Source organism: Vipera ursinii (assembly GCF_947247035.1).
Source record: "Vipera ursinii genome assembly, chromosome: 1".
Lineage (NCBI taxonomy): Eukaryota > Metazoa > Chordata > Lepidosauria > Squamata > Viperidae > Vipera > Vipera ursinii.
In genome coordinates this window covers 63,302,798-63,446,976 of record NC_139512.1, presented here as the reverse complement: position 1 = coordinate 63,446,976, position 144,179 = coordinate 63,302,798, and the positions used below count along the sequence as shown (strand labels likewise).

Sequence of the window (144,179 nt, the reverse complement as noted above, 5' to 3'; positions counted from 1 at the left end):
AGTTAGACAACTACTGTATGTGAAGGAACTTCACAGTACAATATAGAAATGTCTTTCTTTTGACTCATTCACTTAAAATCCTCATTTTGTTCTGTAGTGTATGCAGCTAAAGCATACACAGGATGTCAGCACAGCAGGAGGCGCAGGGCTGGAGATCGAACAGGACTCATAAGGCCCCAACCTACCTCTCCGACTATGTGCGGACTTAAAAGGGGGAGGAAGAGGGAATAATAAAAATAATATTGTAAATACTGTATATAGTTGCTAGGAATAGGAATGGTTAAGGGATAGCTCCTCACTATGGGGAAGGGGTGTAGTGTATGCAGCTAAAGCATACACAGGATGTCAGCACAGCAGGAGGCGCGGGGCTGGACAGCTCCAGGCTATAACCGCATTTGGCGGGAAAGCCTGGTTTGAACGAGTTTGACAGCCCCGGGCTATAGCCAGTCCTGGCGGGAAGCCAGGGTTTAAATCTATTGGTCACCTGCACTGGCAGGAAGCCCAGGTTTGAATCCATTAGCTGGTATTCACCTGGGCAGGTATAAAGGTACGCCAGGTAACCCCTTTTCCTCAGCTCCGTTCCTGAGGAAAAAGAATTCTACATACCCAAGCTGAGCATCTGTCATTGTGTGAGACCACACGACTTTACATGTTCTAATTCAGAATTGCCAATAATTCTTATTAAATTATTCTGCAGAAGTCTGAATGACATATATAGAAGGAAAGAAGTAGACTGGTGAGTTGTCCCGTTTTGATTCCCCGGAGTACAAGGGAGGGGCAACCAACAAAAGGATGCAGCCTTACAATTTACATTTAAGGGTCACATAGCAAGATGCAAATAAAAAAGATGTTGAGACTGTGGAAAGAGTACAGAGAAGAGCAACAAAGATGATTAGGGGACTGGAGGCTAAAACATATAAAGAACAATTGCTGGAATTGGGTATGTCTAGTTTAATGAAGAGAAGGACGAGGGGGGACATGATAGCAGTGTTCCAATATCGCAGAGGCTGCCACAAAGAAGAAGGGGTCAACCTATTTTCCAAAGCGTCTGAAGGCAGGACAAGAAGCAATAGATAGAAACTGATCAAGGAGAGAAGCAACCCAGAACTAAGGAGAAACTTCCTGACAGTTGGAACAATTAAGCAGTGGAACAACCTGCCTCTAGAAGCTGTGAATGCTCCAACACTGGAAGTTTTTAAGAAGAGACTGGACAGCCATTTGTCCAAAATGGTATAGGGTTTCCTGCCTGAGCAGGGGGTTGGACTTGATGACCTCCAAGGTCACTTTCAACTTTATTGTTGTTGTTGTTGTTATTGTTGTAAATTTTGCACTATGACATAGAAAATCATCACTACACATATTACACGTTATAATTTTGAGGTAGTTCTGGTTTGATAGAGAAACTCACAAGGATGCGCATGCATTCATGCATACATCCCAATGGGTGGAGAAATGTAGCTGCACTAACCCTTCTAGAAACCATAGTTTTCATACTATACTAAAATACTTTGTGATATGTCCATTTCAAATGCTTTGCACAGTCCTTTTGGTTGGAACTGAATCCAAGAACATTTGAGCCCTCACCACTTCTGAAAAAAGATCAATTACCAGGTGGAAAAATGAAGAAGAGCAGGTTTTCAGAACAAATAATTTCTCATTAGAGCAAATCTATTCTGAGCCAACAATTTTCTTAAAAGAGATAGATCTTACTAAAGGCAGAGAATTTTACACTTCATAAGTATGCTTGGGATTGCACTAATAATCACTGGCCCTTAAAGATCAATGATTTTCTAAATAATACCTTCAGAATAAATTACAATTAAGAAATTATATTTTAAAAGCCTTAAAACATACTAATTCATTTTCTTTCTCTTTTCTACTACAGTATATAACTTCCACTGACTTGTCATTACATTTCTTATGAAACTGATAAGAGAACTGTGTGGATTTTTTTTTATTTCCCTGGATACAGCATAAAGCTGATCATTATTGCCCAACTTAATATCATATGAAAGGAAGACCTATTTTTAGTAACTAGTATTATCTGAAACTTTTTCTGTTTTAAATTGCATGAGTGTTCTATTTACTACTCTTTGAAGCTAATTCACGTGATTGATCATTTCCAGTGGATGGCAATGATGGGAAAATCACAAGATTCAACTGCAGCATTGTGTCAAGATTCCAATAGAGGAGAATATTTCTAACAAATGAGGACTCTTTCGTCATCTCTGAGCTTGCTTGGTTGTTTGCAGACATTTCATTAACCAAACCAGGTAACGTCATCAGTGCACTGATGTTTGGATAATTTTTGGTTATTCCAAATATCTAGAATTCTCCTTGAACCAGTGAGACGCACCAATATAGGAGCTGGCAAGTTAATATAGATCATGCAACTAAGTATGTTGACATTTTACATGAAATATGGTTTCTTTTCACATAGTAAGCCCTTCCATTAAAATCTCAGTATTGCCGAGAACCTTGGACATAATTATATTAGTTGTTAGCATGTATTTATTTCCATGGTGACTGTTAGTTTTGGCAAAGAGGAAAATACACATATGTTCATTTTTTCTTATTGTTTTGATGTAAATCTTAATATTATTTGCACAATATTAATTAAAATTATTGACATTTTATTATTTAGATAACTTACAGAATTAGAAGGAAAGGAAACATAAATATTCTATCAGTATTCATTACAATTTAGGATATCGATACAGATAGTCCTCGAGTTACAAGTCTAATGGAAACTGTCATTAAATGAAGCATCCCACATGATTGCCTCACTTAATGACCCCTATTCTTGTTCTCAAGAATGTTCTTGCTTTGACAACAGATGGAAATGCAGCCATTTTCTCTATTGTTTTTAGAATTAGTTGCTGCTAGGAGGGGGAATAGGGATGAGAGTCCAGCTAATCATAACAACAATAACTTAATCATGGGAACCCAAGGACTTTGGGCCCAGAGCTGATAGTGTTTTGGCAGGCTGGAGAGCTGGGGAGAAAGCCCACGCTTCAAGCTACCGTAATTGGGGAATGTGATTTAACACTGTTTATTGGAGGAGGGAATTGCACTTTGTTACTTTGTATCCAGGGGAGGGGAATTTAGTTTCTGGTTTCAACTATGTAGTACTGATACTTTGTTTCTTGAATAAAAGATTCTTTAAGGTAAACAATGCCTCGAAGTTCTTTTTAAGAGTTTGATCTATCTGAACCATGACCATATGGTTGTTAAGTGACTGCACGGGTTGTTTAGCACAGTATGGGGTGCCTCAGGTGTGGGGGAGTCCCTGGAAAGCCAAGGCCTGCCTGGGCTCCAGGCCTTCTCCAGCTATTGGGATATCCCGTCCCTCAGGGCTCCTGAAGGTCTTGACCCTGCTTCCCATACCCAGATCACATCCCTTCTTCCCTATCCCTCCCCCTAATCACCAATTGTGCACTTATCTCTGGAAGATGTCTGGAGCTCACATTGGGGAAGACGGTAGGATGCTCCATTCTTTGGCATCCCTAGGCTGTGTTGCTCCATCCCAGATGCAAGTGCCATTTTTGGAAGATTGACCATTATCCTTTCCCACTGTACATTTCCACAACATAATAGAAAGAATAAGGATTTGTGAGGGAAAAAAGTAAATTGGACTGAAAGGCAAGAAGGTAATTGAAGACAGATCGCATACTGTAACTAAGGAGCAGTTATAAGACAATAAATGTAAGCCCACTGTGTTTTATCCCCTCTGAGGTTTATTGTACAAGATAATTATCAATAACTCCTATTATAATGCCTGCTGATAAATGCACACAGAAAATCTTCTTTAAATTATCAGCATTCAAATGCTGATAAAGTCTTGAATGTTTTTCTTCAATAATCATCAGAACTTTTTTCATTTCGCAAATATTTGGTGATGATCTGAAACTCTGGAAACTACAATTTTAATATATATGAAGGAAGTAGGATTAGTGACTGCTGACATAAACTAATAAGACTTAATTCAAGAAGACAGTGTTAAGAATTTTTCAGAAAAGGATTTTTTCTTTGAATGTGTAAACAGCTTTCTTCATGCTTTGTAAAGCAAGAAGGTAAATATCAAAGTTAAATTTCTTATTTAAGTCTATTGATTTTAAAGAGGATCTGCCTAGTCCTAGTAGTTTTTAGGCAATTCTCTGAATATTCAGAATGCAGAATCCTATACTTTGTGGTCTATCCATGATGATTAAACCTAAGCAGTAGTGGGATTCAAATATGTGAACAACTGGTTCTTTGTGTGGATGCTGCTTCCGTGTCAGGACCCACCCCAAACCACGTCTTAGGAAGACAAAAACTCTTGGAGTCAGTTCTAGTCCAAAAGGTATCTTTACTAGGACATGCTTGGTTATGGGAATACAAGACAGGACTTAGCATTGTTTTACAAATTGAAATTTTATAAAGGGTACCCGGTTCAACCCCCCTTCCCTCAACCCCATTTGGTCAGCCCCCATCCTTCTACTTCGTGTCATCCCTTTCGTGGGGAAAAAAAGGAACTTCGAATCTTTAGGGTTATTGCCTTCTTCCTCTCCAGAATTAAAAGAAAACACAAGCCAGATATCTTCTTTTCTAACCCTCCCTTTTGATCCCCCCCAGTTCAAAAGGTTTCCTTGGTCTTTGAAATAACCTAAGGCAGGCTGAATCCACATATGCTCCTCCTTCCTCGGGAGATGGCAGAATCCATAGGGGGGGGATAATGTTTTAAACATACATTTATGAATGTGATATAAATGGATTCTGACATCCCAGCAACAAAAAATTAGCTACCGGTTCTGCCAAACTGGTTGAATCCCACCACTGAACGTAAGTGCTATACATATGTAGGATCCATCTAGCATGTCAGTGCCATGAAATTGTTCTCCTCTATTTCTGAAGAATGGAACTGATAAGGCAGAGAAAGGGCTTCATTATTGTTTATAGCTTAGAACAAATGGAGTATCTCTTCCCAAAACGTGAGCTATTGCCCCAAAGTATAATACAACTAGTAGGAGGAGGAAGGAGTATTAGATATGTTTGCCATCTTGAATTATTTATAAAAATAAAGGTGGGATAAATAAACAAACAAACAAACAAACAAATAAATAAAAACTATTTTAGCAACACCAGTGTTCTCAGTTTTGGGACCATAGCCTCCAGAATCCCTAATTTGTGAGAATTTATAAAGAAAGAGGAAACTTGGATCAGAAATAGAATTTTACAATATTTTATTCTCTGTCCTTGTTCTTCTTCTATGCATCTCTGAAATTCTGCTATAAAAATAGTAACATATTACTACTATTATTCACTATTTTAATGTGAAACATAAAAAATGGCCTAAATCTTATTTAAGGAAATATGAACTTATGCTCTGAAACTTCTTTTAGAGCAAATATGTATTTCTGAAAGTAAATGCACTTGTTTAAATGATAAACTCACATAATGAATATAATCATAGTTGTATAGAGCCTACTAAAGTGAATCAATCTCATTCTGTATAGTGCAAACTACTTTCTAATTTATTCTGAAGGAATTGAGTCAAATGGACTTCATGAATACTATTACTGTCACTATGAAATACATACCATTTGTTGATCACCATTCCATTATCTTGTTTGAAGAACTTAAACAAAACTTAATCTCAGCTATAGTAATTTCCCATCTTTTAGAAGTCTTCATCAATTTCTTATTCCTAAAAAAATATACCTTACTGTTAGCAGCAGTGTTTCTTATATGTAAGTTATAAATAAAGGATTTAACTTTAGTTGTCTTATAATTTTATGAGCAAAGAAGTAGTACTATTAAAATTCTTATATAGCACTGTTAATTCATATTCTGTGGCTGTGTAATTCATATAAATCTATCTTAAACATAGGATAAGTGAAACAGAAGGCTGGAAAGCTGATTATGTTGCTGAGTGCTGATGAAGAGAAAAATCTCTTAGATTAGGATTTGCTTGCCACATGCCCTACATTGCTGATTCACATAACCATTTCACTAAGTTACTTTAAAAACTTTTTATTTCTTTTAAGCATCAAGTCCGTTTTTGACGCTTGATGACTGCCTGCAGTTTTCTTGGCAAGCTGTTTGTTGGTGATTTGCCATTGCCCCCTTCCTAGGGCTGAGACAGAGTGACTAGCCCTAGGTCACCCAGCTGGTTTTGTGTCTAGAATTCCCAGCTTCCAAACTGATGCCTTAACCATTACAATAAACTGGCTTTTTAAAAAAAATTAAAGCACATAATAATAGCCTTCCAGAAGGCTGTCTTGCTTGAGGATTTTTAAAATATCCAAACCACAATATTGTAATAAAGTGCTTTTAGGAATGTCAGGGTATTGTGCCATATCTGTATTAGAGAGGTGATGGCCACAATCAAAGAAGATCTTTATATACTTTACAAACATACATCCTGACTTTTCATATATAATTTGATACTTTGATACACATGTAAAAAAATTCCCTAATCCATGGGTGGTAGATTGTTTGTCAACAGAGACTGGGTAGCTATCTGTTGGGATGCTGCAATCATTATTTCCTATGCCCATGGTGGCGAACCTATGGAACGCGTGCCACAGATGGCATGCAGAGCCCTCTCTGTGGGCACGCACCGTCGCCCCAATCCTAAACCTTCAGCTAGGTTTTATAAAACCTTTTCGCTTTAGGCCTCCGCTGCCATGTGCAAAAAACAAAGGTTCAATCAGTCAATTTCAACTTCTCGTGGGAAAAAAAAGATCTCGCAAAGTTGGAATTGATTGATTTAACTTTTTAGTCCCACTCAGTCTGCTGTTACCACCACAGCCACACCTATCCAATGGGCCATGCCCACCCAATTGGCCACACCCACACAATTGGCCATGCCCACCTGGCACCTGACAATACATAAGTGGGTTTTGGGTTGCAGTTTGGGCACTCAGTCTCTAAAAGGTTCGCCATCACTGTCCTATGCTATGTGACTGTATGTATGTGTTTGAGCAGATGATTTCCAAAGTCCATTCCAACTCTAAATGTAAATTGCAAGATACTGCAGAATCATATATCTTTGTTAGTCCTCAGTTGCATTCCCCATCATCTTTCTTCTATCATATTAGGAGGGCTCGTCACCTACTTCTAGAAGAATTCAGGCACAAAGTGTTAAGTAAGTTGACTTTCTTTCCTTTCCCTAACATTATTTTTCTACCTACCTGACCAACAGCATCCTTGACTCTTAGCTTACTTTATATATACTCTTCCCCCTCTTATTATTAATCAATTTATTGAACTAAGAAGAGAATTTGGGGCTAACTACTCTATATCTTAAGGGTCTATTGTCAACAGGAAATAGCAGAGTGATATTTTAATATTTCAAGAATAAGATTATAAAACACTGAACATGTCAACATCATTGTACACATTTTTTTTAAAAAAATGCACCAATAGTTTGCTATTATAACTGCCAAAAGTAGTGTATATAAAATTTAAGAGTTTTGAGATTTGCTACAGTTGTTAAATATCGAGAGGTGCTCTGATCATCTTTGAAAGTGTTTATCGTCTAATGTTCCAATTACATTTACATGGGAAGAAATCCATTGAATTCCTAAATCCATTGAATGCATTTTACATGTGCTGTATTCTTTATTTTAGGAAATACTTTTCAGGTGCTTTATATACTATTGAAATGCTGTAATAAAATAAAAGACAAGATATACAATTTACAATAGCTGCTCTTTGAAAGGCGTCAGGCAACTCTTTTGATTGATCGTAACGCTAAAAAAGATCATTATTTTTTTTATATATATATATACCTCTTTGGTTTTGAATTTCAAAGCTTTGAACTTTACAGTACAAATGAAATGTATGAATTGCTTTGGCTTCAAGTGAAAATGAGATCTGTCCCGCCCAGAGCAAATGCCCTCTGGAGAGGAGCAATTACAGAAAGAAATAAACAAGCAGCCTTCCGCGCTCACCTAATGCGCCCTCGACCGAATGACCAGAAACAGATGCCCATCTCCCATTTGCGGTGTTAACCCGCCCTCCTCCATTGGTATAACCGGCATTTTGTGCTGTTGTTCTATTGGTTTCCGCACCAAGCCGGCAGATTATTGAGGCTTCCGATTGGCTAGGCGCCCTGCCAGTTTTCTATCTCTTGAAGCTGCCGCACAGCGCCCGGTGAATGAACCTACAAAACTAGGGGATCTGAGAGGTTTCCAGATGCGAGGAAGTGGCAGCAAGAGCGGCGGAGGGGGATATTCAATAGCAGAAGGTAGCTGCAAGAACAGCCCCTCTCTCGTTCTGCCCCTGGATCGCCGCCAAGAGGTGAGCTTAGGAGGACTGTCACTTCTTGTAAGGTAAATAGCTTGCGTTGATTTGCCTCTTGCCGGGTAAGTCGACTTGTCAAGTTCTTCTCTGCAGGATCAGCTCTTGCAAAAAAAAAAGACGACTGGTTGTTTTCGGACTGTCTCAAATACCCTACTTCAATAAGAATGTTCTTTAGAGAAAAATAAACTTCTGCCTTTCTCCCTGCACTTTTTGCATCATCAACCTTTTCTTTTTAGCCAGCACCTGCAGAAGACATTAACTCCATTTATTTATTTATCAAATGTATATGGCTGCCCATCTCACAAAAAGTGACGCTGGGCAGCATACAATTTTTACATCTGACAAGCATATTTTCTTCCCCTTTTCTCCCTCCGCAACTTTGCAGGTTTAGGCGCAGCTTTAACTAATACAAGGCTGAATTTAAGGTCTGGATTTCTAATTAAAGTTAAAATAGGGGACCATTCATGTTTGCATTCTGGTATAATGTGTGCCTCTACGTGCAATGGATATAAATTGCTCCAGATGATCCTCCAAAAAGCTTTGTAAAACTGCCCCATCTCTTCCTGATTTTGGTATGCTGTTGATTGAAAAGAGATGATCCTGTTTATAGCTGTCTTTAAAGTTGTTACCAGAGGAGTGGCTACAATGCAAAGGCAAGCTTTGCATGTCCCTGAAATTAATAGTGCAATCCAAATAAAAAATCATCTATATATTGTATCTTTTATATGTAAAAGAAATTTGTACCAATAAAAAGTATACAAATACTTTCAGTAAATACAAATCTGATACAGTATTTTTATGTGCATTCATGCAAAATAATAAGTTGAAGTTTAATTCTTTGAGATGGTTCTTGCTGCTGACTTAACCAGTGTCTGCAACACTGATAGTATAAGATTTTTTTAGATTTTAATTCATACAAACCCAAGTTAGTATGGCTACAGGCCACATAATTTGTTTGTCTGCTTCTGTTGTAAGCATGTAGAAAAGTTTAGTGCAATTTGGTATTCTCTGTGTACATTTGGGTACAATACTGATAATGTCCATACCCCATACAGGCTAGGTTTTAGTGGAAATTCTAGCTTAAACATTTGACCTTGGAAAGAACATCAATTTAAGAATCAGAAATGTTTGTATGATACTGATGGTGATGGTGATTATTTGAACAAATAGGTAACAACCAACCCTTTTTGCTACTATTTAGCAGTGGTATGGATTTTTTTTTGCAGTTCAAATATAGTAGGCTTAGATAGTATTAACATTAGAAACAAATACTTTATTGTTGTTGTTGAAAAAGCAGTTTTGAAATTGAGAATTAAAGGAAAGCAAGCTTAACTTTTTCTTAATCTGAAGCTTTTTTTTCTTTTTCCCAAATGACAAGCAAAGACATGCTGAATAAAAGCAGTAGGGGAGGTAATTAAGTGGAGAAACATTGTGGACAAAAGTTAAACAGTGATCTTATTCATGCTTCTCTGTCTAGGGTTGATTTTCTTAAAGTGTTTTTGAAAATGATTAAAATTCTGATTAGGCTCCATATCTGGGCTGCTAGAATCTAGACAAGCACAATTTTTTCTGATTGTCTTCATTGCCATCTTTCACTCCTTCAGTGTTTTTTTCTGCCCAGGCCTTATACTTCAATTTTATTTGTCACCATATTCTTATTGGAATGTTATGTTATTTGAACAACATTGTGCTTACTATTATGACATGATGCTTTCATTCCTGACATTTGCACATGCTGCCACCAACTTTATGGCAGACTTTCAATTTTAGTTTAACTCAGTTCCAGTGAAATCACTTTTTATTTGAATCCTTCACATCCTGTTCCTAACAAATAACTATTGACTTTATACAGAATGTTCTTGAATGAGTTCATAGTTCCATAAGGCTGCTTTGCTGTACTCAAATTATGAAAATGTATGACTTGGAACCAAATGTGCATGATTTATTTTTCATGTCAATAAAAAAGATTGCTTATCTTTTTTCCTTCTGGAAAATTCTTGATAATTTTATAGCCTTTGCTTTCTTAGGGCTAATGATGCATTTTTCAATAGTATTTATTTCTCGGAGAACATATAGAGATTTGCAATCATAGCTTTCAAATAATCTTATTTTATTACCACTCGTTAGATACAAAAAGAGTAGACATTCATTTCTAAAACTGGGGTTTTTTGCAGCTCATGGCTGCATGTTGTTCTTCAAGTCAGCATCTGCAATTGTATTTTGTACGTCTTGAGGATGTTGTCCAGGAAGGGAAGCTTACTGAACATCATGCACATGCCTGGGCTAGGATACAGAATACAGAATAACAGAGTTGGAAGGGACCATGGAGGTCTTCTAATCCAGGGATCTTCAAACTTAGTCCTTTTATGACTTGTGGACTTCAACTCCCAGAATTCCTCAGCCACCGTGCCAGCCTGAGGAATTCTGGAAGCTGAAGTCCACAAGTTATAAAAGAGCCAAGTTTGAAAAACCCTGTTCTAATCCAACCCCCTGGTCAAGCAGGAGACCCTAAACCATCCTGGACAAATGTCTGTCCAATCTCTTCTTAAAAACCTCCACTGATGGGGTTTTGGATTGCCAGACTGGGAATTATATTACCACGCCGCGGCCCTGAGCTGGATTAGAGAATGGGTAATCTTGAGAAATAGAAGACTATTAACTTTAGAGGGTCACGATTTGCAATATGGCTGGCATGCTTTCCTATGGACGGAGAAACAAGGTCTTTTCTCGCATTTTCAAAGACACCGGATCAGGCAAGCGCTACTCAATACTTGGGAAAAAATTAGATCTCACAATTACACCAAAATACCGGTCTGGCTATCCACCCTTGAAGCGATAGTTTACCCAAATCTGTTTGATTTGGGTAACATAATCTCATACAAGGATATTCTGAATGAGGAGGGGGAATTGAAACTTAGGAATGAACTAGAATTACAAGGTATAAAACTCGATTGGTGGGCCTACTTACAAATCCAATCGAGATTTAGGAAGGATAAAAATGAATGGGGGATATACACCTCTGAAACAGCATTGGACAAAATATTATTGGGACCGGACTCTAAACAAATAAGGAATTTTTATAAATTACTTTTGGGATATAAGCTGTTTGAAGAGCAAGTGAAAGACCCCATGTTGATCTGGGCTAACAATTTAGGACATAACATCGACCTAGATACTTGGCAAACAATTTGGGATAGGAATAAAAGGATAACACTGGCCTCATCGTATAAAGAAAATTTATTTAAAATGTTTTACCGATGGCATCTTCCCCCTGCCCGCTTAGCAAAAATGTACACAACAGTATCTCCCAAATGTTGGAAGTGTTCTGAAGAGATAGGCACATACTTCCACACGTGGTGGTCTTGCAGTAAAACACAAAAATTTTGGAGAATGATTTGGATTTGGCTGAAAGAAATATTGAAACAAGATCTGGAGTTTAGTCCAGAACTTTTCTTGTTGGGAATCACGAAAGAGAAATATCCTAAAGATGTGCTATACTTAACGATCCATATTATCACAGCAGCTAGAATATCATTTGCGCAAAAATGGAAAAAGAATGAGATCCCAGGACAAAAAGAGGTTATTAGGAAAATTTGGGATTGCGCTGAAATGGACAGATTAACTTTGGAATTAAAGAATAAAGATCAATCAGACTATTATAGAATTTGGAACAAATTGTATCTTTGGATGGATAAAAAGAAAGGTCTCTATTAGGTTTTACAGACTAGCTCACTGTTTTAAATATTGTGGTATTTCACCGATTTGTAATCTAAGTGTATTTAAGTGTATTTTTGATGTACATATATACATGTATATATATATATATTTAAACATTGTAGACAAAAAGGTTTGTCAGCTCGCTGGTACTGTGTCCAATGTTTTTAAATAATAAATTTAATAAAAAATAATTTAAAAAAAAAAAAAAAAAAACCTCCACTGATGGAGCATTCATAATTTCTGGAGGCAATCATTACATTGGTTAATTCTTCTCACCATCAAGACATTTTTTCTTGCTTCTAGGTTGGCTCTCTCCTTGATAAATTTCCATCTGTAACTTCTTGTCTATCCTTAGGTGCTTTGAAGAATAGACTCCCTCATCTTTGTGTCAGCCCCTAAAATATTGGAATAGTGCTATCATGTTGCAGTGGGTTTATGTTTGGGCATCCCTAAAGGAAGGGACTAGGGCTGTGCTTTAAATGGACTAGCCAGAATCTTCTGATGAGGATCGTTCAGTCTTTTTATGGGCAATTGTGTTGCATTGAGTGGCAAACTATCCTCCTAACTAATTATACTTAGAATATTTTGTGGGGAAATTTCTATATACAGTGGATTTAAGCAATTGCTGTATTGGCCAGGGAAGAACCTACTGGTTTTTGTCTCTAGTTGTCAGAGGACAGTAGACCTTAGATACTCAGAAGACTTAGCAGTATGGGAAATGAGCATTGCTGCTATTCCAGTTCAGCCACAATAATGCAAGAATGTAAATCCTTATCACATCAATCTATCCCAGCATGGTGCCTTTTGGACTTTCCCATTTTCATAACTTTTATGAGAAAGAAGATGTTGTCCTGTCTGGGCCATTAACTCAGTCCAACAAGATTCTGCTTGTGTTCTTTGACAATACCAAGCACTGAATAAGGGACCATTACTAAGCCATTAACTATGGCCTGCCATGTCTTCACTCAGCACAATGCATGTTTAGATTGTATCCCAAACTTTGTAATTGGAAGAAATGACAGTTATGAGTTGCTAAAAATTAAATAAGAGTTGTAGAAACATACCAGTTGTCATGGTTCCGACAGATGAAACTCTTCAAAGAACTTCGAGGCATTGTTTACCTTAAAGAATCTTTATTCAAGTAGCATGGCATCGGCACATATATGGTAGATGCCGAAATCTGGATTCCCTTCCCCTAAATACATAGTATCAAAGCAGAATTCCTTCCTCTAATTAACAGTCATAAAACACATTCTCCCATAGTTTGAAATGCAGACCTTCCCTCCAGTTCTCCAACCTGCCATTTCTCATCATCTCTTATTTCAAACCACCTTGAAAAACATTCTACTACAATGTCGTTATGTCTAATTAATTCCCATACACATTCTTCCTCCTCCTTCCCCCCAGTATCATCTAACTCTTAACTCTAAAAGTAACACACAAGTTAAGGGGAAATTAGCTGCATCTTCATATTTTGTCAAAGCAAGAACATCCGATGTTAGCAGCGTTGACACCAGTACTGCTATGTAAATTTTTTGAAGTGAGGTACTTCAAAACACACAGACATTTGCATAAAGTAGTGATTATGAATCACTAAGCAGCCATGTTATTTTTCAGGAATATATGGCTGCTTTTATAGCTGTTTCTAGATATCTCAGCATATGCATAGATAGTTGTGTCACACTATTTTTTCCTAGTAAGGCTAAGTGGTTATGTATGCATATATATTGATTCAAAGAGAAGTAATTCATATAGATTTTTTCATATTGTAAAAGTCTTCTTTGGTTGGGCAGCCCTAATATTTGAACATGGAAGATGTTCAGTAACTTTTTTTCTCTGCATTGTCCCTCCTTTATCATACCATGTTCCAATGATCACTTCTCATCCAAGCTACTGATCTGACCTAGAAGAGTTCAGGTGTCCAAATCATACAGTGACAAATATATCACCATGCCCAGAGTTATTGATATTGTTATCCACAGTTCCTATACCAATTCTAGGATAGATAATTTTTGTATCACATTACTGTTTAAAGACTATAGAACTAAATATACATCGAATTATAGTTTTGTTTCTGAATATACTTTCGAGTGTTCCTTCTACCCTTGTGAAGCTACTGAATATATGTATTCATTACAGACCTATTATTATTTATGTTGGTTACTATTGCATGTTTGAAGATTAAATTAAATTGAATTATAAGATAATCATACAGAGTAACAAAAACAATGCTATGCCATCAGCACAACAACTTACCTAAGAAATCAATACAGTATTAAATATTTTCAGGCTAGTAAAATTTCCAGCCTAGTTTTAATGTTCTACATTAAACTATTAAGTCCTTAAATAGTTTTACCCATAGCATTTTGATATGTTATTTATATAGTATATCTTCCATTGAGAGCAAATAAATTGCCAGGCACCCAGGGCATATGTTGAATGTGCATCTCTCTGGAATACATTCAGAGTATTTGTTGCATGCCCAGGGTATCTGTTGTTAGTGACTTGCTCCTAATTTTTTTAATGACACTTGAGATTTATACTAAGTAGAATATAACATGAAAATAAATGTATATGTTTTAGCTTTAAAAGGAATGCCTCCTTATCATATGTTATAGAATGTTCTGAATAATTTAAAAACATGCACCACGTCTTTGATTTCTGAAGTGGCTTATTAAGGTGTTTTTGTTATGATTTAATATTTTTGCTGTAAGGAGAATTGGGTTTTGTGTGACTTGAAGAATACCAAATAATTTAGTAATTGGTCATAGAATTCTGCTCTAAAGGGTATTTTATTCCATCTGAAATAGGAACTTCACATTCCAAAACAAGTGAGCAATATGATTTGTGATTGAAAAAGTATTAATAATCCACTAGTTATATATTGTGGTCCGTTTGTTGCTTCACAGACTCTCCTGTTTTTGCAATATAGGGTTCTTCTTTCATTTTATAATGGTACCTTGGTACTCAATTGCTTTGAAACTCATGGGATTTGATATTCAACACATTTTGATATGAAAATTTTGTCCCAATACTTATTGTTTGTTTGGTACTCAATGCACAAGCTAAAACTTGTCAGCGTCAGCTGCCTTGTGACTCCCTACATTATTCCTTATGGCATGAGTTTGGTATTCATCATTTTTGGTACTCATCATGCCTCCTGGAACCAATTAACGATGAGTACTGAGGTACTTGAATTCATGGTGGGATATGTTTAACTGGCTTAAAACTTGTACAGATCCTTTGAAATAAGACTGGTTTTATTAATTTATTCATTGGCTTTATATAACACTGAATCATATAATCTATCTTTTCTTCTGATGCTTGTTGAAAATGTGTGTATATAGAACAATTCTAGCATCTTAAATAGAGTAGTTGATTGTAAAAGAAAAAAAACCCTACATATCCAATAGATCTACTGATTTAAAACAGAATGATGCTATAGGCAATAGAAAACAGAGTGACTCAGGAACAGCCCATCAAAAGGCACACAACCAAAGCCCAGTTTAACATTTCACAAATTGTCACAGAGCCTTCCTCAACCTTTGGTGCCATTAAATGGCTGGAATTGCAATTCGTAAGCTTCCAACACTCTGGGGCTGCAAGGTGAACCAGTTGGCTGGATGATCATGGTAGAATATAGCTTGACATAAAATAGGCTTTATATGGCTAATTACTTGGCTGCAAATAAAATCACTAATGTGATTAAACTATGCTGAACCTCTAGATATTTTCTTTTGTCTGTAATTACTTTTTCTTTGGCTTTCAATCTGCATTTAATCCTTTTCTTGTTTCTAGGCCAGTACAATACTATGAAACAGGTAAATGTGAGCTTTTGGGTTGTTGGAAGCATTTTAAATATTCTGCTTAAGCAAAATAGATATGAAACAATGCATTAACAAAAGATGTATTTTGGAAGAGAAGGAGCTTTAGAGATTAAAAAGAGCTATTTTTTATTAATCCAATTTATATTGTGCATGTATCCAAAGAAAACTGATCTGAACTTCAATACCCACTGAAGTCAGAGTCAGTAGGAGCTAGAGCTATGAGTCCTGTTTCACATATACAGAATCATCATTGGTGGGAGGGGGATTGCTTTCACCTTAATAAGTTGCATGAATTTAACCACTGTGATTCATTCTTTAGCATGCAAACCCAGCCCATTGTGATTTACTCAACAAAATATGGTCAAAGAAAGAATGTTCTCATGTCTAAGTCATCTCCTGTTACTGTATCCCTACAAATTCTTATGGATCATTTTCTGTTTTGTTTTTTTAAAAAAATTCCCTATCCAGCCAAAAGCTCAAAATTTCAACAGGTCCCAAACCACAAACTAAGTACAGCCTGCTTAGCCTTCAAGATCAACCATGTTTAGCTAATGTTGGTGAGTCATAAATAAACTATATTTTAAATTTTAAAATATGTAACTATATTTCTTAGCTGTTCATTGTACAAAATAGATTACTCTACAATGTCAATTTTCTTGCATTAAACTGACTTTGGCATATATACCGTTGATCATTGAGAAGAAGCAATTTTATATTTTGAGTCAGTTTACGAATAGGATTTGCTCAACCTATGAATAAGCTGAGCAAATTCACTAAAAACTGGTTATATTAGGAGTTTTTGGTTTTTCATACATAGTATCCATTTTGCTCTATACTATACTAAGAGCCTTTTTCCCCTTTAAGCAGTCGTGAATTACTAATTAAAGTTATGATTTAGAATTAGGCAAGTTGTATCTAATAAAGAAAAGAGTAGAACCATAATCATTGTTTTGCTCAAACTTTTTTTAAAAAAAATCACCTTTAATCAATGAACAAAATGCAACCATTTCCACCAATAAAAAAAAATCCTGATTAAATTCTGTGTCACTATAAAATGAAGCATTTTCTCATATTAAGGAATAGGAGTACAGTAATTGGTGAGTTGTATTTTTTAAAAAAACAAAACAAAACAGCAACCTTTCCAACCTTTGCAGTTGTCTAGTAATCATCCAGATTTTTGTAGCACAGATCCAAACATCTGAATTCCCTAATCTAAGTTGAAGACATAAATAAATTGGAAGAACATTATGCTGCTCTAAAAATATTATTTAAAGAGATAGACATCAGGTCCCAAATGCCCTCTGGAAGAGTGTTATCTTCACATGCTTCTGGAAGGCAACTAAAGTCAGGGCTAGCCTACTTTCCAATGGAAGGCCAATGAGTTGGCACTGCTACAGAAAAGCACTTTGTGTCTTGGTTTCCCATATCTCCTGAAACTGGAAAACTACCAGCAGCCAACCTAGCTTGCTCCAAAGCCATAAAGTACTTTAGAAATAGCAATAGCACTTAGACTTATATACAGCTTCATGGTGCTTTACAGCCCACTCTAAGTGGTTTACAGAGCCAACATACTGGCCCCAACAGCCTGGGTCCTCATTTTTGCTGACCTTGGAAGGATGGAAGGCTGAGGCAATCTTGATCCGGTCAGGATCAAACTCCTGGCAGTCGGCAGACTTAGCCTGTAATACTGCATTCTAACCATTGTGCCACCATGGCTCTTTAACACCAACATTTTAAATTACACTGAAAAGCCTGTAGGAAGCTTGTAGCTTGTAGTAGTGTATAAGGTTTTTTAAAAATGCCTCTAGAAACCTCTTCTGAACTATTGTCAGAGAAATTGAATGGTTATGTCTATGTGGTCTCCAGAGGTCAAGCTTGATGGGATTTAACAAGACATCAAACACTGTCTGCTATTTTATCTAAGTAGTGATTAGGTTGTGGGGGAGCTTAGTACATTTTTTCCCATGGATCTTGCTTGCCCAGTTATAAATAGTTTTTTGGGGGGGAAAAGAGATCTATGTAGCTTCCACCCGGATGATATTCAGGAAGTCTTTAAAAACTTGGCAGTTCTCCCAGGTTTTGTGGTAGGTGGTTTGTGAAGCCCTATGTGTGGTAGAGTTGTTGTTATTGTTGTTTTGGTGTACAGGTATATGGGATACACCAAATCTGGACTCTTCAGGTTTTCAGATTTTCTCTTTATTGTTGTTCTGTTTTTTAAATCGTAAACTGCTCAGAGTTGTTCTGGAGTCAAGTGGGCTGTAAATCTAATAAGTGATGATAATTAAAATTATTCTTCAACCTAATGGATATTCATCACTTAGAGGAAGCTAAAGAGTAATGCATTCCCTTGAAAGCTAGTGGAAAATCTTACTTGACTAAATATGGATGTTGAAGAGTGGAGTGGGTCTTCCTTTGAAAAAAATAATTACAAAAATAATTGCCTGTCAATTTTTCTGTGATGGAAATAGTCTGAGGGGTTCATTAAGCAACATATACAATGTCCCTCAACATGAAGCAGAACTTTGAAAGATATAATACATATCTGTTGGAGAAATTAAATTAAAAGAAGGATAATACGATTACTCTCTCTATTGCTTCTGCCATGCTAATAGCACACACTCATATATCAATTTCTGTTATTTTAACTAGACAAGAAAAGAAGCAGAGAATAAAACTACCGTTGAACCACCATCAGAAACAAGATGCTTCTTTATTAAATTTAAGAAGCAAAACATTTTTACTCATGCCACTTCATATTTATTTTAAAACAAATATTTCATTTGTTGTGCTTAGTTTCTGTGTGATACAAGGACCAAGATCTTCCCAGTAGCAGTAAAAATATAGATAGTCCTGGAATTATGAGATTATAATCTCTGGGGATACTTATAACTCAGTTCTGAAATTCTGATGATCACATGACTGCATTTCAGGAACTTAGCAACTTGCCCCCATTTACAACCATTTGAGGCTTTTACTATTGTCACAATTTACAACCATAGTGGGCAGGCACCATTATGGCCATATGTCAAAAACTACCTGTAGTCAGCATAATTATTTTTTGAAAAGAACTTTATGGAGAAGGGTATACAAATTGCTGAACTGAGCTTAATTTAACTAAGAGAAAAGTAGCTTGCACTTCTGGAATTAAATTGCATGCCTGTATTAGGCATAATACTCACAGTGCTTAGGGTCTACAACACATTTTAAATAAAAAACCCCACAAAACTACAATAAACTCAACATTTGCATATCGTCTCCTAAAATAAATATATTTAAGATATTATTTCTATGTGTATATGTGTGTGTTTGTACATATGCAACATACAATGTGACTTATTTCCTGCAATGTATTAAAATAATGTTGTTCAGGGAAAACCTTATAACCCTTAGCATCCAGATGATCACTACACTGACAGACTTCTAAGTGCTTAGGACCTCAAAGAGTCTTCATGTGCTCCTGGTAGATTATTTATGGTAGTTTTGCATGTGATCAGATGAATCTAAATTGTTTACTGAAAAGTTAAATTTAGAATCCTTACAAATTATGTACAGCAAGCTGCCTAGCATGCTCATTAAGCCATAATAAGAAGAATTGTAATATTTTTACTGCAAGTTCTAAATGCAGTGTGGAAGGGGAAATCATGCTGCACTTATTACCCAGGGATATATCTGGGGGAAAAAAACCCTGATAAATGAAGGTCTGATCAACATTCAACTGTAATCCATGCTTAGGTAAAAGTAAAGGTTCCCCCGCACATGCGTGCTAGTCGTTTCCTACTCTAGGGGCCAGTGGTCATCTCCGTTTCAAAGCCGAAGAGCCAGCGCTTGTCCAAGGACATCTCCGTGGTCATGTGGCCGGCATGACTAGGCGCCAAAGGCGCACGGAACGCTGTTACCTTCCCACTGTAGTGGTCCCTATTTTTCTACTTGCATTTTTATGTGCTTTTGAACTGCTAGGTTGGCAGAAGCTGGGACAAGTAACAGGCGCTCACTCTGTTACATGGCACTCGGGATTTGACCCGCCAAACTGCCGACCTTCTTACATAAATGTATTTAAGTTTGTATAGCTAATTCATAATGGGAATGCAATCATTATTTACTTATTAAACAAATCTTTATGCTTACCCTTCTCACACACTGACTCCGGGAAGCTTACCGTTTGTTTTTTTTTTAAAAAACACACATTACAGAAGCTCACAAATCTCCATCCCTCCACTGGCAGCAACAAACACAATTAAACCAGCCACTTGATCACTTTTACATCAACCTGTGGTCCTTAGAATAAAATAGAGCTGGAACGGACCTTGGAGGTCTTCTAGTCCAAACCCCCACTCAAGCAGGAGAACCTATATCATCTCAGACAAGTGACTGTCCAGTCTCTTTTTAAAAATCTCCAGTGATGGAGCACCCACAATTACTGAAGGCAAGCTGTTCCACTGGTTAATTGTCCTCACTGTTAGGAACTTTCTCCTTGATTCCAGGTTGCTTCTCTCTTTGATCAGTTTCCAACCATTCCCCTGGACCACTGGCAAACCATATCTTCAGGACCTTTTGGAAAAGCATTAAGTGGGGCTAATCTTCTCTCCAAGAGAATGATATTCCATAGGGAAGGAGCCACCACTGACAAGGCCCTTTTTCTTGATTCTGCTAGATGTACTTCTCTAATAGATGGGACTCACAACATACCCTGCCTTCCTGCTGTAATAGGCTGGGTAGATGTAACTGGGGAGAGGTGGACCTTCAAATAATGAGGGCACAAATCACGTTGGGCTTTAAAGTAATAACAAGCACTTTGAACTGGACCCAGAAACAAATCTGTTGCCAATACAGCTCCAGCAGGTGAGACATGCACAAAATTATGTGGACCTCTGCATTTTGTACCAGCTGAAGTTTCTGGATACTCTTCAAGGCCAGCTTCATCTAGAACATGTAGTCCAAACAGGAGGTGTCTGGGCCACGGAGACTGTGACAAAGGCATGTTGAACCAGGAATGGGCCTAATTGGGGCACAAGTTGCAGTTGTACAAAGGCCCTCCTGGTCACAACTGCTTGAGCACTTCTGAGCCAGCACAATCCCATCTATGACCAAAGTTGATAATTCTTCAACAACCAAGGACCCTTGAACCAAAGCCACTCTTTCAGCCTATGGCTTCCCATCCAGCATCCAGGCACTAAGAAAAACCAATTGTGCTATCACTTAATTCGCACATCCTGCACCTGCCAGAGATCATTAAAAAGCATGATGAATGCAATTTCTGTCTCATGTCTAAGCCATGAAAGGGGTCAGATAATCTGCTTCATCCAGCATCCTCTGGAGCTGCAATGTGACCTCCTTCTCAACAACCTTCCCCAGCAAGGCAAAGTTGGAGACAGGATGAAAATTGTCCATTAGGATAAAACTAGCAGTGGCTTAAGAAGAGAGTGGGGCACCACTCCCTCATACAAAGATAAATTAATCATTGCCAGTACGCACTCACATGTCATTTTCCAGGACGCTGTTTCCATCCAGGGAAGACATAAATCTAAACCCAGGTGGCTCAGGTCACATTCACTAGGATCATGTTCACTTCCTCAGGAGCAACAAGATCAAACCATTCCCATATAACTGTGCAAGAATCTACCCCAGGAATCTCCTCTGGACCAGTATCCATACAAATGTCTAACTGGAAACAAATTCAAGTGACTTTATTTGCCACAAAGTTAGTTCCTCAGTGCATCCCTGCAGATACAGATCTCTGAGTCCTCCTTACCAGAAAGAACCAAATCACCTTAAAGAGGGCCACTAATTTGCAGATGTAATTAGTGCAATTTTTGCTTCAATGCCATGAGGTAGGCTTTAATATGTAAAAACATTTACCCATATTCAGTCAGGTTAGTATTTTTTCTTTTACCAGCAGCACTCTAGATGTCTCTTGTTCTATTTAATCCCTCTCAATTCTTCTTATGCCATGGAGCATGGAGATCTGTGGGTCAGGAAAGGTCATAGATGCAGTCCTATCTAAAGTCTCATTTGCCTCCTAAGTCTTGGCAGAACTGTGCAGCAGATCTGCAGCAGATCTTCAGGTATGGTCCCCATCTCCCTCTGAAACTCATCATAATCCATCAGTTGCCCGGGGTAGACGAGTCTAATAATGAAAATCAATTACAGATTTAAACATTGCCTTTGACTTAAATAATTAATAGATTAAAAATTACTTTACTTGATTTTGAAAGACGTTCATTGTAGTATCAAGTAATCAGAAGGACTTTCTGTAACCAAGTTATAATTGCTAAGGATATCATTTTCTCTGTTGCTGAATTATGGAGAAGGATCTTGGCAGAAGAACGTAAAGTACAAATTAATATGAAATGATTTTTTTCCTTCAAGTCTCTCACTTCCAAGATATTTAGAGGTGTAAAGATATAAGCATCTTGAATTTGATTCAGAAGTGAACTGACAGAAGTGAAGACTTTAATATTTAACATTTAATAATATATATTAAAGTGTTAAATATACCAAGTCAATCTTTTGATGGCTCTGCACCCTCTAAAAATTTTGAGCAATTTTTAATGGCAGTCCAATGTCTAAACTTGCCTGTAATTCAACTGGATTACTAATGTTGTTCCGTTTGGTTCTGATGTTGCTAACTGCTGTTAACCACTACAAACTGAATCAGCATACAAATGTCATAAATAAATTAGTGTGCTCTGTTATATGCATGCCCTGATACATTTTCGCCCGTTACAAAGATTTAAAAAATATAATAATGTAAAATTCTTAGTTCAAAACTATGAGCTCACTTTTACTTTTTTACAGTCTCCTTCTTTTTCTTTCCGCAGGAAACATCACCGTGGAAGATTAGTCAGATGCCTCCTTTCTTTCTTTGCATCACATGATGTGTCATGCAAAATTAGAAATGTTGACCTCATAACTTTAATGCATGATTAATTAGTTAAGCATAATGGAAGGCACTCACACGGTCATCCAATTGCATAGACCCATTATGGAACTTTGCTATGTCAGCTTCTACCTTCCAAAGGGCAAAATCACAGGATTCACATACAAAGGCTGTGTAACTCTTGACAAGTCCAGTAAACGTTTTCATAACTGCTATCAAGTGAAAGAAGACTCAGAAGTGATTGGATCACAAAGGCAGAGTTATGAAACTGTCGGCGAAATCTTCTTTAAACAAACGACTACTGAGAATATTCTCACGGAGTTGTACAAGCTACATGCTGAAAAAGATAGAATCTTGACAACTCTGCTTAGTTCAAGCCACATACTTGGAGTTAAAATGGGAAACCAGGATGGAAAACTACAAGAAGTTTCAGAAAATTTGAAATATAAAGAGGAGAAGCTAGATTTTAAGGATCAGCCGGACTCTTTTTCTGGATCCACAGAGAAGTCTAGTCTGAAAAACAAAAAAAGAAGAAAATCTAGCAAACGGAGGGAGAGCATTGAAGAATTCATAAACAGGAATATCAAAAGGAAGATATCTGCAACTTTGGAGCCTCCAGCATTCCACAACAAGGAAGCTTTATCGGGAAATGACAGATATCATTCTAATGATTCCTCCAGATTTCTGACATGTTCTGTTGAGAGGAAGGTGGAATACAAAAGTGAATTACCAGATGGGAATAAACCTCCGGAACTATCAAAGAGAAAGCAGTATTTACTTGAGGACTGTCAGGTACTGGAATCTGATTCAGATCTCTCTGTTTCTTTCTCTGAATATGACAATATTGTGTTTGGGCACTGTTTTGCACATTCCAGCCATAGTCTGTTAGATGATGTAGAGGATACCTTTAAACTGATTCAGCAGAGCAGCCCTTTGCTGCATACTTTCCAAGAAAACTTAGCATCTGAAGAGAGATGTGATTATAGCCATATTGCAGGGATCTGCAAAGGGGCATCTGAAATTGGAGGGCTGTCAAAAAGACAAGACCTGAAAGATTCTGCAGGATATGGCCAGGTGTCTTGTGCCACCAGTAAAGAAACCAAAGGTTCAAGTGGTTCAGGTGCTACCAGTGAGAAAGCCCATGAAGGAGTTACTCAACAATCTAAAGCAGAACGAGATCATTCCTTTGAGGAAACACGCAGTCCAGTGAAAGCAGTCAATAAAACCTTGCAGAAAGTTATACAGACTGACAGATTAGATGAATCGGCAGAATGGAAGAAGTTACCGTGCGCTGCAAGTCCATCCAGTTTCTTACATGAAAAAAGAGAAAAAAGAACTGCAGTGCCCCAGAAAAATAACAATCACTTGACCTTACACTTGCAGACACCACCTGACCTTTATCAGCAGAAAACCAACAATAAGCAGGAGGAGAAGAAACCACTCTCTCCATCTTTAGTAGCTATTAGCAGTGTTTTTAATCGGTCATATCCTCCATCCAATACACATGCACAAATGTCTCCCCTGCCTTCTCCTTTATCCTCAAGCCCGCCAAACCTGAAGCTACACCATCGAATTCTTCCACTGACTGCCCTCGATCTTGAAAATGAATCTGTTGGCCATTGTATTTCAAGACATTCTTCTTCAGATTTGCCGTTGTACTGTGACTTGGAAGCACAGAGGCAACTCAAAGTTTCTGAATGTGGAGAGCCCAGCCTTTGCACAAGACCACAAGGACTATGTCAAGATACCCATAAGGATAACTCTGAAAGAAGCAGCCCTCAGGAAAAAATCAGTGTTCAGTCTCAGCACCAACTGCTTTCAGGTTAGTCCAAGTTTACTATAGCTGTCATTACAAAATGATGCACATCTGCTCAGCATCTTTTCAGCATATTCCCTTAGATTAATTACTGGAGATGGGCAATTAAAAAACAAATGTGCTTCCTTGATGGTATAAGTGACATTCAGCTTATTTGAACTGTTGTAATTCTTGTTTTCCCATTTACTGTTTGAATTTTTCATTTGGGCTGCTATTTCATTTATGTATTTATTTATTTTGCATTCAAAACTTCTCTTCAGATGTTGCAATGATGTTGTTTGGGCATATATATTTTCCACTTTACAAAACACAGAAGAATGGAACTATGAAAATGTGTTTAAAAGAACTGAATTCCCAACTAATATTCAGCTCTCGTTAAAATCAGTGCTGCTGATCATATACTAGAGCAGGGGTGTCAAACCCGCAATGTCACGTGACGTGTGATGGCATAGCGTGACTTTTTTGACATTGCCGGCAATGGGGTCGGCGCAGTTTCACTATGATGCATCCGGCTCATAGGCCGGTAGTTTGACACCCCTGTACTAGAGTGCTTAGGCAGAAGTAGAGGATAGAAGTTGCACAAATAAAAGTTTTTTTATCCAGTAGTAGCACTTTGAATTGTTTGTACATCATCTTTTCTCAACCTAGCAGGCTCCAGATGTGTTGGTCAGCAGTTTTCAGACTTATTTCTTTAGCCATTCATTTGCTTACTTATTCATTCTATTTATATCCTGCCTTTCTGCTCTGGCATATATTCACTAATTGAAACAATGTTAAAGCACTAGAAATTGTAACTAATTAATTGAGTCTTCTGATTTAAAATGAGTTTCTGGATATGTGTGCATTTCAGGATAAGTTAGTGAAGCAGTGGCATTCAAAAGGGAAAGCTTTGATCTTGCGGACTTTGACATATGTATATACAAACACACCAGGTGGATGCCACTGAATGACAGAGTTGGCAGAAGTGTGATTGATATTGGGCTATGTAGGCCATTTCTAAAATCAGTCTCTTCATAACCTTCACAAATTGTTACCAGATCTCGGGCAGTGATGAGAGAGACGGTGGCTTCAGTTCAAACAGTTTATTTAGCTCAGCCCAAACAAACGCGAACAGTACAACGAGCCTTTATATAGGCAACGGCCAAACTTGTCAACAAATCAGGGACGGGTGTTTTCCCGCCGAGGGGTCATGTCCAATGATCAGCTGGCAGCTTTTGACATTCCCCTAGTGATAGCGCATGCGCCACTGAGCCGGGGAAACCCGTCAGCTGGCTGGCGCTTCAGCTGGGAACCCATGTAACCTTGCTGGCGTTCTGACAGCTAGCGGCTGTCAGTCGGCTGGTGGTTCTGCGCCTGCGTGGCTTTTGACAGCTCACGGCTGCTGCTACGCACGCGCAGCCTTTGACAGCTGTCAGTGTCAACGGCGGGGTGCGCGTGCGTGTTGGGATCGGCGGTCTTATGACAGCTGTCAGTGCGGCCACGTGGAGCGGCCTTTGACAGCTGTCATTTCTGCGAGGAATATAGTACAATTGTCCTGGGTGTTGTGATTCAGGGTCAGCCTGTGGGTTCGGCAGTTGGGTCGGATGACTCAGAGGAGGAGGAGGAGGGGGTGTTGAAGAGCTTGCTGATGATGGCTTTGAGGCTCTGCAAAGCCCTCAGCCAGGCCCCTCCCACCTGGTTATGACGGAGACCCAGCTGTGTGAGCCTGACAGCGTGGATGAAGATGACCCACAGCTGGCCCTGTTCAAGGACGCCCGATGCAGGAGGCAGTCAATCAGGAGTAAACAGAGGAAGGCAATGGGGCACCTCGGAAGGAGGCAGAGAGAGGCCACGCCCTGAACTGTATTTAAGGGGAATGTGTGGGAGGGCTGGTTTGCTGAAGGCAACCGCTTGATTAGTTCCTGTTTCATAGCTCCTGTTTCATGGTTGGTGTCTTGTCTTGCTCTGTTTTATGTTAATAAATTTGGCAGGCTTTATTCCAGCCTCTTGCCGTTTGTAAAGGGGTTGTCCCTGCTTTTGCTGCAGGGCCGGTAGCAGGCTGGTACAGAACACTGGGTCTTTTCCTGAGTGTGGTTAGTTTCCTAATTTTGCCCTTGAAGTATGCAGTTTTAAATTTGTTTAACTTGTTTTTTCTATAAATTGCAAACAACACATGCAGAGCCATAAAACAATGTGAACCACCACTGTAATAGTGAAGACTGCCAGGACGATCCTGCCTGTTACTCAGCTTCTTCCTCCTTTTGCTGTCCTGTCTGGCATCTTGTACAACTGCCTGCTTGCTTGTGTTCCCATTTAGCCATTGTTCCTTTTGGGATGAGCTTTATGGCTTTGCTTTGAGCCTCCTCTTCTTCTATCTCCTGCCTTGCTGTCATCTGAGTTTTCTTTAGGTATAATGCCTATACCTCAGTGCTGATCATTGTTACATGCAGCTTATAACCACTCATTCATGTACTCACAACCAGTCGAGGCATGTAGACCTTGCAAACCCTTTCTATCTGGAGTTTCCAGATAGGTGCAGCTAGAGCATACATGTTCCTAGTCAACAGCTGGGAAATAGTTAGGAACCCACACAAATCATTTTCCAACAACAAGGTTCTGATACAATACACAGGTAGCCAAGGAATTCCAAGTAGCAACAAAACTTTACTGATGACAATGTACAATGTACACATGCTCTTTCTCTCACATACACACACAAAGAACATCATCCCCACCTTTTTCTCAAATAGGCTACCAGACACTATAGGCTGGCAAGCCCAGATCTAGGACAACTGAAGAGAGGGCTGGCATCAAGAGCCTTGGTGGAGCTGTGGGCTAATGCCTCCTTAAGTAACACCAGCTGCCTGCAATTAGTGCAGGTTCGCGTCCCACCAGACTCAAGGTTGACTCAGCCTTCCATCCTTCCGAGGTAGGTAAAATGAGGACCCAGATTGTTGGGGGCAATAAACTGACTTTGTAATAATGCCGCTTGGGGTGTGTGTGAAAGCCCTAATAAGCAGGCATATACATAGAATGAAGGCTATTGCTAAGCACATTGATTTGTGCTTTAGATTGTAAGCCATCCTGAGTCTTCGGAGAAGGGCGGGATATAAATGGGATTAAATTTTTTAAAAAATAAAATTTTATCCCCCAAAGTCCTTGCTTTGTTGATTTACAAGACTCGTAGCCAACAGTGGGGATTGGGGTGGGGGTGGGGGGGTTCTGTGTTCTCAGACCTAACCTCCTTTGTCTGCTTCAAGTGACATTTCTCTTTTGATTCCTTAACATCTTGTTTTCTTCTTATCTCCCTCCTCAAAGGGATCTTTTCAACAAGAGTCCAGGTTTTTCTCCTCTCTACTTACATGTCCGCTTCATTTGAGATTTTGATAGCTTCATCCTAGTCTCATATAATCATGTATAAAAGTTCCATGTCTGGTCTCCAAAGCACTCACTACTTTTATAGTTTTATTAATTACATGAATGGTGTCTTACAAAGGAATCTTTCATAAAATAGTGGAAATTGGTTTGACAGGAAAACGGGGCTATTTGAATTAGTGTGGAAGAAATGCTGCTCTGCTACTGAATCTGTGCTGTGTTGCCTGCCACCCTTCCTTGGTCCAGCTAACATTTCTCTCCTTTTGTTGTGATTAACATGTGAAACTGAGTCTTTGATCTCAAAAGAAACAAGCTTAATTAAATGAAGTTAGTCAGATAGTCTTGTGATAAGTTCCTATGTGATATTCTTGGCATAATGAGTTTATGAAACAAAAAAGACCTTTTACTCGCTCCGTGGAAAGCAGACAGCTGATATGGTGTTGGTTGATGTGTTCTGAACAAATCTTGTGAGGCCACGTCTCCAGTTTTAGTTTTCCAACAAGATATCCTTATGCAACAGTTGGCATTTTTTCCCCTATATAAAAATGCCTTTCTGATTAAAGCCAATTATTGAAAGGAACAAAGGGAATGAAACTTGAGTGAAACCCAAACCAACAATTTTTCACATAATTACTAAAGACATTTGCAAATGTCCTTTTCCCGTTGTTTAAATGTATGAAATGTAGGATGAAGTATATGAATCTAAAAAGTATAAGAGAGCCAGTTTGCTCTAGTAGTTAAGGTACCAGGGCTAGAAAATGGGAGATCCTAAGTTCTAGTCCTGTCTTAGCCATGAGTGCCAGCTGGGTAATTTTGGGCCAGTCACTCTCTCTCAGTTCAACTCAACTCACAGGATTGTTGTGGGGAAAATAAGAGGAAAATGTTGGATATGTTCACCATCTTGAGTTATTTGTCAGAATAATGAAAGTGGGATACAAATAAATAAAATGTCATATAACTAATAAAATAGAGCCTACATTGACCTAAATTAATTCTAAATTAATGATCTTAACTATAGTAATAAAATACCAAACTAATAGATTAAATTTTTGATACATTCTAAAACCATGAGCTCATTCAAAAAGGCAATGAAAGGAGTATTTGCTTATTAAAAATAGTGATTTGTCCCCTTTCTAAAGTTTAAGGAAGCTGAAACATATAAAACACATGGAAACAAACTTTTAAAAAAAGATCCGTTTAACAAATGTTTTGTTGAACACTTGAAAAAGTAAAATAGGCTTTTGATAGGCAATGATGATCTGATACAGTAATTTAAAAATCAGCAACATTTATGCTGGGAGTCTTGATTGCTAGTCATCCTCAAGACCAGGGCTGTCAATCTGGCAGCCTGCGGGCCGGATGCGTCTCGTGCAGGCCACGTGCACCCCAGCTCTACAAAGGCAAAAAATGTCACGATACTCATGATACGTCACCTGACACAATCGAGTTTGTCACCCGTGCTCAAGACCGAAGACTATTTTCTCATATAAGAAAAGAAAGAATCCACGAAGCTTCAAATCTAGTGAAGAAAAACATCATATGAACTTGAATATTCTGCTTTTAGGCCAGTAGCCGTAGAGATTTTAAAGACAGAAGTAGACTCCAAGGTAATCCAAGATAAAACTCCTAGCATTGTCTGGATTTACAAGAATTCTTTTGAGTCCATGGTGGTGTTAGATAGCTAGGAGATTACCGTATGTTGCTTACTCTACAATTTGTGGTTGGGTGTGTCTTCCGTGACAACTATAATGTGAGTAGGCTATTGGGCTGCTTATCTAAAATTCATGCTATTTGTCTTTCCCTCTGTTTCATTTATTTTTTGCCCATCTTTTTTTTGCTTCTCAATACGTTTTGCTTTTTAGACAGGGTTCTAGCCTAGCAATCAATTGCTATTGGAATATTTTCAGTATAGATAGAGTGTTTATTCTAACAATTATTCTAATTCTGGTAATTGAAGTCCACACATCTTAAAGTTGCAGAGGTTAGAAACATTGTTCTAATTTGTGGGGTATTTATTATTATTATTATGTGTAGTCTTACATTCATATTACATTTGATTTAATATTCAGAATTTTAAAATAGCTGCTGATTGTTAGATCAGGTTCTTGGAGATGCTTGTGTGCTTTTTGTTTTTCATGGTGAATCAATTTTAAGCAGCGCTGATTATTTGTTTTGCTCAGGTGTCAGTCCTTTAAAGAAGGGAATCTCCACAATGACCATTGGAATTCTCATTTATTTTTAAAGGATATAACAAAATATTGAAAGCCTGACAGAGTTTCTGTTTCCTTACTCTTATAAAAAAAAGAATCAAGGTAGGTCAGTGTCCTTCTCACTCCTTCGTTTCATACAGTGATGCATATTAACCATCTTCTAGATAGAGACTTTACTTTTAAAAAATTTACAGTAATAATTGGTTCTTGGTTTCCAGTGACAATATGTTCACTTCCCTTTTAGAGTATATACACAGGAGCCATGACTTCTGCAGGAGGCAATCAAAACAGTCAAGATGGCAGACAAAGCATCACAATCCAATCCCCACCCCTTTTATATGTGCATTGACATTACAGGAAAATACAACAGTGACGGGGCTTAGATGGAGATGCTGCATCTTCCATCTTGCCAATTTTGACCCCTCACCCTACCACATCAAAGGAGCAAAATCAGAAACCACGTTCCATTGTCATTCATTAAAAAAAAGTTGCAAAAAAGGAAGCTTGTAAATTAAAATGTCACAACAAAATGCTGATTGCATGGAAGAAGAGAAACAGATGCCCAATGGTGCAGAACAAAGGGAATACGGTTTCATACATCTGCATTTATTTAAAATCATATCCAAACATTTGTTTAAATATGTTGATTAGGTTTAGGAAGTCTTTTGTGCAAAATTTCAGAGTGAAGTAGATACTGCTGTGCATACTTCTCTACTATTTATTAAAACACAGTCGTTTTTTCCATCTTCTTTATTAAAGTAAAGGTGACTCTTAAAGGATTTCTTTTTTTCAGGCCCAGGGGCACTCCTGAATTAGGAGACAAGTGCTAGGACAGCAGCCCTTCTTTTGAGCTCTAATGTGAACCAGCTTTACATTGTATGGTGTGCAGTGTACATTTTTTATTTTCAAAGCTTTTCACTCTAGGAAAAGGAACAAGGTTAGGCTTTTTGTACTAACTATGTAATCCTTGACTTACAACAGTTCATTTAGTGAACGCCTAAGGTTACAAAGGCAGTGGAAAAAAAGTGAGTTAATGACCATTTTTCACACAACCATTTCAGACACTTGGCAACTTACATATATTTATGGTGGCTGTAGTGTCCCAGGGTCATGTGACCTTCTGACAAGCAAAGTCAATGGGGAAGCAGGATTCATTTAACAACTGCATTGTTAATTTAATACCTGCAGTGATTCACTTAACAACTGTGGCAGGAAAGGTCGTAAAATGGGACTAAACTCACTTGAGAAATGTCTCGCTTAACAATAGAAATTTGGGGCTCAATTGTGGTTGTACGTCGAGAACTACTGGATTATCAGGCTCTTCTCCGATTCCTTAGTCTCCGTCTGTATTGAAGAACATGACATATGTAGGACTGCATGTGTCCAAAAACAGTTTCTGCCATCTAGGTTTCTTGAGTTCCACTAAAGGGAATTTTCTGATCATATCCATACCCTGAAATCAGTAGACTACCTCTACCTGTACTGTGTCTTACACACTTAGGACACACTCAGGACACACTCGGGAACAAAGTCTTAAAAAAAGAAAAGAAAATAGCTTCTAGTAGATGTGTATAATATTGCATTTTTCAGTGTTTAAATAGGTCTTTCTCCATCTCATACTAAAAGACCTGTCTAAATATATTGGAATTATAGATGCACAATTCTTAGTTAGCACAGATCTGTTCAGCACAGATTCAGATGATTTTCAAATTAAAATTTATCATCAAATTCCTTTTGAACTGTTTTTCTTTGATGTCACTTTGTATTACTAGTTTAGATTACTATACAGAATGCTTTATTGTAATATAGATACTCGTAAATACGCTATGGTTTTCTGCTGAGCTTCTGTGATTCTTAGACTTCCACGATTAGTATATTTACTATCCTGATGGATGAAACACTAGTACAAAAGATGAAATGGATTTACATTTTTGTATTATATCAGATTTACTGTGATGAATGTTTGGTATTATGATAGATTCTTAGTCCTTGAACTTCCAATGGCAATCACTGTGCTTCTGCTGAGTGTAATAATACAATTGATAGCACATTGGAAGCATGAACTAACTGACAAAACTATTTTAAGAGATCAGTACAGGCTGATATGGCAGAAGGTTAATTTAAAATGTAGAAGGTGATCTAGCTGTGTCATAATTTGCTAATTATTGTAATTGTGAATAAATGTGAAACATTGTTCTTCAGAGTTCTGGAAAAGTAAACCTTAACCTTGACCCTTTCCCCATTGGGATAATGACTAATGGCAGTTGCTCCAGAACAATGGAGATAATGAAGGAGGAGGCACAGACCTTCCTCTTTCCAATTTTTTTCTTTATTTCATCCCATCTGTTAGGCCATGTTGGAGTGCTGTAAACAATTGTGAAGCATTGTGATGCAAACTGTGCCTCTTTTATACATGGATGGTGATGTTGCCTGCACCCTGAAAAAGGGCAGAGTTTGGGCCTGATGCTTTCGTCACTTTCATTATTTTTGGGATACTGTTGAATAAAACTATTCTGTGATAACAATCCAGTGGATAATCTAATCCACCCCCAGCTCCTCCCCAGTATTTTGCCTCATTGTAGTTTCCTTTAATCTGTTAATATTATATAAATAATCATAACTTCAATTGTTTGGAAACAGTTGTGATGGATCAAATTACAAAATAGGGCATTTTGAAACATACAAAAGAATTTTCAATATTCAGGGCCTTCCCTCTATCTATATATAATTAAAACTCTCCAGTCTATTTGTCACTTTCAATTAGGCAAAACATAGGACAACAATTTTTGAATAAATATATCTCAAATGGGCTAATTTAAAGAAGGTGTCCAAAATCCAGGATGCATTATTCCCATTGAACTGAAATTTGGCAAAAATTTTCTTTGTCCCATTATACATATTCTTCAAGGCTTTAGCAAGTCTCTTTTGAAAATCAGTGTAAAAAAATATTCAAGTCCCTCTTTTGCTCTACCCTTTTATTTCCCTTTTGAATTTGAATTTTTAATTAAAATATCAGCCAATTTCTGTTCCAGATCAGTGAACAATCCTTTTCCAAGTCATTCTTTTGGCCTGTCAGTTGTAAATCCACTTTTGATACCATCTCTATCCTGTCTGATAAATGTTGTTCTACATCTGCTATTTCTTTAGTAACATATTTTGAACATAGTCTATCCATAGAAGCAGACATCTTTATTAACATTGTTGATATTATGGCTACTAATTTCCAAGCCCATTCTTTCTCCTTCAGTATTCTCATTATTGTAACTTTTGCATCATTTTGGAGGTTTGGATTTTTTACTCTCTGTCTAGACCCCTCTGGCGTCCAAGTTTTAAAATCATGAAGATAAATATCTATTATGTCCTACAAAATCAAAACCAGATGTATTTCCCTGAGAAGCTGTTTGTTCTTTATAATTAATCCCAAAATCTTGTTATAAAAGTTCCAATATTCCACATTCATCTGTCACCCTTGGTCTACTTATAACTTGCTAAAATCAAAACCTTATTTAGCTTTTTGTTATTTATTTCAGATTCTTTAAATTCATTGGGTTATAATTAATAATTTCTTTCATTCAGGATTAAAGGCAGTCTCAATGGGCTTTTTCAAACTTGTCACTTTAATAGCTTAGAAGTAGTTAATGAGCAATTTCCTAAAGTGATTAGCAAGTGAAGTTTAGCAAAGTTAGTGTCCTTTAAAAGGTGCCAAACATGGTTATGAGCAAAATGGCTATTCCCATTATCTCTAGCACTCAAATGCATGGGAAACAACTGTCCTGCAATCTCTTTGAGTGGAGTAGCCATCCAGAACACAGGAAGGCAATCAGCTAAACTCTCCTTATCTACAGATATTTCAAAAAACCAGTCTACTTACCAGCTCTTCATTCTTCACCACTGTTGTTGAGTCTGCTTTTGCAAAAATGTGTTCAGTCTGTCATCAAACTATACTAAGTTTAGCTAATTAGAAGGAATAGCTCATGATACTTTATTTTTATGCTGGCTATATCTTTAAATAGTTCATGGAGTTAATTTATTAATTTGTTAGTAATCACTGACTATATTTTTAGTAACAGCCATCTATAGGAATTCTATACTGCAGTCGGTACCAACAAAATACATTTTACACGTTTTCCTTTCAATTTCTGGAAAGATATTTAATAATATCTAGCTATTTTATTATATGCAGAATCATATGACCAACAGAATCATAGATATTTATCTCTCATCTTGAATATACAAGAAAACTTAAGTTTGCTTTCAGTAGCATAATGCATACTTTAAACTGCCAATCGTAGGTTGTCAGAAAGATGGGGGGAAAAAAACCAAAACAAAACAAAAAACCAATCCCTGCTCTTTTGGATTCAAGAGGGAGCAGAAACACGTTTAAGGGCAGCACTTATTTTCACCAGGACTTTATCTCACCCATTGTTTTTAATGCTTATGCATAACATTCAATAGTGTTAAGCTGTTGTGATCACAATAGCATACATCTGCAAGCATAAAACTTTCACAAAATGTAGTCTGCCTAATCTTCCTCCATTAGTCAAATTCACAGAATCTATACATCCCTTATGTTGACAGATATTGTCATTCTAAACCAGGGGTAGGCAACCTTGGCTCTTTTATTACTGGACTTCAACTCCCAGAATTCCTGAGCCAGCCATTTTCTAAACCAGACATGTCAAACACAAGGCCTGGGGGCCAGATCCGGCCCACGAAGTGGTTTCATGCGGCCCGCGAAGCCATCCTGGAAACAGTGAGGGAACGGCCCCCACTGCCTTGGCCCTGGCCCAGAGAACCTCCTCCTGCCAGAGACCCTCAGATCTGTCCCACTCCTGCCCAGGCCCCCATAGGCACCCTTGATGCGAACGATGTAGAGCTGGCCACGCCCACCCAGTAGGCCATATGCACTCTAGCCACGCCCACCCAGTAGGCCACGTCCACCCTGGCCATACCCACCCAGCCCCCTGAGGGCAACCATAATGCTGATGTGGCCCTCAATGAAATTGAGTTTGACACCCCTGTTCTAAACCATGACATTATGGTTTCAGTGTTGTTGCCTTTTATGCATGACATTGTTGCACCCTTCAAACTCTAGAGGGCACCAAATCTTAAAATTCTTAGGAGGACAACCAGCCTTGCCTTTTCTTTCTTTTTAATGACACTTTAATGACACAAGAGAAAAAAAATAAAAACTAGAAACCTTTAGACAAATTAATCAAGCAGGAGTGGAGCATATTTCTTTATCTGAAAATTGGTATATCTGGTCAAAGTTTAGGAAGGACTTTTGTTAGAAGATACTGGAATAGGAAATAGGAGCAGGTATGTCTGCCTTTTCTTAAAGTGCAGCAAAATAAAATTATTTTAAAACATGTAAAAAGTCCTGCCGGATCCGCTCAAAGGCTCGTCTAGTTTAGCATTCTGCTTCCCATAATGGACAACCACATGCCCATGGGAAACCCACAAGCAGGACACTGGGAACTTATTGCAGACAGGTGGTTCATGCATATGCTTAAGTCAGTGCATGCTGGCCTTAAGCCAAATGCCACAAATGATGCTATGTACTGACTGAGTTCAGTGCTGATTCAAGGAAAATGTTTCTTTTGCTCTTGGTAGCCACATCAGCTGCTTATCTGGGGCTGTATAATAAAGCGTCACAGCAGATGAACAATGATGGATTCCATAATCAAAAAACCTCAGTGAATGGGCTTTGGAAATAGCATCTAGAAATTGACCAGAGCTATGTTGTCATTAATGCTCAGTTGGGATTTTTACCCCTGGTTGCGGGATTGATATTATGCTACATCGAAAACCAGCCAAATGCTTTGTGGCATAACATTATGTACATGTTTATATTTGGAGTACTAAATTATATATTAAATATTCAAGAATAACTTGAATAACACTTGCAATAAACTGTAGACTTTTTGCATTTACAGTGATTGCTTTTGCTTAATTTTTGTCAAAAAGGCCTTCATTGCAGTCACTTTCTCACTACCATATTATTTAAAATCTACCACATGAAATATTGAACTAGGATAACATCCTGAGAAATAGCAATTGTAAAGCTGTTGAATTTGAAACATAACTAAATTATATAGTCAAGCAAGTAACTTTTCTGATTCTATTGAATTCAATTGTTTATGCTACATGTCAGTAACATATTATGGTAAGTTTCTGATTCTACGTCTACCAATATGTTTTGACATTCTGAAGAATTGTCCTACATGTATGTATGTTTTAAGATACTTGTGTCAGTTTTTAGGTATGGTATGCAAAATTCTTATGAGAAAGCAAATTTTAAACAAAATTCTGTATGTCTGTTCTGTGAAAATTATAGATAGCCAGTCTCCAAATTTGGGGCAGTTGTACAGCAAAGATGGTATACCAGAAATTAAATACTGTATTGTAGTTCTGTTGTCTAAATAAACACATACTTTATTTATGAAAGTAAGCCATACAGAGCAGCTTGGAAAGAAGGAGAATATCAGGTGTTTTGGATCTACCTTAACTTCATTGTATCATGAAAAATTCTTACAGGTAAGTTAAATTGTATACATAGATTCATTCAAAAGTCCTGTTGATTGTGAAGTAGCCAAAATGTTTTCTCATATTTGTCTATGATGCATGTACTATTTAGTTCAAACAAAATCAACCTTATATTCACCTGATGTTTCAGGTCACAGCTGTACAATCTCTTGCCAATCCCAAGATTAATCAGGGATGGTCTGAAATGTTTGGTATCAGATTGCTTACCTCATATTTAGATTATAATTTAACATATATACTTACATCAATCAACCAATCAATTTAATGTACATGCTGATTTTGTGAAATTTTAAAATAAGTTATCTTAATATGTAAACATATAAGTAAATATCAGTCAATTTATTTATAGTTTTGCCTGCTAATCATAACAAATAAAACCTGCACAAAAGTAGCCAAACATTACTATAAATAAATTGACTGATATTTACTTATATGTTTACATATTAAGATAACTTATTTTAAAATTTCACAAAATCAGCATGTTCTCTGAATAGAACAAATTTCCACCAAATACTTTTATCAAAATTCCGGTAAAGCATTTGTAAAAAAAAAAAATCTTCAGGAAGAAACTGAGTCAATATTGTTTCAGTACTACATATATCAAAATTTAAAGATCTTTCATTCCTTGCTAGATGACAGAATTTTTGATTTCTTAGAATCATTGAGCTGGAAGGGACCTTGGAAATCTTCTAGCCCAACCCCTGGTCAAGGCAGAAGACTTATACCATCCTAGACAAATGATTGTCCAATCTATTCTTGAAAATCTCCAGCAATGGCACCCCCCTTCCCTCGCTCCCCCCCTCCCTCCCTCGCTGTTTGTTTTTGCCTTTGACTCAATATTTCCTGGCAACTGCCAGAATTAATTCTTGCAGTTTTCTTGGTAAGATTTCGGAAGTGGTTTGCCACTGCCTGCTTCCCAGAATTGCCTGCTTCCGGCTAAGAAGGTATGACTACCCCAAGATCATACAACTGGTGTTATGCCTAAGGCAGAACTAGAACTCACAGTTTCCCAGTTTCTAGCCTAGTCCCTTAACCACTACATTATTCAGTGACAGACAAATGAAATGAATGAATGAAACACACATTTCAAAGCTTATGTGCATAATGATGAAAATACCTTTGAAATCAGAGGCCATGTTAAGGATATGATAAGAAACTTCTGGGTCAAAGTTGCAAATCTTTATCAAGCTAATATACCATTTCATTATTATTGCACCATTCTGTCATTAGGCTTTGACTTATCAGTCAAAATGTCAAATAGAAAAAGTGTTAATATTCAGTCTTACAATAAAGATGTAAAATTTAAAACTGTTTTTCTACTGAATTACATTAATAAGGAAGAGTGAAGACCTGAATTGAAAATTCAAATCTAATTTTTAAAGTGTGTGTTGTTTATCATACAATACGGAAATTAGGAATTGAAAGTTAGTCATATACACTTAAAGGAAGTGCAGTATACAAAGGGTGTCCATATGTCATAGTGCCTATGAGTAGTTAAGGAAAGTCTATTCCACAAAGTAGCAAGATTACTCAGTAAATATGAAAATACAGTTTCTGGTTTCTGTCTGCTTATCATGTTGCCCTTCTTCACAATAAACAAATGCAGGGCCAACATCAGTGAATTTTTAACATTCCAGTCCCTAGTTATCTAAGCATAAGAACTGTACGTAGGAATAAGCTGAATTACATCTCTCTAGTAAGCCACATGTATAAGTGTTCATTGCTCATAACATTAGTAGGAGGATCAGTGAACCCATGTGCCATTGTCTGGCAGCAGGGCTGGGATCGTTGTCATGAATGAAAAACTATCATATTCTCTCACTCAAGTGTGAGCAAAAAAGAAACTTGGAATGCAGATCCGTGCAGATCTGTTTATCAACAGCATACAAATAATCGTGTAGCCATGTATAAGATCACTATCCCAAAGTATGACAATTCTGTTCTGAGAAAGGTAGAAAATACTAGAAACAGGTCCATCCATATTTTGCATACTTGCCTTCACAACCCTCAATATTTATGAATAAAAACCCTCTTTCTGCATATGGAAAAAAATGCAGTATGGCAGATGTTGCACTTCCTGTCATGGCCTACTTGTCTGAAGAGACAAAGTGGGTGTTGAGGTATCCCCTCAGAGACATCTTTATGCTTGAAGTAGCTCATTGCTTCCTATCCATGCCTGTTTTTTTAATTCTTTACTCCATGTTCAGAGAATGAAATCAAGTTACGGCTCAGTCGTCACAGTGTGTTCAGGATGTGCTCATTTATAAATCGGGAAGAACTTTGCTTCTTAAATAAAATATAGCAGTGGTGCTTTTTAAGTCTTTCAAGTTGAGAAAAAGTAAATTTTATGTTGATGCAACAGCTAACCACCCTAATGACCTGCACTTTAATTTTTTTACAGTTGGAGATAATTCTCTTTCTTCTTCATGTTTGTTAAAACCATATAGGTTTTCCAGTAGAAACTTCTTGGAAGAAAAACTCAGAACAGGCAGTTAAGACACCTGTCACAAATAGAGATGTTGATGCCTGGGTTTTAGCTTGCAGGTTGAGGCAAACTGATCCTTCCGTCTATTTCACTGAACCAGAAAGAGTGGACAGAAGTCTATTACATCTTGAACTAAATGTGAGTATCTTTATGAAATACTTTATTGTTGTTGTTTACACTGTTATATGTCTGCTTACTGGATTGGTTCTCCATAATTAGGCAATGATTTCTTCATTTGTTAAGATAAAATATCATTTATTGCTTTTACATTCTTCCATCAGCAGTGTAACAGCCTCAGAAATTCCTGGGCCATTCATTCATTCATTTAAGGATGTAATACTCTAAAACTAAGAAATTATCTTCTTACAATCATACATCAGATTTTACAATTATTGATAACCGTTATAGAGATATAAGAAACTTAACATTGTATAACCTCATCATATAGCTCCCCATCTGTTGCAGACAATAATATTCAATGAAGTCTAAATGTCAGACCAGAGTTCCATAAATATCTGCTCCATGTAAAATAGCTTTTTAGAGTTCAAGAGAGGTACTGCATGGAGATGCTCCTTTTTCCCATTCCATACAGTGTGTAGAACATATACTCTATGTATTAGTTTTTCATATATATATATATATATATATATATATATATATATATATATATGTATATGTATATGTATATGTATATGTATATGTATATGTATATGTATATGTATATGTATATGTATATGTATATGTATATGTATATATGTATATGTATATATATATATATACACATACATATACATATACATATACATATATATATATTTGTGTGTGTGTGTGTGTGTGTAAATTTTAGATTGCTAACAAAGAATTAAAGGGAGACTGATATGCATTTCAAACTTATTTGTTTTCATCAGTCAGCCATACCTTTCTGAGATTCGAACCTGGGCTGATTGCACATTAGGCAGTTGTTTTAACCTCTAGGCCACAAGCTCTATCTCACTTTGTTAGCTGAGAAGCAAGGGAGATATGTGTTAAATGCTTGTTAACTATTTATATTACCTTGCTAGGCCCCAAACATGGGACAAATCTTTATTTCCTGTTTCGGCCTAACCGAAGGCCATCCACAGGCAGTAGTCACAACAGTGACAGCTCATATTTGTATAAATTTTAGATTGCTAACAAATAATTAAAGGGAGACTGATATGCATTTCAAACTTATTTGTTTTCATCAGTCAACCATACCCTTCTGAGATTCGAACCTGGGCTGATTGCACATTAGACAGTTGTTTTAACCTCTAGACCACAAGCTCTATCTCACTTTGTTAGCTGAGAAGCAAGGGAGATATGTTTTAAATGCTTGTGTATATACATACATACATACATGGTGGCTCAGTGGGTTAGGACGCTGAGCTTGTCGATCAGAAGGTCAGCAGTTTGGCGGGTAGAATCCTGAGTGCCACGTAACACAGTGAGCGCCTGTTACTCGTCCCAGCTTCTGGCAACCTAGCAGTTCAAAAGCACGTAAAAATGAAGTAGAAAAATAGGGACCACTACGGTGGAAAGGTAACAGCATTCCATGGGCCTTGGACATCTAGTCATGCCAGCGACATGACCACGGAGACGTCCTCGGACAAACGCTGGCTCTTCGGCTCTGAAACGGAGATGAACACCGGCACCTAGAGTTGGAAACGACTAGCACGCATGTGCAGGGGAACCTTTATGTTTACACACACACACACACACACAGAGACATATATATATATATATGTCGATCGGAAGGTCGGCAGTTTGGCGGGTCGAATCCCGAGTGCCGTGTAACAGAGTGAGCGCCTGTTACTCGTCCCAGCTTCTGCCAACCTAGCAGTTCGAAAGCATGTAAAAATGCAAGTAGAAAAATAGGGACCACTACGGTGGGAAGGTAACAGCGTTCCGTGCGCCTTTGGCGTCTAGTCATGCCGGCCACATGACCACGGAGACGTCCTCGGACAAGTGCTGGCTCTTCGGCTTTGAAACGGAGATGAGCACCGGCCCCTAGAGTCGGAAACGACTAGCACACATGTGCGGGGGAACCTTTACCTTTACCTTTTTATGTATGATTAATTGTGCTGAAAAATCATTAACTGTTGATTGAAAATAATATTTATTATTTAAACTAGCAGCTAAATCTATACCTCTAAATATATAAAATATGAACTTCCCAACAGCTGGATAATCATGGAGCCTTGGCAAGTTCTTATTAATGGTGGAGAAGAATTTGGCAAAGTTACTTTTAGGGAGAAGGTGGCACATTCTCTTCTTCAGAACTTCCTTCCTTCCAAATTAGGTGAAAGAAACCCTTAAAGGTAATATTATATAAAAGCATTGACTTGCCATTCTCCCTCAGAAATAACAACCATGTGAAGGAGACAAGAGATAATAGGGGGAAGATGGCAAGCGAAAGGGCATTCCCTTCTTTACCTATATAATATCAGGAGTTTCACATTGGATGGAACCTAAACATTGTGGGTTGTACTTCTAAGAAATAAAAACAAATATCTGGACAATATAACAAAGCAAAGTACTGTAGCAGGATACCTTAGAAATACTTCAAACAGTTTTCCCCCAAATAGTTGTTTTTATATTATTTCTATATTTACGTACATTTGAACAGGCTTTATTTTTTAAAACAAAAGACCACTTACATTTGCAAAACTTCAAAATGAGCAGGGGATGGGCATTTTCTCTGTCTTAATTATAGGGGAAGCTTAACCTTATAAGTACTTACAGGTATTCCTAAACTTACAGCCATTTATTTAGTGTCCATTTGAAGTTACAACAGCACAAGAAAAAAGTGATTTATGACCAGTTTTCACACTTAATAACTGCTACAGCATCTCCATGGTCACATGGTCAAAATTCAGGCTCTTGGCAACTGGCATTATTTATGACAGTTGCACAGTCTCTGGGCCATGTGATCACCATTTGTAATCTTCCCAGCTGACTTTCAACAAGCAAAGATAATGAGGGAAGCCAGATTCATTTAGCAACCTCATATTTCACTTAACCACCACAGTAATTTACTTAACTGTGGCAAAAGTATCATAAAATGAGATAAAACTCACTTAACAACTGCCTTGCTTAGCAAAAGAAATTTTGGGCTTCATTGTGGTTGTAAGCCGAGGACTACCTATATTTATTCACTCTGTAACTTGATATCCTGTTTTTTCTGTCAGTTGGTCTTCAAAGGGGGCTAATAATATACAATGTCATATATTAACCTGCAGCAAACACTGAACTATTATTAGTACCATTTCTTAAAAACCTTGCCTGAAGAAGACAGTTATTTCTTTTCCTAAGTGGAAAAAATGAAATACACTTCCTTAGCTTGGGCATGAGACATGGGTCATTGCATCATGAAATTTGGTAAGAGCACTTCTGCTGTCAGTCCTGAATAGGATTATACCAAGAAAGGAATGTTCTGAGAACTATATAAAAATTATGGATATTTCTCAACCTGATTCCTGCCTTGGGCAGGGGTTGGACTAGAAGACCTCCAAGGTTCCTTCTAGCCCTATGACTCTGTGATCCTCAGGATCTTTCATATGAGTGGACTTCAACTTCCAGAATTTCCCCACTGGCAGGCTGGCTGGGGCAATTCTGGGAGTTGACGTCCATGCATATGGAAGTTGTTGAAGTTGAAAAACATTGATTTAGCTATTTTTGAAAAACTAAACAAGGTGAAATCTTACTAATATTTCAATGGAAGGCTGCCAGGCTTGAAAGTTAGGTTGGAAATACAAAAACATCCTGGGGGAAAAACAGTGGCAAACTACTTTTGTACTGTTGCCAAGATAATGACATGTCCACATAGATGCCAGGAATTAAGGTTTAGTCAAGGAGATATTTTTTTACTCCTGGCTCATCAGTTTTCTTTCCAATTTATTGGGTAAGATGAATAAGTAAGCTTGAAAGAAAAGAATAAATGCTGAGATATAAAAAGAGATCATATTTTTTAAAGCTTACTTGGACAAAATAGGCTGCCAAGCCTGGAATGAGTTTTGAATGATAACTAAATTTGTGTCTATCCAATTATCAAAACCATATGCCACAGCAGATTTATTAATTATTATTTCATTTAAATATTATTTATTATTTAGATTTTTTTAATGAAAGGTGCTGCATAATTCATTTATTATTTTACATGGTTATGGTATTGCAAAGTTTGATAGTGACATAGAGAATGAGAGAGAGAGCAACTGTGAGGTCCCTCCACTCTATCCTGCAATATGCTTTTTATTAGCATAACTTAGATGTATTTTTTTTCAGAGAAAGTGTTTTTATTTTATTTTTTTATTTTTTTTATTCCATTTATATTCCGCCCTTCTCCAAAGACTCAGGGCGGCTTACAAGCTTAGCAGTAGCCTTCATTCTATGTATATGCCTGCTTATTAGGGCTTTCATACACCCCCCAAGCGGCATTATTACAAAGTCAGCTTAATTGCCACCAACAATCTGGGTCCTCATTTTACCTACCTTGGAAGGATGGAAGGCTGAGTCAACCTTGAGCCTGGTGGGATGCGAACCTGCACTAATTGCAGGCAGCTGGTGTTTTGAAGCAAACAACTGAATTCCCACAACTGTCTTTATTTTCTAAGAACATTATTAGCTCAGACATATCTGGTCAAATTGTAGGTTTGAATGAATCCATGAGTAAACAGAAGCTGAAACTGCCTCTACATGGCACAGAATTCAGTACAATCTCTTTTTCTTTGAATCCATGTTTGCTATTTTATAAGTAGTTTAATTCACAATTTGACTTAACTTTTGCATACAACTGTAAATAACCAAGAGCTCTAGGTTCTTCTTGTTCTTGTTTAGGGTCATCAATCTGTTTTTCTTCCAAACAAGCTCTCAATAGCATGAATTTGTTGTAAGAGGAAGGACGTCTTTTAATTGATTCTTAAGTTGTTTGAGTCCTTCTGAATACCGGAAGCATTTAATTATAACCTTTTTACCATAATATCCTAGGCTTTGATGTGTGTAGCATATTCAGAGATGATATCTGATAATGAGATTGTTCCATTAGAATCATAATTCCTTTCAACAATATAGTAATAACTACACTATACTTTTGTAATGTAATATTACATATGAAATAAATACGGTAATTTGCCATCAACACAATTCTTTTTTTAAATCTATGCCAATCTTCCTGCTGTTTTTCAATTTGTTAAAATTTATACTTTAGTTATATCATAGTGTGAGGAACATGGCTGTGGAAATTATATTTGAGGAAGACAAAACCTTAGAATATGTTTTCCAGTGCTATTATGTAATGAAGAATGATATATTTATTAATTTTACTCACCTTGATTTAGTTTAGCCTTGTGATGGAACTTTGGACAAAAAAAATATTTCAGATGGCACAGTCTGAATGTTTAAAGATTTTTATGACACTAATGATCATTTTTACTTTATCAATGTGAGCAGCAGATATTGCTTGCATTTATCAAGTAAACATATATGTGTAAAAGCTAAATAGATGGAAAGAACTGTGACCTATTTAGCCAAAGCAAATAAAATCTCATTATCCTGTCTACAAATATTCCACTTAAGATGTCACATCACTGGTTTTAATTTCCAAAGCATAATAATTAGACTATAATTATATATATTTTGAATAGTAGAATGTTCATCAAGGTGAGTAGGCTGTGACTGTGCTCAAAAAAGAGAATTTGGGAAGGTGTAAATGAATGGCCATGAAAGAAAGAGGTAGAGGCATCAGTTGAGCTAAGAAACTTGTTTGAGAAAATGTCTCAGACGTATCTTTTCTAGTTCACATAAAAATAAAGGGAAGAAAGGAAACACATTCAGGCTTCAGGTTTGCAGGATTCATTTATGGCTGTTATAATAAAAGTAATCCTCCTCTTTATGGCATTCATTTATTAGCCGAGTCTACCTTGACAAAAAGGCTTTCTTTCTTTCTACAGAGTTGGAGGTTACTCTCCTTGTGCAAGGAAACTGTGCCCCTCTCCATTCTCAAGGGTACACTAGGCCCCATGAACAGATATTGAAGAGGGAAGGAATGAAGGGATTTAATGTTATACCTAATGGAATAGACCGGACATGTCAAACACAAGGCCCGGGGGCCGGATCCGGCCCGCAAAGTGGTTTCATGTGGCCCACAAAGCCATCCTGGAAACAGTGAGGTAACGGCCCCCACTGTCTTGGCCCTGGCCCAGAGACCCTCCTTCTGCCAGAGACCCTCAGATCTGCCCCACTCCTGCCCAGGCCCCGATAGGGCCCCCTTGATGCAAACGATGTAGAGCTGGCCACGCCCACCCAGTAGGCCATATGCACTCTAGCCACACCCACCCAGTAGGCCATGCCCACCCTGGCCATATCCACCCAGCCCCTTGAGGGTAACTGCAATGCTGATGCGGCCCTCAATGAAATTTAGTTTGACACCCCTGGAATAGACAAAACATATGAAACTCTATTTTTAAAACTTGTTGAATTTCCAGGGTTTTTGCAGCCATCAAAAGCTGTGGGTGAAGTTCCTGAAGCCATTCCTCAAGCAGCCATATCATTAATTTCTAATGGGATCATATGTATGTATTATGATATTAAAGAATCATATTAGCTTCTATTAATTACTTTATTTCCATTTTAAACTAAATTAAACATTTGCTTTGACCCTGTCAGGTTTTTGAAAGGGTGCCCAGGGCATTCAATTCGAAAGCCAATCCACACCTCCAATAAATTTTATATTTTAGAAAAGAATTACTGATAAATGTTAAGCAAGTAAGCTGAAAACTAGCTGCTCCTTCACCTACTTTACACTGTTAAATTTTACACCAACAACTGTACCTATCTGGAATTGGTTTATGTTGCTTTCGTTCATAAAATGGGAAAATAAGATCAACCACAAGGCCTACACTGCAAAGGTATTCAGAAATTAATTAGTTGTGTTATACAGTATATGTGCAAACACCCATGTGTACATTTGTATAGTGAAAAGACAGCAGAAATACATATTTCTAAATGTCCTGTTCTCTCAGAGTTAATGAATATTCTCTCTGTTTACTTTGCCCTCCCATATAACTTCTAATCCGTGGGTGTGGTGAAACTGCCTGATTAGTACCTGTTTGTGGGCCACAGAAATGGTAATATGAAACCAATCTTCTTGATGTTCACTCGCTGCAAGCTACATTCCAGACCAAACCTGCACCAAAGCGGAAGAGTGTTTTCTTTTTTATTATTATTCAGTTTCAAGGGCAGTACAGTCAGTTAACTTCAACATTTGGAATTCTCCAGAAGGCAAAGAAAGAACTTCTTTAGGAAAGAACTTCAACTAAATTCCAATCCATCAAGACTTTCCACATTTCTAATACATAGCCGCTCTGAAGATTCTGCTAAAGCAGCTTTTGACCACAGTGGGGATCTTTCTGAAATTTTCTGCTGACATGAGCCGGCACGAGGAAATAACAAACAGCAAGTACCAGTTGTTCAGTACTAACCTTTAACTCTATTTTCTTGAAAATAAAAAGCTTTGGAACTCACAGAACTATAGGAATCAATGCAACTGTGCCTCGTGCTTTTCAGCTGATTAGTTTGCAGATTTGCCCTGACAAAAAAAGACACTTTTTGTAAAAAGTAAGCTGTGTTGCTAATGAGAAAACGTGGCATGCAAGATGAGTGAAATCTTCCTGTTTCTTCTGTACTAAAGTTATAAACGTTGGTAGGAATTTGCATTACATAATACTGTGTTGTAGGAAAAATAGTGTATGATTTGGAGAAACAGCTTCCCTCCATAATGATTCAATTTACTTACTGAATGAACAAAATATTTCTTGGAAGTAATTGTACAGAAATAAATAGTTCTTGTTCCAGGAATATATGTGTGTTTTGATTTGCCCAACATGGAAAAAGATTGTGATTGTGGTAAACTGTCTAATCCAGGGAAGGAGAAAGAGACTGAAGCAGGCCATACTTTATTTACTAAATTTTCTATGAAAGCACTGTTTGGATTTACAGATAAATTAGAACCAGGAGCTTCAAAACAGCAAGTAGTTTTAAAAGGGCTTCAAAATGTCAGTGAGGATATTGATAACCATGTGGACAATAAGGACGAGAAGAACAGAGTAAATGAAGAAGCTGATCCAAATACTGTTCATCTGCTTCCAGAAATGGTGCAGGAAGAAAGTAATGTTCAGGCTGTTCCAGAAGCTGACACAAGAGACATATTTATTTCGGAGGCAGTCTCAGGAATGGGTGACTTGGCTTCAAATGACCATGCAGAAACTATTACTGGTGCTTCAAGTGTGCACAGAATTTATGTTGGAAACTTTGTTGACTCTGAAAACAATGATAGCTTACATAATACCTCGATAGACTATGCTTTTGTTTCAGATGGTCATCAGGCTGATATTTATGGCACAAGTGACTTGGAAACACAGCAAAGGGAGCAGAAGGAGCCATCTCTCTATTCTAGCCACTCTCCTTTGTGTGAATTCAGCAAACAAGATTGTAAGGATTCCATTCTTGTTCAGGGTACTTTGGCTCATACAACAAATGACACAGAATTAGACAGTGGAAATGTAACAAACTACCCTGTGTTAAATTGTGCTGCATCATTGGAGGATAATGATCAAAATAAAGAAGACAAAGAACTAAATATAGAAATGGGTAGTGCTATAGCAGGGGATAACACAGAGCCAATTCTACCAAGTGGCAAATGGCCTTCAAAAGAAATGGGTGATGCAATACCAGAAATGTATTTAAATTCAAAGGTTAGAACACTAATTAAAGAAAATAATAGTTCAATTTCTACAGCAAAGGATATTCAGGAAGCTGAAGAAGAGCAGGGATCTCTTTCAAGTAACTGCAGCACTGATTCTCCTACAAAGCCAGCTTCAAGTGAAAAGTCCTTTCAGCTCCCAGCCTTCTTTAGTGGATTACGTGTCCGAAAGAAAGGGTTGTCTACAGATCCAGAAGAAACTGTCACCGAAATCAAACAGAAAGACAGTGATCTAGCTATGCTCAAACTAAGACAGCCTGTTAAGAAGTCGAATCTTGCACCTGACCCGATAAACAAGAAGAAAATATCAGAGCCGAAAGGTTCTCCTACCTTTCTAGAACAGCTTTCTCAGTTGTTAGGGCCTAAAGCTGAGGAGAAAGGTATTGATGAAGTAGTACTGGCATCTGAAGAGGTCGAAGAAAGGAAATCTTATGTGAGAACAGATCCATCTGAAGAAATGAAGCCAAGTCCTGCAGAATCTGCACTGGATGCATTTAAAGCTTTATTTACACGTCCTCCCAAAAAAGAGACAACTGCTGACACTTCAGAATTAGAAGCAATAAAACGTAAAATGAAACATGAAAAGGAAACTTTGATGGCAATATTTGAGAGGTCTAAATCAAAATCCAGTGATGGAGCCACAGAAACAAAACCAGTAGGTTGATTGATTCTCTTGTGTGCTATGTCTAGAATACAGTAGCAAAAACCTGGAGTTTTTGGTGTTTAGGTTTCTTGAGTGGGATGAATTAAAATAATGATAGTAAGTTCTGATGCAGAAAATATACCAAACTGAGGCTTCCCCCCAGCACAATACTAGATTATCTTGTTAAATTTGTGCATAAAGACAGTATTGTATAAAATAGCAATGTACATTATACAAATATAAATTATCATATGTTAGTAGGCAAAATCTTATATGCCTGAATTGTCAGATTATATTTCATTTAAAAAAGAGCAAGAGAAGTGGCAATTAAAAGCCTTATTTGCCTATAATTTATAGATTTGTGACTTACTCATTATTTCAATTTGTTTTTGAAAGCAAATCAATGATTAGTCAACATTTTGAGGAGCAAATTCTCATTTGTAAAAACATTTAAAAATAATTAACATTTTGCTTTTATCCAAGAGGTTTAAACCAGGATCATGATATATGTTTACTTTTATCTTTAAAATAAACCTGTAGGGTAGTGTAAATTGATTATTATTACGCTACTCAAATTCACATGATGAGTGTTAAGAACCTGTTACTGAACTTCCACCGTAGTTTGACACTGTCAATTTAATCTAGTGACATTGTGCATTGTCTATCATTTTCTATAGTTGGTAATCCCGTGCTTGAAGTGCATACAAGGATAACATGCTTACATGGAGCATTAAGTTAACTGTGATAGTTTGTACAAAAAGGGGAAAAATGCAAATCATAATGATCCACTAGTAAAAGAAAATAATGTGAACCAAATAAAAAGCCCCAATATGTGCAAGCTTTTATGTTCCTCTTCTTCAAGTCCAAAGTTCTGCAAAATGAAAATAGGGAAAGAAGAAAACAAAAGTGGATGTACAATAATTTATAATATTAAAGTTAAATATTGTAATACATTTTTTTTGTTTTGTTGTTTTGTTTTATCAGGCTGATGTAATTCTTTCAGAGCAGGATGACAAGACTCCAGGAAGACTCCAGACTGTCTGGCCACCACCCAAAGCAAAGGATGAAGAAGAGAAAATAGGCTTAAAATATACAGAAGCAGGTAATTGAAAGCAGTGATACATAGGATTGGTAATGATAGATTTCTTACACAAATGCTTACACAATATGCTTGAAAACAAAAGTTATTGTATCATTTCACAGCTTGACATAGGTATATATGTATATATGTTACTGATAATGTGTGATAAGCTGGCATTGTATAGAATGCCTAGACAATCTATAGAATGCATCAGGTTTTTAGGCAAAGTAAGACATGTTTGTGTTATTTTAATATGCTATATACTTTCCCTAGGCATTGTATATAATACCTAGGCATTCTGCAGAATGACAAGAATCATTTAGGCAAACTATGAGAAGAGAGTCATGAAAAGGGTTAGCGTTAGGTTAACCTACTTTTTTGAAAAGATGTACATGAAAATGAAAGAAGAAATACAAAATAAAGTGGAGAACTTTTACTGAAAAAAAAATCGAGAGAAAAAGACCAGCGTTGACCTACTTGTTGCAACAAGGAAGGCTAGAATGGCATTTTAGCAGGAGTATTTTATACTTTGCTGGTTTGCCTTTTGGTACTGCATAGAAAGCCTAGGAAATGAAATATTAAGCATTTCATACTTTGACATCCCATTGTTGATGTTCTATAGAATTCCTAGACATTCTATAAAATGCCTAATTTCACATTTTGATGATAACATATATAAAACGTTATCATGGTCAGCGAGAAGTGACATAATAAAAGACATAGGGATGTAACACAGAAAGCATAAAAATGTATAATTGCAAGGTTCTAAAATTAGGAGATAATAGCTTTATGATATGTTACAAATATATTAGTTTCTGAGCAATGCTTCTTAAGTGTGATATATATAAGGATAAGAAAATACTTTTTAAGCAAATCTTTTTCAAGCCATATACCAAATTTAAGAATCATGATGGTGCTACTGAGAATCTCAGAAGGAATCCATAGCATTCTGGGAAACAGCTTTGACTTCCCCCTCCCCCCATAACTGTTAGATTGAGCTAGGAAAAAGAAGCATTGTCATACTCACTTGGTGAAAAGTTTTGATTATATAGCATGTGCTCTAAATGGCATTCTCACTGTTTGTTGCACACTTAACAAAGAGAAGAGAGTTTAGAATGCATGGGGCTGCACACAAAGATTCTCACCTAATTTGAGAAATGCCAGAATTACTCACACTTAAGTAAGAAAGTTAAAAAAAATGTTCATGATGTCTTAATCCACTGATCTTCAGAGGAGGGCCAATACCTTGTAATGTGGGTTGCTCTGGGTGGAAGCATCCATCGTAGACTATTTAGATAAGTTCCAATGTCCCAAAGATTTGAAATATTACTTATCTAACACATGCATGTTCTCATTATGGCTATTCATTGTTTTGAGCCTAAAATGTTAGTAACTTATTTACAGTCACCCTGGAATCAGTCATTCCCCTCCTAATGAGGGGATTTAGGTTGGCTTCCAGGTGAACTTTTAATCCTAAATGACACAATCAAAATCATTAGCTGATTTTTGTGCTATAATAACTTCTAGAGAATTCTCCCAGGCTGTAGCTGTCACAGAACATTCTACTTACATAACAGCATAAGCACTGAGCTGAATCCAGCTCCTTTTCTGAAAATAGGATCATTTCCTTGGTTGACATCTGCTCAGGATATTTTCACCAGTAAAAAAGGAGTCATTCATTAATACCCTTTTTCAGCTTCTCCCACTATTGCACATAATCATGGATATCTTTAGGGTTGATTATGGAAGCATGGAGAGGTTTACAGAATCGAAAAAGAATAGCAGAGTTGGAAGGGAACTTGGAGGTCTTCTAGTCCAACCCCCTGCTCAAGCAGGAAACCCTGTACCATTTCACATAAATGATTATCCAATCTCTTCTTAAAGCCCTCTAGTGTTTGAGCACCCACAATTTCTGGAGGCAAGTTGTTCCACTGATTAATTGTTAGGAAATTTCTTCTTAACTATCAGGAAATTTCTCCTTAGTTTTAGGTTGCTTCTCTCCTTTAGTTTCCATCCATTACTTTGGAGAATAGGTTGACCTCTCTTATTTTTGGCAGCCACTTAGATATTGGAACACTGCTATCATGTCACCCATAGTCCTTCTTTTCATTGAACTAGACATAACCAATTCCTGCAGCTGTTCCTCGTATGTTTTAGCCTCCAGTCCCCTAATTATTTTGTTACTCTTCTCTGTACTCTTTCTAGAGTCTCAACACTTTTTGAATGTTGTGATGACCAAAACTGGATGCAGTATTCCAAGTGTGATTTTACCAAGGCAATATAAAGTGGGACTAACGTTTCATGTGATCTTGATTCTATCCCTCTGTTAAGCAGTTTAGTACTACACTGACTATCTTTGCAGCTGCAGCACAGTTAAATGATTGTCCACTAGGGAAAATTGTCCATTAAATTTACAGGGTAGAGGAATATCAACCAAATTGTGCTGTCCCATCCATTCTGCTAATGGACCTCGCCTTTGAATCCCACAGGTATCCACTCAGGCAGATTTTTAATCTAATCCAATATCTGATTTATGGTAACAAAATCCACAACTTATGTGCTTTGCTGTTTATACATTCATATATTTCAGAAAAATATATTGAATTATTGGAACTTTATAAAATTCTATTTTCAATATATTTTTCCATATTTTATTGTAAAAAAAGTGTCTCAATAGGTAGTAGCATTTGGGTCGCTTTCCGTATGTGACCCAGTTGGGTCTGATTAGTACCTCCTTAAATAAGAGAAACAATCAAAGAATGAGCTGTTAAGTATATAAACTATAAGGTAGAATAGTGTTTCTCGATCTTGGCAACATGATAGGGGTGACATGATAGCAGTGTTTCAATATCTCAGGGGCTGCCACAAAGAAGAGGGAGCCAAGCTATTCTCCCAAGCACCTGAAAGCAGGACAAGAAGCAACGGATGGAAACTAGTCAAGGAGAGAAGCAACCTAGAACTAAGGAGAAACTTCCTGACAGTTAGAACAACTAACCAGTGGAACAACCTGCCTCCAGAAGTGGTGAATGCTCCAACACTGGAAGTTTTTAAGAAGAGACTAGACAGCCATTTGTCTGAAATGGTATAGGGTTTCCTGCCTTAGCAGGGGGTTGGACTAGATGACCTCCAAGGTCCCTTCCAACATCATCATCATCATCATCATCATCATCATTATTATTATTATTATTATTATTATTATTATTATTATTATTATTATTATTATTATCTTTTAAGTTTTGTGGATTTCAACTCCCAGCATTCCCCAGCAGCTTGCTGGACTAGAGTTTTAAAAAAAATCAGAAAAGGACAGTGTCACACCTGACCTATCTGTTCTGCACCAAGATTTTTATTTTTATTTTTATTTTTATTCTATTTATATTTTTATTCTATTCTCTGAAGACTCAGGGCGGCTTACAAGCTTAGCAGTAGCCTTCATTCTATGTATATGCCTGCTTATTAGGGCTTTCACACACACCCCAAGCGGCATTATTACAAAATTATTATTTGCAGACATATCCATGTATTTTCCAAGAGTCCAGCCTGATTAAAGAGCAAGTTTCCCTTTTTATAGCAAAAAGCTATGTTAGAATTCAGTAGAAATTTAGAAAATTGGAATTTTATAAGACAGTAGGTACAATATTATTGGGTGTCATTACTTGCTGTTGTTGTGCAATAATTTATCTCAAATATATTTTGAACAGACTAAGCTTCAGCAATTGCATGCTTATTCACCATGTGATTGAATGAAAAGGAAATTTCACTAAACACAAGTAGAAAAATATTCAGTAGCAGTTGGTAAAATCACTGGCATCTGCACAGACTATAAATTTTATTTTAATACCATATATATATATGATATATACCATATATATGCCCTATATATCCTTTCCTATTTTTTCTATAATTGCCTTGAATTTTACATTTTTTTCTTTTATAAATATCATTAAAAATCTATTTAACCTAACCATTCAGGTTCTAACCACTAGTCCTATTGTTTTAGTTTAACTACATAACTTATCAATTTAGTTACAGATCACATCAAATCTTTATTACAGTCATGGTACTATGATCAGGAGGATAAGACAAAGTCATTAAATAGACCATTTAATGACAAAATAAAAATCTAAAAAAATATGAAAGGCTAAAATGTGAAAGATATATAAATTTAGATATAGATAATATAGATATAATAGATATAGATAATAGATGCAAATATAGATAAACAAGATTCTTTAAAAAATCTAAAAGAAGAGTTAGCACTAGATGTCGTAAGGGACTATAAAAGGTTAATATGTGGAAGACTATATCACACTACAGAGCACTCTAATATGGTGAATTAGGTGCTCATTAAATCTAGTTTAGAGCAAAAAACATCATTTTAAGGAAAAAACACACATTCTTATCAAACGTGTCTTTCCTTGCTGCCAAGTGAAAAAGGGCATAAGGATTGAGCATTTATCAGATTAACTGCCCTACCTCAGAACTGTCAGCTCATAAATTTGTCCTCTCTAGGTGGAAATATTTATGTACTATTTCAAATCATTTTTTTCTGCTTATGGAAAGAGAAAATTACATCCTCAAAATGTTTATATAAAAATAGTACAGAGGGAAAAATAAACTTATTTTTAAGATTCTTCATTATACTATTTGTCAATATGTAAGTATTATATTTCATATTACGACCACTGATTGTGACTCTGAAAATGTGCTGTGCTGAAAACAATATTGTGTATTTCAATTGTATTGAGGTACTGTTGTATCTATTTATTTACTAAAATGGCTTTCTTTCTTCCCACTCTGAGCAGTGGCAATAATTTGAATTTTTTTCTGATATAAGTAATATAAAAAGAGAACTTTGATTAGCTGACAGTGTTGGAAATAATCACAGTAAGACATAATTTATTTCATGTTTTAAATTTTTAAATAGCATTTTCTAATAAGTTTATATGTTTCATTTCCATTTCATCGCCTTTTACAGTTATTTAATCCTGCAGTCATGCTGTTTCTATGGCACCTCAATTTCCATGGCAACAGACTGTGAAGCTATAAATACTATTTTTAATTTAGTGTGAGAAAAAGAAGTAAGGTTGTGAATGAAAACAAAACCAAAGTACCTTAACTGAAAACTGAAAATAATACTCGTCATCAAAAAACAGATTTCAGTTGTAATATTAATTGTGTTACAGTATGTAACAACCCTGTTTTGGGTTCAAGTGATACATGATCTGGCATTTTGAATGATTTCAAGTGACAAAAATCACAATTTTAGTTTTCCTTTTTTTTGACAAATGAAAGATTTTGAAGACTTGCCCATTGCTTTGTTAATCTGCAGGTTTTTATACAGCCCTGAGTAAAATTGTACTCTTCTCATTCTTCTCTAATATTTGCAGAAATTATGTTTTGACTGTGCAAAATAAAACCCTTCTTAAAGAGAATTGAGTCAGATGGTGCTGTTAATTTAACCATTTTTTTCTCAATATGGAGATCCTAGGGATATTGGATACCCAATCCCAGTCAAGCTAGCCAATGGGTACATTGACTTGGGGATATGGAAGCTGAATTCCAGCATGTTGGTGAGGTCATTTTGGGAAACACTTAATTGCAAAATAGTACAAATAACTGTACTATTTGTGTTATAATGTCAATTAAAATTTACACTAAGCTACTTACTTTGGAGGAAGTAAGATTTCTGTCAAAAAGGTTCCATTAAATCTAATTTATTTATTTATATAACCTATACAATATAATTTGAATAGCCTTCATTGTAAATATGTAACAAATATACTACCTTTTACAATTAAATCCATGCTAAAAGGCCTTTTTTACTGAAAAGACCACTGAAATGATAAACAAAAAAGCCAATGAACCTTTTTGTGACATAGTTCTTCTAGACCAATTGTCCCCTTGTAAATAAGCTTTTCAGTTAATTATTTTACTATTATTATGAGTAATCTAAAAGAGGGAATAGAATTTCCCTAATGGCAACTTGTATGCATCTTGTTATAAACCTTTGTGAATACAGTATTCTATAAGAATATTCTGAATTAATTTACATAATGTCATGAACTGAAGTAGCAATAGCAATATATCTGAACTATATTCTACTGTTTGTACATATCCTCCATGCTGAATGGCAAACCACTGTTGTGTATTGCTTTGTAAATTGTATTTGTAGAAACCATATGGGCAATTATGTTCTAGTTGGATGCAGTGATCAATAATGGTTTGTACTAAATATAAAATAACCAAGTGAATCTAATTAAAAGAATGAAAGGGATGTGGATGGCTATCGCACAGCCTATTATCCAAATAATGTTTGTATCTGAAATGACTCATTTGCAGAGAACTATGTTGTATGACACAAAGTAAATATTCTATTATTATCATTCCTTTGTTTAAGATGGGCAAATGGGAGTGTGAAGCATACCAAAGGCACCTTTTTCAATATTTGCCAGTTGGGCGTAATTATTTGCTGGACTCTAATTTTGAATGTTTGGCCTTTAACAGAATAACTACTCAGTTTTATCAAGTGATAAAAATCAAGTGGTAGTGGATTAATTTTTGTCTAGGGCATGAGACAGCCAGATATTTACCAAAATAAAAAGAGGGATTATGTGGCCTAGTTAGTGTTGTCTACATGATATGATTTATCATTTACATGTGTTGTGTTTGGACAGGGGAGTAAATGCTTCATTGATATTAAGCGAATGTAGATGTGGTTGAGCATTTACAGATAAATGAGGTAGAAACTCAGGAAAATGTTTATTTTGACTGATTTGCATTTATGCACAATTATCTTCCTGTACTTTTTGATGAAAAGCTCAGTATCTATAGGAATAAAATGTTGTCTGAATCTTGCAAGTTTTTTCTTGACAGACCTTAAACTTGAATAGCTAAGTGCCAAACTTACCTAACCTTACCAAATCTCCAATACTAAAAATCGTTGAATTATGCACAGCTACCAGCAATTGCATCTTAGTTATTCTTCGTATTTGTTGTGAACCTTATTTTGCTCTTGTTATACTGGTTTATTGAGACACTAGTCTCCAGCAATTTTTAATTTTAAAAAGATTCCATCATCTGACTTTTTCTGTTCCTGACTGTTATTAATATTGTATACTAATAGTGTATGTAGAGCTGTCCATGAAGACAGATTAGAAACTTTAGAGCAATGTTTCTCATCCTCAGCAAGTTTAAGATGCATGGATTCAACTCACAGAATTCCCCAGCCAGCAATGAATTCCACTTGCTGAGGTTGAGAAATACTGCTTTAGATTGTTGGAAGTGCAGAGTTCCATTGCTATCTGCACATATGTGTAGCTGCTTGAAACTTTTTAATTTAATTGAACCCATGCCAATTCAGTGGCTGATGTTGATTTTTAGAATGCTTATATGGACTTAATATGGAATACCTAGGGTTGTTTGGACTTGGAAGGTAAATAAAGTCAGCTCTGATTAATGCTTGGATAAGAAACTATGAGAAAATACCAGAGTTACTGGGAAGTTGTAAACTCATCCTAGAGGGCAATGATGAACAATTTCTGTATCATTGCCAATAATGGATATGCTTGACTCAAAGGAGACCTTGTATTAAATAAAAAAGGCCAGCTAACTACCTCATGGAAGAGTAAATTACATGACCACCGTGCCTGGATAGGGAAATATATGTATCTGTTGCCAAATAAAAGCCTTCTCAATAGGTACTTTCAGAAACTCACTTATGTTCTTGGAAATATATTTCAGAACTAAAATATTGTGTTTCATTGGGGAATATATAAGAACACAGAATGTAATTAACATTTGATTGTGAAATACGTAAGAGACGTAGATCAATCTACCAGTGTAAACCAGGTAAATTAATATTTTCTAGGCTACAGAAGCTATAGCTTTCAAGAGTCAATCAGAATGGATTCCTCAGTCTTTCTACCTGAGAATCTCATACTGCAAATTAGAGGTATTAAACTGGGGACATTTTTGTAGGCAAAAATGACATATAATTGTGGAACAGAACTAGGATACAACTACGGTTTCAATATCATTAGTACAATACAAAATTGAAAATATAAGTTCTACTTAGCAAAAATCTGATTTAGTACAGTATAGATAGATGCATTTCCAAGGGGAAACCATTCAACTGCCACCAGAAAACCAAAAGATTTATTTTTTTCAATCTCCTTTTCCTTGTCTTGATTTCAAGAAGTCTAATGTGACAAAGTTTTTTATCACCTTTTATTGACCTGTTTGCTGCATTATAATTACTTGATACTAGGATGCATAGTTTGGGAGACTAAGGTGCAATCATTCCACCAACGTTTCTTAAAACGTTAAACTTGTGTAAAGAGTCTGCCTATTGTTGGTCTGTACAGTATTTATGTATATATTGAAGCCGCTGTTCTGGAAATGATACTGAATTTACCATGACATATTTTTTTTTGTTCATACTAGTTCTAAAGATAATCACAAATTTTAAACATCACAAATTAATCTTGAGTGCTAGGATTGCTAATTCCAGGACAGTTGGAAGCATTTTCAATTGTTGGATTAAATGACAAATCAATATATTCTACTTACAGTAACTATGTGTTGTGTTGTAGTCAGTTTTTCCATCTCTTTCAACATATCATTTGTATTATCTGTCAGTAATTACTACCTTGAGTTGTTTGTAACAGGATGCTTGTATCATCAGTGATAGTAGTTGACCACTTTCTCTTCTGTCAGCCTTTTTACTGCCTTCATACTTGCAAATGATTTATTCAAATATATTTAAAGTATTCCTAAATAGATGTTTTCTATGCCTATATTCTGACTTTCACGTAAGCCTTTTGAATTTGTTAGAAGAAGAAAAAATACTTGTTCCAAAATGTTGTCATTGTATCATGTGCAATTCACGTTTGTTGATGCACTTTTGTTAATTTGCAAACCAAAACTTTATCAAAGCTTTAATAGAAATAATTCACTTCAGTTTTTAAATCGTGCAACTAGAGTTCAACAAAGCATAAAGTACTGACATCTAGTGGCTGAATCAGAAACTTGCAGAATATTAAAAATGTGTCTAACACCTTCAAAATAAAGATGAATGTGAAAATTAAACTGAAATGGGAAGATACTTTTAAACTTTACCTTTGCCATCACTTTTTCTATTAAAAATTGTCTTTTCATTTGAATTTCTCCCTAAGAAGAAAGTGCATAGGTCTATAATTTTTTTAAGCTTCCACTTGTATTATTATAAATATTTGCTATAAATATTTTCCTCAAGGGCTACTTGCTAACTGCCATTTCTTTTGTATTACATTTTTTGTTTATTACTATTGTTGCGAATTTTACATTTTATTCACCACCTAGGATTACTTTGGTGAGAGGTGTGGCTATATAAATAGAAAATAAATAAGGAAGGCCTCTTCAGATGTTTTTGCCTCTCCAGATACAGTATTTTATTTAGAAGCAGTGGTAAGGCAGAGTAACTGTCGTAAGTGGAAACATTTTATAAAAGGATAGCACTGTACCTTCAAAACAAAGACATATTGAGAAATACTTTCAGTCCCTCTCTGTTCATCCCCTACTTCCAAGGGTTGCATTGGCTGCCCCTGCTGTCCATGTTTAAAAGGCTACTTATTTTTTTGAGGCCCAACAGTGCAGACTTCTTTCAGTGCCAAGCTCTGAGCATTGCATGCTGTAGTTATTTAATACCTTCCTACAAGACTTCATAATACTTGCTGCACTGATGACTTTATGGCTGCTAGGCTTTCTCCAAAATTAGCAGTTTTCAATGCTGGTAAGTGAGGAAGAAACAGACAAGCGGGTGGAAGAGCAAGTTTTACCTCTTCAGTCTAGGAGTCTCAGCTACATCGAGATCACGGGAGGGTGTGTGAGCTTTTGTGTTCACAAGTAAATATGGTGAAAATGCTTGTGTAGAGCCGCTGTTGCATCTTTCCGCTTTACTATGATGTGTGGGCTAAGGTGTTTGACTAGTACTAGAGACATCCAGTCTCAACTTCACCCAAAGCCATTCTCTCGTGGTTCAACCTCCTTCACAAGGTTGTTATGGTAGGAAAGAGCATTATTTGTTTTATTTATTAATCTGGCCACACACCTCATGGAAAGTGACTTTGTGTCCTGCCTTGAGATCCTGACAGAAATATGAGGAATATTTCTAAGAAGCAAGCAAATACTGGCAGCCAGTAGGTCCCAAAAGATTCCCCACCCTTGTTGTAAAGCGCTACTTCCTTTGTTTTAACAGCTGTGTGGCGTAGAGGGAGTTTCTTTTCTACCTGTGCCCTCTATCAGTAAAGCTCTTAGGTAGATGAAGAAGTCTGCTTTATCAGCTTCCCCCGAGGAGGAAATTTTAAAGAGTAAAGATGGTCAAGATGATAAAAGGATTAACAATCAAATCCCATTTCTGTCTTCATATAGCTATGGAACATGAAACACAATGGTAACCACATTGGCAAAATCCAAAATACAGACCATAAGTTCTTAATTAAGTCAGTCAAGATTTAATAATAACTATAAACTTTTGAACATCTGTAAGGTATATCTCACTATGAAATTGCAGTTCTCATTTCTAAAATTGCTGTAAAACAGATTTTTCAGTGAGGTTCTGTACTGTAACCGTCATGTTTATTTGCAGAAACCTGAAGCCATTCCTTGCCTATATATAGATTGGCTTATAATAATAATAATGTCCTGATCTGTCTTCTCTTCTGTTAATCTAATTCACAAGAAGGATTGAAGTATTTGTTCTGAAGGATTTCTCAAGAACTTCCAGCCTGCTTTAAATGTAATAATCCTGAATAATGTACTTATCAAAGGCAAATATATAAATCCGCACGGTTTCTTGTTTATCATCTGAGCTTAGCTGTTATTTAATGTGCAACAAATACTGAGCTTCTGCTGTCTTATCTAAAAACAAAAATGTACTCTTCATCTTAAATCAGATAAAAAAGTTATTTTTGTCCCAAAACACAGTTTGATTGATAAAAGTAATCCAGATTCTCTTGGATATTTGCATCTTAGAAAGATCAGCAGAATTACCAGTAATAACATCAGCTTAAATTTTAACTCAGCCAGTTAAACAAATGCATGAGCGTCTCTTTTGATTGGCATAATGGCATTTGGAGACCTGTCATCACAAGTAGTTTTAGCTCCTTAATCAATTCCCCATCCAAGTATCTTCTGGACCAACAACTTGAACAATGGTGTCTTCTCAACACGTTTCTTAACAGGCAGAAGCAATAGCAGAAACTGAATCTGTGCTTTGCTGTATTTTATTTTTATTTTTTTGCCCAAATTGCAATTAGTGCAGCATTCTTCTAGGACAGGGGTAGGCAACCTTGGCTCTTTTATGACTCATGGACTTCAACTCCCAGAATTCCTGAGCCAGCATGACTGGCTCAGAAATTCTGGGAGTTGAAGTCCACGAGTCATAAAAGAGCCAAGGTTGCCTACCCCTGTTCTAGGACATCTTCCCAGTTCAGTAACCTTACAAGAAATCTAGAACTAATATGGCCAGGAAGTTTTGTATGATCAGGTGTTCAATGTCCAAGTGTGTCAACGTGCTGATAGAGTGTTAAATCCAACACTTAGCAGTAGTTCAGTGTGTTCCTTGCTTTTATCTTATGTTTCAGTTTTCTGTGCTGAGCTTTTGGATTGATATAGAAGCCCTTTGTATAAGAGAATGACTAATTGTTTCAATTTAATTACTATAAAAATATACTAAGGATAATATTTTTTAATTGTACTCTTTAGCTCACTGGGTATCTCTTAAGGAGAACAAATGGGTTGATAGAAAATATAATCCATGTTGATGTTTCTGTGTTAAATAAAGGCAATGTCTATATGATGTGAGGGCCATGTATATGAATTGTATAAAAGCCATATTGATCTAGGATAATAATAGGCCTGCTTCATAAGAAAATTGTGTCCGCGTTATTGTTTTTAGGTAAAAAATAAACTAACAAAAGTGGGTGAAAGGGTGTATCTTTGATGACAATAAGATGTAATAGCTTGTTTAAGGTTTTTTCCTTGCCCTTTTGTGAAAAAGAAACACCTAATTGAAATAAGAAAGAGTAGATATCAGCAGTCCATTCTTGCAATAGGTATAGATTTATATTTTCACTTTGGATAGATTTAATTTGGCTACTCACCTAATATGTGTAGTTTAATATAAAAACTATACATAACTGAGAGAAGAAGAAAAAAAGAAATTTCAGGGTATTTGAAGTTACATTTAGCATATAATCAAATAGTGACCTTTGGTTTTCTTTTCTTTGGGGAGGGAATTGTTTGTTTGCATAGATCAGAATGCCTTGGTTTTATTTATTCCTTTACTGCATCTTTCTTCAATTTATGCTCAAACTCAGTACTATGGAAATACCACAAGAATCTTATTCCTTGTATAAGATGAGATGACAGGAGAAATGAAACATATTTTCCCTGTCTTTCTTTAGCATAGTATACATCATTTATCTTGTTATACTGTATGCATATATACCCATTTTAATATATACAATATTACTGTTTTTAGCATTTGCTTGCTTACTTGTTCATATTATCTATTTGTTCTCTCGCTTCTTCGTTGCCCATTGTCTTGTTTTGTCTCTTTAATAAGAATCAGTAAAATCAGGAGTTTTAGCTACCCTTAAAAGGCTAAGGGACGCGGTGGCTCAGTGGGTTAGGATGCTGAGCTTGTCGATCAGAAGATCGGCAGTTTGGCGGGTTGAATCCCAAGTGCCGCGTAGCAGAGTGAGCGCCTGTTACTCGTCCCAGCTTCTGCCAACCTAGCAGTTCGAAAGCACGTAAAAATGCAAGTAGAAAAATAGGGACCACTATGGTGGGAAGGTAACAGTGTTCCGTGCGCCTTTGGCGTCTAGTCATGCCGGCCACATGACCACGGAGACGTCCTCGGACAAGCACTGGCTCTTCGGCTTTCAAATGGAGATGAACACCGGCCCCTAGAGTTGGAAATGACTAGCACGCATGTGCGGGGGAACCTTTAGCTTTACCTAAAAGGCTATATTTCTCTTAATAGTGGCTGGTGTTCCTTACGGACCTGACCCTACAGTCTCATAATCCTCTGTTTCACAACAGTGTCACTTGCTTAGGGTTCAGAAACTGTGGACAAACCTGCAGAGTCAAAAAATGCTGCTTCAACCTACATTGCTTCAATGGAACTCTCAGTCAAAAGCTATCTTGGCTTTTCATTCCTTGACATCTTCTCTTCTTTTTCTTGAAGCAGAAGGAGGAAAAAGCAAAAGGAGATGAGGAACCCTTGGCAAACATGACAGAATCTGTATGATACTTCCACAGGTTACTTAAAGAGTTAGGTAGTCCATGGGTCTACTCTCCCATCCCTCTGATTCAAGAGCTAAACAAATTTGTAGCTGCCAATTATACTTTTTTCCAGCAAAAGCAGTGGTGGGATTCAAATATGTGAATAACAGGTTCTCTGTGTGGATGCCACTTCCAGAAGTCCATTCTGGGCCTGGGCAACAAAAAATTAGCTACCAGTTCTGCCAAAGTGGTACGAACTGGCTGAATCCCACCACTGAGCAAAAGCCTTAGGCAACTCTACAACAATGCCTAGTAAACTGACTTGACTTTCCCAGTAGTTCAACTTTAGGAGATGGTGGCAAGGGGAGGAGGAAGTCAGTAATAATCTATTATTTCTGCAATCATATCAACTGCTGGATCACAGTTCTATCTATAAACTTAAATAGCCCTCCATTCATGAAAAAAGCACCTCAAGATTCACCTCAGGATTACTATAGATTACTTCAAGAGATGGAAGATGTCTAATTTCACTTTTGTATAACTAGTTAATATTACTCTCATAGTAATATATTCTCATCTAGATGAAGGCCAGTTGTAGGAAAGAAAATGTCTTTAAGTCAACATGGATTTATGACAATATGTACAAACTTTGACTGAGAAGGAAGAATACACCTTTCTTAAATAAGACTGAGGAGGACATGGTAATATTTATTAGTACTTGGGATAACAAAATGTATATTGTTCTTCTTTAACAAAATAAACACACACAAACAAACACACACACACACGCTGTTGGTGTGAACTCCCAGCTTGGTAATTAGGTTGCAAACATTTCGTCTCTTTTTTGGGGGGAATCTCCAGTGCTGTTTGAATTGTGTTCTGTTTATTTGGAATGTTGCTTCCAGTATTTCAGTTGAACTAGCTCTCTCAGTGATTGGTAGGAGGGGTCGATGTCAATGTGTCTGTTCACTGATTGGTTGGTGTAGAACCAGGCCTTGAGAAATTCTCTTCCTCTCCTCGGGTTTGCTTGGGTTATAATTCTGGTCCCGGTTAGATCGAACTTGTGTCCTTCCAAGTCCTTGTGGATGGACATGAGGGACAATGGGTTGTGTCTTTTGATAGCCAGGGAGTGCTCATGCAGTCTGGTAGATAGCTTTTTTCCTGTTTGGCCCACAGAGTTCTTTTCACAGTTGTTGCACTGGACTTGGTATATCATGCCTGATCTATGATTTGTTTCTGTTGGCTCTTTAGGTTTTGATAGGATCCATCTGAGAATTGAGGCTGGTTTGTGGGCTACTGTGAGGTTGTGTTTGTGTAGTAGTCTTGCTGTCAGCTCTGAAATGTTCAGTGTGTAAGGAATTGTGATTCGTTTGGTCATTGCTGTTCCCGAATGGAGATGAAACGTTTGCAACCTAATTACCAAGCCCAGAGATCAAACCAATAGCCCAACTATGTGTGTGTGAGTGTGTGTGTGTGTGTGTGTATGTATATGTACATATGTGTATATCTATGTGCACTTATATGCATACATACATACACATACAAACACACTTCATAGTTTTCTTTAGAGAAAATGTGGCAATTTTGTCTTAACTATTTTATCTATGATTGCTTGTTTCATGTGGGAGTACTAGTAATGTACGCAATTTTACTTTATTTAATTGAATTTGCTGTGAATTTTTATTTATTATTGCTAGGTCCAAAACTTTCAGCAATCTATCCACTATGACTCCAATATAATTTACCAGATAAGTATATTAAATTTAGGTTAAATAACAACCAATTAAATAGCAAACATTTTTGGAAGTGCTATTTTAGGGTGTTTCTAAGTTATTGAAATGAGAAAGTGGGACCTTCATATATAGCAGGCATGTCAAACTGCCGGGGCACAGGCTGGATGCATCATACTAAAACCACACCTGCCCCATTGCCGGCAATGGGGAAAAAGTCGTGATATGTTGCATGTCACATGACGTCGCAAGTTTGACATGCCTGATATATAGCTATCAAGGTTATGTTAGAATATCTCAGATGGTCACCAAGAGACAATTCCATGTGCATTATTTCGTAAGTGTGTTTAGACTACAGTATGTATGTATAGATCAAGTATCACTCCTTTCTTTTTTTTCTCCCATTTCTTTCACCATCTTTATGTCTTAAGTTTTTCTTTTAGATATTTTTTATAATTCCTCTACTGCAAATTAGGAATTATAGCGTGTATGTATACGAATACACTTTCCATTCCGTTTTCCTCTTTTAGAAATCACTATTTTGTTTCGTTTTGTTTTGTTCTGACAGTTCTATTACTACAATAATAGCATTATAGTAATAATATAATAACACACACACACACACACACACGCCTCCTTACTCTGTTTCATCTATAATACATTTTCTGGATTATTATTAAGAATTCCCTTAAGAGGGTGAGCACTAAAGAATCTGATGACCACACACTAACCACAACACTAATTTGCACATCCACAAGAAACCACACATTGTGCTAACTGAGACTAGGCTAACAGTGTTGGGGGCAGGGTGTCTGTGAACACAACTGGAGTTATTCAGTGCCTGCTTTCTTAAGATATTCTATATGGAGTAGCTTTTCTGAGCACTTTTAAAGGTGTTTCAATTACCCAACACATAGAGATACCAGTTCATTAATTTCTGCTAATGAGTGCTATTCATTCAATGGGAAATAGTTGTTAATTGCCAACCCATGTTTTCATTTTTTGCTTACATTCTAGACATAGTAACTTGGGGAAAAGATGAAAATGCTTATGTATCTTTTCTCATTTTTTCACTGTTTTCTTACAGCGCTTTTATGTATTTTTTTTCTTTTTGAAAATGTATCAGCATCACTATAATTTTTGTGTTGCTGTTTTTTTTTTCTTTTTTGTTATTAATGAAAAAGTTGTTGTTAGTTGTGAAGTCGTGTCCGACCCATCGCGACCCTATGGACAATGTTCCTCCAGGCTTTCCTGTCCTCTACCATCTTCTGGAGTCCATTTAAGCTCACACCTACTGCTTCAGTGACTCCATCCAGCCACCTCATTCTCTGTCGTCCCCTTCTTCTATTGCCCTCAATCTTTCCCAGCATTAGGCTCTTCTCCAGTGAGTCCTTCCTCCTCATTAGGTGGCCAAAGTATTTGAGTTTTAGCTTCAGGATCTGGCCTTCTAAAGAGCAGTCAGGGTTGATCTCCTCTAGGACTGACCGGTTTGATCGCCTTGCAGTCCAAGGGACTCGCAGGAGTCTTCTCCAGCACCAGAGTTCAAAGGCCTCAATTCTTTTGCGCTCAGCCTTTCTTATGGTCCAACTTTCACTGCCATACATTGCAACTGGGAAGTCCATAGCCTTGACTATACGCACTTTTGTTGACAGGGTGATGTCTCTGCTTTTTAGTGTGCTGTCTAGATTTGCCATGGCTTTCCTCCCGAGGAGCAAGCGTCTTTTAATTTCTTGACTACAGTCCCCATCTGCAGTGATCTTGGAGCCCAGGGAAATAAAATCTGTCACTGCCTCCATTTCTTCCCCATCTATTTGCCAGGAATTGAGAGGGCCGGATGCCATGATCTTGGTTTTCTTAATGTTTAGTTTCAACCCAACTTTTGCACTCTCCTTCTTCACTCGCAACAAGAGACTCTTCAGTTCCTCTTCACTTTCTGCCATTAGAGTGGTATCATCTGCATATCTTAGGTTGTTGATATTTCTTCCAGCAATCTTAATTCCAACTTTTGACTCCTCTAGCCCTGCCTTTCTCATGATGTGCTCTGCATATAAGTTAAATAGGCAAGGCGACAGTATACAGCCTTGCCGGACACCTTTCCCAATTTGGAACCAATCAGTGGTTCCGTGTCCAGTTCTCACTGTTGCTTCTTGGCCCGCATATAGGTTTCTCAAGAGACAAATAAGATGTTCTGGTACTCCCATCTCTTTAAGAACTTGCCACAGTTTGTTATGATCCACACAATCAAAGGCTTTAGCATAGTCAATGAAGCAGAAGTAGATGTTTTTCTGGAACTCTCTAGCTTTCTCCATGATCCAGCGTATGTTGGCTATTTGATCTCTAGTTCCTCTGCCTCTTCGAAATCCTGCCTGTACTTCTGGTAGTTCTCGATCCACATACTGCTGGAGTCTAGCTTGTAGGATTTTAAGCATAACTTTACTAGCATGAGAAATGAGTGCAATGGTGCGATAGTTGGAACATTCTTTGGCACTGCCTTTCTTTGGAATTGGAATGTAAACTGATCTTTTCCAATCCTGTGGCCACTGTTGAGTTTTCCAAATTTGCTGGCAAATTGAGTGTAGCACTTTTACTGCATCGTCTTTTAAGATTTTGAATAGCTCAGCTGGAATACTGTCACTTCCACTAGCTTTGTTGTTGCTCAGCTTTTCTAAGGCCCATTTCACTTCACATTCTAGGATGTCTGGCTCGAGGTCAGTGACCACCTCATTGTGATTATCAGGGACGTTAAGCTCATTCTTGTATAGTTCTTCTGTGTAATTTTGCCATCTCTTCTTAATCTCTTCTGCCTCTGTTAGGTCCCTGCCATTTTGGTCCTTTATCATGCCCATTTTTGCATTCATCTCTCCAATTTTCTTGAAAAGATCTCTGGTCCTCCCTATTCTATTGTTTTCTTCTATTTCTTTGCACTGTTCATTTAAGAAGGCATTCTTATCTCTTCTAGCTATTCTCTGGAATTCTGCATTCAATTGGGCGTATCTTTCTTTTTCTCCCTTGCCTTTTGCTTCCCTCCTTTCCTCAGCTATTTGCAAAGCTTCCTCAGACAGCCATTTTGCTTTCTTGCATTTCTTTTCCTTTGGGATGGTTTTGGTTGCTACCTCTTGTACAATGTTGCGAACCTCTGCCCATAGTTCTTCAGGCACCCTGTCTATCAGATCTAATTCCTTAAATCTATTTGTCACCTCTACTGTATATTCAACGGGGATATGATTTAATTCATACCTGACTGGCCTGGTGCTTTTCCCTACTTTCTTCAGTTTAAGCCTAAACTTTGCAACAAGAAGCTCATGGTCTGAGCCACAGTCAGCTCCTGGTCTTGTTTTTACTGACTGTATAGAGCTTCTCCATCTTTGGCTGCAGAGCATATAGTCAATCTGATTTCTGTGTTGACCGTCTGGTGATGTCCATGTGTAGAGCCATCTCTTGGGTTGTTGGAAAAGAGTGTTTGCTATGACCAATGAAAAAGTAATAAAATAAAAATAAAAAATATTACCCTAGAAGCCATTAATACAAAATGAAAAGCAAAATAATTTATTGTAGCAAAATGTAAATTTAGTGCACTGTGCTTCAATATATTTTAAAGTTCCAATTTATACTTTGTTTACTACACTGCAGTCAGGAAAAGCTGTATGATATCAGATAGGGTAATTCCTTTGATATTTGTGCTGGTGTCTCAGAAACCTTTGTAACATTGGTCTGACATATTATTTCACTTTTTGTAGAGTACCATGCTGCAATTTTGCAGTTAAAAAGGGAACATAAGGATGAAATTGAGAAACTAAAAGTAAGTATCCTTGGGCATTTATTTCTACAAAAATATTTCCTCTTCCACTATTGAATTATTATACAAACTTGTTGAATGTTCTTATTAGGCATCTTCTGTATTGAAAATATTTTTCATTTTCAAATATTGTCAGAATTGTAAACATTCTCAAATAACACTTCCTTAGAGAAATAATAGACCTCTGTGAATGCCAAGCTTTGTTAACTGTTAGAGAGACCACAGGATAATATAAATCAATCTTGTCCCCACCATTCATGCTGAACTGCTGACTTCATTTATCTTAATGAAACCATCCCTGTATTTAAAGATTAGGAAAAATATTTTAGGTTAATATATTTGGATTTGTTTGGTTAGCTATTCACTGCAATTGGGTTTTCAGGAACAAGGATTTAAAGTTTGTTATCTAAGAGTCTTCATTTTCTGTGTTATTCAAGAAGAATATATTTAGTTAAACTGATCCATGTATTGCTTCAGAAATCCACACATCTGTCTGATCTGAAAAAAAGGATACAGAATAAACAATTACATTTACAAAAAGTAATATTTCTATTATTCTATTTTCCTTCCCAATACAAGAGTAAGTTAAATGAAAAACAGAAGCATATGCCATCATGTAATACATTTATTCCCAAAGTACCTGATGTGTACATAAGTTTTTTTACAGTCTTTGTTGATAATATTCTTTTTCTAATTGTAGTTAACTATTTCCACTGAACTGTACTTGAAAAAGTAGCATCCAATATACCTATTTGACACCTGGTTGTAAGACCAAACTCAGCAGTATCAATTTTGCTGTGAGTCCAAAACCACCTGAGTCTATACTGTTTCATCCCATTGATTTGTTGGGGGGGAGGACAATGCATTTCTCATTTTTTGGATAATGCAAATTTGGGAAGGTCAACTCTTTCATCCTCTGAGACATTTAAAGCAAAATGGTTGGGACCTTATGGGTCACCAGATGGTGTTGGATCGGTCTTTGTCATTCCTAACCATTGACTATGTTTGGCTGCATCTGATGGAAGATCATTCCAACAACATCTGGAGGATGACGGGGTTCCTTGCCTGTTATGTACAACCAAATTACAAATCTATTTTTTTTTAAAAAAAATCTCCACTAGAGGTCAGTTAAACATCTCTTTCTCTTCCTGAGAGAGAAAAAAATGTTTCAGGATTAGTCGCTTCCTGTTCTCTCCTATCTTAGAGATATTAACATTTTGTAGAATATTTTTCACATGGTACCTTGCAGTAATTAACTTTTCCTGTGGACAGGCCTCTGGTTATATATTGTACATCAAAGGAATGTACAGATAGAAATGTACAGGTGGAAAATTCAGAACTTAAATACAAATATTCAGATGATTTTTGTTTATTGAATATGAGTAACAAATTGCAAAGTAAAGCTCTTGTTAGTTATTATAATGACTTCTTCAAAAGAAGGTGAAAGGGAATAAAGTTTCTATGGAGTGAGCAATTGGATTAAGAATTAGGGGGCACTTTCCATTAAATTCTTTAAATAAGAGAATTACAGATTTAACTCTTTGTTAATTAAACAGATGAAAAATTAGCAATTTCTGAACATCTCAGAGAGTGGGATCATCCTAAGCTTTCCTGTAGGCTATTTTGTAGTAGATTTGATTATAATGTTAATGGTTAATATTAATCAATCTTTACTTAAAGTAATATTGCTAAGCACATTGATTTGTGCTTCTTAGATTGTAAGCCGCCCTGAGTCTTCGGAGAAGGGTGGGATATAAATGGGATATAAAAAATTTACATAAATATGAGCTTTCACCGGTGTGACTACTGCCTGTCGATGGCCTTCAGGATAGGCTGACACAGGAAATAAAGATTTGTCCCATGTTTGGGGCGTAGCAAGGTAATCTAAAAAATAGTTAACAAGCATTTGTCATATATCTCCCCTTGCTTCTCTGCTAACAAAGCAACATAAATTTTAACATAAATATTACAAGTTAACTTCCATTTATAATTTTTCCCAAAGTTGCACCAGAGCATATCACAAAGTATATACCTAGCACGCAATATCCACCTTCTTATCACACCGTAAATATACGTACCAACCAAATAGCAAATCATAACCTACAAAATATCAGTAAGCACTACTACAAATCTTCCCAATTAAATTTTCATAATCATCTTAAAACTAAAGCAACATAAAATATTACATAGTTATTTTATAAGGGTGAAAAGTATATCCCCAAATATTTAGCCCTTCTAACAATTTTAATTCCCATAATCCTTATTACATTATTATCTCCTGCAGTTATGCAACTAAATCTTCAGGCTTGGTTCATTCGTCTAGAAGCAGCACGCCTCTTCCAATTTCTGGCCTCCTCCAGTGGTACTGAAATTTGATCCACTCCTGTAACTTTCTCATCTGTCTGTATTATTCCTTCAGCATCTTGTAGATTCTCTCTGTATCGTTGAGACTCTCTCTCACCTTTTTTCTTTGTAGATTCCAAAAATGGTATGGGGGCTGCTTTTAAAACATTACTGTAGAAATCACGTGCCTGAATCACCATAGTAAAACAATGCCTCGTACCTTCATAGGTCACCACCATACCCACTGGTATCTGCCATCTAAACTTGATATCACGTCGTCTCAATTCTTGTGTCAAAAAAGCAAATTCCTTCCTTTTTCTTAAAATTCTTGAAGGGTTCTCTTTTAAAATCAGAACTTTTTGCTCAGCAATTACAAAATCAATATTGTAGGAGGCCTGGATAACTTATCTTCCATTATTTCATCTGCTGGTCGTCTCAGCACCCCTTCCAAAGCCTCAGAAACCATTTTTTTCAAATTTTCCTTAAGATTTTCTTTTAGGCCTCTAATCCTTAAAGCAAACTGCATCTGATAATACTGTGTCGAGATCAAATCATAATAAATTTTCTCTACCACATTTTCAGTTTCTGTCATTTTTGCTTCCAGTCTAATATCATTTTGAGTAAGATCTTCCACTCTTTCATCCAAATTCTCAATACATTTAGCCATGCCTTGCAATGCAAATAAAATGTCTGCTCTCAGTTCTGTTAATTTCTCTGTAATCTTTTCATCCATAACCTTAGCTAGTTTTTCTGTTAACTTCTCCTCCAACTTTTTATCCATTATCTCAGCAAATTGTTGCATTTGCTTTTCCATAGTCTCTTGCAGCAGATTCTGCAGATCTTTTACTGTAAGAGCTGATGCAGATACGGGTGCAGGGGACAATAAAGTTTTCAATGAAGACTGCTGCACCAGAGCAGGAACTTTAGAAGATATAACCGCCATTTTCACCCACTATTGTTAGCTACGCACTTCCACTTACGAGCTCAGCAAAGTCCATTGAGTTAAAGATCAAAACACCATCTTCACCAAAATCTCCTGCATCGCTCTGCCTGCGTCCTCATTCTCAAAAGTTCTTCCTTGCTAGCAGGGATGGTTGCGAACGCCCTGTTCTGCTCCAAAAAACCCAGAGCAGAGGCGCCTTGCAGTCCGGAGCATGCCCAGGCTTCGCGGGGGGGGGGAAATCAATCCTTTAACTTTAAGTTCTGGCGGCCCCGGAGAGCTCTACCCCTACCTGGGCGCTCACCCCCTCCTCTTCTCCCGAGGAGGGGGCTTCTGAGCCGCCGAAACAGCTGATTGGCGCTGTTTTCGGCAGCTCTACGGAGCCGCGAGGCTGACAGCCAAAAAATGGCTGCCTTCGGCGACGCCTTGCCACCGGAAGTCCCCCCCTTCACTTTGCTTGTTGGAAGTCAGTTGGGAAGGTACAAATGGTGATCATATGACTTGGAGATACTTCAACCATTGTAAATACGTGTGGTTGCCCAGCACCCAAATTTTAATTCTTTGACCATAGAGATGCAGCAGTGGTCATGAGTATGAGGTCCTATCATTAGTCACTTGTTTCAATGTCATTGGAACTTTGAACGATCACTAAACAAACGGTTGTGAGTTGAGGACTTCCTGTATTTGACCAGGAAATTGTACTTGGGCAAGTAAGAAGAGCCAAAGTGAGGTGGCAAACTATAATACAATGCAAAAGAATACTATGCCACCTTATGTTTCTACCAGATTCATTATGAAATAAACTTTAAGAAATTTCCTTCTGTAAAACTTATTTGAAATTAAGTACTATAAAACATACATGCATATAGTACTTTTGCTGTCAAGTATACATGTGTAGGATTGGGCTATAAAAATATGCATTTTGTCACTGTATCGTTTTTTGCAGCTCAGAACTGGTTTCTCAAGCACACCCATTTGTTTATTTACTTTGCAAAACACAGTTTTGTTAGGCAATAATAGGAGGGAGTCAAGATGAGACATGAGTCACTTCCACCTGCTAAAGCAATATATTGCTGATGGCAGAACAAGCTGTTAGGAGCAAGAGATCTACCACTGTTAAGATTAAAAATTGAAGAAAAGCTGTGTCCAAGGAAGAGATGTGTTACTCCACATCAAAAATTCCAGACAAACTAGGGGCCTCTTAGGATGATAACACAAAGTTAGTTCAGGCTAAGAGTCCCTAACTAATTTCTAACATTGTTAATTTATTGAGGGCTCTAAAAACATGAGCTTCCTCTATCTGTGTTGGCAGAATTTAGGTTTAGCAAAGATAGATATTTAACAACTTTGGTTGATTTTCAGCACTTTGGATCAACAACCAGATGCTAGCATCTGGAAGCTGTGTGCACAATCCCATTTGGGATACAGATAGAACAACATTGACAGAATTACCATATAAAAGAATGAAACTGATTTGCAAGACAGAGAAGAGGCTGAAATTCCCATAATCTGGGTTTCATTTTGGAAACAGCCACTATCAATTCTCATTCACTCCACATTTTGGGGGGGATCGATATTTGCTGTTTATGGGACGCGGTGGCTCAGTGGGTTAGGACGTTGATCTTGTCGATCAGAAGGTCGGCAGTTTGGCGGGTCGAATCCCGAGTGCCGCATAGCAGAGTGAGCGCCTGTTACTCATCCCAGCTTCTGCCAACCTAGCAGCTCGAAAGCACGTAAAAATGCAAGTAGAAAAATAGGGACCACTACGGTGGGAAGGTAACAGCATCCTCTGGTGTCTAGTCATGCCGGCCACATGACCACGGAGACGTCCTTGGACAAGCGCTGGCTCTTCGGCTTTGAAACGGAGATGAGCACCGGCCCCTAGAGTTGGAAACGACTAGCACGCATGTGCGGGGGAACCTTTACCTTTACCTTATTCTTAATATATTTGATATGCTTGAAATAAATTACAGTAGAATTTCATTATTACTGAAGAGGAAGCTCAGCTACTTGTATGACTGCAGATTCCTACTATATTTACTTGTCATGGATGGCATATATTAATACTATTAGGAAGCCTATCTATTTTCATAGACTATTGGCTATTTTTCCAGTTCATGTGTAACTGAGTGGAAACAATGGATATGCTGCAAGATGTAATAGATGATCTTCAGAAGGTTTACATGATTCTCTAATATCTTTGATGTTCAGAGGAAATTATTTCTGATAACTTTTGAAACAGTCTCAGGATACCCTCTCACTGCAAAGAAGAATGTCTGATGTAAGATATACTGAGTTTATTTCAATGCCTCTTTTTTCTTATAAAGTAGTATGCAACGTATTTGTTTTGGCTTCAGGTAAAGTAGAAATGATTCAAACTAAAAAGTCATTATTTTTTCCCTACAGTCAGAAGGCAGCACATGGTACTGTTCATACCAAGATTATAATAAACAGATATTTCATCCCAGAATAATCAATATATGAACAAACTCTCACATTTTTAGGCAAAAAAGAAATAAATCCCAATAAATCATATGCATCCAAAATGTTCATTAAGGAAATCTGTAAAAACTAATAAGAAGACTTTTAAATTTTCCCTGTGTAAATTTGTTGCTGTAAATACAACCTGCATTTGTAGACAGGGCACAATAATCTAACACACCGTGGCATTTTACTTATCATAAGCTCATAAGACAAAGAGCGATTATTAGTGCAGATTAGCTTCCTGAAGTCTGGTATCTTTCAGATACATTGGACAAACTCTCTTGTCAAGAATATTCTTTGCCTTTGGGGGAGAAATTTAATTCAGACATACCTGGGGAACAGTAGCTTGGGGAGACCACTGTAAACCATCATAAATTGTATGCAGAATAAATAAGGCAAAGGTTCACACGGTTATACATTAACTTTTCAATATTCTTTCACAGTCTGAGTTTGAACTCAAAGTCTTTCATATTCGAGGAGAACACGCTTTATCAATAACAAAGCTTGAGGAGCATGTTCTGTATTTAAAAAATGAACTGGAAAATAGGTTATGCAAGCAAAGTGAAGAAGCAAATGATGCCTGTGTATCCACCGAAGATGACTACCCACCAAAGACATACAGAAATGTCTGCATCCAGACAGACAGAGAAACTTTTTTAAAGCCAAATGAAGATGAAACACGGACACCAAAAAATAATCAAAAAATTCCTAAGAAACTTTCTAAACCCTATTTGAATAACAATGTTTCAGCTTCAGCTGATCATAAAGAAATAGGCAGTTCTGGCCAAACCTCAGGGATTGTTTTTTCAAAGTTGGACCAAACAACGCCACCACCTCCTCCTCCACCACCACCACCTCTTCCTTTCTCACTATCTGATTCAATTCCACCACAACCACCACCATTGCCGACAAGCTTGAGATCTGCCCATCCACTGGTGCCGCCGCCACCACCACCACCACCACCACCACTTCCTTCAGCTTTTGGCGTTCATAAGCCCTCTATACCTCCCCCACCGGGGCCACCTCCAACAGGAACAGGGCCTCCTCCACCACCACCTCTGCCGCCACCACTGCCACTTGGCTCTAATTTTTCTTCAAGAAGTCAAGATCTTCGAAAACCTGCAGTTGAACCCTCTTGTCCCATGAGGCCGCTCTACTGGAACAGAATCCAAATATCAGATAGCAGGTATACAGTTATGTCTTCTTGCTTATACATAGAAGGTGTGGGTATATTGTGTACCCACATACATACATACGTGTACGTGGGTGTGCAATTCACTAAAGAGAAGAAGAACAAGAGACAAAATTATGAGAAATACTCAAATAAATTAAGAGAAATTTTAACAATTTGTTTAGACTGCTTTGTGTCATCAAATATTTTCTCCCATAACTCCTATGAAGTTTCATAGCGCCCTTGTTCAGACTTATACTTATGGCTTACACAGCAGTGTCATTTGACATAAAGTATTCCCAGGATGACCTAGGATATAGTTGCTTGTAAGGGTCCCAGAGAAAAGACTGAAGGTGTCCTTGCAGCAATATTTTGATTTATTTTTTTTACTTTTTTGCTGCTATATTAATTGCATGTTAACTATTGAAAAATAGTGAAGCATTCACAGGAAAGGAAGATAATACTATAAGCAATGTCAATAATATCTCGGCGGTCCATTTGCCACATTTGGCTTCCCTTTTGCCTTTTCCTCTTTTTCTTTCCATGGCTATATCATGGAAAAAAGAATAAACTGTATTACATGACAGGGATAAGTAGAATGCTGTTTGAGTGACACCTGCTGGAGGAAAAATGTCAGTTGCTGCTACTAAAGAAAACACTTTTTTTCCTTTGCTAAAAGGCAATGGGAAATAAATGAAAAAATAAATACTGTTTTTAATTGCAGCAGTCAACAATAGGTTTTGTGAATTAAACATTACAAAAGGAATGTAGACAATGCTAGAGTATTCTGCGAGGTAGTCCTTGCCTTCTGCTGATAAGTTTTTCTTCATCTTGTATGTATCCATCCACAGCAATAGTGAGGAAATATTGATTGGTTTCGAATATTGTGATAAATTACTAAATCATACTTCAATTGCAGTTTGTTGAAGAAGACATCGTGGTCTCTCACAAATTATTCTTATTTAATTCATGTGTCACACTAAACTGAGCATGATATACATACCTTAACTATAATAATAAAAGATTTTGAAGAGTTACTTTGCTTCTCCAAGCTTTCCTAAAAAGAAAAGTAGTACGTAGAGGAGACAGGAGAGATAAGAAGATCTTGTTGTTCAGTAAATAATTTTAAAAAATATTTGTTATCTGTGCGATACGAAAAAAAAATTGAGATAACTGTTGGGTTCTTCATATGAAACATTTTTTTTCCAAAAGTGATCTAATCCATCTGCAAAACAGCTTTATCTTTAAGAGACAATTTATAAATGTTTCTCTCTTTTTTCTTATTTTAGTCAACAGTCAATGCCAACTCTTTGGGAGTCATTAGAAGAACCCGACCTTTGTGATACAAATGAATTTGAATACTTATTCTCAAAAGAAACAGCTCAGGAAAAGAAAAAAGTACTAGCTGAGTCTTATGAAAAGAAAACAAAAACCAAAAAGGTATTTTTTTTTATTTTCCAACTATTGTTTTTTTAAAAAATAATTTTATTGAGCATTTTTAATTATTTAGATTTTTAGCATAGAATAAAAATTACAATAACATTTAAATTAAAAAAAATCTACGGACAAGGGATATAGAAATTGGAGCAAAGTTATCTGTTTCTGATTCGCCAAGAATTTTTATGAAAGTCAGCATCTGGTATTAATTTTTTTCAGATTTTTTTCAGGCTGTTAATTAGTCTTTTAAAATAGTACTTCCATCAAATAAAGAACATGACTATTAGTACCCACATAATTATAACCTAAAATTAAATCTTCCTTGGTGCATATGCCATGCTGTTTTGGCATTGCTCCCAACTGAATGAGATGACCCTGCTTTTACTTTTAATACCAATCAGGCAACAGAAATTTAAAGTTATTTTAAAAATACTGTTTCATATTTTACAATCTTCTCTAGATACTAAATGTGAATTATTTTGCTTTGAAAGAAAAAATTGGATAGAATGAATCTGCATTTTGCACAGAAATCTTACTTATTGCAATAGATTGGTATCATTCTACCTTTCCTAAAACAAAAACTGGATTCACACATATGGTTTATTTGATTATTTTATTGTAAAATGAGATGTATTTAGACAATTCACTAAGCCATAATTTACAATGAGACCAAGCTACATGTATAGTTTTGATACTAATCTCTAAGATTCTAAACAACACATGGCCTTTTAGTTTGAAGCCATTCTGTGAACTACTCTCCCCCTGGAAACAAATTATGCACTTGTCTTATTTCAACTAAATAATTTTATTTGCCTGATCATTTGACATCTTAGAAGGATTCTGTTTTCCTACCCATGACCATTAGGTGTGTGTCATGTATGTGTTTCACTTTGAGAGCGGGTAACTAAATTTCATTTTTGATGTGTGCTGTTGTGCCCACAGTAAAAAAAATGACAATAAAGGTTGTCTTATCTTGTTTATACAGTTTTAATTTGTACTAAATTGTTTGTTAGGAAAAAGAGAAGGAGAAGGAGATGTAACTGAAAAGCAGACAGCAATAAGTACATCATGAATTGGGGTACTACAAACAATCAAGATGTATTAGTTTTCTAGGTTTTTCAGAAGTGGTTTACCATTGCCTCCTTCCTAAGGTTGAGTCAAAGTAACTGATTCAAGGTCATCTATCTGGCTTCATGTCTAAGGTGGAACTTGAACTCACAATCTCCCGTTTCTAGCCTTAACCACTAGGCAAAACTTGCCTTCTAGATGTATTGTAATTAGCCCTTAAGGAAGAATATCTGCAATTCACCTTCTGTTGTGAGAAAGTATACATATTTTTCAGTATGATGATTACCTGAAGTATGGAGTGAAAATTCTCAAATACATAGCTCAGATAATATTTTTTGAAATTTAAATAACTCAGTATTGCTGAGGTTTATTATTTGCCATATGTCAGTTTCTCTTATGGAAGCTAACATTACCAAACTAAGGCTATTATACTTTCCTTATACAAAGAAAGGGGATAAATATCAAGCAATTTGTGTCACCTACATGATATAAATAAGGCTCCATCCATCATTTTTAGCTTTTTAGTGCAATAATTACTATATCAGTGACAGAAGATAATGGGTGTTCTGCTTCTAACTGGCTTCATATAATCAGTAACACATGTTCTCATTTACAATGAATGTCAATATTTTGAATAAGGAACATTTTTTATATTTTAAAAGAATGTCATCAGGTTTGTTGCTTATTTCATAATTATGAAAGATTATAAGTTACTATTTCATGGTGTTTGTAAAAATGATTTGAGAATTCTGCATCAGCATTTTATAACAGCCTCTAAGCCATTAGTACCAGAATTTGACCAGTGTAAGCCTGCTGTGAGTTTCAGCAGCTTTTACAATTTAGGATCATTGCCAGATGTCACACAATTTTTAAAATGGTATTTATTTATTCAATCATTTTCTAAACTCCCTGTTCATTAATACATTACTTAAAAGGTATTCTTTGGGCAGTTTATTATAGATCAGCTCTTGCATTCTGTACACTTGTAACAATTTTGCTTTCAGATGAGAAGTTATTTATAGACTATGTGACTTCAATACTGTTATATTCCTGCAAATTGTTCTTATGCAGCTGTAATACAGGGAAATTATTCTTCTTCCTGCTAACAACCTCTGTTATGAAGTTGTTCTTAATTGTTGATATTTTTTTTGTACATCAATACCCAACCATGTTAGTTTTGCAAGAGTTCTGTATCTTGGTTGTAACAAGCTACTCCTTCTGAGCTTTAACTATTCTGAAATCAACATCTGTGATTTTAAAATTATGTTAAAAATAAACCTCAATAGTTATTTGCAATTTAAAATAGGACATATCGGGAGAGGCTATGCGAGCTAATTCTGATTGTATCTCTGGGGCATACTTACAATTTGGAGAAGAATCACAATAAAAGTACATTCAGGAAAGATTTTGTTTCAAATATTAGGCATGCTTAATGAAGTTTATGATAGCCTAAGAAGTTTCCTTTAAAAAGGTCAGACTAAAAGTCAGTCAGTGCTATACAAATTGTACCCTACTTTAGACAATAATTACCTCTATTAGATATTAACCTGTTGTCAAGTTCATTGCGTAACATGTATAACTTCAGAAAGATATATGATATAACTTTCCATGTGAAAATATTTACCAAGGCAGCTTTTCTTAATAAGAAAAAAGACAACCAACCAATAGTTTATTCTCAATTATTCATTTATTCCCATTAATTCCCTCAGTTATTCACTTACTGCATTTTTACAGTAAATGTTAATAATAAAACTAAGCTTGCTTCAGGCAAACTTAGATTTAAATTCTACTAATTTCAATGAAAGTATTAAGTATATGGTTTAATGGTCTATCAATGGCAATTAAAAGTCCCTTGATTTCTCTAGCTAATACACATAAACAGGGGGAATTATTAAAATATCTTGAAAATCATTCATGTTAGATTAGGATTGGGTATCTTTTAAATTGCGCAGAGTTAATTTTGTATTATGTCAAAACAAATTAAAAATTATGGGCTATATCCATTAAATAAATGTCTTGATGAATATAAAAGTAAGTTATAATAATTGATATTTAGTTACTAAATTAATATAGGTAAAGGTAAAGTTTCCCCCACACATGCGTGCTAGTCGTTTCCGACTCTAGGGGCCGGTGCTCATCTCCGTTTCAAAGCTGAAGAGCCAGCGCTTGTCCGAGGACGTCTCCGTGGTCATGTGGCCGGCATGACTAGACGCCAGAGGCGCATGGAGCGCTGTTACCTTCCCACTGTAGTAGTCCCTATTTTTCTACTTGTATTTTTTATGTGCTTTCGAACTGCTAGGTTGGCAGAAGCTGATACGAGTAACAGGTGCTCACTCTGCTATGCGGCACTCGGGATTCGACCCGCCAAACTGCCAACCTTCTGATCGGCAAGCTCAACGTCCTAACCCACTGAGCCACCGCGTCCCTTACTTAAATTAATATAGAGAGCTATAAATGTGATGTTCATCTTTTCTGACATGATCAGGTATTTTTATTTCCAGATTATCAAATTGTTGGATGGGAAGAGATCTCAAACTGTAGGAATTCTGATATCCAGTTTACATCTGGAGATGAAGGACATAGAACAAGGTAAGTGTTGCTTTTATCTCAAGAGAATGATATGCATAAACAGATGTTTTTATTTTATATCCCTTTAACAACTTGACTCAGTTTATCCATGTATAAATGTTATATCACAGATTACATCTCTGTTGAACATTTATTACATTTTTCAGTTATTAATAGTTGCTCAATATGTACTTTCTCCCTTCCGTCAAAAGATCCCCACTGGTGTATACCAAGAGCACATCTTACTAGCATCCTTTCGTTTGGAGATTAGCCAAAATGCCTTAAAAAAAAACTCAACACTTTTCTACTTCCCGCCATCTGTAAGCCAGTAACTGATATATTTCACAATTTCTATATACTTGAGTAATATGTTGCTCCATACATCTGGGAGACAGATGTTTAAGTTTGCATATGATTACCAGCCAACAAATTGAAGACTGCCACATTTATGGGGGGGGGGAATCAGCCATAGCTGTTTCTTAGGAGAGAGTGGCATTTGTTGCTAATAGAAAAGGTAGATCAGTGTTTCCTGTCTTGTTTAAATGTAATAACACTATATAAGGAGAGTATATAGTAATTTTATAGTTTGATTGGAGTTCCAAATCATAGAAAACATAAAAATAGTTCTAGGCACTATAGAGCCACATAAAAATATTTATCTCAATTTCCTTACAGACAAGGAGTTTAGAAAACAGACTGTTGGTCACTCTATCCCAATAACAGAGTTTCAGAGGAACCCAATACACTTACTGGCTTCTCACAGCTTGTGTTTATTTCCTTGTGTTTATTACAGAATGAAGTCTGTATAACATATTCAAATCAAGCTGCCATGGTCAGAAGAGCAGCTCACCAAGATTACTGTAAATGCAAAATAAGATTTCAATAGTCATTTCAGGATCTAACCTCAAAATGTGTCAGTCAAACTGCCCCCCCCCCAATTTTTTGGTCAATACTGGTATGCAGTGAATTAAAAATTAAGATTATATTACTAGGATAACTTTCTGTCAATATATTCATTTTATGTTTGCCAAGTCACTTTATTTTTTAAAAGAACATCAGTTTAAAAAATGCCCCAATCCAAATGCAGTTAAATTAGCCTTCAGCAGAGATGCCTGAAAGAGTAATGACCAAGTTGTTCCTGAGGTAACTGGTGTTCTGATCAGTACAATAGTACATAGCATAGGATCATACTGCAGCAATGGGTCCATAAATTAGTCAATTTGTTCTACAGAAAAAAATATGACTGACTCAGGATTACCTAATAAAAATGGATGTAATTTCATAACGGTCATATATTCAATGTAAATGTCAAGCATAAGCAACCAGGTACAGGAGTTGAGTTCAGAGACTACAAGTTTATTACATGCTACCCCTTACAAAAGGATCTGATCGACTAATGGTCAAGGCAAATTGGCACTAGATAAAAGTCAAAGGAATTCACAGAGGACTGGGCTTAGTGGGTGCAATGGAACTCAGCCTGATCATCTCCTACAGTAAACATCTGTTCCAGTGCAATTTACTTCTGCTGAAAAAGACGTATGTATGTATGTATGTATGTATGTATGTATGTATGTATGTATGTATGTATTAGTGTATGTGTATATGTTTGTATGTATATATATATATATATATATATATATATATATATATATATATATATATATATATAGAGAGAGAGAGAGAGAGAGAGAGAGAGAGAGAGAGAGAGAGAGCTCAACAGGTGACCTAGGAATTTAGAAATGGCAGGGGAAATCAGCTGATTTTCTCAAAGGAAAGTTGATTTTCTCAAAGTTCTCTTACTTTCCCCTCAACCAATACCGTATTTGAAAAAGTCCCTTGCACCTCAGATGGTGGGTTTGGGGAACGCCATGACTTGCAAGTAGGAAAAGGATAAGAAAATCATTATACTCATACCACTCTGATGTATAATTTACTTATGTAAACAATTTAACTTAAATAGGGATGCACAATTTACATTAAATTCTATTTTTTCATCTTTTCGAAACAATGAAAGCTGTTAAGGAATTTTTAGACTATTACATGCAAAACCTCTATTAACAGAAAAATTGTGCTTCAGATTGAATATTTGGGGGGGGGGGTTATAAATGACCTTTTCAAAATAATAGAGAGGTATTAGTTAACCTCTGCTGTAAATGATGTCTCAAACTAATATGAGAAGGTGATCTATGTCCCACAAAGTTGGGGAAAGAACAGTGAGCAAGAAAGGGATAAATGATCAGGACTATTTTTCATTCTTTTTGTGTTGTATTTCTTATACAACTGAGTTTCTAACAAAGAACATTTTACATGGGAAAATATTTAAATAAGATATCTGTGCAATATACAGATAATTAAGGCTATGATGTATATGTTTGCTTACTTGTATCCCACCTTCTTATTTTACAAATAATTCAAGGCACCAAACATATCCAACACACCTTTCCCCTTCTACAACAACCCTGTGAGGTGGGTTGGGCTGAGAGTGATTGGCCCAAAGTTACCTAGTTGGCTTTCATGACTAAGGTGGGACTTGAACTCACTTCTGCTTCTGTTTCATTAATATTAAGCATGTTACTAATTAATATTTCATAATTAATAATGATCAATATTAAATATTTATTTATTGATTGATTGATTGATCATGGAATAAATTTAGTGACATTGAATAGCTTGAGTACAAATGCTTAGAATTCTACAGAGCATATTAATATGTCATTGATTTAGAGTGAATTTTTGCCTATAAAGACTCATAATAACTGATTAGAGAATCACGATACTTTTATCTGCTTTTGTGTCATTTATGCTGTCTGCTGCATTGTAAATTTTCTAATCACCTACCATGTATCCTAATGATCCAGGCTCCAGAGCAGATGGTCAGTAAAATACGTATTTTTAAAAATAGAGAACTGTAGTCTTTTTTTTTACAGTGTGTTACTCGGGGTGTGTTATGACATTGGCAGCATACAAGAAGCATTCAACCGAAAAGGAAAACATTCTCCAAGTGTTTTCAGTTCATGGCAACAGATAAGCAACACAGTCAGTTAACATATTAATGTGTTATTTTATTATTTCAACAGCTGTACTAAATATGGATGATTCAGTAGTTGACCTAGAAACATTGGAAGCACTATATGAAAATGTAAGTAATGCTGATAGTTTATTTGAGGGTTGGAAGTAAAATCAGATGAATCTCTCCCTTTGGCACAAAGCTTTGGACCATTATCTTTCACCAAAAAGATTAAGAGCCAATTCAGCTTACAAAACAGCAGCATTATATGAGTGTAATACAAAACACCAAAACTTCCCTCAAAACTGCATTCTGAACCAGCTTCAGCTTCCAAATGTTCTTCTAGGGCAGTCCTATGTGCAGCATGCTACAGTAATCAAAACCACAGCAACAACCCTTCTCCCCAGCCATAGTTGCTAATTGTCCATCAAGCAGTAGACCTATATCATTCACCGACTCTTAACTGAGGAAGTGTACCCGCCGATGGAAAATCACTGGAGCCAGGCAGTCTTAAAATCCATAGCCACTCATTTTGCCTGTCCAGCCCCAGTCGAGACCTTCACAGCCTTCAGGCACTGGAAAAGGTCCTGGCCGGCATCATTTGGTCAACCCAGGATGGCCCTGTTCTATTTGCATTGGGATAGTTGCATGGTACCATGAGAAATGTAGAATAGGAACTGCAAGTCTTCCTTCCTTCCTTCCTTCCTTCCTTCCTTCCTTCCTTCCTTCCTTCCTTCCATCCATCCATTTTATCAATTAGCTGGATCTCCTGCCTTTATTTTATACAATTCAAGGCAGCATCCAAAATGCTCTCTCCTTAATATTTTCTCCACAACTCTGTAACGTGTTTTGGATTGAGAAAAAATGACTCACTCTAAGTCATCTAGATAGTTTCCATGCCTTAAAAATTCCCAGTTGAATTATTATATTGAACCTCAGAATTGCATGGTTTTCATAATACAGATTGGGCCCCTTTGTATATTTTGTAATAATTTGTATTAAATTACTTAAAGTATCTTCATCATTTTAGAATATTTTAGAATTAAACACTTGCACTTGGTCACAATATTTTAACAGAGCAACAGATATCAATATGCCTATATGCAATACAGTTTAATAATCCCAATTTCTTAACTGACTGCTGAAGTTGTTTCTCTGTTTTGTTACAAAACAATATTTTTTAAAATAATAAGACATTGGAATTGGATGCTTGGATTAGCAAATGTCTCTCATCACATCTTGAGAAGAATGAAAGAAAAATTAGTTCCTTTTTATAGGAATCTTAAGAAATTACTTGAATTATTATGATATAAATCCTATCTTTGTACAGCTATACTCATCAATTTATTGAGATTTCCAAACTAAAGTGTATGTTTCCATATCTATGGCAATGAATTAAAATATATATCGTAGAATAACTTTTTAAATTTTTGTTGTTCAGACATCAATGTATATGTATCTTGTCAATGGTATGTAAAACAGAAGATTTTAAAACAATGTAAATGGCTCAATCTAGGAAGAGAAATATGGTCATGGAAGACATTTTTTTCTTGTAGGTCAAAAATGACATATAAGAATGTGCTGCATGTATTTTCTTTCTTTTTACTTTTAAATAAGTCCAGTATTTGTACCATGCAAATGTAAGATGCTCTTTCTGTTTTGACTAACCAACTATACTTGTCGAAGCTAATTCAATCTTTCATACTTCCAAAAATAGAAGTATTCCCAGCTTCCGGATAAGAAAAATAATCTCACACTTGTTTTTGTCACTGAATCTACAGAGAGCACAGAAGGATGAACTGGAAAAAGTAAAGCAACATTATGACACTTCAACAGAAGAAGAAGTTAAGCTACTGGACAAACCTGAACAGTAAGACCAGATGGGCAAGATGCCCCATGTATTTCCCAGTCATTCAAAACGGTCTTGAAAAGCAGAATGCTTGGTACAGCATTATGACAGAACAACATGTCTGAAGGAATTCCCAAATGCCCTATTGTTGTTTGTTTTTCATTCCCCTTTGGTTAAGTATGATTTGTGGTGACTTCATAAACATGTTCACATAGTTTTCTTGACAATGGTATAGAAGTGGTTTGCCACTGCTGTGCTCTGGAGGCTTTAACTTTAGCTTTCACAGTTAACCCAAGATCAGCTTCAGGCTGGCCCTTGATGTAGATAGCCCAGTCTTAGGAGATGTCTACCTGTGCTTTGCTAAATATCTGAAAACGCAGAGATTCTGGAGAAGTAGGAAGCTTCTTCCGTTGCTAAATCTGGGCGGAGAATTTCTTAATTAATCAAAATATTTGTTATTGTAATTTCAAACCATTACCTTTTTTATGTCAGGTAGGGTGAGTGAGAGCTCAGGTTATCCAGAATTATTTCTTTAAATACAGATTTAAAAATTAATCCTGTTAGCTAAAATATAGATTTTAGCAATCCTGTTAAAATTAAGTTGGAATCAGGCTATATATTTGGTTAAGGACACTCCTAGTTGCTGTCACTTTTTTCCTTCAAACAAACAAACAAAAAAAGCATTGGAAATTCAACCCAGACTGAAATTCTGTGCTCTTAGGAAGCTTTTCCTACGCCTCGGTCCCCTTGGTTGTGTAACCTTTTGGAGGTGGTAGAAAACACCACAAAAATGTTGTACAGTACTTGCTGCTGCTCCTGTTACTGAAATAACAGGCTTGATGCAGGATCTAGAGCAGGGGTGTCAAACTGCTGGCCTACGGGCCAGACGCGTCATCCGGAAGCCATGTCCACCCCATTGCCGGCAATGGCAAAACAGTCCCGATACATCTCGCAACGTCACATGACATCGCAAGTTTGACATGTCTGATCTAGAGCAATGTAAAAGCCTGGCGTACTCAATATATCATCATCACCATTTTAGTCATTGTCTATCCACTAAACCAGGGATAGGCAACCTCGGCTCTTTTATGACTCATGGACTTCAACTCCCAGAATTCTGGGAGTTGAAGTCCATGAGTCATAAAAGAGCCGAGGTTGCCTACCCCTGCACTAAACGGATGAAAGTCTGCATGTTTCCAACCAATATAGTCCTGAGTTTTCTTTTGCCAATTGGACCCAGAATACTTACTGATGTTGTCAATCCATCTTGTTTTAGGTCTCTTTCGTGGGCACTTTTTATCAAATGGGATCCATTCTATGACTGCCTTGGTCCATCTGCCATCAATTCCTCTTGCTGTGTGACCAAACCATTTCCATTTCAGTTCTTTTACTCTCTTGATGATATCGTATACTTTCATTTGTTCTCTAATCCATGAGCAGGTTTTTCTTTCTTGTCTTGTAATGCCAAGCATGTATCTTTCCTTGGCTCTTTGTGCAACTCATAGCTTTTGTATCAATTGTGAAGTTAGTGTCCATGCTTCCCCAGCATATATTAGAGCAGGTAGCACACACTGATTTAAAATATTTCTCTTCAGGCATAGGAGGATATTGTTCTTAAAAGTTAGTTTTGCTTGCAGAATGCCTGCCAACCACATTTAACATGCCATTCAGTTTCCTTTATTGTATCACCTTCCATTGAGATCTGTTGGCCAAGGTATATGTAGTGGTCTACTACATCTAGTTCTTCTCCAGATATAACATTTTTTCTTTCTTTGGTGAATTTATTAAACCTGGCTCTTTTTCAGGTTTAATAAATGGTTTAAGGTTTAAGCCAAATGGTTCTCCTGCTTTGTACAGCTCTTGTATGTGTCTTTGTAGCTCTTCTGGGTCTTGTGAGAAGAGAACAACATCATCTGCAAATCTTAAGTGATTTAAATAGACGCCATGATTTTTATTCCATCTTTTGCCCAGTCTTTTTGCAAAAGTATTGTTTTGTAAAATACTTCTTTAAGGCAGGCTGAAAAAAAGATAGGTGATATTGTATCACCTTGTCATACACTTCGTTCTGTGTTGATTTCCACTTTAAGTTCATTAGGCCAAATTGTCGCCATTGTTTTTTCATATATTGATTGTAGTAAGTTTATGTAAGCAATGTATTAGTTATTGCTTTCTGGAATACTGAATCAAAACCTTTTCATAGCCAATGAAAGCCATGCACAAAGGCATGACTTGCTGAACAACCTGGATGTGTTCCATTGTGCTGTAGCCACTTCTGAACCCTACCTGCTCCTTTGCTATGCATCATTTAATGTTCTTAATATTCTTTTTGCTATTATCTTGGTGAAAACTTTGTAGATGACTAAAAGAAGACTTATTGGGTGATAGTGCTAAGCTTGTAAGCTGCCCTGAGTCTTCGGAGAAGGGCGGGATATAAATGGATTTTTTTAAAAAAAATCATCTTGGGTCCCTTTCTTGTGTATAAGAATCACTTCGGTATTTTTCCATGCATCAGGTAATTTTTCTTCTCTGAGGTATCTTGAGTATAGTTTTACTAGTATCTTGTGTAAACTCTGTTCACTAGCTTTCAGCTTTTCAACTACAACATAGTCATTTCCTGAAGCTTTGCCATTTTTCATTAATTTTATGGCACTTGATACTTCCTCCACTAGGATATCTGGCATTTCCTCTTTTATGGGTATTGTTACTTTTGAGTAATCTTTATCTTTGTATAGCTCTGAATAGAATTTTCCAATTATTTCTATCATGTCTTGTTCTACACACAGAGCCACCTTCATGTTTGAATGCAAAAGCCTTCTTTGTATTTAGAAGCAAGGATTTTGTTCTATTAACCCCTTTGTTTTCTTCAATTGTCTTTTTCACATTAAACTGATAGGTTTCTTCTTGGATATGTTTTCTTATGGTCTTGCAAAGTTCAACGTACTCCAGTTTATTAGTGAAACTTCCAATATTCTTCATTTTTTCATTAATAATTTTATCAAAGATTTTTGACTGTACCAAGTGTTTTTCCAATGGTGCTATGGATGTAGCATATTCAAGAATGTTTTTAACTATTTCTTCATTTTGGTCTGTAATGTTCATCTCTTCCAAATTGTGCAATAGAACAAAGCAATTTGACAGCTTAATCTCAAAATTGCTGTTCTCCTCTAACTCTTTATTTTTGTTTTTTGTGACATCTTTATCATTTTCATAGCATTATCATTTTCATCAGACAGACTATCTTCACTTTAGCTCATACCATTCTATGGCCACTTCCAACGTTAAAACAATTGATGGCAGTACAATTGCAGAATATGGTTTTATCACTTGACATGAGGTAGTCAATTTCACTTGTGTACCCAAATGGACTCTTCCATGTCCATTTTCTGCTAGCTTTTTTCTTGTAAAATGAATTCATAATGTAAAGTTCCTTTCCTTCAGCAAAATCTACTAGTCTGTCACCTCTATTATCTCATTCACCACTTCCATGTGGGCCAGTTGCTTTTTCTCCAGGTATTGTTCTTCCTATTCTTGCATTAAAATCACCCATTAGTATTTTGTATGAGCAATTTTCTTTGTCTTGAAGGCAGGCCACATTGTCATAAAACTCTTCGACCTCATTATCATTATAGCTCATTGTTGGTGCATAAACTTGGATGATTTGAAGCTTGTATTGTTCAATTGAATGATGCATTGGACTACTTTGTCTGATATACCTTCAAATTTTATTACAGAGTCTTTCCATTTTTGGTTGATTAGAAAACCAATTCCGCCTCATAGTCCATCTTTGATTCCTTTAGTGTACAGTAAATGCCCAGTCCTATCAAGTTCAACTAAACGTTTGTTCATTGTTCTTTACATAATCCAATGATATCCCAATGTATATTGTTGAGTTAGCAGTTCTTTTAGCTGAGTGTCCGTTTTCATTGTTTGAATGCTGACTATTCCTATGCCGAAATAGGCACAGGCAGCCTGATTTAACCCAGTGATTCTTAGCACCCTTTGCCTTTGGTCTTCCTGCTGCCATGGGTAGTTGCCCTAGGCCTCTAGGGAATGAGGACTATTTTTGAGGTTGCATTGGAATAGACCACACATAATCTGTCACACTGGGCCAATGTGGGTTGGCAAATGTGATCAATATTATTCTGGGGTATTCATAGTGGCCTATTTGCCTTGGGAGACCCTTCTGGACATATAGATGTCCGATGACAGCCCATGATTTCATTTACCCACGCAAGCCCCTTCACCATGTCAAGGTCCCGATCACAGAAGGATAGAAGGAGACTCATTATATGCTGGACTATAATTCCATTTATCCTCAAGCAATGCAATTTACTTTGATAGCTATAGATGATTAATGTTATGATCATCATACCTAAAGGGTGCTGCATTGGGTTAGTCTCAAGACTCTAAACATCAATTTTTGATAGGAGATTAAGATACACTCCTGTATCCTCTTTGCTACCCTATGGAAGGAAGTAGGGTAGATCTGTATTATTAAAAGTAGAATGCTTATATTACATTAAATAAAATAGAATTAAAGTTTCTATTTTGAAGATTAATTTAGGAATATGCCTGGGAATAATAAAATTGTCATAGGATACTGACTCATTGGACCCTAATCAAATGTCACATAACCACAGCGGGACTAGAACTTTTGTTTTTAGTTTTGTTTCTCTCCAGCAGAGGGCGGTATCTCTACCTTTCTATTTCTTTCAGACTTTATTTGTGATACACTGTGCTGGAATATTGAATTTATCTTTTCCAATAAAGATAAGAAGATTATTTTTATTTTATTCACAATTTAAAACATATCAAGAACTCATGTATTGTCAGTATTTCTCTGATATATTGGATTATATAATGTAAAATGCAGTCACTTGATTGAAATATATGTTTGCTCCTATTTTCACAGATTTTTATATGAGTTATCCCAGATCTCCAACTTTGCTGAACGTGCCCAATGTATAATCTTTCAATCTGTCTTCAATGAAGGGATAATTGCAGTTCATCATAAAGTTGACATTATTCATCATGTTTGTAAGGTACTTGGATCAAAATGTGTGGCATTCTAAGGTTTATTTTTCTTCATTGAATACAAGTATTTCTGAGTAAAAATGATACAAAATTGATTCAACTCTAGTTAAAGTAGTATATAATGTTGTGCTGCCTAACAGATGTCGTTTTCAGATTTTATAATCTTTATGAACACCAAGTATTTTAAGTCAAAATGACCTATTAAAAATTAAATAGCTTCAGTATTCTATATTTAAATTAAATCAATATCTTATTTATATAAAATATAATAGCACAAGTAATTTGTGTAAAATCATAAATGAAAAAATATGTTCCAATTTTTTACAATTACAATAGGCATAATCCAGCTCATTTATCATGAGCATATTGTAAGCTTTCACTTACATCTATAAATGCTTAGGGCATAATAAATTGGCTAATCTTTAAAATTCCAATGGATCTTGCAAATGTTTATTTTCAAATGCAACAAAGCAAAGTACTGTATCAATTTCAACACTGACAGGATCCAAAGAGATGCCAGGTCAGAACAGCTTTCATGAAACTACAATAGGCATTTGATTCTCAGATAAAGTTTTGAAATAGAAAACAATTTTCTTTTTTTGTTTTCCTCATTTTTCTGAGTTTGAATATTGTTTTTGAAGATTTATTTTAAATCTGGTAATGTAGGGATTCAATATTTGGTTGGATCAGTGACAGATTATTATGTTGCTTTAGAGTTGCAGTGTGAACTTCATTTACTTTTCTACTGTATAATTTCTTGGGGGGGAAATTGAGGCCTAAGTCACAACCTAATGGTCTCAAAGTAAATTTATTTGTCTAATTTAACCTATATTTGTAAATTGGGCTGAAAAGATTTTGCACTTGCTCACCACTCATCAAACCTGATGTAATTCTACATACCTACCAGCAGGGGGATGAGAATTTCTGAAGCCAGAAGATTTAAAATTCATGACTGCTAGAGATGAGATAGGGACATTCTTGCCCTCTTCTTGTGTTTGCATCTCCTTTGGAAGTTAGCCCTTCCTTTGAATCCCAATCCTTCAAGTGGATTAAGGCGGAGAGACTGATCTGGGACTTGACAGGAGAGCAAAGAAAGCACCATGTCTAGGCTTAATTCTTGGTATAAAAACTATTTTGTACTTCTGATGTGGATCTAGTTATATCCACATAGCACAATTTCTTCTGTGCTTTGTTCACTTTTTGTTGAAGTCTGCGATTGCTATATTCATTTATTATGCAAAACATTTATGCGGTGTTTCCTTTAGCAGCTAATAATATTAAAACAACAAAAATATCAACATGACAAATTATTTATTTTACCAACCTCGGAAGGATGGAAAGCTGAGTCAACCTTGAGTCAGGCTTGAACTCCTGGCAGACAGCAGAGTTAGCTTGCAATACTACATTCTATGGAATAATAATAATAATAATAATAATAATAATAATAATAATAATAATAATAACAACAACAACAACAACAATAACAACAACAACAATCCCAAAGTCATCCAATTAACTTTCTAGCTGAAAATTATTGAAGTCCTAATTCAATATGCTACTAACTTGAGCAGTGTGAGCTCTCAAAATAATGTCATGGCCCAGAGTTGATTTTAAAACCTTCAGAATTATTGCATTTCTCTGTTAGCATATTTCACTGTCTATGTTTATAAAGAAAAGAAAATATTTATTCAAGTAATATTTTTCTGATATTATAAATTATTACCACATTTTTCAGGAGTTGACCACAAAGAAAAGTGTGAAAAGTATTTTAGCTTTGATTCTGGCTTTTGGAAATTATATGAATGGAGGAAATCGTACACGTGGTCAGGCAGATGGATTTGGCTTGGAAATACTTCCCAAACTAAAAGATGTTAAGAGCAGAGTAAGTACTGTATGTAGTTTAAATCATGATTTTTAATTTTAATTGATCTTTCAATTAGCGGGCATTGCTTTGTGGGTAGACATCTGCTCATAACCAAAATGACAAAATACATGTTATAACATAATGCACTCTCAACTCTTTTGTATTTGAGTGATAATATCACATACATGTATGTAAGTGATGGAGTTTGTGTTACAACATTGTGCTATGTGTTTATCATTAGTCTCCTTCCCCTTGCTTCCACTGCAAATGCCTCTAGCATTTGTTTTTTTCTTCTCTTTGCTGTTGTTTTTGTTTACACATAAGACATACACTTCTCCTATCAGGTAGACCAAACCTGAAATTCAATTCTGGATGAAGGATAGAACTAGTTTTTTTGGCATTGGCTATAATAACATGCTCTTCCATGTCTGATTGTACCAATCCTCCCCGCCTTCTTATGTCCCAGTGAATTAGGGAGGTTTATGCTCCATCACTTTTGAATATTATCTTGTGCTAGACTTGTTTCATCCCTTTTTTTTTTCTAAGTAACGGTTATTGTATATTTCCATCAAGGTAATCATCCTTAGTCTATACACATGATAATTGAGGTACATCTTTCGTTACTCTATTTCACCATTAAAAACCACTTCTATAACTAAAGTCAAATGTGCTCGCTTCGGCAGCACATATACTAAAATTGGAACGATACAGAGAAGATTAGCATATAACTAAAGTCAAATGACTAATCTTAGTCTAAAGAATTTTTTAAACAAACAGAGGAAAAATGGTGCGTATTTTTTTTTCTGAAACCCAATCCTTATCATGTGTGTTGGAATTACACCATCCAAAATTCTGGGGGGAAAAAGTGCTACAAGATAGATTCATAAACAGAACTAATTTGCCTTTTATGAATGGGCAATGTGACAGTCAGATTATTTGAACAGAATCAAGAATCCAGTAGATTTTCTTTGTATTGGTTTCTAAATTATATTCCATCCAAATTCAGTGATTGTTGGTATGATAAACAGAAATTACTTATTAATTATTATAATCATATAAATCCATGGGGAAAGGAAGCAAGTGCTATCACATTCAGTGTGATGTCATCCATGTCATCCAACACATTACATCAGTGTTTTTCAACAAAGCTTGCTAGGGAATTCCGGGAGTCAAAGTCCACCCATCTTAAAGCCGCCAAGGTTGAAAAACACTGCCTTATATACTGGATTGCGCTTGAATCGTGATGCATGTAATCGGCATTACATAATTTGCATTGATTGTTTGAAGAACATGTAATCTGTGTGATGGCATCAATGCTTCTACTGGATACCTGTCAGTCTACCAATATATATGACTGAACTTATACTAAAAAGGAGGGTCTAAATAATAAAGTGAAACAGCCATATCTCACCATGCCTAATGAAACCATGTGCAATTTATTTCAGTGGATTAACATTTTGGTCTATAAAACTGTTACCTTCATACATCTGGTATATTTGGTACATTTCCTATAACTGATTTGTAGTCAGTCAGTTGTAGGAAATGTAAGGACCTGATTAATCACCCACAAGTTCATTTGTTGCAGTATTGTTTATGTTGACTGGCAGCAATTCCCTGAAGAACCAGCACATGCTATGGGGTCAGTAATAGGATCCTTAGCTGCTAATGAAACAGTGTAACCTCCTTTTATATTCACTACATATAAGAGAAAGTATTACTTATACACTGGAGGTGTACTACGATAATATATTCATACTGAAATGGATATATGGATTTGGACTCCTTTTGAATTTGCTCCATATCTAAATCCTGCTGGCTGTTAGATTTGAGTAGTCTGTTGAAAAACACACACTTACACTCATTCTAGACCAGGGGTGTCAAACTCAATTTCATTGAGGGCTGCATCAGCATTGCAGTTGCCCTCAGGGGGCCGGGTGGGTGTGGCCCGGGGGTGTGGCCTACTGGGTGGGCGTGGCTAGAGTGCATATGGCCTACTGGGTGGGCGTGGCCAGCTCTACATCGTTCGCATCAAGGGTGCCTATGGGGGCCTGGGCAGGAGTGGGACAGATCTGAGGTCTCTGGCAGGAGGAGGGTCTCTGGGCCAGGGCCAAGGCAGTGGGGGCCGTTCCCACACTGATTCCAGGATGGCTTCGCGGGCCACATGAAACCACTTCGCGGGCCGGATCTGGCCCCCGGGCCTTGTGTTTGACATGTCTGTTCTAGACGTATTTAGATATATTTAGTTTTATGTTACTTAATACTAATGCAGATATACACCTAGTCCATACCAAACAAGTTGTACAGTATTAAAGGTAGTCCTCAACGTATGACCACAATTGAGCCCCAAATTTATGTTGCTAAGTGAGACATTTGTTAAGTGAATTTTGCCTCCTTTTATGACCTTTCCTGTTACAGTTTTAAGTGAATCACTGCAGCTGATATGTTAGTAACACAGTTGTTAAGTGAATCTGGCTTCCCCTTTGATTTTACTTGTCAAAAGGTCACAAAGGGGGATCACATGACCCCATGACACTGCAACTGTCATAAATATGAGTCAGTTGCCAAGTGGCCGAATTTTAATCATGGGGATGCTGCAAAGGTTGTAAGTGCGAAAAATGGTCAGAAGTCATTTCAGTGCTGTTGTAACTTTGAACAGTCACTAAACGAACTGTCATAAGTTGAAGACTGCTTGTACAAAACTGTCATTAATCGAAAATGCTTGCCTTTTGGTGTGGAGTGATGATGGTGGAGTGTTAAATTAAGCAATGGTGTGAAAAGCATAGTGCCTGCCCCTGCCCCTGCATCACTGTGAATGTCCTAAAAAGTTTGATATAGTTTGCTTACATCAGGGGTGTCAAACTGCTGGCGCCCGCGGGCTGGTTTCATCATACCGAATCTGCACCCACCCCGCTGCCGGCAGTGCAAAAAGAGTCGCGATACGTCACGACACGTCATGTGACGTGGCGAGATTGACACCCATGGCTTACATATTATATAGAAAGACACATCAGATAGTGATTTGAAGCAAGGGGCCATGGGCAAGGGTTTAATAAACAAGAAACCATTCAGAGTGAGGTCAGAAAGTAAGGCTGCTGAAGGACATATCCTTCAGTACCCTGGACAGGTCCCAAGGAAGACTATTACTAATGAGGGCTAGTTGTGACTGAATGCTGAGCGGAAATGAAGAATCCATAGATACCCCTCATTCCGGCCCCAGCCTTTCTCTAGGCTCCACCCTCTATAATAATTAGGCTCTTAAAAGCTGCCAACAATCCATGGGAGATTTTATAGACAATTCATTGCTCATAAGGTGACCTTTACATATATATATATATTTTAATCCCACCTTTATTAATGTTAAAAATAACTCAAGGCAGAGAACGTAATTAATACTCTCTCCTCCTCCAGTTTTCCCCACAACAAAACAACCCCGTGAGGTGAGTTGGACTGAGAGAGAGGGACAGGCCCAAAGTCACTCAGCCAGGTTTCATGCCTAAAGTGGGACTAGAATTCAGTCTCCTGATTTCTAGCCTGGTGCTTTAAACCACTAGACCAAACTGGCTCTCTGGCCTTGATGGTGCAGCACAGTTGGGAGAAGAAATGTCTATAATTTTTTGAAAATGACTTCTCCTTCGTGAACGTTGTATTACAACAGAATCATAAAATCATGTTGTGTAAACTTTGGAGATCATCTAATCTATTCCTCTGCCATGGTTATCCAGATTCTATTGCAGCATCCACCTGCATTGTCAAAAGGTTTCCACTGTTACAATTTTTAACTCTATGCCCAACTGAAATCTGCATCCAAATAGTTTAACCCCGTTGTTTCCTGTCCTATTTTCTGGAACAGCTTTGAACACATCTGCCTCACCTTTTACATACCAATTTTTCAGATATTCAAAGAGAGCTAACATGTCTCTTTGCAGATTCCTCTTCCCAAGGCTAAACATGCTCCAGTGTTCCCCACTTAGCTTATTTTTCTTTTTTTCTCTCTGGTAGCTTACTCCCCCCCCCTAATGTGCCTGGGAGAGATCTGAGAAAAATTAAAATCTCCATCGTGTATTCTGTGACCCCCCCCCAGCAGGTTTTAAATTCAATTGGACAAATAATTACTGTTGATACTTACATAGTATTCTTGCCAAGCCCAATTACTCAGTGTGTGTCCATACAGAACAGGCAGGGAGAGGGGGGGGCTGAGAATCCCAGTTTTTGGCTTCTGACAAGTTTTAGAATGGAGATCAGGTGCTTTTGTGGGTGATGCTACAGACTCAAATGGCCTCATTTCAACTAAGTCCATGTCCAAGTCATTACTGATCATGACAAGCAACACCTTTATATGACAGAATAAGGCACAATATGAAAAAAAATCTATAAACTTATTTGATTCTGTATTATCCCCATTAAGAGATAAAATTTTCTTGGATGAGTTTCTTAAGTCTCCTTAAGTTGCTGAAAATAGAACAGTAATAGAAAACAGTAGCAATTTACTATTAATTATTTATACTATTTGCTATTATAAATTAGTATTCACAGAGTTGGTGGTCACGTCTCCTTTATTAAGAGTTTAGGAAGTATAAATTACAGTAAAACATCCTTTTCAATCTATATTTTTTTAATGTTCATGCTCCACATTTTTTGATATTCTGAAATCTTATTTTTCAATTATCCCTCTTTTAGGATACAGGAATCAGCCTTGCAGATTATGTTGTAATTTATTACCTACGCCATTGTGATAAGGTAAGTTTTTATCAATTACTGCACTGTGTATATTATTTAAGAAGGTTCTGTAGAGTTATGCTTATCCCATTTCTACATGAGAGAAGAAACAGGAACGATAAGGAAAGCAAGCTAGCACACAAGTGAGAAAAATTAAACCTGTTGTCTATTATTTTGACTTTTTGTGTGTGCATATCTTCAATTAAAGTTGAAACATAAGCTACAGGAATGGCTTTACTTCTCTTCCTACATCTCCTAATCCCAACAAAAAAGACATTGTGAGTATGGGATCCTCTTTGGAAAGAATAATAAATGAAAATTATTTAAAAATAGCAGAGCTATCTCACTAGTTTATTTTTTTATTTGTAATTAAATTTATATGCCACCCTGGGCGACTCTGGGCAACTTACAAACAGTAAAAAGAGAAATATAAAAACAATTAAAATTACATTTACAATTATAACTCTATCGTTCTCCTGAGGTCCCCAGGCCTGCTGGCATACTCGGGACTTGAGGAACCTCAAGCTGAAGGCCAATTTCACCTCAGGAGGGAGAAGATTTCACAGCACTGGTGCCCCCACAGAAAAAAGCTAATCACTTAGGGCCTGCCAAATATAACTCCCTAAGCTAGATATGTCACACTTGCGACGTCACATGATGTCATGCAACGTATTGGGACGGTTTTGCCATTGCCGGCAATGGGGTGGGTGCGGCTTCCAGATAACACATCTGGCCCACAGGCCGGCAGTTTGACACCCCTGCCCTAGGCAATGGAACCCATAACATCCCTGATCTGCTTGATCTGGTAGGAGAGGCAGATGAAATTGGGGAGAGGTTGTCTCTCAAAGTGGGGCAGAGTATTAGCCAGGTTTCGAATTAATCAGCTAAGTATAGTTATTTCAACTTTTAAAATGTCATGCTAAACATAAAGCAATATTTATTTGAATATATATTCAGAACATTTGGATTAATGATACACAAAAGTATGAATAAATGGCTAATGAATTTATATATTTTAAATGCTGCTGGTTTAAAAAGAAGATTATTGTTATCCTTAAAAATGTATTAATAGCAATTCATTTATTTATAATAAATGGATATTAAAATGTATGAGAGATGATAAAATTAAAATATTTTTCAAAATTCTGCTTTTCCCAGGAAGCTTAATTTAACCACACTTGCAATCTTTCATAATTTTAATACTATCTATATTTTAAAGGGAGCAATTTGTAGATCTAGTCACATAACTTTTTGGATTTCTTAGATTAAAGAAACATTTAAAGCTTTTATTTGAATACTTCATTAGATATACAAAGTTCAGATTTAATAGTTATCAATAGGTTGTTAATTTATATACACTACAGAGACTTATATTTTAACTTTCCAGTCCCAAGATATTGGAACTTTGAACTTCTAAAGACCCAAAGTTTTATGATTGAGTGAAGATTTCCATAAGTAGAAAATAAAAGTTGGGGGTTTAATTCATCCTGGAGCACTCTTCGAATCCTTTTCAAAGAGTTGTGATACCATGAGTAATAGCACATAAAAATAAAGGAGAAAAGGGAGTATTTCTAAATTACTCGTTTTATTTATTCTTGCGTAATCCTTCTCTGGATTAAAGAACTTCCTATAAATGGCAAAAGACAGTTACAAGCCATTAAACTACAACTAAAAATTAGGATTTGCTTATGCAAAGATAACTTTGTATCTTTGTTTTCGCTGCATGCTAGGCAATGGTTTTCAATGAGGAGCCAAGGCTAAGATGAATGGATAAACAGAGAAAACACTTCCGTGCTTACTGGAAAAGTTGCTATTCATTAACCAGACACTTTTGACATTTTCCTCATTTAGGGAACTGTGGAAATAAATAACGTTGCCAGATATAAATTTGGGTGTCATCAGCCACCTATGACATCACAAAAGCTGAATGTTTCTGTGAGACTTATTCTCTCTGAACAAATGTGGTACCTTATTTATCAATTTATGCATTGGATTTATATTCTGCATTTCTAACTGTGATAGCTTGCAACATCACAGTAGAAATCAAATAATTAAGAGTCATTAAAGCACAGTCAAACAAGTTTTATCTCAGGAGCCACAGTGTTTGTCCATCAGGTACCTGCCAGTAAAAAGATAACCGGAATTTAGAATTTTTGACAAGAAATTCCACAGTTTAGAAGCCAAGCCCAAGGCGAAGGAGGTAAAAGAGGGTAAAAGCTGTGCAATCATAAAGGAATACAATACAATAAGTACAATGCAATAAAGTTGTATTAACACGATGAGCTGTCTTTAACCTAGCTGGTGCTAAAATATTAAAATTACTATGTACTATAAATACAATTTGGGTTCCTTTGGAGGACACAAGCATTTCATCGGGGAGATTTTAATCTGTCTTCAGGGGAAAGGGGTAATTTTTTAACTTGCATCATTTATTTACATATATAATTCATGAAACATATCTGTTTCAGTAGGATGTATGGCATTGTTATAGTTATTGGTTTTAACTTTCTTGTTTAGGACGCAGGAACAGAAAAGTCTGTCTTTCCATTGCCAGAGCCCCAGGATTTCTTCCAGGCATCACAAGTAAAATTTGAAGACCTGATAAAAGATTTAAGAAAACTAAAGAGAGATCTAGAAGGTAAATAAAATCTAGTTTCCTTTTGAAAATATGCTTTTGGGCTTCTGAGTAATCCAGTTTTTCAAAATCTTTTTGGCAAATTTTCCCAAGTAAATTGGCTTTGGATTGCAGCTTTGGGTAGATTACTGCTGTTTGAGCTGTGCTGTAGCAAATCCATGTTATTAGTTTATCACAATTAAAAACAAAGCCAACAATAAATATTTTTCAGAATGTTAACTTTAGTTCTTCAATGTTAAAAGAACATTGCATTTAAGAACTTTAATTTGCTTGAAGAATATGAGTTTTAAGCAAATGTCTTCTAAGTTTTCTACTGGGTTACTGTAAATTTAACCTTATAGGTAGAATCCAGTATGTACTAGAATTGACCCTAATTTTATAGTAATATTCAGTAACTTTTGATGGACAATGAATACTAATGGAAAAGTTGAATAAAATAAGCAATTTGGGATAGAGTTGACATAATGTACATATCGTAAAGGCTGTGCTTGCAACTCAAAGCAAAAATTCCATTTGAAAATGATTAAGTTCCTTTTAAACAGAATAGTCTCTTGGCTGCAGTGGGTAGAACTGCTGTCAAGATATATTCTCAAAAGAAGCTTATATTATTTATGCATTCTCATTGCTTATAGATCAAACACATTGTATCAGGCCATTTTCCAACAAGGGAAACAAGAATTTCAAATTTAGGCCTTCTGCTGTGAGTTAAAAGAGATTAATAAAAGTCGTTTGCATTTTTTTTAAAGGAGATTGGCAAAAATTAAATTGGGAGCTGTCATAAATTATATTTATGGATATAAAACATCTTAATATGTATAAGTTATTGGTCATTTCTGCTCTCTCTAAACAGAAATTTTCTTGAAAAATTCAAGGATTCTATCCACAGTTGTCAATAAAATTTTTCATTAAACAATTTATTCTTCTAGCTAGCTATCTCTGAATAAACTCAAATTTGTTCTAAAGAAAATTTCAAAGGTGGTAAGGAAATATCAGTTGTTGTTTATTTAACCTTGCCGTCCCTGAATGCTCTATCTCCTCCCATCTCTTGGTTCTGTTAAACCTTCTTGGCCTACCCTCCCATAACTTTGTTCATGCTGAAATGTGATCTGCGTTTGATCTGCCATTTTCCAGAAGTATCATTCTCATGCTATACATTTGACATGCACAAGCAGTGATTGTTGTAACAGGAAGTCAATAAAATGCTGGGGTTTTTTTTAACATTGCATATTCTTTAAAATAAGTAGAGAAGTTTTTCAGCCTTTTTTTCTATCTCACCTGTCTATTTCACAGTCCACTGAAAATAAACTTTATTCTCCTTTAAGATACAAGTCATTTGTTTTCCATGTGTTTTTATATATAGTTTTATACAGTACCTTACAGGTAATCCTCAACTTAACAACAGTTCATTTAGTGACTGTTCAAAGTTACAAGGGCACTGAAAAAGTGACTTATGACCATTTTTGACAGTTATGATCCCGACGATTATGTGAGCAACATTCAGATGCTTGGCAAGTGGATCATACTTATGACCGTTGCTGTGTCCCAAAGTGATCACCTTTTACAACCTTCTGATGAGCAAAGTCAATGGGGAAGTCAGGTTCACTTAAAAATCATGTCACTAACATATCAAATGCAATGATTCACTTAACAACTGTTACAAGAAAAGTCGTAAAATGGAGCAAAATTCACTTAATAAATGTCTCATTTAACAACAGAAATTTTGGACACAGTTGTGGTTGTACGCAGAGAACTACCTGTATTTATCTTGCGGTAAGGTTGAATTTTATAGTTGAATCTTACAGTAGCAATTTTAAACAATTGATAAAAATTTATCTTATCCAAGAAATGCAACAGGGCAAAAAAGAGGTAGAATTTTGTAAGATGGGAGCAAATTTGGAAATTTTGCTAAAGTGGATTTGTGGCAGATTTGTGATAAAACAAATATTGCTGAGAATTAATTTTGTCTAGGCTCATCCTAAAACTTAAATTTAAAAAAAAAAATCTCTCCTGGAGATGAAGTTAATGTCTGAAGATCAGTTTAATTTGATCAGAATTATCTGGTAGAATATGCAAGAGGAGAGTGGAAGAAGAGTTTTCAGTTTGTTATTTCAAATAACTTACAAATGCTAATTAAAAATGGGAGCGGACAGTGGCGTAGCGTGGGTTGTCAGCACCCGGGGCAAGGCAAGTAATTTGCGCCCCCTAACCCGTGGATTTTAGCACTCGAGTCTCTTCCACTAGCTCAGGAATTCTGGGAGTTGAAGTCCATGAGTCATAAAAGAGCCAAGGTTGCCTACCCCTGAGTTAGGTTCAAGGCAAAAAAGGGTCTCTGGAGAAGAGGGAAAATGCTAGTTTAACACTGAAACAAGGCAACTTTAAGGTGCCTCAGCTGTGATTTAGGATGAGACAAAGAGAGGACATGGCGTTGAAAATGGTTAATGGGGCATGTTTGTTCCACTCTTAGTGGACGTCAGGATAAACCCCACGAGAGAATGACCTTACAACAGATGTGAATAGGCTTGGACTATGTTTGTAGATTGAGTGCATACATCACATGGAGCAATGATGGGCTTCATCAAGATTTATGATCCCACAATTGGCTAGTTTTCTCCATCTTGTCCTAAACCCTGGATACCAACCACGGTTTATGGCTTAGCATGTGGTGTGGGGTGACCCAACATGTTAGGCAACAAACAATGACTTCCAACTTACAATGCCTCAGCTTCCCAAGGTTATTCCAAAGCCGGAAAAGCCAACCAACCCACCCTGCAGCTTTGCCTGCTTAGGCTGAACCCCAGGAATTCATACTTGCTGCGGCGCCCGACCCATTTTCTGCCCAGACGCTGCTTATCCAAGCCAAGCCGCCTCCTTCTCTTTGGCACCTCACCCCAAAGATTCGCCGGCCTGGCTGGAAACTCTCGCTGCTGGCGACGTGTGTCGGGGGAGGCGGTCCCGATTGCCGATGCACGGTTGGATCGGCAACCTGCTGACTCAGCTTTCGTTCCAGAGCAGGGACCCCCGGAGAGACGCTGCAGCGATCCTCCCCCTGCGGGAAATCCACCCTCTTTCAAGCCCCGCCGCGCCCCCCCCCGCCTTTGGCAACCCCGGGAGCGCCTTGGTAGAGCCTCCGCAGCGGAGCCCCGGGCTTGCAGGAGGGCCACGCTCTGTGCACGCTCAGGAGCCGCCTTCTCCTTTGCGGGGGGGAGGAGGGAGAGAAGGCTTCCGTCCAGCGCCAGAGCGAAGGCGGAGCGGCCCGAAGGAGGAGTCACGCTGTGTGGTTGTGTGTTTGTGTGTGTGTGTGTGTGTGTGTGTGTGTGGTGCGCCGTGGGGCATCAGGCCCTTCCCGGCTGGGGCTCCGGTGCCTCCGCCCTGCTGGATCCCGGCGCCGTCGAGCGCACCCCCCCAGATGTTGCGCCCGGTGCGGCCGGCCCCCCCTGCACCCCCCACGCTACGCCACTGGGAGCGGAACAATAGAATATATTAAAACTCTTTCTGCAGAAATGACAGAGTGTTCCACAAGAAAATGAAGTATGTTCTGCTATTATCTCCACTTGAAACTAGCACAGAATAATGTTAGCATTTTTATTTTCCCAATTCTTATTCTATCTTTAACCTATTTAAAGACATTATAAGGCAGAGAGTTTTCATGAATTTAGTGTTGATCATTTTGAAGAGAAGGAATTCTTCCATTGGCAAGGAAACAGCAAAATATTAGAGACCTATCTCAAGGAGTGGAAACAGTGGCCGGCTTTGCCAGGTGTTTCTTAGGAAGTGAGATATAATTCTATATAGGTATACACTTCTGCTCTGCTCAGTTCTGTACAAAATTTAATAAATATTTTATTTACAATTTTTCCTGATTGCGATGCCATTTTTATTGTTTTTTAGAAATATTTACTGTATATGTTATGGTTTGATAGCTTCTTGTAAGCTGCCCAGTCACCCTGAGGCAAGATGGACAGCAAATAAATAATAAAATAAAATATGACCTTCTTTTACAGCTCAGTCAGAGTTTTATCGTGGTTGTACGCAAGGTACATCAGGTAGCATTTAAAAAGGTGTAGAGCTGGGAATAATATTAGAATAATATCTGGTTTACAAAATGAATTACTATACCAAAGTTAAGTGTGCCTAAGTCCAATTATAAGTTCTACGTAGGATAATACATGCGAGAATACAGACTTCAGAATCATTACTACAGTGATGGTTTTATGCATGAATTGCTGAAAGAAGATGCTTATTTTACTCTAAATTTGAATTCTTGAATTTATCGTCTGATAATTTGAACTGCTCTAGTGATACATTTAGCACCAATTCTCCTTAGTCGTACATAGCCCAAAAGGGTATAATGTATCTCCTCTCCATGAACTCAAAATTCAACCTTATTTGCAACCAAAAGTAACAAGAGCATGGTGGTTAAAAAGTGAGTTTTGGTTAAGAGGCCAAGAAAAAGCATTTTTTCTTCAAACAACTATTTTTGTACATTGTCAGACACAATACCATGTGAAATGTTTTAATTGAAAAGGATATTGTTTTTGCATGTGAACAAAATATCTGATGAATCTATGTAGTTTCTGGCAACCATTAAAAAGCTGTGGCTGTTGGCAAAATACTAGTAAAAACCTAAAACTGAAACAGATGTCATTTGCAAAAACTGTCTTCAGAGAAGGCTACATCTAGTTAGCCAGACAAGCACAAAATTTCCTATATACAATATTAGATGAACAATATTAAGTTTAACTGTTTATATTACAGATGTTAGCCATGCTGGAACTATCAGTTTGTTCAACCATAAATTTAAATTACTTTTGCTAATATTTAAGAGATTTACCGTCACATTAATTTACAGCTTCAAAATTTTAGACATTCTAAAACTTGGAAACTATCCTTAATTGTAGTTGGAAATATTCAAATACATTTTAATGTATTGATCTTTCTAATACAAAGATAGTTTCCCTCATCAAAAAAACCCAAAAACTTTAAAAGATGTGATTTCTTTTTATTTCAATAGAAACAGTTACTTTACCTAACATGTTTTCCCATCAGATATGCATGCACAGAATTTATGACAGCCCTTGGTTGAAATCAAGTTTCAATTGTATTCAAAATGCTAACAGTATAGCTTTTACATAAATGAGAATTAAGTAAAGTAAAAGCTAAAATTCAAATGAACTCTTCCCACCAATTTTTAGATACCATAGAATTACAAGTTCAAACAGAAATGAAGAGATATAGCAAAGCTTTTTTAAAGGATAATACTTCAGTTAAAAAATTTTAAATATTCAATCTGAGTTTGTGTCAATGCAACCATATATATTTCACTTATTGGAATGTAGGCAACACTCTGCTTTATAAATTAGTCTATAGGTTGTTTTTCCCAAAGTGGATTTTGGTTGTTCTTGTCGCACATTGACCCAAAGTGTGCCAAAACTGAGTGGTACTGTCCTTATCATTACCACTAGCTTAGCAATATCCTTTCCCTATCTTACAAAAGAAAATTATGCAGAAGTCATCAATTGACTAAAGCCAGGATAGGTGTTGGGAGTTCATTAACTGTAATCATATCTGATGACTTGAAATTGAAGAGAATAAAATGGTAAGGAAACATGAATTAACAAATTAAATGAAAGAACAATAGGTAATTTAAAGGTCTGTGAATCCAGAAAAGAAAAGTTATAATGAAGATGGTCTGATCCTAAGGAACTGAAGATTACATTCAGGGAAGTGAAGATGTAGATTTCCTTCTAGCACTAGCAATTAGACTTATATACCACTTCATAGTGCTTTATAGCCTTCTCTAAGTGGCTTACAGAGTCAGCATATTGCCCCCATAATCTGGGTTTTCATTTTGCCAAACCTGGAAGGATGGAAGGATGAGTTAACCTTGAGCTGGTCAGGGTCGAACTCCTGACAATGCACAGAGTTAGCCTGCAATACTGCATTCTAACCACTACACCACCAGGGCTGTCTGACTGAAGAAGGGCTACAAGTTATATTAGGAAGTATGAATTGATTTCATCTAGGTTGTGGATGTGTATGAAAATAAAAATCCATAAATTTGTGATAATTTTACATTATATTCCACTGAATCAGGTCTAACTCTGAAATGTTCCAAATACATGAGATACACAGGAAAGAATTTCACTCATGTGACATGAGTAAGTGTGAAAAAGATTAAGAGAGCAGAAAATTCATTTTTAGATCATGGTCCAAGGATGAAAACAGAAGTATCTGTTTAGGAAATATAAGTAAAGTAAAGTAAAGTAGTATAGTATCGTATAGCATCATATCGTATAGTACAGTACAGTACAGTACAGTACAGTACAGTATAGTATAGTATAGTATAGTATAGTATAGTATATTTCCTAAACCATATAAGACAAGGTTCAATGAACGTAAATGTAAATGTTTAATGTTTATTACAAAAAACCGAAATGGTAAGGAGAAGTGCTAAATGCCATTTCTTAATAGTGTCAAGAGTAGATCTTGGATAGGAATGGACAATAAGTAAGAAAAATTAGGAAAAAATGCTTGCAGGAAGAGAAGGAATGAGTTCCTGTATGAAAACAATATTAGAAGATATATTATTCACCAACAGGATGGAAGGAAAGTAGACACAAAGTAAGAGGAAAGAGATATCTAGTATAGAAATGCTATAATTCTTAATGATATGAAAAATGCTGAAAAGGAAGTCATAAAACCTGTGGGAATATTTTTAAAAATGATGAGGCTGCATATAGTGTAACTCAGACATGTCAAACTCACGAAGTCACGTGACGTCGCAAGACATATAGGGACTGTTTTGCCATTGCCGGCAATGGGGAGAGCGCGGCTTCCGGATGACACGTCCGGCCTGTGGGCCGGCAGTTTGACACCCCTGGTGTAACTGGATAAATATTAAAATATGGATTTGTTTGTTTTATGCCGTGACATGTGTCAAAATTCGTCTGTTATTCTGCCTTGACTGACAGACAATAAATCTTGAACTATTTTTGCATCCTTTCAGGGATTGGAAAGGTTGTACCATTTCTCTCCGTTAGTTTTCTCTTCTCAAGGCAAAACATTTACAAAAACCTTCTCTCTTCTTGGAATTTACTCTCCTGGCCATCCTTATTGCCCTTCTTTGGTCCTGTTCAAAAGGAAGACTAGGCTTGGACAAAGGCAATTCACAGGATGGCTCAAGGAGACCCTCTCTTAAGCCTGTTTCTAATGTTACTATTAGTGGAAAAATACAGATGGGAAAAGTAATAGTGAACTAAGGAAAAATGGAATAAGCCCAAGACAATGATGAAAACATCACCTCCAATAATACGCACTGTTCCAAGGCTAGTACATGAGTAAGAATTTTTCCAGTTAATGGAAGGCCTAATATGAATTAGTTAAGTGAAGAGCTTAGAATGATTACATTTTTCATTTCTCCCTTTTCAAATGCTTGGCCACATTTGCTAAATCCAAACAATAGTTTTAAAGCCAAAATACTGTCCAGTGTTTTGGATGAGTTGCTAAATATTTAACTGTGTGAAAAGTTCTTACTTTGTTTATTTTATTTATTTTTACTTTGATTTATTTTCTGAAGCTTCGCAGTGTAATAACACAAGGTTGATATTAAAGAGCTTAATGTCAAGGGTAGCATGTCCCTCTACAAGAACATTATTTAAAAAAAAAACCTTCACCTTGAGTATAATATCTATAGAATGAAAGCAATAATTACATAATTCAGAGAGTTACCCTAGATTTTCTGAGATTTATCTAGTTTCTAAAAGTTAAGTCTGCAAGATGGGTGGGGAGGAGGAGAGACATAAAGAGAGAGAGAGAGAAAGAGAGAGAGAGAGAGAGAGTGAATATAACCTTACATTAGTTAAACTATAGCCCTTGGTTCTCAGGCTCATTTCATCCTCCTTTGAAAATCACACTGTAAATGATCAATTGAAAAAATAGCAAACTGTTCCTTACCTCTTCAAATGTAGGTGTGTGTGGGGGGGGAAGAAGAAGCAAGTGTTTCTCAACCTCATCAGCTTTAAGATGTGTAGACTTCAACTCTCAATATTCTCCAGTTTGTATGGCTAGCTGGGGAATTCTGGGAGTTGAAGTGCACTCATTTTAAATGTGTTAAGGTTGAGAAATACTAGAAGGGCTATCAGGAAAAAAGAGGCATTTAAAAAGGAGGAAAAGAGATTGAATTCTTACCTGTTTTGGCTCTGGTTCCATCTGCCACTTGCTTCAACCAATTTTTGGTTCTGCTCGTCTGCCACATCATTCCAGATTATTTGTAAGTAAATATGCTGTACCTCTGCTAAATCAGTATTGAATAAAAGAAGTAAGAGGAGACCTCCAGTACTTAATGGTTCCATATTTTGTTGTTGTCTTGTTTCGGTGCCTCAAGTTTCTCAAGGCCAGAGTCAGCTAAGAGCTGCAAGACATGAGCCTATGTGCTCTGCTGGTGAATCCTGCAATCAGGTAATTAAAAAAAAATCAGGACCTTTTTGTGATTCTTTATTCCCCAGCTCCCCCACCCGCATCCCAACAAAATATCTTGCATTTAGACAGGCCAAGTCTCAACATTGGTGCACAGTCAAGTATGGATATAAATGGAAGCTACTTTCGTATAATTAGATACCCAAGAACTTGGGTAGGCTGTTGGGATCGATTCATTCCATTAGCTGTCTTCGGGATCATTGCCCAAATTAAAATGTAGTTTCTAGCCAAAACATTATTAGAGATGCCTTGGTTAATATCATATATGTACCTCTCTTCTAAGAGAACAAGTTGTTTCCTTGTTTAAAAGACAAAGTAGGGAGAGGAAGGGGCACTTTGTATCCCTTAAAAAGGGTTTTAAAAAGAGTTTATTCAATCAGTTATCACAATGTGTTTCCTTAAAAAAAAATTTTTTCCTTGTGCTCTTACCTTAAAATGAGATTTAAAATTCTAAAGCGTTCTTTGAGATGGCATGGGTTTCAAATGGAATACAAGAACCTTTAGGAGCCCTGAATGATGACTTACCTGCTGAGTTCTAAGCAGACATCAGGAGACACAGACAGAGAATGGCTGCTTGCAGGCTGCTTCACTGGAACATAACTCATGGGGGATTGTATCAGTGACAGTTTCAAGGGTCTATGCTGTTAGTTGGCTTAGTTGGGATGATTCCTGTTAGTGCTACTGGTAGGTCCTAGTATTTGTTCAACAATTCATCCTTATCAACACTGAACTATTTCTAGTTTTACATTTCGTTTTAAAATGATACTTAAAAATACCAGCTCCTCTCTGATTGACAGCACAGTGCTCCTTACGTGAAGGGTTGCTTACATGTAATGGAGCTCTGGACAGATTTACAGGGGGTCTGTGGAGCTTTAAAAGATTATTGGTCACAGACATTAAGGAAATAAATTGCACTGTGTAATTATTTTACTTGTTGGGGGATTTTTTTAAAAAAAAGATGGGTGCAATAATGCATTAAAACTGGGAGTGGCAATATGCTAATTAAGCTACATTTTCATATTGTACTAGTGAATTCTAGTCATTGCCATGGAAACCGTAATGCATATCTAGCAGTATATGCATTGTGACATTTTAAATAACTTTTCTTGCTATATTCCACTGTCATTTTGGATAGGAGGTATTTTTCATGCTAATTTTAGATCTGAAGCAGTATGGAAACACAGTATATAGCCAGATAACATACTTTAAAATGTAACAGCAAATGATTAAGTAAAGAAGCTTCTAATGATGCTAACATTCATTTTTAAATTTCATATAGCTCATAATGTATATGTAATATTTAGTTTTTATACATAAAACCCACTCTTCTGTTTAGAAGGGTCCCAGAGCAGATCTTGATTAAGCAGAATCTTGGTTAACAGGTTTTATTTCAAACAGGTAATTCAGAGCTTTTTTTTAAAAAAATTAACAGATAATATGAGATGCATAGATAAGACCAAACCAAAGTCAGTTGCCATTTTCCGAAATATGTTGTATCAACTTCTTTTAATCTGGTTGAATGGAAATGCAGGATAGTCAATTTAATACAGTTATTGAATTCTGCAGTCCATAAATAGATGAATCACTTCAATTTTTAGCCAATTGCCCTCCTCAAGATCTGAACTGATTTAGTCACTGATTTTATATCTTTCATTTCCTGTGGGAAAGGAGGTATTTAAATGAATCGTCCTCACTTATCCCCTAGCAGAAATGTTGAGAGACAGGTTAAGCTCAGGAAAAATAACTGGTCCAACTTTACCTGGGTGTCCACAGTTCTATGCCAGCACAAAAATCAATATATTATGCTGGCTGCTTTATATTGGCCCATGCCCTATGGGATGAGTTTTAAGCAAGATTAAAATTGGCAGACAATATCATTTTTTGCATCGTGTACTAATATTTTTATGAAGAGTAAACAATAACAACCAACCACAGGATGGCAAGCATTTCAACTTCCTATTTTTGTACTTTTGCTCCATTGTTAGCTGTCCAGCATTCCTTGCTGCTTTCCTTTGGCTCTAGTAATTACACATGGCTTGTTCCAGGGTTTTTTGAATCTTTCCAGAGATGTGTTGCATCTCCCAGTTGGATTGTTAATCCTCATTTCTGTCCTTAGCTGTCATTCCTTAGCTATCATTCCAGTGTGGTCACAGCATGAGATATGACTGTTTACAATTGTATATTTTATTATCCAGAGAGAGAAGACTGGCAGAAGCATGAAGAGTCATTAGCTCTGTTTTTTCCAGAGCTCTCTAAGAGTTAGCTGAGGAAGTAACTTTGTGTCTGCCTTAAGATTTTTTTTAAAAGAATCCAGTCTCCTTTAGAAACCATCCTTATCTACTGTTTAAACAAAACAGCAACCCCTCCATAAAACTGACTTGAACAAGCACCAGCATGCTTCTTTACACTGAACATGTGTACTGTATATTTTGTATCTTTGCCGTCTGTCTCCCAACAGAAATTTGAGCTGGACAGGTGAGACTGGGCCATGCTTCTATGCCTGCTACTTTTCAAACTTCCTAGGCCCCTTGCTTACAAGGATTCCCTGATATAAATATCCACCACATCTAAGTTCTACTTTATTTGTTGGTGTCTCTTATGATCTTAACATGTATTGGGTTAACTGGCAAGCCTTTGGGTGGTATAGAGAGAATGGAATAAATAATGGAATAAATACCATTAATTTTTGTTTTGCTTCTTTATTTGCAGATTTATGTCCTGCCTTTCCATTAATTTACTGGTTCAAGTTGGAGTTCCATGTTGTGCTTAGGAGGAATGTCCTTTTATTTGTCTTCATGTCCTCTGTCCAGCAGGCATAACCTTAAACTTAGACATTGTTGGCTTTTCGACAACTGATCGTTGTTATTGTTGTTCTTTGGACTATTTTAACAGTAGTAATCGTTGAAACTGGTCATCTTCTTTCTTTCTCTCATCTGCTGTCTAGATTTACATTATTTATTTTCTAAATCCAGCAGTCGGCTTCAATCCAATCCCTTCAAATCTGTGATCACTATATAAATCCAGTGCTTTTTTTGTAAAAGAAAAAGGTGCCGGAACTCACACATGTCATACAGCCCACCTTGCCTACCCTACAAGGTTCCATCAAAAAAAGGTGCCGGAACTCCGTTCTGAGCGTTCTATGAGAAAAAAAGCCCTGTATAAATCACATGACTCATACATTCATTGCTATGGTGAAATTTGAAAAGCTTGACATCATCAATTCTATGTTATTACTATCATATATTCTTGAAAATAAATATTTGTTCTAAAAATAAAAAAACCAATATGGTACTGGAAAAAGTAATTTCATATACCTGTAGGTGTAAGAGCATTTTTCTCACCGATGCCAAGAAACTGTCTTCCTTTCCACCATTTGTCCTTCCAATTATCCATATCCTCCTTTGTCTGTTCAAATATCTGGTAGCCCTAGCTGTGCTAGATTTAGAGACAATCATTCTTTATTTTCCAGCAATATCAGTGCCAGAAAAACAAAATAAAACATTGGTTCACTGGGAGAGCACAGAAAATCAAAACTACATTTGCGGAGAGTAAGGAAGTTCATAAACTCAAATTTTGAAAAATAACAGTTATATTTCACATTCATGCTTCCATCCCAAATTTAAGCATAATTTTCTCTGGGCAAGTTCTAATTATAGGTTTAACTTTCCAGTGTACATTTCAATTATAATATGTATATGAAATAATGCTGTTCTTTCACATAATAACAGAGGATCAGAAATAAAAGAACAATTGCATGGGTGAGCTACTTTTTTGGCAGATGGCATTTTCCTCCAATGCCAGTTATGATGTCCAGGCCTATTTTATTCCTTTGCAAAAAGACTCTGGAACTTTTCTCTAACACTGAATCAGAAACGTTGATGAATTATGCTGCCAAACAGCCTAGAGAGAAGATTCAAGACAGTAGAGTTATTGCTTGATCCAGAATGTAATGCTTGATCCCTTGCTGTCCTGTTGTGCAGCATTTGGCATACATATCATCTGTTAATATTACATGTCACATAAATTTTCAATAGCCAACATTTAAAAATATTAATTATATTTTTGGGGAATCATAGATGTTTTAGCTGATATTATTGGATTTTTTTTAAATTTTGTAACCAAACAAGGGGTGAACATATCTAACAGTCTATATATTTAATGAACTAATACATTAAAACAATGCCAGATTCTTCATCTCACATACATTGAAATCAGTGTTATGTGCTTCTGAATTAATGTGACTAGATGTAGGCTGTGTGTGATATTTAAAAAGCTGTAGAACTGAAGAAATTTGATCAGGAATAAAAAAACATTTCATTTAGTTGTAGAATTGAATGTTGCACTGTACATTTCTGCCTTCTGAATTAAGATAGGTAAAAACATTTCCCTTTTAATTCAGAGAGTATTGGGTTATCAATGAAGAAATTTATTTTTTCCCCTCATTCTTTCAGTATACTACATAGCTTGTATATGCAGTGGACACATAATGAAGTCATTAGAAATGTCAGTTTCTTTATATTGTTGATCACCTGATTCATAATACCAATGAGGACTTTAACATGTATCAAGATTATGTAGATACAGAAGCAGTCTAGCTTTGATGTGATTCTTTCCCATCCGAAGTGGTGGAACACTAGTGGCTTCCTGAGTCCTAGCCTGGCGAATGCCCAGCCCAGTGTTTATAGTAGTGGCACTGCAGTGTGTGAGAAATTGGGCCAGGTCCCCTAGCAATAAGTGATGGCACAGAAAGTAAAATTGATAAAAAGAAGGTGCCTTTATGTCCCAATACCTGCCCTCAGTTTACAGCACTGATGGGTCAAGTAACCCACCAAAATAAAATTAAAAGTGCTAAGAAGCTCAGTCTTTCTTTCAGAATATATGTCTAGCGCATTCTCTGTAACTTGGAATTTGTTGGAGAAGTAAAAATCTTTCTGGTTGCATGAGACCCGGATAGAAACCAACATGATTAATGGCAGTCTGTTATAAATTTTTAGCAATTCTTACCTTATCTAATTATTTCCACATTATGCAGTCATTGCTTATAACCACTAGAAAGAGAACATAGACTTGTGTTTTTAAAATGTATCATGAAAATATGGGATGAACATCCCCACAGAGGACATCGGATATCTTAATCCATAAAACTGTGCATGTCCTGTGCTTTTCTCAAATCACTTCAGAGCTGTACTATTCCCTTACATAATTATAGATATTAATGTACATGGAGAATTGTTCACTGAAAATCATATGTACAAATAAAAAATATACAGTATTAAGTTACTCAGATATAAAGGTGTTAATCAAGCTGTTACTATTCTGTGTTCTATAAAGCCCACAGCAACTGTTTGATATTAATCTTTAGATACATTTCACATACTTTAGAGCTAATTGGATTAATTGGATTACACAGATCATCCTAAAAACAACCCAAGTATATTCCCACTGCTATGCATTGTATGAATATGTAATGAAAATGTTTACATTTTTATGTGTAAAAAAGAATTATAAATAACTTGTTTTGGTTTCTTATTCAATTAAACTTATAAAACCCTTTAAAAAAAACTATATACAATTTTATAATATAAGGATCAATGAAAGGAACTACTGAAGTTATTTACTCAGAAGTAAGCACTACTGAGTTGATAAAGTACTTACATGTAGGCTGGGTTGCAGCCAGGCTTTTGATAATCAGTGAAAAAAATATAATTTTACTTCTTGAATTCATCAGAATACTTTCCTTTTATTGTTCAAATCATTTGTACTAACTTCCTAAACTGCTGCCTGAAACTTGTTGGCACTTTGCAAAATTTGGTGGATGCCTTATTTTCTCTTACGGTGATGCCAGTGAATGTGAGTAGTGAACACTCATTTGGGAATAGTCCATAACTAGAAAGCTCTGTTTCATGGAACGAAGCCCGTCCGTGATAGAGAAGCTCAACAATGCAAGACTGTTGCTATGTACGAGAGTATTTTTCACAAAGATACTTTAAGTCATTTTATTACAAATTCACTCCTTAATGGATCGCCTAAATGACTGGCATTTGAGCCAGTTCTTTTTCTTACTTTAGAAATTATTTTCATAAAATATGTTAACAGTTCTGGTGGGTATTTATTTCTACTAGTTGGCTAGAAACTATTTGTTGCTTGAAAATATTTGGCTATTATTCTTTATAAGAGGTTTTGTGTTTTGTTGTTTAACACTGAGTTTATTCTTGTAGGTTGTGAAAAACAAATGAAAGTTGTTTTCAGAGAATCATCTGAAGAACACCTTCAGCCCTTTAAGGATAAGTTTGAAGAATTTTTCTCTAAAGGTACATTCTTTCCGATCTGTTTGTTTAAGCACATTCCAGTTCTTGATATAATTCAATGCAAGTCTGCTCTTAATTATTGGTTGAGATTTATGCAGACTGCGGTTCACATTTCTTTATAAAGGTGAAAAAAATTCAGCTGGTATCAGAAGTTATATCACTTAACTTAGCTTATCTTCACATGGTGATGGGGCATTCTAAACATAATTCTTCAACTTTAGTCAATTTACAGTAGATTCCATATCCTCTTTACCATTCCCTGTCTTCAAATCCTTTGTGATATAGGGTTTATATTTTCTCTTCTGGGAACCATTCTACTTTCACTTTTGTTTCTTTCACTTTTTGAGTGGGTCTATTGTCACTGCATCATAGCCTTAGATAATGATTTACTTTATATGCTAGTGACAACATAACAGTATTAATATATTGAAACAGTAATTTATTGATGGGTATCATATTTATATTCTTAGATAATGCTAAATATATTTACACAGTAGGTCTCACTGCCTTCACTAAGATTTACAGTATCTCTAAAATAATGTACAATACAATTGTAACCCAGCAACTATACCACTATACCAACACAGACTTTATTTCTCTACTAATGTTTCTTTACTTAACATTAAGAAAACTAAGATCATGGCATCCGGCCCTCTCAATTCCTGGCAAATAGATGGGGAAGAAATGGAGGTAGTGACAGATTTTATTTTCCTGGGCTCCAAGATCACCACAGATGGGCACTGTAGCCAAGAATTTAAAAGACACTTGCTCCTTGGGAGGAAAGCCATGGCAAATCTAGATAGCACACTAAAAAGCAGAGATATCACCCTGTCAACAAAAGTGCGTATAGTCAAGGCTATGGTCTTCCCAGTTCCAATGTTATGGCAGTGAAAGTTGGACCATAAGAAAGGCTGAGCGCCAAAGAATTGAGGCCTTTGAACTATGGTGCTGGAGAAGACTCCTGCGAGTCCCTTGGACTGCAAAGCAGTCAAACCGGTCAGTCCTAGAGGAGATCAACCCTGACTGCTCTTTAGAAGACCAGATCCTGAAGCTAAAACTCAAATACTTTGGCCCCCTAATGAGAAGGAAGGACTCACTGGAGAAGAGCCTAATGCTGGGAAAGATTGAGGGCAACAGAAGAAGGGGATGACAGAGAGTGAGGTGGCTGGATGGAGTCACTGAAGCAGTGGGCATGAGCTTAAATGGATTCCAGAAGATGGTAGAGGACAGGAAGGCCTGGGGGAACATTGTCCATAGGGTCGCGATGGGTCAGACACGACTTTGCAGCTAACAACAATATTTCTTTTTAAAAAAGTGTAATACATGAATTAAGCAACCCTAAACCCTAACCCTCATAAACTCAGCAGGGTTCCAGCAATAATAGGTTTCTCACTGCAGAGGGGATCTGTTGATCAACCTAGGGGAAAATCTAGAAGCCACTTGTGTTGGCAGGAGAAAATGTCTGTTGTTGTTTTTTTTCCTTTTCACATGAATTGTCCTTTCAAATAGAATATGGGACCCATATTAGGCCATATTTTCATTGCTTTTTTATTTTCCCCAGAAAGATTCTTCTGCATGCTTTATAATCCCTTATTTGGTCTTTGGAGGAAGTCCCAATTTTTGTTTATTTCTATCCTCAAAGTTCATTTCTGTTGCTTATCATTCCACTGAATGGATAGGCATAACTACCTTAACCTGTATCTAAAACTTGATCTCTATATAACCATCTGTCTTTCTCTTACTTCTGGTGTGTGTGTGTGTGTGTGTGTGTGAGAGAGAGAGAGAGAGAGAGAGAGAGAGAGAGAGAAGTAGAGAGAGAGAGCACATTTCATTTTTAAAAAAAATGTTTGGTTGGTTAGATTGCAGGGCTTCAGGAATAGGTGAAAATTAAACCAGAAGTATGATATTTATCTGGTGCATATAAATACAATGCAAAATGGTTAGTTAAAAATCAGTGGTTGACCAACTGTATTTATCAAGAGTGATTTATGTGTAGTTAATCTCTATAGACTGTACTTTTTTACAGGGGTGTCACTCTTTTCAGCAGATTCCCTGGTAATTGTAGAAAAAGTTTTACAGTACAATCCTGGAACTATCTCCTTTGAAAAGCAGTGCAATTTCATTCTAAAAATGCATGCTTAGGGTTATACCATTATATAATTATGCTATGCATAATTACATGCTTTTGCATGCTTAGCTTGCCAATATACATAACTCTTGGTAATTTTCTTCATTCAACTTAGAATTCTGTAAATACTATCATTCTGCTTTTCATATTTCTTGATTAACCATGACAATATCGTCGTAGATATTATTGGATACTAAATTGCAGAATGGAAAAATAGACAAATTTTTAATTTAATAATTTTCCATTGAGTGGGATTCAAGCCACTTATTTTTCCCCTCTTACTACTCCCCAAATATAGTTTTTGATTTGCAATTAATCAAGATATACAAGCAAAATTGCTTTTCAGTAGCAATAATAATGATGATTGCAGAGGAGAAAGTGAAAACAGCACATTTCAACCAACCCTTCTCTCCATTCCAACATAAAAATATTACATATTATGTTGTAACTTTCTTAGGGCAACTCACAGATCATCAAGCTCAATGCAAACTTTTGAAAATCATCAACAAAATAGCAATGTCACCAGATAATGTTCTTTAAAAATATAATAGCAAAATTGCACTTTTATCAACTTTCTAATTTTGTAAATGATGGGAAAGCACTGCTTTTCTTTTTAAGCACTGTTATGTCCTATAAGAGGGTTTGTATTCTTCATTTTACTGAAGATCTATTTTTCAGTCTCTTGGTACACTAAGACCTCTGTTGTACATAATATTCAATATCACCTCCATGTAAAAAGAACTTTAAGTGATTTGTTACAGAAAAGGCAGAAGATGCTACCATATCAAGGGCAGCTGTTTTTATGTTTAAAGGAACAGTCTTGGGAAGAAACTCCTGGATGACTGTCAAGCAATGCACGATATGCTAAATTACTATTTCAGTTAGTAAATATTTTTCATTAGTGATAAAAACAAAATAAAATAGTCATTTGGAATATTGGGAATATGCTTCAGAGTGCATTATTTTTTATCTATGATCTATTTTTTTAGGGAGACAGTGAGTAGTTTAAAAAACATAATTTCCATGTTTTTAAAATTCCAGGAATAACCAAACATTTATATTGTGTTCATGATTTTCATTGCTCCATACACAGGCATTTTTCTCTTTCTTTCCTTACCCATGAATTACAACAGCTGCAGGCAACTGGAAAAATATTAGAATTGCCAGAGATAGAACAAATATAGATGTTTCCTTTTTTTCAAGCAGTTGTTATTGAAAGCAAAAGCTCACAAAATCAATACAAATAATAGAATAAATAATGTAATCTATATAAAATATATACTTAAGTAACAGAAATGCAGTAAGTTGGATGTTCCACTTTAAAATAGCAGACTGTACCTTCTGTTTGCTTTGAAATTAGCACATAATTTTCTTCAAGTAAATTTAGAATTACTTTGGGGAGTAGAAATGATTCCAATCCACATCGGAATTGTTTGTGATAATGTATAGAATTCTAAAAGGGACGCGGTGGCTCAGTGGGTTAGGACGCTGAGCTTGTCGATCAGAAGGTCGGCAGTTTGGCGGGTCGAATCTCGAGTGCCGCGTAACAGAGTGAGTGCCTGTTACTCGTCCCAGCTTCTCCCAACCTAGCAGTTCGAAAGCATGTAAAAATGCAAGTAGAAAAATAGGGACCACTACGGTGGGAAGGTAACAGCGTTCCGTGCGCCTTTGGCGTCTAGTCATGCCGGCCACATGACCACGGAGACGTCCTCGGACAAGCGCTGGCTCTTCGGCTTTGAAACGGAGATGAGCACCGGCCCCTAGAGTCGGAAACGACTAGCATGCATGTGCGGGGGAACCTTTACCTTTACCTTTATAGAATTCTACTCCAAATGAATAGGCTTTATTGAATTTTCTTAAAGTAAAGATAATTTTAACATATACTGCTCAAAAAAATAAAGGGAACACAAGATAAGACATCCTACTATTAAATACAGTACATTGTGTTGTTTAAGTGTTCCCTTTATTTTTTTGAGCAGTATATTTTTATGCAGATTCATTTCCATGGTTCTCCTTAAGGGTTGGAAAGTATATAGAAAACCAACCCTTATAATACTGTTTGATGAGCTAGGATAGACTATTTATTGTAATTATCCACAGAAAGACTACTCAATAAGCTTCCTTGCTGAAAACTATTTATTCGTGGAGCTAAATTTTCTTGTTCATGAATGAAAATTGGTTGCTGGCCAGTTGGGACTTCAGATTCAAACTCTTTACATTTACGGAAATTTCCATCTATAGTTTTTAGTATTATAGTATATTAGAAAATATAGTTAACACATAAGTATATTGATGACAATTTAGTGGTTTAGAAGCAAAAAAGCCTAAAATGAAATAGGAACAGGCAACAAAGGTGCTTTCTTTGGCAGTGAAAAATACATTATATTACTTATATTTCTTAATTATGTAATTCATTAATTATGAGTTTAGAAGGTTATCGAACTCCAAAAGACAACATACAACATTAAATAAAAGTAAATGCAGTAAAAGGCACAGATTATATACTTCTGGAGAAGACTATTCCTCAAACAGATGTAATTCTTTAAAAGGATGAGACCCATCCCAACCTAAAGTTTGGGAGAAAGACAATCGATCAATAAGAATAGAGCTGGAAGGGACCTTGGAAGTCTTCTAGTCCATTTCAGACAAGTGACTGTCCAATCTCTTCTTTAAAACCTCCAGTGAAGAAGCACCTACAACTTCTGAAGGCAAGCTGTTCCACTGGTTAATTGTCCTCACTGTTAGGAAGTTTCTCCTTAGTTCCAGGTTGCTTCTCTCCTTGATTAATTTCCATTCATTCTTTCTTGTCCTGCATTCTGGTAAATAAGTTGATCCCCTCCTCTTTGTGGCAACCTTTCAAATACTGGAATACTGCTATCTTTTCTCTAGACTAGCCAAATCCAAATCCTGCAACCATACTTCATATGTTTTACTCTCCAGGCCTTTAATCATCTTAATTGCTGTTCTTTGCACTTTTTCCAAAGTCTCAACATCTTTTTTTAATGTGGTGACCAAAACTGGATGTAGTATTCCAGGTGTGGCCTTGCTAAGGCTTTATAAAGCAGTACAAATGTTTCCCATGATTTTGATTCTATGCCTCTATTTATACAACCAAGGATTGTATTAGCTTTTTTGGTGACTGCCGCACACTGCTGGCTCATGTTTAAGCAATTGTCCACTAGGACTCCAACGTCCCTCTCACAGTTATTGTTTTTGAGTCAGGTTTCACCTAATCTGTACTTGTGCCTTTGGTTTTTCCTGCCTAAGTGTAAAACCTTGCTTTTCTCCATGTGAAATTTCATGTTGTTGGACAGGCCCATTGATCAAGTCTGTCAAAACCTTTTTGGATCCTGAGCTTGTCTTCTGTGGTGTTTGCTGTTCCTGCCAGCTTAGTGTCATCTGCAAATTTGCTGAGTTCCCTTTCTATTCCTTCATATAAGTTATTTATGAAGATATTGGGTCTAAGACAGAACCCTGTGGCACCACACTGCTTACTTTGCTCCATGTAGTACCATTAAGGATGACTTGTTGAGTATAGTTTTTCAGACAGTTACAAATCCATCTGATCGTGATGCTGTCTAGCCCACATTTTTCTAGCTTACCAAGAAGTAGTTTATGGTCTACTTTGTCAAATGCCTTGCTGAAATCTAAGTATACTATACCTACAGCATTTCACTGGACTACTAATTTAGTCACTTTGTCAAAGAATGAAGTAAGATTAGTTGGCATAATCTGTTTTTAACAAACCCATGCTAGCTTTTAATTATAACTTTATTTGTTTCTAGATGTTTGTAGATCTGTTTTTTTATTATCTTTTCCAGTATCTTCCCAGGTATTGATGTTAGGCTGATTGGTCTGTACTGTAGTTTCCTGGGTCTATTTTTTTCACCTTTTTTGAAGATGGGCACTACATCATCTCTTTTCCAATCTCAGGTAATTGTCCGGTGTTCTAGGATTTTTGAAAGATATGGTACAATGGTTCTAGATAACATCTGCCAGCTCCTTCAGAACTCTAGGATGTAAACCATCAGGTCCTGGTAATTTATATTTGTCAAGATCAGATAGGTGTTCTCTAACCATTTTCTTGCTTATTTTAATTTTTATTTCTAGTCTGTCTTTTACAGTTAGGTTTTTGGTAGGTTGGGCTATAGTTTCTTTTTGCATGAAGACTGATGCAAAGAATGAGTTAAGCAGATATGCTTTCTCTCTATTGCCTATTATTTCCTTGCCATTTTCTCTCTTAAGTGGACCTACTGTTTCCTTGACTTTTTTCCTGTTATTTATATGTTGAAACAAACTTTTTTTTATTATCTTTGACTTTTGTTGCACGTCTTTGTTCATTCTGAGCCTTAGCTTTCCTGACTTCATTTTTGCAGATTCAGCCTATATGCTGGTATTCTCTTTCCATTTTTTGAATTTGTCCTTATTGTCTTTCAGCTTATCAGAGAGATCTTTGTGCAACCGTGCTGGTTGCTTCTTGGATTTCTTGTTTTTCTTTTTCAGTGATATTGTTCTGGACTGAGCTTTTATTACCATATTTTTCAGAGTTCCCTATGCTTCTTGAGTTGTTTTCCAGGATTTTCATCCATGGAATTTTTCTTAGGTTCTCTCTGAGTTTATCAAAATCAACTCTTTTAAGGTTTAAGAAACTGGCTGTATTATGTTCTATTGCTTGTGTTTGGATTACATTGAATTCCAATATGACATGTTCACTCTCACCCAAAGTTCTGGCAATTTCAACTCCCTCTATCACTTCTCTATTAGTAAGAATTAAATCTAGTAAAGCTTTTTCTGTAGTTCCCTCCTCTACCTTTTGGATCACAAAGTTGTCAGCTAGGTTGGTTAAGAATCTGTTTGGTATTCCTCTTGCAAGTTTCAGAGATGTTTTGCATATACATATGATTAAACAAATTAGCAACATAAATGAAAAATTGTAAACACAGAATCAAAAAAGTATTAAAAGGGCAAAGTTAAACCAACCTTTCCCATTCTGACTCCCTTCAGATGTATTGGTTCAACAAGTAGAATTTTCCATCAACCTGGAGAAGATTGAAGTATAATGTAACTAAATCTAATTAATTGTTTTTAATTTCATTTATTTGACTGCTCTATTCAAACCAACTCAGGGCAGTGATTCCAACCAACTCTGAGTAATGTCCATCTCAGCTTCAGATTATTTAGTCTCCATAATTACTAAGTTGGGGAGTTTTCCTCATATGAGAATGGGTTTTATACAGATTTATCATATTGGGATGAAGAAGTACCTATCTTTTCAGTGAAATTGTATTATTTACCATCCTTGTTTATGAAAACATTTATTGTTTTGATATTTATATAGAGAGACTAACCAATAGGAGAAACATTTGTCCATAGTCTACTTTGGTATACGGATAAGAATTTAAAGTTTGACAATCTTACTGAACCAACACCTACTACAATACTTTTCTAACACTGAACTATACATAGATGCTGTTCTTTTTCTTTCATTTTTAAAATACCGTATTAAATTAAAAAAAAATTTAAAAAAATACTTTTGCCATATTATTATATTTTAGTTCCTATTATTTTTTTTGTGCGAAGAAACAGATGTGTGTTCCATATAAAATGCACATATATTTCTTCTTATGCCTCCAATGTCTATCACAAATTCTCCAATTCCGATGCTCATTCTGATTTAAAAGACTATATGGCAGAATAATTCATTATAGACAGGTAATAAAAGAATAATGAAATGAGATGAAGCAATTCACAGTGTGAAAAAAGTCTACACAAATCCATAGAAAATTAATTTCAATTTTGGCATTTTCCTGCTGTGCCTTTAAAATGAACCCATGCTCCCGACCACCAGAAATGTTTATTTGTAAAAGGAAAATGTCATAATGAAGGAAGAGAATTCTTTAATCCGTTCTCCATTCCAGCACTCTAGAAAACTTACCTTAAGTGTGAGAGGCTACTGCACATATTATATTCCTAAAGCTTTACTTGATTGTATGAAATCAATCTTTACTAAGTTCAGTTTATAAAATATAACCTCAACTCCATAAATCATTCTAAGCATCCCTCAGGAGGAAATAATGCTGCGTTTTGTTTTGTTTTTTCTAAAAAGAACTCAAATAACCACATCCATAAGCTTTTTTAAAAGTTGGGTTCATGTACAGTTATTAATTTTTGCAACTCTATTACCCAATATACTTATTTGCTCGGTATTTGTGACAGTTTCCTGTTTTACAAATGACCTGTTTCCTATTCTTATTAACCATAATTCATCATACTTCTGAGCATACTAAGTCCACCCCACCCCTTCCCCCATAAAAAATCCTTCATTTTTATAAGTATAGTCTGTCTGGTTTATTTTTTCAAAAGCTGAACAGATTGGTTTCATACATATTCTGTTTAAAAGGGATTAAAACCAATTTTCCAGTTTCTTAAATTGTTTGCCTGTATTTAGCAATCTCAGAAAGATTAGTCTTTCTGTTTTCTTTGGAATAAAGAAAATGAAAAATATTCTTTTTTATTGTGTTAAACAATACTATGTTTTAAAAGTTACCATGTTTAACCACATTTGGGGTATAATGATTGATTAATAATGTGTATGCAGGAGAATCATATTTTAAAAATTCATTTTTGCAGTTGTTTCCCAGAAAAATACTGAGTTTTGAGACATATACTATGATTGGTCTCAATTTATTTTGGTATTATATTTCAAAAGAGGATATGAACTGAAACACATTTTAAAATATGTTCCATTTCTTGAGTATATAAAAAACAAACTTTGAAAATCTTTTTCTGTTGATATACAAACATATCCAAGAAAAATGAATTATATAATATCTGACTTAGCTGGCTTTATTGCTATAATTGCCTAATAAACTTACCTTCAACACAATTTTGACAAATTTATAGGCAACATTATCCATTTTTAAACAGAACATAATTTCTTGGTTTCCTTGTATTACCTCTGATAATAAACAATTGGATTTGTTCTATGGGTGGAATGTATAAATATAATCAGTATTTTGGGGTTATTTTTAAATGTTATTTGAACTTTCATGCATCATGTAATTGAAAACTGTCAAGATATTTTCCAAAATATCTCAAGTGTAAGAACAAGTAACACTTTACGATTTGCAAACCCATTTATAAAAATATTTATACATAACTTGAAAACAGTTTACTTCCATAAGTTTGTTAAATAGACCAAACTAATCTGGGTTGAAAACAGATTTTAACTAAACTGGCCATGGAGAATGGCAACCCACTTTTTTGTCTTCCAGTTGTTCAAGGTGTATGTAAAATTCCTAATCTGATGGCACTGAGATGTTTCTCCAGAGAGATACTGGAGATGGCAAGCCTGAATCCTAATATAATAGGCTGCTACAATGACCTTGAAGATCAGAAGGAAGACCTGCAACTAAGCAACATTCAGATAAGAGAAATCTGAATCCAAAGCAGAAATGAAATTTGAGAAAATGTCTCAGATTAAACTCCACCCCCTTTATCTTTATAGATAAAGACAGGGAGGGAGAAACATAAATCACCATAAAAGAGAAGAATAAAAGCAGTTTTGGTCTTCATAATTTTGGTTTCCAAGTCTGGTCTACCTCAAAGGGCTAACATCTAATCAGAATAAACAGGGATTGCACTGGAAAAGGAGAAATGTGGTGAACAATCTTGTAATTCTGACCCTACATAAAGCAACTTTGTATTTAAGCCAATCTCATTTATACATTATCAAACTTAATTTTGTTTATTCATTTATTAAGGATATTTATTTGGCTATCCTTCTACCAAAGAAATACTGAATGGCATACAAAATTGAAAACAAAACCAGTCACAATCCATTTTATGTTTACTAAGAGTTCCTTGAGCCTGATTTTATCAATTTCCATATATTAGAATCCATTTGAAGCTATTGGAAATAGGGTGAATACATAAGTGTACAGAGCATCATTTTTATTATGGTTTAGATAATTGTAGCTATTACAGTTGGATTAAAAATTGACTCTATTTCTTACCTGTAAACTACCACTGGTTCACACAGCTAAGCTTTATGGAATTTGTCATCCGTATAGATTTCCAGATTTAGTCTATAGTAACCTTGGAGACACAGGAAGGGTTGTCATATATATGGTTCATATATTTTGTGAAATTCAGCTATGTAGCACTATCAATATCATCTCTGGCCACCTGGTAGAAAATGTTTCATTATAATTCCACAAAAAAATTCCCAGGATATATCTGTATGTTGGAATTAGAATGGATAAGAGACCATAGTTTCCGAGTTACTTACACTTCTAGACAGAAGTGTAAGTAATCTTTCTTGTCAGGATCTGAAATATCTTTGTATGATAACTTTGGTCCTGAGCATCTAAATATTTTTCCTTTAGAATTTCTTGGTGCTCTCTGAGCTTGGTTGTTTACAACCTGAGCTACAAACCCTGAGGTACAGAAATTCTGGGATACAGCTACAAATACAGGCAAATATATCTCTTTTGTTGGATATGTCCTTCATGGATTAAAAAAGCGATTAACTGGAGAACATATGGAATCTATTAGCTACAAGGAGACCAAAATCATTGTGAATTGTGTATACCTTCACTGTAAATAAAGCATCTTTGTAACACAATAAAAATAAGTGCTTTAATGTTGGTCTGTACAGCATCTCCTCACAAGTAGTTCCTTCATCATCATAAGAATAGCATATATTTTTTTCTAAAAGTGTTTTAGCCAATTACACCAGCCTCTGTATTTATGGAATATTTTTAAGCCAATTAGTCAGTGTTCTTCCCTACAATGTTTACAAGGATGACATAATTTCTTAATTCATAATCCATATGTTAATATTCCAAATATTCATTTTTCTATGAGCAGTGTGAAATTATAACACACACGTTCAGATTTCTAAAATTATTTTAAAATGCTTTTTGCAGCTGTAGAAGAACACAAGGCAGAGGAAATTCTCCTGGACAATGCACAAAAGTGGTAAGCTCTCTAGTGTTCTTAACTCTGTGGATTATAAATTCAGAAATATCTTTAAATACTATTAGGATTGGGATTCTTTCTTCAAATGCATATTACTCTTTCCAGCATTTTCATACAGTTAGAACTTGTGTGGGGAGATTAAATTATAGGTGAAAATATATACAGTGCACAGAGAAATCCAACAGGACTGAATTTAAGTGAAAGATGTGTTTTCCTGTAACAGCTTTCTTTTCATATGAAAGAAAGGTTGCTTGGTTAAAAACATGGGAAGTATTCTGTCACTTCTTTGAAGAAAACAGAAGTCAGGGAACAATACTATATGCTAAGCTTACTATAGGTCCAAAAGATCATTTAAGAATATTTTAGTCTTCTTTCAGGTCAAAAACCCAAAACCTTGCAAAATGTCCATTGAAGCTTTACATATGCATAGTTTCACCAGCCACATCCTTCTTCAGTATAAGAAACTTAATTCTAGATCTCAGTGCCCGCAATTTAAGTCTTAAATTGTCCTTAAGCAATATACCCTTGATAAGTTCACCTCATCTTTATCCCTGTTGTTCCATCTTGCTTGGAGACACAAACGAAGAAGCAGAAGCTACATGGGAGGTAAAAATAGTCCTAGGGATATTCACCACAAGATTGTGACTTCCAGTAGTCTGGAACAAATAATGTATTTTCAGTATATTAATACCTGCAAACCTTCAGTTAGGGAGAGGTTGCCATGACTTTGAATTAATAGTCTATTAGGGAGAGATTTATTGGGGAATGTACAATGGTACAATTCAGTGCCATTTCTCTAAACAACTTTTTAAAATGTGATTCGTTCTCAGATCTTACCTACCATTTTGCTTTTTTTTGTTTTTTCTGTTTCTTTTGGGGAGGGAATTTCTAGTCAGTAATCTATGCTAGCAAACTTGCCATTGAATTTCCCCAGTGAGTTTACATTTATCCATTTTTTCCCCTTGTACATCCTCCAGCTTTGAAGAAATGGTGAGGTACTATGGAATAAAGCCAAAATCTGGTGACAAGGAGACCACGCCAAATTATGTTTTCATGGTTTGGTATGAGTTCTGCAGTGACTTTAAGACTACTTGGAAACGGGAGAACAAAAACATTTCCAAAGAAAGGTAAGGTTCCAATAAAGCCATTAATATTATTTTAGAAGTCTGGGGAGCTGTTCATTTTCAAACTCAACAAATTATACTCCTGTATTCCTCAGGCTTCACTGTTTTCTTTAAGATCAAATGGACCTCAAGGAAAGATTATTCCCTCAGGGTGCCTAGGGAAATTGACCAAAGGGATGTTGTCCCCACAAAAAGATAAACACATATAATCTGATAAATTACACTTTCTTAACCCCTTCCAGTTGGTAGCTAGTAAAATGAAAAAGGAACTGTGCTAATTTGGAACAGATTGCTTTTCTTTGCATTTTCATGTTGGACAACTTTAAGTGAGGCAATATTGGTGTTGCAGACAGCACTAACAAATAAAAGTGAATATGTCCACGCTTGCATCAAAGGGAAACCTATGGGATTCAGACCACATTTAGCACAGTGTCAAAATCCTATACTGAATTTATAGGATTATTTCTTGGCATCTTGCTGTGTAGCTCAAATTCCATGCCATGCCATGTCCCATCATTTCCTGATTTTATTAGTTTTTAGTTAACACCCTTTTGTGTTAAGGTTTGAACTGTTTGAAAGTTTAAAGAGAAAAAAGAAAGAAAGATTGGGATGATTATTTAATAATTTCATCACTGTAGTATATTCTTTTGTATTGTAACAAGTTTGCATTAAAAATATAACACATTTTAAATGACATATTATAATATTGTTTCCCAGTCCAGTGGTCTTGCTACATTTCATTTTACTTCCCCCTCCTATTGAATTCACTTATATGATTCTCACTTCTTATACAGCCAAATTAATCCCATACTCATTCATCAGAAAACAGGCTGGGATTGATTTGAAAGTTTGCAGAAATGGAACGCTCCCTCTTCCTGAACCCAGCCTAATGATGATTGGGCATGCTTAGTAATCATGGAATGGTTCTAGGGAAGGGAAATGAAATAAATATTCTAGAAGAAGACATGGCTAGAAACCTATACTCCTGGACCACTCCACATTATATTATTTTGGAGTTGGTTCCATTTGTCTAGAATGCAACTTTCTAGTATAGCCTTCCTTCCTTCCTTCCTTCCTTCCTTCCTTCCTTCCTTCCTTCCTTCCTTCCTTCCTTCCTTCCTTCCTTCCTTTTATTTTAAAGTATGTTCTATGGAACCCCATGGGTTTTGCAAGAATTGGTTGTGGTTCTGTGAGAGACTAATACACACATTAAAAAGTTCCTTTAACTCAGCCAGTTTTCTATCATTTGAACTTTGACACTTGATCAGGGGTAATGGGATTTTTTTTAAAAAAAAAAAGTGGTGTTGCCAGAAAAAAACTAAAGACCTCTGTTATATGTCACGCTTCCTAATTGTAATCAACTTTTGAAGCATACAGGTAGCAAAATATCTGAGCAAATAGACTAATGAGTAACATAATTCAAATTAGTAATAAAGTAAAAGGAAACTATAAAATGATAATGTTCTGTTCAGTTCTAACATTCTTGAATATTTATTTTGGTATATTTGTTGCCAAACCCAACAGATTCTATTGTTAAATTGACACCAGCTTCTATTTTAATACAGGAAATGAAAAGCAAAATATTATGGGATTATGTGCCACAGAAATGCAAAGTAGGGAATATAGTAGCTTGCTGGGAATGAACACAAATTTTTCAGGCAAGCATCTCCTTCCTCATATGACATTTAGTGAAAAGCTGGATGAAGGCTAACAATTATTCTAAACATTTAAGGCATGTGTGTATGTGTGTTGTGTGTTCCTTATATTAAACAAGCAAAGACTACATTACTATTCTTGAGCCTAAATGAATAACTTGCCACATAGTAGTTGGCATTCAACATAATAACAATGTTAATTGTCCAACACTAGAAGCATAAATTTGCTTAAACGAGCTATTTTAAATTAGATGCAGATGTGGATAATTCAGTAAATTACTTTACTTTTTATACAAAGAGATGTGCAAACATTGTGGGTCATTGGTGTCTTTCATCACAAGCAGCAATCTTAAGCAGCAGTCACTTTTTTTCTGCTCAGAAAGAAAATGTCAGGGAAGGGAAAGTCCTCTTAGACTTGATATTAGACATAATATAGAAGCTATTTCCATTTTGCCTGTGAAACGGCATACAAAGATTTCATCATTATCACCAGCAGTCACATGAAGTCAGGAAAAACAACCAAATTCTCACCAGGCCTTCCTTTCAAGTAAATGATAATTGATTCTTTAAAAGGTTACTAATATAAACAGTGTGGTTCAGTTGGATTAATTAGGAATTAATTAAGAAATTCCATCTGTATTGTTCTCCTCTTTACAGCAAGTGTTTCACAATCTGAGCAAGTTTAAGTTGGGTGAACTTCAACTCCAGAATCATGACTTCTGGAAGTTGATGTCCACATGTCTTAAAGTTGTTGTGGTTGAGAAGCAGCGAGATGTAGAATTTAAAGATCAAAGTCGTGAGCACATTTTGTATCTTTCCATCTTTCAACAAAATTGTCCCAGTCTGCACCTTCTTTCAACCTCACGTGATTTCACAGTTTGACCACTGCAGCAAATGTCCAGAGTTTGAATATACATTTATATAAATATGAAGCTTTAAATAATTGCCGATATTTAGAATATGAATACTTAGATGACATTAGTATGCAGCTAATGTTTTATCTTTTGCACTTGTGGGGAAATGCTAGGAAGGAAAAAAATATACAGAAGAAGAAAAAATGAGTTCAGTGTGAAGGTTTTCTATTCTTTGTGAATTTTTTTAAGATAGGTAAATATTCAAGTTTCCATCTGCCCAAGTGGAGAAAAATGTCTTACACCCCTCTCCCATGCTCTAGAGAAAAATGATCCAGCATACTAAAGAGAGGTAGGGGCTATCAGAAAAGAGGCAGTAGCATTATGTTTAAAAAAACATAATTCTTTTTCACCAAGCCTTCTGTCATGGGCAAAATTGTTCCATAGACAAAACATTGCTTAGAAACAATTCATATTCCATTCATATTACCCTATGGATATCAAAGAAAATTCTAAAATATCATATTCCAACAGGTGATTTCATTCCTGAAGTGTAAATGTCCATTCCTCCATACGTCACCTGTAACAATCTAGTCCAATGTTTCTCAAACTTGGAAACTTTAAAATGGATGGATGGTGGTCTGCTGGAGAATTCTGGGAACTGAAGTCCATCCCATCTTAAATTGTCAGGTTGAAAAACACTAAACTAGGTTATTCTGCAAACCTGGTTTGGAATTGATGGTATAAAATATGTTGTTAGTTACAAAATTGAGTTATTTTGTTATACTTAACGTTGTTCCCAATAAATTTATTCCCATGGTGACAAAGCATGTTTTGATGTTATGCATGAACTCAGCCTAAAATAATATTTATGTATATGTATTTTCAAAAGTAATTGTGCACTTACTCACACACTGAAAATCATTTGAAGCAAGCATTAAGTATGCAGTAATAAATGCCAAATAAAACTTAACTATTTCTGTATTGATTGAACAATATAAAAAACTGTTAACAAAGGATATTATACTATAGAATAGAATAGAATAACAGAGTTGGAAGGGACCTTGGAGGTCTTCTAGTTTAACCCCCTGTTCAGGCAGGAAACCCTATACCATTTAAGACAAATGGTTGTCCAATCTCTTCTTAAAAACTTCCAGTGTTGGAGCATTCACACCTTCTGGAGGCAGGTTGTTCCACTGATCAATTGTTCTAACAGTCAGGAAATTTCTCCTTAGTTCTAGGTTGCTTCTCTCTTCAATTTGTTGTGCAGGATCTGAGGTGTTGCTTGGTAAAGAAATACAGGAAACCAGAAGTTGCCTTTTTAAGCTTTACATTTTTATTCAGCTGAACAAAGATGGGCTCCTCCAAAAGAGAGAAGCCCCGAATGACAGGAAATTCCAATATTTATACTTGTTGGTTACATAAGCAATTCACCCAGCAAAGCTGACACACATAAGATAAAGACTTCACAAAGAAAGGCTGGCACACCATAGATAAGAAAGGAGAAAGCAGAAATAGCTAAATATGTTCCTTTTGGGTGTTTCTCTAAAGATACTGCATGTACTTGGGTGACCTGGGACATTGGGTGTTTTCCTTGCTAACCTTCCATGACTCTGCATCCATGACTCTGCAAGTACCCAAAGATAGCAGGGCCATCTGCACATATTCACAATGTATGCCTTCTATGCTTTCCCCTGATTCCAGATCAACATAATCCCCCCTTACATACTTTGAGCAGTGCATAGAAGTATGATCATCAAACTGGTTAGTTTCCATCCATTGCTTCTTGTCCTGCCTTCAGGTGCTTTGGAAAATATCTTGACTCTCTCTTCTTTGTGGCAGCCCCTGAGATATTGGAACACTGTTATCATGTCACCTCTCGTCCTTCTCTTCATTAAACTAGACAGACCCAATTCCAGCAACCATTCCTTATATGTTTCAGCCTCCAGTCCCCTGATCATATTTGTTGCTCTTCTCTGCACTCTTTCTAGTTATTGATCTCTTCTTCCATTCAGTCATGTCTGACTCTCGAAAACTGCCTGGGCAAATCCTTGCAGTTTTCTTGGTTAGATTTTTTCCCCAGAAGTTATGCCATTGCCTCTTTCCTAGGGCTAGGAGAAGGTGATTGGCCCAAGGTCACTCGCCCAGCTTCATACCCAAGGTGAGATTATAACTCTCAGTCTCCTGTTTTCTAGCCTGATGGCTTAACCTCTACACAAAACTGGCTCTCAATTATAGTTGGAATCTTTCAATATCCCAAATTCTGTTAATCATAAGGAATCAATATCCCAAATTCTGTTAATCATAAGGAATTTAATATGTTTTGAGAATGTCTTATGGCAGCAGCTGGTTATAGAAGGTCCATCCTGCTGGCTTTGATACCAAATCAGTCTTTTGGTATCAAATCACTTCATGCCTTAATTCCCATCCTTTTCTCCCTTGATCCTTTGAATGAAAAGGAGGCCATGGGGTTAAGTAAGCAGCCTATTTTCATCCTTAGCCCTGATACAACACTTATGTATTCTTGAAAAGGTGAAACTTTTATACTAGCAAATAGCAAAAATATATTTTAAAGCTAGTTAAGATTGTTAACACATGAACAATTTATTTAATGTGTGCAATTACAAAAAATATATGTACTTTTATAATGATCTTGAATTGGCTAGTAAGTGTGAATGACTATGTATGTGTTTGTTATTTGACCTACTATAAAAACATTTAGATTTAAAAATATGCTTTTCCCCAAAGTTGACTAATAGGAAAATTAACAATTTGGGCTGAAAGTTTTAGTGTTCAATTTTTTATAGAAATTTGTTTGCTTGTTTGTTTTACCATAGAAAATTCTAGTCTTATTTCCATTATTTTCTAGGATATGGGAACCATTAAGGAGACAATTCTGTACTTTTTTGAATTAGTGTCTAATTGGCACTGCAGTTCTTGTTTCCATATTCCACAGTAGCTGAAATTTTTGAAATAATCTGCTGGGCCACTGACAGTGTTTTGTAATAGATCAGAATTTTTATGGGGTTACTTTAAATGTCACTTAGAAATGGACAACTGATACTATTTAGCTAGCCAAGATTATTTAAGGTTCTGTTCCACTAACCAGCAATAACATGGTAATCCAACTAACTGTATTGTATATTATAGTCCTAGCTGATTCAACCAAAATAGTTATTAAAGAAGCTTAGGTTTTGTTGCTGAATTCCATGGATGAAATTTTCTTTATACTCAGCTCTGTTCAACAAGACATTCCAGTGTTCGATAAAAATTATAGTTTGATCTCTCAGTGAGCTGGTAGTAGCAATATATAGCAATTTTTTTTTTTGTGGTGTGGACCACTTGGTACTGACACACCATCAAAATGGTCATTAGAGATCAAGAACAATCCATGAATTAAGAGCAAGAGAGCCAATGTATAAAAATTTAATACATGTCTTCAGTACTAACTGAGATGTTAAAATGTAATGTCTGGCATTTCACAGGATTTACACCTTGATGTCATTACTGATTGGAGTTAGTACTGCATCATAATGACCCTAATGAAGGTCATACTGGCCTGATAAGTGCTTTCTTGCAAGAGAAGAACTATGGTTCAGTAACAGAACACATGCTTTGCAATGAAACACCCTAAATCCATTTCACAGTATTTTCAGGTTGGATTGGAGAAGCTCTGGGGGACTGTTCCCAATCAGTGCTAATATGAGTAAGGAGTTGGATCAATGATTATCTCAGTAAAAGACATTTTGTTAGGAAAACTCTCACTGGTGCTGAATGTAGGTTAGGTCTTATACCAGCTCTAAAAATTTAGATAATAATTTTTCCAAATTTGCCAGATAAGAGAATTGGTGTAGATTTTATGTGTTTGCTTTATAAAGTATAGCTATTTAGGAAAACAACTTTTATGTGGTGAACATTTATCATTTTTAAAGCTCTAATAATACTTGCCTATATTTTGTTTTAGACTTCAAGTGGCTCAGCAATCAGTGAGCAAATTAACTTCAGAAAAGAAAGTGGAAACTAGGAAAATCAATCCAACTGCCAGTCTGGTATGTTATGTTCATATTGTGATTCTGGTTTTTTTTAATATAGCTGGAAGTTTTAGTTAAAAGCAAGTATGTATTTTCAATTTTAGGATAGGTATCCTAAAGGCTTTTTCCTGCAATGACATTATGACCTGGAGCCAATTTACAAAATCACTGTGGATCTTAACTCAACATCCTTTCCTGCTGCATTCTATAAATTAAATAATCCCAGACATTGTTTTTGCTTTTCAAGAGTCCATTTCTAAAATATGAATGTGACACTATAGACAGAAAAGATAGTTAATAGCACATTCCTGTAAGACTCTCTCTAAATTTGTCATTTTAACCTATTTAAGAACAAGTTCTAGGTTGCTGGATTTTGTCCAGTATTGACTGCTCCTTTTTTATGAAGACAGATGGAAAATTCTTTTGCTTCATGTAGATGCTTAATACAGGTACCAGCTAGCTAGAGGGAATTAAGTCCAATTTATTTTATTGAGTAACATGTAGAAGCTTTGTTACATATAAAGATTTGGCTATTTATTTGAGGGACAGTCTGATGTCGAGCAGGTATATGAAATCAAAAGAGAGTTTGCTGTTAATTAATTTGGTAGAAATTATCCAAAATAGTGTATGATAATGTATGGCTATCAAGGTTGTATTGGGTTTGGTCTACAGTTACATTATCATGCAGTTTGCCACATGGACTGGGTAAAATACTTATTTTTGAAGGAAAGGGAATGGAAAAACCCCAACAAGTACGGTAGTTGGCTTCAAATCATGCTGTTAGTCTTTCTTTTTTCTTTACTTCTACCACTTTTAACTGTCGGTGTTTTTTTCACATTTGTAATGTTTACAGACAACAACAGGCTTTTTGACATATACTTAAAACCATATCCTTCCCTGTCTTAGTGTGGCACTTCAGGACGGGGAAGCTTATGTCTACTCTGGTTTCAGATTGTTCCATTCTTTTGGCCTAAACCAGGGGTAGGCAACCTTGGCTCTTTTATGACTCGTGGACTTCAACTCCCAGAATTCCTGAGCCAGCATAGCTGGCTCAGGAATTCTGGGAGTTGAAGTCCGCGAGTCATAAAAGAGCCAAGGTTGCCAACCCCTGGCCTAAACCATATACTTCCTGCAGTTTGAAAAAAAGATGGAAAAGCTAAACCAAAGAATGATAATAAACTCCTTTTCTCTTAAACAACAGAAAGAAAGACTACGTCAGAAAGAAGCTGGTGTGACTCCCAACTGAAAGAAGGTCCCAGAACAAAAAGAAAATAATGACAGTGTGACCTGGGTGATGTTACTCGTAGCCCCTTCCCTTCGGGAGCACCTTATTTTAGATGAAGTTCTGTTCTGCTTTTTTCTTCCGACAATCCGCCAAAGACTTTTCAATCCCTTGGTTTATACAAGCAAGGGAATGCTAAGGAGTTTGTTTACATGGGAATTAGGAAGGGTTCCCCAGTAACTGTTTCTTATGTGGTTGAAGCTGAATGGTTTTCTTAAAAGCGAAGAACGTCTCTATGCAAAGTGCACTAGTATGGAAGAGAGAAAATCTGGATTTTAGGCAGGGAAATAAATAGCTTTATATCATCTGCAACAGATGTAGGGGATGGTTAATATAAGTTTATTGAAGATTTGCTGAATTGGTGTCTGCTTAAAATTATTTGTATGGCATTCAAACGGTTAAGTTTATCTTCTATATTTTATTATAATTATTTTTATAAGAAGCTCAGTCTATGAATAGGAATAGAAATACTGTTTTTGCACATATGGAGACAGAACTAATATCAAAATGTATGCTGCACTTGTATTGACTAATATTTCGAGTTTTGTTGCTGTTTTAATGATAGAATGGTAAAATGAAGAACTTGCATATCTAGATGAGGTCCAGATAGCAGTCTTCAACCATACATTATTTATAATCATTTAATTGGATGCTGTACAAAAACTGTCTCCATTATTTATAATTAATCTAAACCAAAGTCTATATTCTTTAACAGTTAACATTTTGATATAACCAATGTTTAGATATTTCTACATAATTCTGTGAGTATGTATGTGTCTGGAACAGAGTGTGCACACTTATGTACAAATACATTTTCTACTTACATTATATGTATATATATAGTGTTTGTTAAGTATTTAGAATACCTTGCTAGGCCCCAAACACGGGGCAAATCTTATTTACTGTTTCAGCCTAACCCAAGGCCATCCACAGGCAGTAGTCACAACAGTGACAGCTCATATTTGTGTAAATTAGCAATCCATATGTGTGTGTGTGTGTGTGTGTGTGTGTGTGTAATTTTTTTTGATTGCTAACAAAGAATTAAAGGGAGGCTGATAATTATCTTACAACCATTTTTCACACTTAAGACCATTGTACATCCCTGTGTCACATGATCATAATCCAGACATTTGGCAACTGACTCATATTTATGACAACTGCAGGTGTCATGTGATCTCCCTTTGCGACCTTCTGACCAGCAGTCAATGGGGAAGCCAGATTCACTTAACAACTGTGTTACTATCTTAACAACTGGAGTGAATCACTTAACAACTGTGGCAAGAAAGGTCATAAAATTGAGCTCACTTAATGACTCTCTTGCTTAGCAACAGAAATTTGGGGCTCAATTGCAGTTTTAAGCCGAGGACTACTTGCTCCTTCCGTATATGATTTTTGAAAACACCAGAAGGCAGCTCTTAGCAAGATTAAATAAAGCAGTTGGCCAATGCTACAATAATCCAATTAGTAATTCACAGAACAACACTGTTTGTGAAAGATATGCTTCATAATGAAAAGGTAATTAAATAGTTCTCCTAGAATCCCAGAAGCCACACCCTTCTGAGATTCAACTGATGAGAACAAATAAGTTTGAAATGCATATCAGTTAGCAATCCAAAATATATATATATATATATACCACTGCCTAGATTAAGAAGAAAGACAGCATTGATCTCCCATTTTTCATGCTGTAACAACTTGTATGAAGGGCAGCTTAGAATTAAAATTATAATTGAAATGAATAAATAATAAAATTAAAATGTAATTCATGTCCTATATCAGAAGCTAAATGGTCGCTAAGCAAACCACATGACAGAGAAAGAGATTGCAAAGATTGCAAAGGGTTGCTGTGACCTTATTTAGGTAAAATTTTGTTGTGCAGCAATGCCAGCATTACTCTCGCACCGGCATGTGTTGTTGTCCATTACAAACATTTGGGCATAAGTCCCCATATTAGTCAGAAAATGATGTTTTTTTAATTTATTACTAATGACTTATTTATAGGCTGCCACTAAACAAGGTAGCCACTAAAGATGGAGCAGCTATAATAATAATTCAATAAAAATTGCTGAATACTAAGAAGTAATGAAGCATAGGCCAAAGTTGTTGACTCAATGGCTGAAGAAAATGTAGACTTAGAAGTTGGTAATTTTTATTTTACTTATTTATTTATTAAAGTTGTATGCCACCCGTCTCACCGGTAAGGCGACTCTGAGTGGCTATAATCATGGTTTTATGGCTAGAGATAGCATCAAAAATATTTCCCCTTTTTGTCTCAAAGAAAGACGTGCCACTGAATTTGAGTGGCATGGTTTTCCAGCTCTTTTACTATAGGGAGCTGTAGAAAGGCTGTTGGTATGTCATCCTCATAGCATCTGTTCAGGTCTAGTTGTTCCCACTTGCTCCCAGCCATTCCTTTTTTCAGGAATGTTTTGCCTGATCAGAAGCACAAAGAAGCATTTTTTTTGTTCCTTTATCTTTTAAAGATAAAAAGAAAGTCCATTGGTCTTGGACTTTGATGAAGCCACAGAGTGTGTGGTGGATTACAAAAAAAATGTAAAAGAAAAAGAACATTGCCTGCATGATAAATAAAGACCTGGAAAATGAATGCATGGTTATTCAATATACCTTCTTAAAAGTAATTAACTAATTGTAAAGAAAAAAAATCAAATATGCAATATGTAACTTCCTTTTTATCTTTGCACAATTAAAGAAAAGGGCTCTAAAGTGTATATGTTATGATTGCCATTGAAATATGACATTTGTAGAATAGATAGTTAAACAGTTCCTTAGGGGAACTATTGTAGATGTTGGTAGTGAACAGTGAAATTTTATTTTCCTCTTAGAACAGAAACATGATGTATTTTTCTCTGTCATGAACGGAAACAAATAAACTGAGAAAAACAAAATGGGTTCTGTAATAAAGATTTTTAGTTTTGTGAAAGTTCACTAAATTATCAAGTAGTTCTGCACACAATGTAATAAATTCCACACTTTCCAAATTATTTTATTTGCCACGTACAATGCCAAATTTTTTGCTTCTAAGACTTGTCAATGTTCATAAGTTAACAAAATGCTTCTGAGTCTATCGGTTGTAAATTTTCAACTCACAATCCTAAAATTCCAAATTCAGAAGTGGGTAACATTTGCTTTGTTACAGGAGCTTAAAAAAACATAAGCAATAAAAATCAAAAACAATAAAAGCAAAAACATAATTTATGCTGAGAGGGGAGAGAAAGAGAGAAACATAATGATTAATTAAATTTTATTTAGTATAATTTAGTGCCATTACTCTTCACTGTGCAAATATATGGCAGTTGGCCATTTTCAGTTAAAAAAATTAACATAACAAAAAGAACATCAAACTCTACCTGTTTGTATTTGGCAACTAATAGATGAAATCCCACATAATGTTATTTTGCAATATTTTAGAAAGAATCAGTTTATTTTGCAAACTGAAAGACATGTTATCATAATCTGCATTATACAAAAGTCAATACAGAAGAACAAAAGTAAGGTTCATTCATATAAAAGAAATGATGTTATATTCACTTTCCATGTTTCACCCAAGTTGTTGGAATGGAAAAAATAAGAGTAAAGATATATTTTGTAGTAAAGGAATATCCTTATCCAAAAAATCTATGTCTTTTATCTAAACTAGTGAACATTTGGATCATATCATCAATTGAATCTAATATCTACCCATGCTATTTGGGTCTATTATTCTACTAATGTATAGGTGAAATACTTTGTCCTGGTTGGCTTGGATTGCTATGATATACTTTACAGAATCTCAGTTTATAGCTGGATGAATGATATTGCAGTACTATATGTTTATAGACTTTGGAAACGGTATATAAGAAACTATATGAGATACAAATCAGCTGTTCAGTAAATATAGACGTATAAATATACTGAAAATTGGGGAGTATAGTAAAATCAAAAACCAATCATAAAGTATAGTTTTGATTTATTTTAAACTTTTACTAAGTATTTTAAATGTTAAAGACATTGTGGAAATAATGTGTTGATGAATGTACTTATTTTTTAATAATAACTTGATTCTCGATTTAATCTTCCTGCCAAAGGTGTCCCTACTGGAAAGTAGATTACTGTCCCCATTTTACTAACCAACCTATTGTTCTAGAGAATCTCTGCCCCTTTAGTCACAACATTTCTCACCTCATATTTATGTTGTTATGAGGTTTTTGTTACATTTATAAGCCACTTGACTTTATTACAACTCTGGTCCATGTTCTACCTACAGAAAAAGAGAAAAGCAATCCCCATCTAATATTTAAGTAACTTACTCATGACAAGAGAAATAATCTATTTCTTGACACAACATGGATAATAAGAATGATAATAAATGCCATCAAATCTTGGATTAAGGGCATGTAGGATATGTGGTTCTGTTCTGTAAATGTGAGTTATGGGGGTTATCAAGCACTGATTTTATATAAGTATATAAATACTATAATTTCTTATATCCAGGGATGATGCAGACCAGAGTTTTATATATATAGAAATCATAATAATAGAACTGCAATACAGCAAGTTCAAAACCTAAGATGCATCAATCAAACTGGTCTGACCGGAAAACACACACGCATGTATGTATGTATGTATGTATGTATATTGTTTGTATATACACTTTTGACCTTGACTTTATCTAATTGCAAAATGTCAGATGGTCTTTAGTCATTAATGGAATATTTTTAATAGGTTAGCTCAGGGGTAGGCAACCTCGGCTCTTTTATGACTCATGGACTTCAACTCCCAGAATTCCTGGGAGTTGAAGTCCATGAGTCATAAAAGAGCCGAGGTTGCCTACCCCTGGGTTAGGTCATCCCTATAATGTACTTGTATTTGCTCCTCCTTCAAATTTAGTCAAAGCAAACCTAGCCACCTTCTTCAAAGCAATTTGTGGTGTTAGAAGGAGTCACTCTGCTTGCTCCCTGTGGCTTATGCTAGCTTCTCTACACTGCATGACCCTTTCAGCTTCTCCGTGGATGGGGCCTTTCAGTTCTGTTGCTGAATATTGACACAGCCTACAAATCAATCACGACTTTCTCCAAGGAGACCTCCATATGAAGCCGAGAGCAGTACACAGCACAATAAAAATATTCTTACACCAAGACTATGAAATGACCATGTAGTGTAGGATCACAGGCAGCCCATGGATGGTATTAGCGTCCAGTGGTAGTGGTAGTTTGCATTTTTCTTCACAGATTTAATACACATTTTAATTTATTTTTTCCATATTATCTTTCTAAAGGACCAACAGGTCTTTATTCCAAAATGGTTTGTACAGCAGAATAAATTAATTTTGTTATTTTTCCAAGTAACTGGTGCATTTTTAGTTCGTTTGCATGACTTCATTCTAGCAGTTATTTTTTCCATTTTGTTTCCCCGATTCTTCTGATTACCTTTTCACTAAATAAAAGTGGTCAAGTTAATCAAAATTATATTTTATTAAACAATTTAAAACATAACTAAGGGAACACAAAATTATATTAGTGAAAGAGAGAACACCCACCTAACCAGTTTATATGTGAAAGGTTATCTTAGTCCAGGGAAAATAATACATTAGGATATTTTTTTATGTAATAGAATATATTCTGGTTTTTTTAGTGACTGTGAAGGCTTACAGCATTAAGCCGCATTTTGATACTTTTGTCATTATACTTGAAAATTATGGCTATAATAAAGTTTAATCATAGTATCCATTTCATTTTCTGACAAATTAAAAAAATCCTAGCCATTTGGATCCATGAAAATAATCCAAAAACCATCTAACTTTTCAACAGGCAACATATTTCAAAAGGCATTACTATACAAATGCAACAACTGTGAAGCTTAATTTATGTGATACTCTCTGTGTTCAACATTATTTTATCTGAGCCTTCTCAATCCCAAAACTGTGCCTGAGCCAGGGAAATTGTGAGTGCAACAGAAGGTTGCACATTTTCCTTTCAAATATGCTTGTGGACTGGAATCCAAACAAATCATGCATGGCTTATCTTGGATTAGCTGGTGGATCTGTTAAATATACAGTGGTATTTCAGCGCTCATTGTTAATTGGTTCCGGGAGGCGTGATGAGTACCAAAAAAATTTCCTATAAGAAATAATGTATTGAGTCACAAGACAGCTGACACTGACAAGTGCTAGCTTGTGTGTCGAATACCAAACAATGAGTACCAGGATAAAAATTTTGCATCAAAATGTGTTGAGTACCAAATTCTATGAGTTTGAAAGCAGTTGAATACCAATATACCACTATATCACTATGTTGTAGAGACTATTGTGTTGGATAATAATCCGTTTTCCCGTTTTTCTGCACCTAAGTCTTTGTGCATTTGTGATACTTACTCGTTCTTCAGCTTTCAGCTATCTAAAAGTCTCCTGCTTCATCAAATGATTTTGCCCTTTCCAATACCTGGAACAGCTTCCTAGAATGCCTTTGCTATAATATTGTCCCTGTTTCCTTCAAAACCATTGTCAAGCACTAAATTTTAGATTAAACTTTTATATTAGCCTCCAATCTTACTATGCTGCTATAATTATCAAACATCAAGCAATTAAGGTAGTGTTCTGTTTACCTGTTTCTCACTCAATCTCTGTTGCCTCTTGTGTTACTGAGGTCTTGATTTTAAATTCCATGGAGCAGGGATGTTATCATTTTAAAAAGTTTGCTCCATGAAAGAGAGCAAATATTTACATAAATAACATTTTGAAATTTCACAGAATCACTTTCCACTTCTTACAGTTTTGATAATCTATTTATGTATGGAGTGGTCAAACAAGAAATGACAAGACTGAACATCGACATCTTAGGTATCAGCGAACTAAAATGGACAGGAATGGGTGAATTTAATTCAGATGACCATCAGGTATACTACTGCGGGCAAGAATCCCTCAGAAGAAATGGAGTAGCCTTCATAGTCAATAAAAGAGTAGGAAAAGCAATACTGGGATACAATCCTCAAAATGACAGAATGATCTCAGTTCGAATCCAAGGCAAACCATTCAATATCACAGTAGTCCAAGTCTATGCCCCAACCACCAGTGCTGAAGAGGATGAAATTGACCGGTTCTATGAAGCCCTACAGCACCTTATAGAACTAACACCAAAAAATGATGTCCTTATCATCATGGGGGATTGGAATGCTAAAGTAGGAAGCCAAAAGATAACTGGAATAACAGGCAAGTTTGGCCTTGGAGTACAAAATGAAGCAGGGCACAGGCTGATAGAATTTTGTCAAGAGAATACAATGGTCATAGCAAACACTCTTTTCCAACAACCCAAGAGACAGCTCTACACATGGACATCACCAGACGGTCAACACAGAAATCAGATTGACTATATGCTCTGCAGCCAAAGATGGAGAAGCTCTATACAGTCAGTAAAAACAAGACCAGGAGCTGACTGTGGCTCAGACCATGAGCTTCTTGTTGCAAAGTTTAAGCTTAAACTGAAGAAAGTAGGGAAAAGCACTAGGCCACTCAGGTATGAATTAAATCATATCCCTGTTGAATATACAGTAGAGGTGACAAATAGATTTAAGGAATTAGATCTGATAGACAGAGTGCCTGAAGAACTATGGACAGAGGTTCGCGACATTGTACAACAGGTAACAACCAAAACCATCCCAAAGGAAAAGAAATGCAAGAAAGCAAAATGGCTGTCTGAGGAAGCTTTGCAAATAGCTAAGGAAAGGAGGAAAGCAAAAGGCAAGGGAGAAAAACATAGATATGCCCAATTGAATGCAGAATTCCAGAGAATAGCTAGAAGAGATAAGAATGCCTTCTTAAATGAACAGTGCAAAGAAATAGAAGAAAACAATAGAATAGGGAGGACCAGAGATCTCTTCAAGAAAATTGGAGAGATGAAGGGAACGTTTAATGCAAAAATGGGCATGATAAAGGACCAAAATGGCAGGGACCTAACAGAGGCAGAAGAGATTAAGAAGAGGTGGCAAAATTACACAGAAGAACTATACAAGAATGAGCTTAATGTTCCTGATAATCACAATGAAGTGGTCACTGACCTCGAGCCAGACATCCTAGAATGTGAAGTGAAGTGGGCCTTAGAAAAGCTGAGCAACAACAAAGCTATTGGAGGTGACAGTATTCCAGCTGAGCTATTCAAAATCTTAAAAGACAGTGCAGTAAAAGTGCTACACTCAATTTGCCAGCAAATTTGGAAAACTCAACAGTGGCCACAGGATTGGAAAAGATCAGTTTACATTCCAATTCCAAAGAAAGGCAGTGCCAAAGAATGTTCAAACTATCGCACCATTGCACTCATTTCACATGCTAGTAAAGTCATGCTTAAAATCCTACAAGCTAGACTTCAGCAGTATGTGGATCGAGAACTACAGGCAGGATTTCGAAGAGGCAGAGGAACTAGAGATCAAATTGCCAACATACGCTGGATCATTGAGAAAGCTAGGGAGTTCCAGAAAAACTTCTACTTCTGCTTCATTGACTATGCTAAAGCCTTTGATTGTGTGGATCATAACAAGCTGTGGCAAGTTCTTAAAGAGATGGGAGTACCAGACCATCTTATTTGTCTCTTGAGAAACCTATATGCGGGTCAAGAAGCAGTGAGAACTGGACATGGAACCACTGATTGATTCAAAATTGGGAAAGGAGTCCGGCAAGGCTGTATACTGTCGCCCTGCCTATTTAACTTATATGCAGAGCACATCATGAGAAAGGCAGGGCTAGATGAATCAAAAGTTGGAATTAAGATTGCCGGAAGAAATATCAACAACCTAAGATACGCAGATGATACCACTCTAATGGCAGAAAGTGAAGAAGAACTAAAGAGCCTCTTGTTGCGGGTGAAGAAGGAGAGTGCAAAACTTGGGTTGAAACTTAACATTAAGAAAACCAAGATCATGGCATCTGGCCCTCTCAATTCCTGGCAAATAGATGGGGAAGAAATGGAGGTAGTGACAGATTTTATTTTCCTGGGCTCCAAGATCACTGCAGATGGGGACTGTAGCCAAGAAATTAAAAGACGCTTGCTCCTGGGGAGGAAAGCCATGGCAAATCTAGACAGCACACTAAAAAGCAGAGACATCACCCTGTCAACAAAAGTGCGTATAGTCAAGGCTATGGTCTTCCCAGTTGCAATGTATGGCAGTGAAAGCTGGACCATAAGAAAGGCTGAGCGCCAAAGAATTGAAGCCTTTGAACTATGGTGCTGGAGAAGTCTCTTGCGAGTCCCTTGGACTGCAAGGCGATCAAACCGGTCAGTCCTAGAGGAGATCAATCCTGACTGCTCTTTAGAAGGCCAGATCCTGAAGCTAAAACTCAAATACTTTGGCCACCTAATGAGAAGGAAGGACTCACTGGAGAAGAGCCTAATGCTGGGAAAGATCGAGGGCAATAGAAGAAGGGGACGACAGAGAATGAGGTGGCTGGATGGAGTCACTGAAGCAGTAGGCGTGAGCTTAAATGGACTCCAGAAGATGGTAGAGGACAGGCAGGCCTGGAGGAATGTTGTCCATAGGGTCGCGATGGGTCGGACACGACTTCGCAGCTAACAACAACAAATGGAGTCTGGTCTATGACCACAATAAAGTCATATAAACAAGTGGCTTTATGAAACACAGATATGATGAATAAAGAAATAAATCTGCTTTGTTCTTGTGATGTGATCTAGTCAAGTACTACATGGAGTTATTTTTCCATTATTCTGAATAACCATGGTTCTCATGAGATATTTAGTCCTTGTAAAAACTCCATAAAATATGGTTTTAATAAATTCCCAATTTGATATAGCAGTAAAGGTACCTTAGAAAC

The 144,179-nt window shown here is 36.2% G+C and overlaps 1 protein-coding gene across 1 annotated transcript; it reads left to right on the top strand.

Moving 5' to 3' along the window:
• The first annotated feature begins 46,325 nt into the window (after positions 1-46,325).
• On the top strand, positions 46,326-135,361 carry FMN1 (formin 1). The gene is made up of 17 exons (XM_083348128.1): positions 46,326-48,549; positions 49,522-49,639; positions 68,355-68,416; positions 74,624-75,366; positions 76,641-76,791; positions 80,358-80,445; positions 83,502-83,563; positions 85,213-85,301; positions 90,193-90,322; positions 92,050-92,196; positions 96,856-96,915; positions 99,412-99,532; positions 114,223-114,315; positions 125,371-125,422; positions 126,400-126,549; positions 133,017-133,101; positions 134,285-135,361. The coding sequence occupies exons 1-17, from the start codon at positions 47,017-47,019 to the stop codon at positions 134,327-134,329; spliced, it is 3,729 nt and encodes a 1,242-aa protein (XP_083204254.1). The 5' UTR covers positions 46,326-47,016; the 3' UTR covers positions 134,330-135,361.
• The last annotated feature ends 8,818 nt before the right edge of the window (positions 135,362-144,179 follow it).

Excerpts from the sequence above, each read along its gene's own strand:
- FMN1 (XM_083348128.1), top strand. The coding sequence starts at position 47,017 with ATGGAAAAAGATTGTGATTGTGGTAAACTGTCTAATCCAGGGAAGGAG. Across the intron at positions 92,197-96,855 it reads TAAAAGATGTTAAGAGCAGA|GATACAGGAATCAGCCTTGC; the intron begins GTAAGTACTGTA and ends TCCCTCTTTTAG. Across the intron at positions 133,102-134,284 it reads TCAATCCAACTGCCAGTCTG|AAAGAAAGACTACGTCAGAA; the intron begins GTATGTTATGTT and ends CTTAAACAACAG.